This window comes from Mustela putorius, unplaced genomic scaffold (assembly GCF_011764305.1).
Source record: "Mustela putorius furo isolate JIRA1106 unplaced genomic scaffold, ASM1176430v1.1 tig00000275_pilon_pilon_pilon, whole genome shotgun sequence".
Taxonomy (NCBI): domain Eukaryota; kingdom Metazoa; phylum Chordata; class Mammalia; order Carnivora; family Mustelidae; genus Mustela; species Mustela putorius.
Genome location: NW_025421341.1, coordinates 2,862,029 through 2,991,325, shown reverse-complemented (window position 1 = coordinate 2,991,325; position 129,297 = coordinate 2,862,029). Strand labels below are relative to the sequence as shown.

Genomic DNA, 129,297 nt, shown 5'->3' with positions numbered 1-129,297 from the left:
CCCTGTAGTAAACATCTTTGGAGGTGTCTTTTAAAAAGCTGATTCTGGGGATGCCTGGGTGGCTCAGTGGGTTAAAGCCTCTGCCTTCAGCTCAGGTCGTGATCCCAGGGTCCTGGGATTGAGCCCCGCATCGGGCTCTCTGCTCAGCGGGGAGCCTGCTTCCTCCTCTCTCTCTGCCTGCCACTCTGCCTACTTGTGATCGCTCTTGGTCAAAGAAAAAGCTGATACTCATTAGCAGGCATCCTCACTCCAGCCACGGGATCCTGACAGCCACTTTATACAGTAAGATCTTTTTCTACTGGTCTCTGTTGATTCAGCGGAGTGTCTCCTAAACCAAGCTGGACCAATCAAGAGTTTCCTCGGACCTTCCCTGGGAATTTTAGATTGAGATGGAGTTCTTCTGTAGGTTTGGAACAAGGAAAATTACTGCTTTCCCTGTGGGCCAACTAGCAGTTAACCCCTGTTGAGCAAGAAAAATAGAACCGATGCATTACGCAGGACTGAGATGGAGAGGAGACTCCGTGGTTCTAGAGATTTTTCCAGTTTCCACTCCCATCCTTTCTACAGCTGTGTTCTTACCTTTGTATTCTTTGTGTAAGATATGCCCTCTTCTATAATTCCACTTTAAAATTCATACTAGCTGGAGTTTTTCTGTTATTTGCACCAGAAGTACTCCTGATACACTGTCATTCCAAGTATCTTTTACTTGGGGAGAAAGTCCATCTCTAAGTTTTGGCAGTCACTCCCCAAACTCTGCCCCTCTGCCTGCCCTCGGTCACACGGGAGGACAGTGGAGCCGCAGCGTCTGCGGGTCACCGCGCATGGTCTCGCCTCGAGCCGAAACCCGTCCGGCAGAGGTCGGGGTAACGCCGTCACGCGCACAGTCTCCAACGCCACCGGAAGGCCGTGCCCGCCGGGTACCCTGCTTGCAGGCTCACGGCAAGAGGCTGAGGACGGGGACTAGCCGCACCGCCTGCCACTTCAGGAGAGTCCGGTGTCGCGCTCCGCAGAAGGAGTTCAAACACGTGCACAGGAGAGGCCGCCGAGACGCGGGTTCCTCGGCTCGGCGACCGCAGCTGCGTGCAAGGGGCCGGGGAGGCAGTTCCGATGCCGCGGGTTCCAGGAGGCCACACCCGCCGCCTCGAGCAGGCGCTGGCCCCGTTTCCGAGGGGGCTTCCGGCGAGCCTCCGACCCGAGGAGACCCGCTCGGCTGGGCCGTGTTGATGTCCCGCCGGGCCCGTCACTATTGACAACTAGTCTGTGCGTCTTGTGGGTGATTCGCGGGGCAGGACGTAGGTTTGCCCGGAGGCGACGGACGTGTAGGGTCTGCTGTCACCCCCGCGGGGAAATCGAGCTCTGCGCGCGCCTGTCGGCCTGCAGTCGGGGCGCCGTTGGGGCCAGCACGGCCGTGAGTCGCCGCGGTGCTCGCGCCCGTGCTTCACCGGCTGCGCGGGGACACCGTGGCCCTGTGCCGTCCCCAGCGGCGAGGTGGAAGCGGTTGCTGCATTTGCAGACCTGGGAGGCTGCAACCTGCCTCCGCACGTGCTCACAGACCTTGCCGAGCTTTCCCTTCCAATCGCTTTTGTTTCCCGTATTAAAAACACTGGGCCCTGTTTTTCTCACTGAGGTGTAGGCACCCCTCACCTGATCTGGAAGTACGTCTTGGTCACTTGTGTTTTCACCGTTTTTATGGTGTCTCTTTGTAAAACTCGGTTTTCTTTCTTGGCTGATGTGAAACTTCAGAACAAAGTATTTAGGAAAGTGAGAAAGTTCTGGAAAACCCGGTGGTTCTTAGGACGATCACAGGGGAAGGCCGACTGGCCCCATCTCCGTCTGGACTGCCAGAGTCGGGAACAGCAGGACGTGTCCGGTCGTGGGGGGGACGCTCCCGAGTTCTGGGAGCGCAGCAGCGGCCGGGAAGGTGTGGTGGAGCCCTCGGACACCCCGAAGCACGGGTGGAAGCTGCCGGATTTACACGGCTCGCCTTTGAGACCAGGTGCGGGGACAGAGAGGGCACTGGTCGGTGCGCTCCACTCCCTGACGGCTTCGCGCGGACTTCCGGCTTGGCCGTGCGGCACACGTGACCCTAGTTTCCCCGCGAGGCCGGAAGCCGCCGGGTGGGCCAGTCGGGAAGCTCCGTGTTGAGGAAGGCGGGGCGGGGGCGTGGCAGGGGCGGGGCGGGGCAGGGGCGGGGCGGGGGCGGTGAGTAAGGACTGGCAGCTGTGGGCCAGCTTCCGGTCTCTCAAGAGGCCCAAGAAACTCCTATTTTTCATTAAAATAATAATAATCATATTATTGTTATTATTTCAGGGGCCCCTGGCTGGCTCAAATGGTAGAGCATGCAGCCCCATCTTGGCATTGTGAGTTCGAGCCCCCCGTGTGGCGATTACTTAAAAATAAAATCTTTAAAAATTACACGTATTATTTCAAATACCGAGCTTTGATTGTTAGTGGTTCTTGTGGCCTGTTTCTGTAATCTTTGCTTACCTCCAGATCATGCTGGTGTTCTCCTGTGTGTTTTGGTTTTTTATTCAGTTAATTAGAACAACAACAAAAAAACCCCAAAACAGTTAACTAATTTTGCCCACCCTCTGGAAACCACAAATCTATTCTTTTTTTGTTTTTTTTTTTTTTATATTCCACAGGTGGGAGAAATCATATAGTGTTTATCTTTTTTTTGTCTGTCTTACTTCACTTAGCATGACGCCTTCGAAGTCTGTCATCACCAAAGGCAAGCTCTTAATCTTTTTGATGGCTGAATATTTTTGTATGTGTACATATATCATGTTTTCTTTAAACACATATTGATGGACACTGAGGTTGTTTCCATATCTTGGCTATTGTAAATAATGCTTCAATAAATATAGGGGTGTATATGTTTTCAAATATGTGCTCTTGTTTTCTTTAGGTAAATATGCAGAAGTGGAATTCCTGGATCATATGGTATTTCTATTTTTAATTTTTTGAGGAACCTCCATACTATTTTCCATAGTGGCTGCACCACTTTGCATTCCCACCAACAGTGCACAAGGGTTCCCCTTTCCCCACATCCTCACCAACATTTGTTATTTATTTTTTATCCTAGTCATCTGGCAGGTGTGATAGCTCATGGTGGTTTGGATTTGCATTTTCCTGACACTTAGTGGATTGTTAAGCATTTCTTTATTTACCTATTCGCCATCTATCTGTCTTCTTTGGAAAAATGTCTATTCAGAGCTTCTGCCCATTTTTTAATGAGGTTTGTTTTGTTTTGTTTTGTTTTTTACTGTTGAGTTCTCAGTTCTTTTTATATTTTGCATATTAATCCTTTCTGATTTGCAAACATTCTGTAGGTCACCTTTTCATTTTGTTGATGGTTTCCTTGGCTGTACAGAAACTTTTTTTCTTTTTGAGAGAGTGAGTAAGCGGTGGCGGGAAAGAGGGAGAGAGAGAATCTTAAGCAGATTCATGCTGAGGGTGGAACCTGATGCAGGGCTCAATTCCAGAACCCTGAGATCATGACTGGAGCATGGAACATCAAGAGTCTGATGTTTAACCAACTGAGTCACCCAGGCTCTTTAGTTTGACATAATCCCACTTGTTTTATTTTTGCTTTTGTTGCCTTTGCTTCTGGTGTCAGATTGAAAAAAATCATCACCAAGAGACTGATATCAAGGAGCTTACTCCCTGTGTTTTCTTTTTTTTAAGATTTTATTTGTTTATTTGACAGACAGAGATTACAAGTAAATAGAGAGGCAGGCAGAGAGAGAGAGGGAAGCAGGCTTCCTGCTGAGCAGAGAGCCCGATGTGGGCCTCAATCCCAGGACCCTGAGATCATGACCTGAGCCGAAGGCAACGGCCTAACCCACTGAGCCACCCAGGCTCCCTCCCCCTGTGTTTTCTTCCAGAAATTTTATGGTTTCAGGTCTTACATGCAAGTGTTAATTTTTGTGTATGGTGTAAAGTCCAGTTTCATTCTTTTGCATGTGGCTGTTTAATTTTCCCAGCACTAATTATTGAAGAGACTGTGTTTTCTACATTGTACACTCTTGTCAATGTAAAATAACCATATATTCCTGGGTTTATTTCTGGACTCTGCATTCCGTTCCATTGATCTCTAGGTCTGGTTTTATGGCAACACCATACTGTTTAATTAGTATAGCTTTGTAATCTAGTTTGAAATCAGGGACCATGATGCCCCAGCTTTGCTTTTCTTTCTCAAGATTGCTTTGGCTATTAGAGGTCTTTTGTGGTTCCATGCAAATTTTGGTATTATATGTCTTTCTGTGAAGAATGCCATTGGAATTTGAGAGGGATTGCGTTGGGTCTGTAGATTGCTTTGGGTAGTAGGGACAATTTAACAGTATTAATTCTTCTAATCTGTGGACATGAAATATCTTTCCATTTGTTTGTGCTCTCTTAATTTCTTTCATCAGCATCTTACGGTTTTTAGTATACAGGGCTTTCACTTCCTTGGTTAAGTTTATTCCTGGGTATTTTATTATTTTTGATGCACATGTAAAGAAGATCATTTTCTTAATTTCTCTTCCTGATATTTATAAATTAATTTTTTTAATCCAACTTGACGGAATGTGTTTATTAGTTCTAATGATTTCTAGTGGAATCTTTAGGGTCTCAATATATAATAGCATGTCATCTCCAAATAGTGAGCTTTACCCCTTCCTTTCAAATTTGGATACCTTTTATTCTTACCTATTGCTCTGGCTAGGACTTCTAATATTATGTTGATCAAAAGTAGCAAAAATAGGTATCCTTGTCTGTTCCTGATCTTAAATTAAGGAAAAGTTTTCAACTTTTTGCTGTTAAGTATGTTAGTTGTGGACTTATCATAATTGGCCTTTACTATATTGAGATGCATTCCCTCTATACCTTCTTGTTGAGAGTTTTTTAAATCATAAGTGAAAGTTGAATTTTGTCCATTTTTTTCTGCATGTTTTGAGATGATCATAAGATTTTTATCCTTAATTTCTCAATGTGATGTATCACGCTGACTTATTTGCTGATATTGAACCATCCTTGCATCCCTGGAATGGATCCCATTTGATCCTGGCATATGATCCCTTTAATGTATTGTTGAATTCAGTTTGCTAATACTTTGTTGAGGATTTTTGTACCTTTGTTCAGTGGGGATACTGGCCTGTAATTTTCTGGTGGCCTCCTTGTCTGGTTTGGTATCCGAGTAATGCTGGCCCTGCAAAACGAGTTTGGGAGAGTTCCTTCCTCTTCTATTTTTTTTTTTTTTTTTTTGGAAGAGTTTAAGAAGAATTAGTATTAATGTTCTGAATGTTTGGTAGAATTCACCAGTGAAGCCATCTGACCCTGGACTTCTCTTTGTTGAAAGGGACTCAATTACGGATTCAATCTCCTTACTAGTATTGACCTACTCAGATTTTTTTATTTATGATTTAGGTTTGGTAGGTTGTATGTTCCTGGAATTTATTCATTTCTTTTAGATTTTCTAATTTGTTGGCATTTAATTATTCATAGTAGTTGCTTGGGATCTTTTGTATTTGTGGTATCAGCTCTGCTTTCATTTCTGAAATTATTTTTTTAAGTCTTCTCTATCTTTTCAAAGAGCCAGCTCTTAGTTTCATTGATCTTTTTCACTGGTCCTTTAAAAAATCTGTTTCATTTATTTTTGCTCTGATCTTTGTTATATTTTCTTCCTTCTATGAACTTTGGGTTTGGTTTATTCTCCTTTTACTAATTCTTTTTTTTTAATTAATTTATTTAAATATTTTTTATTATGTTCAATGAGTTAACATATAGTACATCATTAGTTTTTGATGTAGTGTTCAACAATTCCTTAGTTGTGTAAAACACCCAGAACTCATTTAATACCCTTCACCTGGTTACCCTATCCCCCTAATCCGCCTCCCTTCTATAACCCTCATTTTGTTTCCCAGAGTCCAGAGTCTCTCATGGTCTGTCTCCCTCTCTGATTTCTTCCTCTGTTTCCCCTCCTTTCCTCTATGGTCCTCTGTGCTGTTCCTTATGTTCCACATATGAGTGAAACCATATGATAATTGTCTTTCTCTGCTTGACTTATTTCTGTTAGCCTAATCCACTCCAGTGCCATCCATGTCAATGCAACTGAGCTAGAAAAAGCTTTTTGAAGTATAATATTGTTTTGAGATTGTTTCATCAGGTAAGCATTTGTTGTAAACTTCCTTTTTAGAACTTTTAGATGCTTTTGCTGCATCCCATAAATTCGGGTGTGTTATATTTTTATTTTCATTTTTCTCAAGGTATTTTATTTCTGTTGATTTCTATGTTGACTCATTGATTGTTCTATAGTATGTTGATTAATCTCTATGTATTTGTGAATTTTCCAGTTTCCTTCTTGTAATGACTTCCAGTATACTGTTTGGTGGAAAACCTGCTTGATATGGTATCAATCCTCTTAAGTAAATTAAGACCTGTTCTGTGGTCTATTCTGGAGAATGTTCCATGTGCACTTTAGAAAAATGTATATTTTGTAGCTTTTACTTGGAATGTTCTATAAATATCAAGTTCATTTGGTTTAATATGTCATTTGAGACCAGTATCTCCTGATTTCCTGATAGTTTCTGATATCTGTTGATTTAAGTGGCATAGTAAAGTCCCCTACTATTACTGTAGTCAATTCCTTTTGGTCTCTTAATTTATTTTTAAAGATTTTATTTATTTGACAGAGAGAGAGAGAGTGCACAAGCAGGGGGAATGGCAGAGGGAGCAGGAGAAGCAGGCTCCTTGATGAACAGGGAGTCTAATGCGGGGCTTAATCCTAGGACCCTGGGGATCATGACCTGAGCTGAAGGCAGCTTCTTAACCAACTGAGACACCTAGGTGTCCTCCTTGGCAGTTTTTAAAAACTAGTTTTGTTTTTTAAAGATTTTTATGTATTTACTTGACAGAGTGAGAGGGCACAAGGATGGGGAACAGTAGAGAGAGAGGGAGAAGCAGGCTCCCTGCTGAGCAGGGGGCCCAGTGTGGGCCTCCATCCCAGGAGGTCATGACCTGAGCCGAAGGCAGATGCTTAACCAAGTGAGCCACCCAGTTGCCCCTGGCTCTTGATATTTGCTTTGTATTTATTGTTAGTGCTCCTAGATGAGGTGCATAAATATTTCCACGTTATATCTTTTTTGTAGGGGGAGCATGACCCTGTATTTTGTAATGCTTTTGTCCATTATTACAGTCTTCGTTTTAAAGTCTATTTTGTCCAATACAAGTATAGCTACCCCAAATTTCTTTTGGCTTCCAGTTACATGGACTGTCTTTCTCCATCCCCTCACTTTATATGTTCTTACAGCTGAAATATCTTGTAGGGAACAAATAGATGGGTCTTGTTTCTTTGTTTGGTTTTAACTCAGCTACTCTTCTTCTTTTCTGTTGGTGAATTTATTTTTTTTTTTTTTTTTTTTTTTTTTTTTTTAAAGATTTTATTTATCAGAGAGAGAGAGAGAGCAAGCAGGCAGACAGAATGGCAGACAGAGGCAGAGGGAGAAGCAGGCTCCCTGCGGAGCAAGGAGCCCGATGTGGGACTCGATCCCAAGACGCTGGGATCATGACCTGAGCCGAAGGCAGCTGCTTAACCAACTGAGCCACCCAGGCGTCCCTCTGTTGGTGAATTTAGTCCATTTATGTTTAATGTAATTATTGATAGGTAGATCCTTATTTTCATCTTTGTTTTCTGGTTGTTTGGTAGTTCTTTTTTTTTTCTTCTTCTTTTTTCTTCTCTTGCTTCCTTCCTTTGTGGTTGGATGACTTTTTTTTGGTGGTATACTTAGATTCCTTTTTCTCATTATCTTTTGTGTATCTACTTAATGTTTTTGTTTCGTGGCTACCATGAGGCTTACCTATTTACTTATGACAGCCTATTTGAAGTTGATAACTAAAGTTTGAACACATTCTGAATCTCTACATTTTTATGCCCTCACTGCATTTTATGGTTTTGTTATCACATTTTATGTTTTTATCCTTTGTTTTTCTCAACTAATTATTGTAAGTTTGGTTATTTTTACAACTTTCTTTTAATTTTCATATTAGCTTTGTAAGTGATTATTCCGGTACTCTTACTATGTGTGCATGTGTTGTGTATATAGGTGGATATAGTAACTTTTTAAAAGTAGACTCCATGCCCCGTGTAGAGCCCAATGTGTGGATTGAACTCATGACCCTGAGACCTGAGCTGAGATCAAGAAGCAGAACTTAGTTAAGTGAGCCACCCAAGCACGCCTACCTTTAACTTTACCAGTGTGAGTTACACTTTCATGTTTTTTGTTGCTAATTAGCACCTTTTTTTTTTTTTCCAATTTAAAGTGGTCTGCCATTTCTTATAAGGCTAATTTAGTGGTGAACTCCTTTAGCTTTTGCTTGTCTGTGAAATGTGATCTTTCCTTCAATTCTGATTAACTTTGCCTGGTAGAGTATTCTTGGTTGGAAATTTTTTTCTTTCTGTGTTTTGTGGCACTCCCTTCTGGCCTGCAAAAATCCCTTCTAAAAAATTTAATAGTTTTATGGGGATTCCCTTGTATATAACCAGTTGTTTGTTTGTTTGCTTGCTTTTAAGTTTCTCTCCTTTAACTTTTGATGTTTTATTTTATTTATTTGGCAGAGAGAAACACAGCGAGAGAGGGAACACAAGCAGTGGGAGAGGGAGAAGCAGGCTTCCTGATGAGCAGGGAGCCCGATTCAGGGCTCCATCCCAGGACCCTGGGATCATGACCTGAGCCAAAGGCAGACGCTTAACCAACTGAAGCACCCAGATGCTCTAACTTTTGACATTTTAATTGTAAAGTGTCTCAGGGTGGGTGTCTTTGGGTTCATTTTATATGGAACTCTCTGGTCTTCTGAATCTGAATGTCTCTTTTCTTGCTCAGTTTAAGAAGTTTTCAGCCATTATTTCTCAAAAAAAGTTTCCTGCAATTCTCTCTCTCTCTTCTTCTTCTAGGACCTGTATAATATGTATAATATGAGTGTTAGTATGTTTGATGTTGTCCCTAAGTCCCTTAAAGCTATCTTTACTTTTTTTCATTTTTTTTCTCTTTGTTGCTCTGATGGGGTAGGTTGTATTGCCCTATCTTAGAGTTCTCTAATCCTTTTTGTCTGCCCATATAGTCTGGAGTTGAACACTTTACTGATTTTTTTAAAATATGGTTAATGTGTTCTTTTGCCATGTGACTTCTCTTTGGTATTATATTTCCTCTTTTTTGAAGTTCTCACTGTTCATTCTTCCACTTTTGCTGAGTGTCTCTATGATCACTACTTTGAATTCTTTAACAGTTAGGTTACTTATCTCTGTATTAACTTTTTATTGCTGCTACCACACACTTGGGCTTTAAAATAATACAAACTTCAATGCAAACTTGGGCTGCCTGGCTGGCTCAGTTGGTGGAACGTGCCACTCTTGATCTTGGGGTTGTGAGTTAAAGATCCATATTGGGTATCGCGCTTACTTTAAAAAATGAAAAATTAGAAAATTAAAATATAAACTTGTTATCTCACAGTTTCTGTGGGTCAGGAATCCAGAGTGGGGCTAAAATCTCAGGGTTTCAGAGGCTGAAATCAAGGGGTTGGCAGGACTGTGCTCCTTTCTGAAGGTCTGGGGTAAAACTCTCCTTTGAAGCGTATTCTGGTTCTTAGCAGAATTCAGTTCCTGGCAGTTGTAGGATCGAGATCTCCATTTCCTCACTGGCTTTTATCCAGGGGTTGCTCTCAGCTTCTAGATGGACCTGAATTCCTTGCTTTGCAGCCTTCTCCATTTTCAAGGCAGCAGGAGCACACAAAATCTCCTTGCACTTCACATCTTGGACTTCCCCTTCTGCACCAGTTGGAGAGATGGCTTTTGAAGGATTTATATGATTAGGCCCATCTATGGGATAATCTCTCCTTCAAGTCCACTGTGACATGTAATCTAATCATGAGCATGGAATCCATCATTTTCACCATCTAAGAGATGCTGTAGGCATGTCTTCCAGAAGGTGGGACATTTTGGGTCCTATCATAGAATTCTGCCGACCACATTGCTCCATTGTTGCCTTGCTTCGTGCACTGGTTTATAAATGTGATGCCAGTTTCTTTTGCTTTTGTAAACTGTTTGATCTTTTGGGACAGTATTTTGCCTTTGAAATCATAGTTTTATTAGAGTATGTTGTGAAGTTGATTTTTTTTCCAGTTTCCTGATGAGTTCTTTCAATATGTAGATTCAGATATACTTTTTCTATTTTTAGAAAGTGTTCTTGGGCTGTAGTTTTATTTTTACTTTTTTTTTTTTTTTTTAGAGGTGGGGGAAGGGCAAAGGGAAAGGGAGAGAATCTTAAGCACGCTCCACAACCAGCACAGACCCTGGCGTGGGGCTGGATTTCACAACACTGAGGTCACAATCTGAGCTGAAATCAAGCGTTGGACACTTACCTGACTGAGCCACTAAGGTGCCCCTGGGGTTTAGTTCTAAATATTATTTCTGACCTACTGTTTTTTCTTCCTCAGTAACCCCAGTAACACAAATACTATTCCTTCTTTGCCCATCTTCCATTCCATTACTTTTTCTCTATTCTTTACTTCTTAAAAAAAAAACATTTTATTTTTTTTAAGTATTCTCTACACCCAGCATGGGACTCAAACTCACAATCGCAAGATCAAGAGTTGTATGCTCCACCAGTTAAGCCAGTGAGGCACCCATGACCTTTCTTACTTTGTAATGCCATTTTCATTGCCTTGTTTTCCTGCCTTTCTTCCGTGACGCTTACTTTGATCTGAATCCATTCTCCCTTGGGCATCTTGTAACTTATTCCTCATTTCTCAGATAATTTATCTTTTCCATTGTCCTAAGTGCCAAGCAGTCTTTTTATTTCTCTGGTTTTTGTCCATTTCTGTCCTTAGTTTTTTAAAACTAGTTTCACAGTGGTTCACCTCTCCTGAAAAGTTCATCTGAAACAAGTTTGTTTGGATGGTTCACTTTAAAGTTCCTTCTCCTTCATAAAGATTTTTACTGGGGGCAATTTTCCTCTGTTGAGATAGAGGAAATCTCCTTCCTGACTTTCTGCAGGACTCTTAAGGACTTAACTTCTCCCTTGTTCATGTGTATGGTATGGGGTTGATCTGCAATATTTCTAACTTACTGAGCTCTCGTGTGGCCATATGGCAAAGTCCAGGTGCTTTTTAGGCTGTTGTGGTTGATGGGGAGGTTTTTGTGTTGTGGGGTTGAGTGTCCTTCGATTCTCTCTCTTTCTTCATTTTTAACTGACCCTAACACTTCATTTCCCTTCACAGCCCTACTTCCAGTGGGGGCTTCTCTCTTTGCCTTTTCCCCCTTCTCCGCAGACACGCATTTCGTGGAGTGCCGCTTTAGATCATGCCTTTAAATCCGATGTACTTGGAAGTTCCCTTCGTGTAGTTCACACTCTGATCTTCCTGGACACTTTTTTCAGGACTGCCAGGTTTAGGGGGCATTTAGCCCTCGTGGAGGCGGTGGCAAATCCACCTCAGCCCCCTTCACTCGTTTCTTTCTCTACCTTGATATGCCTTTGTCTGCTCCAGGCCTTGTAGTGAGGTGGGCAGGAGTGTGAGCGGTGAGCGAGCACACAAATGGGATTTGGGGATTTTTCTCAATTTACTTATTTTTAAAGATTTGACATTGTCTGTCCCAAGTTATACTAAGTGTGCTTTTATGTAGAATTCACTTTTTCTTTCTTGTTTCTTATTGGAGGAGGTAGGTAGCTAAGCAGCTGTTGCAAAGTCTATATGTTATTAAGGAATCAGTTTTAAAAACTCAGAAAGAACTTGACAGCCTGTGTCTGACTCTTATAAATGCTTTGGAGGAAACAGAGTGTCAGTATGAAAGGAATCTAGCACCTCCTCAGAGCTCCGGGTCTGCATTAATGAAGTTCAGTACTGACCATGTGGGTGTATTTTCTCAGTTTACAGTCTTTTGACTGTTGTGCTAGACATCTGTGGTTTTGATCTGACTTACTTCCAGTTCCCCTTCCTCTAGGAACATAGCTGAGATTTCCTTTGGGGAACTATTCTCAGTTTCCGATGGACACATCTCCCCTCTAGACCTCGCTAGTTAGTATCCAGTCTATCTTTGAAGTTACAGTGATTGATTGAGTGTGGGCATGTCATCGGCCCATCCAATGAGATGCAGTCTTGGATTTATTAGAGCTATAAGAAATCTCTGCTGCAGTTGGTGGGCAGGAAATGTTCCAGTCTGTTCTAGTCTTCTCTATATTGTACATTGTTTCTGACTACTTCTAAAACAGGTTGTATTAGCAAATGGCGTAGGGTCCCTACTGCCCAAAGAGGTCCAAGGTGGAGAACATCTGATGATGCAGAGCAGTGTGAACCCAGTCATCGGACTCAATGAGACAAGGCTGATCAGACCCACGAGTCCAGAGTAAATGCTCTTGAGGAGATACCAAATACCATCCAATGGTCAAATTTCTCCGACATTTTGCTCAACTTTCAAATAGTACCCTGAGGTAGACCCAAGAACTGAAGTAAGAGCCTTGTCTCCTTTTTGTTACTGGATCTAATCCGAACTAGGGAATTTAATAAAAAAAAAAAAAAGCCATGAAATTCGAAACTATTGTAGAAAACCAGTAATCTGTAGCTAGATGTTTCTGAGAGTCTTAGAGTAAATAAGCTCTGGCTGTCTGTATAAACCAAAAAGACCCCTGAGATAAAACTGAAGCCCAAAGATCTGTTAAGAATGAGAAGTCTATCAGTAAAGAGACTGGGAGAAATTGCAACCAAAAACTCACTGGGCTAATAAAAAGTGAAAGACAACCATCCGAAATCCAGTGATGCCACTCAGGGGGAGATGACCTCACAATTCCTGGTCTTTCCTCTAAACTCCCAAGTGGAATAGAATCACTCTTGATACTAGTGTTAGCTGCAACTAATCCTATCACTCTGGAATATCACATCCTTCTGGCTGAAATTTTAAAGTCTAACAAGCAGGGTGCCTGGGTGGCTCAGGTGGTTAAGAATCTGACTCTTGATTTCAGCTCAAGTCGTGATCTCAGGGCCCTGTCCTGAGTGTGGAGCCTCCCTTAAGATTTTCTCTCTCCCTCTACCCCTCCCCCCTCCAAAAAAAAGTTGTCAAGAAAGAAAAGCAAAATGACTTACAGTGTGAGAGAGTGGTTTTGTCTTAAAATGGCTTTATAACAAAAGGTGGGATGAATTTGAAAATGTGTAGTAATTATACAAGTTTGAGAGGAAGTGAACATTATTTGCTTTGGCTTATTTAAACCACTCTAGAAAATGAGAACTTAAAGCAATTCTGAGCCTCTTCCCGAGTCTCAACCTTATCTGATACTTTGGTATCACTGGTCAGAATCCAGATTGATTCTTCCTAGATTTTCATGAATCTTTTTAACATGAAAAGGTGGGTAGGTATTAAATCAGCAGACATAATAGTATTGCCTGTCCCTTAATTCAGTAGCCACAGCTTTGTCTCCTTTCTTCAGAACTACAGTTGTCAAAAAATTAAAACATCTTCAGATCTTGTATTAGAATCCCCTTTAGGTCTGATGTTACCACGTGTGGTACGTCTTTATTGCTAAAGCAAACTACCCATCATCTTTCTATTACTTGATATTATGAATTTCAATTTCTTTCTTCTATTATCATCCATTGTTGTAATATTCCTTGAACATATACCTAGAGTTACTGTTTTTATGTCTTTGTCACTCCTAATATCTATGTTAGTTCTGGGTCAGATTTTCCTGCTTTGTATGCCTGCTAATTTTGGATTGAATATCACTAATGGTGATTTTCTTTTTTTATCTCAATGGAGCTATATATTTTTGTATTCCTCTAAATATTCTTTTTAAAAAATTAAAAAAAATTTTTTTTAAAGTTTTTATTTATTTGACAGAGATCACAAGTAGGCAGAGAGGCAGGCAGAGAGAGAGAGAGGAGGAAGTAGGCCCACTGCTGAGCAGAGAGCCTGATCTGGGGCTCGATCCCAGGACCCCGGGATCATGACCCGAGCCGAAGGCAGAGGCTTTAACCCACTGAACCATCCAGGCGCCCCTCCTCTAAATATTCTTAAGCTCTGTTTTGGAATGCAGTTACCTGCAAATGGGTCATTTGGGGTCTAGTTTTTAAGATTTGTTAGGTGGGAGCAGAGCAGTGTTCACTGTAGGGCTGACTAGTCTCTCCATCTGAGACTGATGCTCTGTAGTATTACCACCCCCCACCACACCCCCGTCCTGTAAATCATGAGGTTTGATTCTGGCTGGTGGGAACTGGTACTGTGTGTGGGCGCTGTTAACTTGGATCCTTTTGGATGATTCTTTCTCCCGCTTCGGGTGGCTCCCCCTGTACATGCGCCAACTGTGCTTAGCTGGATACTCAGAGGACCTCTGGGACCTCCGAAGCTCTCCATCCGTGCAGCCCTCTCCTCTCTGGGACTCGGTCCTAGACTCCAGCAGTCACATCTCCTGGGCTCTGGCTCCTTAACTCAGGGAGCCCACCTTGATTTCTCCTCCTCGTGGCGCAGCTGGAATATTCTCAAGGCTGTAAGCTGGGCCCATAGTAGGCTTCACCTCACTTGTTCCTTTTCCCGCAGGGGTCACTGTTCTTTGTTGCATGATGTCTGGTGTCTTAAAAACCACTGTTTGACAGTTTCTGATGAAAGCTGAGGCCCAAAATGGAAGCGAGTGTACTATACAATAGACACCTACAAAGGTGCTATAGAAACGTGTTAGCAAATTCATTCCTCTAAACAGGCAGTTCTAACTATAAGCTTTCCTAGAGATGATCACTGACCTAACTGTAATTCTCTCCTCCCAAGCTAATGTGTAGTACAGCCCACCTAAAAAGTGATAAAAAGGTATGTTATACTGACTTTATCAATAATGATACTCTTTGAGGACAGTACAAAAGTGATCTGTGTTCTGGATGAGGAAGATAAGCATATTGTTGGCCAGTAATTGTCAATGTCATGACAACACTCAGAAATGGTAGATTTATAACCCATTAAAGTTGATCATCTCTCCTGGGCAATAACTGGGATCTTTTTTCCTATGAAGAATTCATGACTAAGGTAAACTGCTCTTTAGGGCTCTTGGTTGGACTGTTTCAAGACTGATGCCCTGGTACCCTCTACTGACTATCTCCTTACGAAGAGTCCACAAGGAGAGATCCTGTGGGGGTGAGACAAGTCGAGGAGGCTTTTACCAGCCTGCTAGAGCCCTCAGCTCTGAATGGACACACTCCAATAAACTTGGCCCTGAATGCCATCTCACCCCCATTACCGACACTTCTACGGCGGATATTGAGCCTCTTAAACCTCTGAAAGACTTGCAATCCTTGAACTCCCTACTTCCCCAAAACCCTGTATAAGACTCTGCCTGAGCAACAAAGCTCTTCCTTACCAGAGTGAGCATTAAACTCAGCTTTATCTTTTTATATCAGATGAGTGGGGGGCTCTTCAACCTCTGAGTGTCTTAATTTTGATGTTCTCTCCAGTTTCACAATTGCTCGCTTGATTTAGGTCCTGATGGCATCAGTAGCTGCCGTGGTTTGAGCACTGATTAACCTAGGTATTATGGTGATCCAGACTTACTGTGTGCAATCCACCATTCTGTGTCTGAAATAAGAAAAATCTCAATTTATTGTTTGCTCTAGTAAGGAAGAGCTACATTGGTCAGGCATATTTCCTGGAGCAGAGCAGACTGCCATCCACAATAGTTTGCTTTGTCAATGTCCAAGGAAGCTGTAAATACAATGTCTGTTGTAAGAATAGACATAGGGGTGCCTGGCTGGCTCAGCTGGTGGTGTGTGTGACTCTTGATGATGAGTCTAAGTCCCACACTGGGCCTAGAACTTACTTAATAAAATACAGACTAGAGATCTCATCTTATTAAAGATATTCTGGTAATTATCTAGCTTAAAAGGGTATACATTTGTATGACTGGATAAGTTTTTACCATTTTCCAAGTGATTCCAGTTCCAGGGATTATCTGCTTGACATTAGGATATTTTGTTTCAAAGAAATGTCCTAGTCTGTCATTTGGTTGCCATATCATCTAGTACCTCACTGAGTGCTTTTTGATAGAATGTACTTAGAAAAATAGCCAAGTATCATGCAACGGCATCTCTTATCATACAACAAATTAATATAAATTTATTGGGTGGAAAATGGGGGGAAAGGACAAATAAGATGGGGTGGTTCTGTACTGATACCAGCAAGTTCATAATACGAGAAACTCAAGTCCAAAATCTTCAGCCCACATCAAAGACTTCATGTTCTGATGACGGCGGGAAAGGCCAGCCCGGGACGCTGGGCGCAGGAAATCATGGTGGTGTAGCTCTAGATGAAGCAGCGCCTCCGTCAAGGACATCACTTTCTCTCAAGTTCAGAATGACACTTCTTGGGCACAAGTTTAAGATTCTGTTTATTCTCCCATCGGTGTAGAGCAGACTGGCCGGATGCGACATCGTGCCTGTTACCGTGGTCCTGTTGGAAGGAAAACAGACCTAACACTGTTCCCAACTACCTGCAGAGCCGAGGACATGTTCTGTCTCCACAAATATAATCTACTCATCAAGGTGAGTGGTTCTAATCTAGACAGTTTGGGAGATGGGCGACTCTTTTTTTTTAAATTTCTTTTCAGCGTAACAGTATTCATTGTTTTTGCACCACACCCAGTGCTCCATGCAATCCGTGCCCTCTCGAATACCCACCACCACCTGGTGCCCCCAACCTCCCACCCCCCGCCCCTTCAAAGCCTTCAGATTGTTTTTCAGAGTCCATAGTCTCTCATGGTTCACCTCCCCTTCCAATTTCCCCAACTCCCTTCTCCTCTCCATCTCCTCTTGTCCTCCATGCTATTTGTTATGCTCCACAAATGGGCAACTTTTAAGGAAGAAATTCTTTTGTTTTTCTTGCAGTTTAGAGAAACCTCAAGATTAGTGGGAAGAGTAGCCGTGTGAAGAGAGAAGTTCTGCGGTGAGAAATCTGAGAAGGGACAAAGCCAGAATTGCTGAGGACAGCCATGTCTAAGCACCCTACCTCTTCCAGCCACCTGTCTTCTCGGGGAAGCCTCTGCAACCGGTTTTTTGTCAGCTCAAGTTGGAGGCCGTCAAACCTACACTTAAACCAGCGATGAGCTTCTTCCAGGTTAGCTGTTATCTGAACAGAAAAGTCTTATCAGTAAAAATCACAATGAAGAAAGCTCTAAATTTTCTGTGTATTAGTTCCAGAGACTTTTTTTTAACCCAGACGTTAAAGGACCCAGATTCCAAGTGCAAGGTCCTTCTGCACCTCCCGACGGGAGTGACTTCTGAAGGCAGAGCTGAACGCGCGCAAGCCTGCTGCTTCCCTGCGTTCATGGATACGTCCTGGATGTGAACGGAAGGAAGAGGACCCAGGAGGCAAATAGAGCGAAAAGATCAAGACGGCTCTGCCGAGGAATATGGTAGTTCAAACCACAGTTTGAATTTTTGAGCTCTGTTCTCTAAGATTAAATCGTTCTCCAAAGTCCCTGCACTAGATCTTCCTTTTGGGCTTTAAGAAAGTAATTGAATTAGTAAAAGAGTGGACTAGCTTAGTGTAACTTGCGTTCTTTTAATTTCCTTTGTCATCAAAATATTTTATGCTTTGGCTCCTAAACACAAACTTCCAAACTACCTTTGTTAGACTTAAACAGTCCTTCTAGTAATCTGCCTTTGCAGATGATCCGAAATCAGTATTCGTTTATTTGACAGATATTTACTGAGTACCTGTATGTGCCTGGCACTTCTGTATGTATCTGAGTTACTTCAGTATTTTAAGGTAAAGCTGACAGGCTTTAAGGTTATATAAAAGTTGCTTCAAAAGAGCTCCAGAACATATCCTCTAGAATAAAAAGTAAAATGATTTTGAAGTCAGAGAGAGAGAGGTGTATTTCTCTCTTGCCCGGGAGAAGGCAAGTCCTTGAAAGCAGGGGCGTCCTTGGGCTCGGTTCATCCTGTGTCCCCTCAACTAGTCCAGTGCCCACCATAGGATAGGTCCACAGTAAATGTGTGGGACTAGGTATTTGTCCCAGATTAGCCAGGTCCTTGTGTGGGTACAAAATAATGAGGTAAGAAAATAGAGCTCCCCTTGGCATTTAAGCTTTAGAAAGCAACAAAGCTCAAGTACTTTGTATATCCTCCTAATGCCAGCGACACTCTCACCGCCCCCTCAAACCCAACCCCACATTTCTCTAGCATTCTTTACCAGGGATGGAGGGAAAGATGCTAGAAATGGCCCCTACATCATGTCACCTTTTGCACCGTGAATGAGAAGGGAGGTACTATTTAGTGAAACTTACTGAGTCATCTACTGCATAACAGATTAGTAAGTCTTACTATCCTGACTTTTCGAGATGTGGTAATTGATGAGTTAAAGTAAATGTCACTTCCTCAAGGGCACAGCAAGGGTCACAGCTGGCGTCAAACTCATGAGTCTGTAGTCCTTTGGCTACACCACTCTGATAGTCCTACTGTCTTGTCGAATGGCTATAAAAAGGACAAATCATGACCAACTGATGATGTCATCACTGTGATACCTCTGTTTTCTTAACTGGACATTAGGACTGGTTGTGTCACACAACGAATTCCATAGGTCCTTTCCACCTCTAAAAAATGTATGATTTTAAATACTTTCAAAAAGGTCAGTTTAAGATTAGAGAAAGCAAATTCGCAAATTCAAAGGGCCCACGAGCGGTACCTGGCTGCATCAGTCGGAAGAGCAAGCCTCTCTCAATCTCAGGGTGGTGAGTCTGAGCCCCATGTTGGGTGGAGAGATTAAATTAAAATAAAACTTAAAAAAAATAGGGCCTACTTTACATTTCTAGTTATTGGCTGAACAAAGAGCTTGCCTTTCTATCAGTGGTGTCAAGCAGTAGTTCGTTAAAATCTACCCACACACTGGTCCTCCTGACATTTAGGGGCAGAGACTTGGACTTGGCTTAGTCAGTATTTCAGTATTCTTTTATCAGGAGGCAGAATCCCAATCTAAAAATTATTCTTCATAGTAGACATTAGACTTAGTTATTGGTTCTTGCCTGTGACATTCCTGGAACTATGTCCGTGAAGGATGTTACCTTGACTGGGTGTGGCTTACCTGTTCGGATTCTACACTGGCTTCTTTCAGTTTATGCTCTGTTGCCTCTTTACATTTCCTTAGGTGTCTGATCGTTTCTTCCAGTTCCTGAAAATGTGATACGAAGATATTTACAAATTCCCAATATACCATATGGAACAAAAAGCTTCCATATTGTAAAAAATGGGCAACCACATTATGAAAGCGTGATGGGGTTAGACTTTGTAACTTCAGGTGCTACCAACAGGTAAGACCCACGCTGTTGTGGTCAGCAGTACACCTAATGCATCTCCGATTTTGATTTTACGTATCCTCCTGAAGAGGAAGCGATTAATTATCTCCTTCCAGAACCGAAGGAATGCTTTTTCACGGCAAGACAGTGTCTGCTGGAAGGCAAGAGCCTGATGGTCTCTTGGAGTCCCTACTCCACGACAGAATGTGGCGCTTCCGGAGGCTGGGTACAGCGGCAAGTCCCATCACAGTAGTGGGCGATCTGAGCTTCCGGGAAGAACCAAGGGGTAGAAAGTTCCTAAAGGACTGTGAAATTCAGTTTGGATGTCTTAGGAACCAGTATTTGGCGCAGCGAGCTTCGGCTGTTAAGAATGAATCTTTTATAAACTGAAAACTGGGAACACGTGGCACACTCAAAGCTACAGGCTTCTTCCTCTCGCAGGTTTATGTTTCTTTAATAGAATCTAGAAAACCGAGGTGCTCCGCTGCTGGGCTGCTCGTCGCTGAAGGACCCCGAAGGGCCTCTCACCTGGCACCGGCTCTCCAGGTCCTGCCTTATTTTCCGCTCCGCCTCGAGGCGCAGCTCCTGCTGCTTGTTCCGCGCCGAGGTCTCGTACTGGCTCTTGGCCAACAGCTGCATCTCCTTCTGCAGGTTGGTCATTTCAGACACGAACTTCTGGATGCTCAGCGACTGGTGGGGCACAGAGAGGGAAGCAGTCGGTGAATGGGTCGGAGTCTGAGATTTTAGGTGCATGGTAAAAACATGGAGTTTGTGAAAGTCTTCTACCTGTTCATAATTTTTTTTCTGATATTGATCCTTAATTAACTCCATTTGCCTCAATTCTGTTTCTATTTGCTGAAAGTAAATGTGGAAATAACATAGAAAGACGATCAGTAGAAAAACTGGCTTGCTCTTTTCGCCTATGGGGTGACAGAGAGAATCCCACATGAGACCCACAGTCCCCGGCTCCCGCCGGGCCCTCCTTCCCGTCCGGCGCACTGACCCTAAAACAGCAACGTCCTGTCACCAGGGAGCGGGCAGACGGGGAGTTAAAGGGACTTGGCAGCTAAACAGAAACCACACACTTACACAGCAGCATCTTGCTGGAAAGAGAGTACCCCCCCCCCCAGGCGTCTGCCCACGACCCAGGTGCAGCTGTCATCCCCAGAGAACACGGGTGCTGTCGGGACTCGGGGACCGCCTTCACCGGGCCCCACCACCTGCCTGGGTCCTCTCGGACACTAAGGAAGTGAGGGGAGAAGGAGCGCGCCTCATACAACCTTCATCCGCTCTACATTCTGAGTATTATTCGCCTTAGTCGACAAGTGGAGCTTAATTTGGGCCTTTTGATTCTTTATTTTCTCCTTGCTACTGTTCACGACCTTCTCGAGCTCCGTCAGCTTCTGCCGCAGCTCTCGGTTGGTGCGGGTTACCTCCACTGATCTGAAGTTGGCTTCATCGAGGGCCTTCTTCAGCTGTGGAACACGAAGGGAAAAGTCCATCATTTTCAAACTTCCATTTAGGAAGAGAAGCTGATGATTAGGCCCATCTTTGTGTTTAGTTCCCTTTGGGCCTTTTAAAGACGAGGGTAAGCGAGGCGATGATGATGATGTCTGCTGAGGAATGGTGGCGCAAAACTCTAAGTTGTTTTCATCTTTTTTTTCCATAATTTTTAACATTAAACACAATCTTTCCTAGAACAGATATAGACAACGTAAATACATGTTCATCATTTGCTTTTAAAGAGCAGGACTTTGGATTCCAATCTAAGTTCACATCTCCGCTGTAGCACTTATTCGCTGCGTAATTTGGGATAGTTGACTTCCTTGACCCTCGGGGTCATCAATGGCAAAGCACACAAATGACTTATCTCTGGGGACTCTGAGTTGAACAAGATAAGGCAGAGAAAGAAGGGGAGCCTGGCACACTTGCTCAGCTTTCAGCTTTTCTCTTCCTCCTGCTTGTGACCTCATGTCTGGAGAACTGAAAATTAGAAGGTAATTTATACAAATACTTGCCCGTTACTACCACTGCATAGATTTTTATAATACTGCTTTCAGTTTTAAAGATTTTAATAAGCTTGTCTAGTGGAAAAGTGGCATAGAGATTACTGTTAAAAACAAGACAATAGCCCTCAAATGGAGTCCCTTACGCTAAGCCACACGTCACCAAACCAAGACTGAGTGAGTTTTGGCTTTCCTAGAAATGAACCCTTAAATGAGTCCTTCAGGACTTGCCTGATGAGCGCTGGCTGGGTGGTCTGCCCGATCCCGGCATCCTCTAAAGCAAAGAAACTTTGCAAAAAGCAGCTTGAGTTACTGGGTAGTACAACTTGTTCCTGCTCCCTTCTGCCTAAAAAGCCTTCATTTCGTACTGTTCCTTGGAGATCTCTGCTAGAGCGGATAATGCCCAACTTGAATCAATTTTTGTTCAAATAAACTCTTAAAAGATAAACTAAAGCTTGGTAAATATTTAACAGATCTGGTGTCAGAAGAAAAAAAGGAAGGAGAGCAACGGGCCCCAGGAGCCAGCAGCAAGCTGCTGTAGGTACCCATGGCGCCCCCTGCTTCCTGGATGCTTCTGGACATCGCACTAATCCCTCCTAGAGCCTCACCCGGCAGCTTCGGTGTTAGCAGCTGTCAGACTTTGAGCCTTTCTTTTTCCGGACTGGATCCAGAAACTGACTAGAGTTGTACTGTTTCTGATCTAAAATCAAACTGAGTCCAGAGTTGGAGCGGGTCCAGTGTGAGGCCTCAGGTGAGTACAACTTTAAAGCTGAACAGAGAATTCTGAATTACAGTGGCTGCCAGGGAGAACTTTCAACCTAAGTAAGTTTATCCATGTGTATGTAAGGTACTCTAGAGGAGCAAGGCCAAGCACTTACAAAAGGCAGAAGGAAAATTACTATTTTTCATCCTCTGTGGTGACTAGAGGGAGACCTACTGGACATGCCCACTTGCCCAGAGCCTACAGCTAGGATCTGGAAAACTAGCAGAAGCTAGCAAAAGGTGACAATTCTCATGAAAGTTGGCTCTCTCAGATGTCCATCGATGGTGCATGGTTGAGAGAGGAAGATAAAATTCCACACCTGTCCCTATCAGATTCGGACTGATAAGGAAAAGATAGGTTTAAGATAATTCTTTGAACTGTAATTGTAACAGTAGGGAGAAATCTTTGATTGTGTCTTGTGAATCTGCTTCCAGATACTCATCAGTTGTTGATCATTCCTCTGCTAGGGACAGCTATTGCCTTCTTGTTGATCTGGTTCTGTGTCCTGAGAACTTGACTAGGCAACCATCAAGTCAGAGGCTCTAAAAATGTGGTTGGCCAGGAACCTACTGACTGGTGCCGGCCGGGACATTTCTCTTGGTTTTCTTTGGGAGTGGTTCTGGAACTTGGGTGAGGATTATCTTTTGTGCCCTCTGAGGGGACCTCTCTTACATCCATGGGGTAGTTCAATACTACTAGGAGTATTTACTGTTTGTCCTGGCTCAAAGCTGGTGAGATATCTGAAAGGATTTAAAGGAGTTCTATTGGGGTGCCTGGGCGGCTCAGTCAGTTGGGTGTCTGCCTACGGCTCAGGTCATGATCCCAGGGTCCTAGGATCAAGCCCCACATCAGGCTCCCTGCTCAGTGGAGAGTCTGCTTCTCCCTCTCCCACTGCTTGCTGCTTTGTCTCCTCGTGTTCTCTCTGTATCTTTCTGTCAAATAAATAAATAAAATCTTAAAAAAAAAAAGTAGCTCTACTGTCAGAAGATGAGCAAATTCAGAGCCTGACAAACTTCACAGTTCCTTTCCTCCCTCTGCCATGATGAAGGTATTTTCGGTCAATAGCAGTTCCCCTGGTCAGTGCCGATACTCTGGGTCTGAGGGAAGCTGGGGGAAAAAGTCTGCCCCTCAGCTAAAATGAAACTACATACCTAGAGAGAGAAAGAGAAACATTCTAAAGTCTCTATGGAAGGATTTACTAAAATAGTCCAAAGACACACAGCTCTCTCTAAATCCAGAACATAGGCATCTTTTAATTTCCAGCTTAGTGGAAGATCTCCCTGATACAAAGAAGCAAATCAAAGATCAAGTAGTTGGCTGGGTGGGTCAGTCTGTTTAGCATTAAAGGTTGTGACCCAATCATTTGAGAAATTAAAAACCATTTGTCTTGTAAATCAAGTGTCCAAGAACAGAAATTCAGCTCTAGAACAATTCACAGCCCACCTGTCTTTTTTACCAATCCCCCAAACACCTAATCCCTCTAAGGCTTGCAGATATTGTAAAAGATCTGGATTTAGGGAACAAAATCCTCCTCGGTACAACATATATTCTTTTTCTGTGACTTTTGAGATGTATGAATTCTATTTGGTGTTCTCCAGGAATGAAGACAATTCTTAGGAGGAAAAGAAAAGAAAGGAAAGAAAGGATATTTTGAAAAGTAGAACCATGAAAAATCTTAAAAGTCTCCCCCCACCAATAGGCATTAAAAGCTTTCGCCTGGGGCACCTGGGTGGCCCAGCAGGTTAAACCTCTGCCTTCGGCTCAGGTCATGATCTCAGGGTCCTGGGATCGAGCCCCGCACTGGGCTCTCTGCTTGCAGGGAACCTGCTTGCCTACCCCCTCTCTGCCTGCCTCTCTGCCAACTTGTGATCTTTCTCTCTGTCAAATAAATAAAATCTAAAAAAAAAAAAAAGCTTTCGCCTGCATAGGTGATCTTAACTTTATTCCATTTGCCAAAGTCACAGTTTGGATCCAACTGTTCTTCCGTAGTGCGACGCATCATGGTACTTGTCTTAGAACCAAAGTTGTAAAATGGAGCTTGTTAGACCTGTTTGTGTCTGTATGTTTATGTCTTTGAACGCATGTTTAGAGACTCTCTTTTTCCTACCTTTGAAAGGTATTGCCAAAATGAATCTGTAGAGAGCTCTATTTAACTGGTTTAAAGACAAACAAGTATTTATACACATCAAGTTCACAAGGTCTAGGATAATCATCCACAAATAAAACAACAAACAAGCTACCTTTTACTTAAAATAACCATGTCTTCAGAATTATCAACACAAGTTGGAATGCTTATTTGCAGGGTTTATTAACAGTCAGATAAGCTCATCGATGTCTGCGATAGAGTTTGTCAGCAAGAAAGATCAGGGCTAGGGGCTTAATGTCTCACGAAATATTCACGAGTAATCTAAACATAATTGTTAGAGATGTAGGATAAAATTTTCAGTTTTGGGTAAAATTACCAAATTTTTTGTTAATGAGAAACCTGGAAATTACCCTAAAATAAATTAAATGATGGACACATTGAATATCTAGATTATTTCCAAATAAAATACCAAAACATTAATTACTAAACATAGGTTTATCCACTTTCAGCTTTCTTTTACAGAGAAACTAAAGATATTTGGGTTAATAAACATGTTTTGTGCTAAATTAGAAAGTTTACTAGGACAAAGAATATACTTCTAGAAATTAAGAGATGTATTCATAAACTTGCCAGCCCACAGAATGTTAGTGTAACATACTCCACAATTGGTTATTTCTTGGTTTTCCCTAGGAATAAGGATTCTAAGGGTTAGGGATTCTAGTCAATATGTGTAATTAAAATTACTTCAAAGTGATAAGGGTGAAAGGAAACTGTATGAAAAGTGTCTGCTCCGGATGGAGAAAAAGGAGAAAACATAGAACAAAGTCTTTTTTTTTTTTTTTTTTTTTTTTTTTTAAGATTTTATTTATTTATTTGACAGAGAGAGATCACAAGCAGACGGAGAGGCAGGCAGAGAGGGAGATAGAGGGAAGCAGGCTCCCTGCTGAGCAGAGAGCCTGATGCGGGACTCGATCCCAGGATCCTGAGATCATGACCTGAGCCGAAGGCAGCGGCTTAATCCACTGAGCCACCCAGGCGCCCCTAGAACAAAGTCTTAATGGGTAAAAGAAAGGGTTGGTCTGTGGAAAAGGAGTCTTGAGAAAGGAATTTTGTGTGTGGTCAAGGTGGCTAAGTTAATTCAAGTTTTTAAAGAATAAATTTGTTACAAAATTAGAATTTGGTTTTCTCTTCATTAAATGGACTGAGCTTTCTTGGACTATTGGTCTGTTCTTGATAAGAGGCTGTGAAAGTTTGTTGGTTTGTTTTTGTTTGTTTGTTTTGTTTTGTTTTAAATTTATTTTTTATTTTCAGCATAACAGTATTCATTATTTTTGCACCACACCCAGTGCTCCATGCAATCCGTGCCCTCTATAATACCCACCACCTGGTACCCCAACCTCCCACCCCCGCCACTTCAAACCCCTCAGATTGTTTTTCAGAGTCCATAGTCTCTCATGGTTCACCTCCCCTTCCAATTTCCCCCAACTCCCTTCTCCTCTCTAATTCCCCATGTCCTCCATGCTATTTGTTATGCTCCACAAATAAGTGAAACCATATGATAACTGACTCTCTCTGCTTGACTTATTTCGCTCAGCATAATCTCTTCCAGTCCCATCCATGTTGCTACAAAAGTTGGGTATTCATCCTTTCTGAGGCAGGCATAATACTCCATAGTGTATATGGACCACATCTTCCTTATCCATTCGTCCATTGAAGGGCATCTTGGTTCTTTCCACAGTTTGGCAACCGTGGCCATTGCTGCTATAAACATTGGGGTACAGATGGCCCTTCTTTTCACTACATCTGTATCTCTGGGGTAAATACCCAGTAGTGCAATGTCAGGGTCATAGGGAAGTTCTATTTTTAATTTCTTGAGGAATCTCCACACTGTTCTCCAAAGAGGCTGCACCAACTTGCATTCCCCCAACAGTGTAAGAAGGGAAATCATCAAGATTAGAGCTGAGATCGATGAGGTAGAAACCAGAGATACAGTAGAACGTATCAATGAAACTAGAAGCTGGTTTTTTGAAAGAATCAATAAGATCGATAAACCATTGGCGACACTAATCCAAAAGAAAAGAGAGAAAGCTCAAATACATAAAATTATGAATGAAAAGGGAGAGATCACAACGAACACCAAGGAAGTAGAAACAATCATCAGAAGTTATTATCAACAGTTATATGCCAATAAGCTAAGCAACCTAGATGAAATGGATGCATTCCTGGAAAACTATATAAACTCCCAAAATTGAATCAGGAAGAAATTGACAACCTGAATAGACCCATATCTAGTAACGAGATTGAAGCAGTGATCAAAAACCTCCCCCCCCCCCAAAAGAAAAACAAGAGCCCAGGACCTGATAGATTCCCTGGGGAATTCTACCAAACTTTCAAAGAAGAAATAACACCTATTCTCCTGAAGCTGTTTCAAAAAATTGAAGCAGAAGGAAAACTCCCAGACTCTTTCTACGAAACCAGCATTACCCTGATCCCCAAACTAGGCAAAGACCCTACCAAAAAGGAGAATTTCAGACCAATATCACTGATGAATATGGATGTTAAGATTCTCAACAAGATCCTAGCAAACAGGATCCAACAGCACATTAAAAAGATTATCCACATGACCAGGTGGGATTCATCCCTGGGCTACAAGGATGGTTCAACATTTTTTTTTTTAACCTTTTAGGTAAACTCCCTGAAAAACAAGGATTTTACATCTTAACAAAATAACTTACTGTGGTTGACATTGTCTTTTACTAGGTTTTTAATTACTTAAAACTGAGAAGATTGGGTTTTCTTAAGAGCTAACTTTTGTTCACAACTATATAACTTTCTGTATTTGCCTTTGAAACTTCCATTGTCATTTTGTTTAAAAAATATTTCATAATAATTTGTGATCTTAGTCAAATGTTTAAATGCTTTGACAATGTCCCCAAATCAAATTCTCAATGGAGCCTTTTTGATCTCAAAGTAACCTTGAGATTTCCCAGAGAATCCCTGAAAAATCTCAAAGGATTTTTGTCTCACCATGTGAAAAAGAGACATGTTAAAACTGATTAGGTGTATTCGGTGTGCTCAGTTATAGGGGGAGCACTGCCAAGTTAGTGATGACAGACCTTGTGTTTGTGCAATGTGTGTCATGAATAGGTGTTCTAGAAACTGTCGGAAATTCCGAAACATCTGCTACGTCCTGTAATCCCAGTTATGAAGTCGCGGTGTATCACAGATAGAACCCAATGTCCTTGTCAATTCTATTATCATTAACTCTCATCAGATCTTTAAACAGCATATTAAAGTCTTCTCATTTATTGACAGCTGTTGTTCTTGGATGCTTGTGCAAAGGGAGATCCCTGGGAAGGACCCTACTATGTACTCTCCAGCACTGACATTCCCGCCAAATTAGAAGATTCAGATTTCACAACTGAAGAAGACTCCATCTGACGTCTGGTCCCGTGTAATTATGTGGTGCGGAGGCCTCAAAATCAAATTAGCTAAGAAGAGAAGTAGCTGACTTTGGGGTAGACTGCTTCTACCTAAGATGTCAGATCAAGAATGTTTCTTTCCATTCTTTCTTCTCTGACCATCCTTTTCCTAATTCTTACACCATGATGGTCTTTAGGATTCATTTGCCCACATTTTGCCTTGCTCTGGCCTGCAAAAATGATGCCATTGCAAAGGGTGTAATCTAGCCGAACACCTGGTAGATTCGCCATGCCGCTGGTCATCCCGTAGTTCTGGCCGTCACACACTTCTGATTTCCGATGCTTCAGTTCCTCTGGGCCCAACTCTGCGCCCCTCTCCATTGTTTCATATTCCCTACACCCCATGGTCAATTTCTCTGCTTCAGGTTAAAAACTCCAAGCCCAGGGAATCTTGCATCCAGGTTCTGGACAAAGAAAGTGACAAAGGCAAGGGGAACTAGAAGAAAATCAGTGTGGTCCACAGACTTAGATTTTACTGATCTCCATTGCTGTCACCTTTCCACAGTTTTGAGCCACAGACTGAAAACTGGACTTAACCAGGAGGCAATCGTGATTCAAAATTAGCTTCCTGGGGCACCTGGGTGGCTCAGTGGATTAAGCCGCTGCCTTCAGCTCAGGTCATGATCTCAGGGTCCTGGGATCGAGCCCCACATCGGGCGCTCGGCTCAGTGGGGAGCCTGCTTCCCCCTGCCCCCTGCCTGCCTCTCTGCCTACTTGTGATCTCTCTCTGTGTCAAATAAATAAAATCTTAAAAAAAAAAAATTAGCTTCCTTTGGTAGATCCCTAGTGCCTCGGCTGCCATCAGAAACCTCTCCATAGGGGCACTTGCCTGGCTCAGTGGGTTGGGCTTCTGCTTTCGACTCAGGTCATGATCCCAGTGTCCAGGGATCAAGCCCCGCATCAGCTCTCTGCTCAGTGGGTAGCCTGCTTCCCCCTCTCTTTCTCTGCCTACTTGTGATCTCTGTCAAATAAATAAATAAAATATTTAAAAAGAAAAGAAAAGAAACTTCTCCATAATTCTCCAGAATCTGCTAAAAGCTGCCCAACAAAACCCTTGACTCTGCCTGAACTTGTTCTGGGTAATCGGATATTCTCAGTTGTCTTTCAGCTGCGTGAGGAGGTATTTGTGCTGGGGCCAGTACCCCCTGCGGCACTTAGACTGACACTTCTGGGGAAGCTGAGGCTCTGCTACCTGAGATCGCTGAATGAGCTAGCTGGCCGGCCGGAGAGAGTGACTCCTTCAGCAGAGTCCTTCCCTTGCTTGGCTCTGATCTGGGTCTTGGGGACCAAGGCACATTGGGAATTACCTGCTTATAACGATCACAGCAGACTCCCCCAAGTGTGCTGTGTGCTCTTAAAACCTTGAAATGCACGTTCATCATTGCTAACCACAAAGCAAATGATCTAAGACAGTTGGGTAATGTCTGATAAGACCCCTGCCATCCCCCAGAGGAGAGTAACTTGTTCTAATCAACCTGCTTTTTAGCCTAATACATCTTACTCCCACTCTTGGCTGTCTCTGAAAGCCTTTCCTCTCATACGGCTCCTGGAGCTCTGCTAGATTGGGTACTACTGTGACTGGAACTGAGTTTTGCTCAGTTAAACTCTTAAAATGTTTAATATGCCTCAGTTTATCTTTTAACGTGACTTAAATCATTTTATAGAACTCCTTTCCTCTTCCAGTGCCCTTAAAGCAGTGCCGCTGGGTTTTCCGGAAAGGTGGCAGCAGAGAAGGGAGAAGGTGGCGCTCAGGACAGCAGCTGGCGGTGTCTGACCCGCTAAGGTTATCTGTAGCTTTTCTTTCTCACGACCTCTTTCCTTCAGAGCCTGTCTCGGTGCCCCAGTGCCAGCCTTTTTATTTACATTCTACTATTACCTCAGTCACAACTTCGCCAAAACTGGGTAAGCCCTACCAATGATCACTTACTTCGTCCTTACTATGTCTGGGCACTGTGATAATTACATATGTTTTCCAACGAAAACAAAAACAAAAACAAAACCCTGGAAAGCAGTTCATGACTGAGGAAAGAGAGACTCTGAAACTATCCGCAGTTAATTAACACCCTGTTAATAAGAGGCAGAGCCGGGACTCCTGAGTGGTGCACACCAAGCCCGCCCCGCTGCGAACGCCCCCGACGTCACCCACTCACTCTCCCCTGGGTTTCCCACCAGTGCAGTCTGCAGTGGTCCCTGTTAAAAGGGTTTAAATCCTGTAAGTATTCTGACAACTATGTCTGATTAAAAGTGCCTTTAATTTCAGTGTACCTTTTTGTTTCCCTTTATAATGTTTTAAAGTTTATTGCTTGTAATATACAAATTTTCTAAAAGATCTCTGTAAATTGCAGTTGCTAAAAACACCAAATTTGGCAAAATATAAACCTGTAGACCAGCCACTCTAAGCAAGTCTTGGAGTTATTTTAATTCCTCCCTCCCTTTTGTTCATGATAGAACATTTAGTGTCTGATGATGATTCTTCTTTACTTTCTTTTTTTTAAGATTTTATTTATTTATTTACTTATTTATTTATTCGTCAGAGAGAGAGAGAGAGCACACGCGTGCACAAGCAGGCAAAATGGCAGGCAGAGGTGGAGAGAGAAGCAGGCTCCCTGCCGAGCAAGGAGCCCGATGTGGGACCTGATCCCAGGACCCTGGGATCATGATCTGAGCCGAAGGCAGCGGCTTATCCCACGGAGCCACACAGGTATCCCTGTTTGATGATTTTTTTATTAAAATACCTTTTTTCTTTCTTTTTTTTTTTTAAAGATTTTATTTATTTATTTGACAGAGAGAAATCACAAGTAGATGGAGAGGCAGGCAGAGAGAGAGAGGGAAGCAGGCTCTCCGCTGAGCAGAGAGCCCAACGCGGGACTCGATCCCAGGACTCTGAGATCATGACCCGAGCCGAAGGCAGCGGCTTAACCCACTGAGCCACCCAGGCGCCCCTAATTAATACCTTTTTGATTTAATTGTTCTCTATTTTCAACGGAACCATGTTGCTTGGTGCTAATCTTCGAAAGCCCGAAGTAACTGTTGTAGTTTTCTGGGGTCTACCTGCCTCCGGTTTCAACTCTTCATTCTTGCCTACTCTCCACTACCACCAGACTCCCCTTCCTAAAATCGTTCTTACATCATACTTGCCCATTTCTTAGAAAGCCACCGAACTCCATTTTGACCTGAAAGGTAACCTCTAATATTCTGACAGTCAAAATCAGCTAGCAGAGGGTACCATCTCAGCTACCCACGCTTTCTCAGACATTTCCCAAAGTCTTGGCTCTGATCAGGAGAAAAAAAACCTTACTCATTTTCCCACATGTCCTATTCATTTTTGTAAATAAGCTTGGGTCACCCCCTTACACTGGGCGTCCTGGCCCTGTCAGCTCTGCCCGTCATGTACTTGTTTCCCTCCTCTGTCACCCAGCCCTGACTCTGAGTTCCTTCGGAGTTGTACACGGCCGCTACTTACTCAAGAAATGTCCCCTGCTGTTTGCCCTGTTTATCTCCTGTAAAGAGTGGAGATCACAATTCAGTACGGGTCACATAGCGCACGGCAGAGCATGGACCATACGTGGCTCTAAGAAAAGGTGAATGAGTGACGGTGCTAGCCAAGGAGTTGAGGGGACAGATGATTTGATGTCTGCCCAACGGCCAGCCACTCCCTTCCTCTGTCCCTCAGTTACAAAACTCTCACTGAGACACTCCTTCGCTGGGCAGAGAACCATCTATCAGAAGCCTCTTGTGTTTTGATTTATGAAGAGCACAGAGACGGCTTTATCTTGGAGGGACCAGAAGGACAAGAGCAACTGCAACCCTGCTTAGAACTCCTGTAACTGGTTCTGCTCTCGGAAGGCACTCATCTAGAGCGACACTTGTCACCTGACTACATACCTCAGTCATTTCCCGTTGTGCTGCTTTCTTGGCCGCTTCTCTCTCAGTTTGAAACTGCTTTCTTAAAGCTTCTATGCGTTCAGCGTGCATTTCTGCTTCCATTTTGGATTCCTCAGTCATTCGTTCTCTGTTTTGGGGGAAAAAAAGTCACCCTGAGAAATCATCTTTAGGAGGCAAGGAAGGCCTGGAGGGGAACGTTCAACTATCCAAAAGGTGTGATTTACAAACAAGACGCAGATCAGGCACCAGGTGAACCACACTGGTCTGGAGCCCATTAAGAGCAGGGGAAGAACACGTTTTCCTATAGCATGAAAGGCCAAAGAGTCATTCAGTGTAAAGACACCCAGCTCAAAGAGTGAGAAACATACTCTTGTCTTAACCAATAAACCAGCCAGCAACATTCTCTGGCTTATTTCTTGAGCCAAAAACATTTCCCTAGATTCTAGAATTTGCATGATCATAAATTAGAAAACATACTTTCTCAGCTTTAATTGATGCCTTCTGTCTATCGGTATGTTCACTACCTGAACTGCATAAAGACCTATGTGAAGACTGCACTTCCCCAGGCTGAAGATTTTCATGGAATGTCACTTCTATCCCAGCCCTATTCACCTAGGTGCACTTTACAAAAACAAAACAAAACAAAACAAATCGAGGGCCTTCCCTGAACTTGGTGGATCTCACCTAATTTCAGGCCCAAAGGAAAACAATGGTTCAGGGTTTGTCTGGGTAACTCATCCCACTCCTAGAAGGGGTTATTCCCATCCAGGCTGTTGCTATTCCTTCCCCAGATCATGCTTCGGAAGGACACATCAGCTTTTGATAGGAAAGGGTTGGCAGGAACGTGAAGTTTTGGTTCAGCCTTCACATGGCGAAGCAGCTGGACATGAGGTGAGGGGAGAGCGGACAAGGAGATCCGGACAAGCGTTCCCCAGCCGGCGCGGCCTGCTCGGGCCGCCTCGTTCCCTGTCACAGCTCTGCTGGGAGCTCCAGTTCCAAGCGGAAGACGGGCGCGAACTGGTTTATGTAACTGGGCCCGACTTACTCTCCCAGAGGCTCTTCCCTAATTTCACTGTGACTATCCTGCCCTTACTTGAAGGTTTCCAGATTTTGTCGCTCAAGTTCATTGTTTTCCAATTTCTCTTGGATATGATCGAGCTTTGTTTGTAGATGATTATTTGTCTGAAGAGATTGTTCCAGGCTCAAAGCCAGTTTCCTGTTGTCTTCTCTAGCTACATCTAGAGCTTTCTGTAGAGGCTCCATCTGAAAGAGGGAAGGCTCTTTTCAATTCCACTATCACAGATGCAAGAAGTCTGTAACATTGTATATGCATTCCTTACACTTTATCATCAGGGGCCACTGACACGATAATTATGGAACCAGAACCAAAGATTCCAGCTGCCTGCAATATACACGTGAGAACTGACTGCAGACCACGCTTAGGAGACTCTCAGAAGGTGATGGGGAGAGTCTGCTTCCTGATTACCAGTGAGCTCTGAAAAATTGAGCCAACTTAATTTTTAATTTTAAACTGGTTAAATTCCCCTTTCTGATCTGTGGTGTCATTGCCTAGAGTGAGAAGAACAAGTCCCTGTATGTCCTTCCAGAAAAAGCTTATTTATATGAAAGACCCCTTTTTAATACATGCACATATATGTAGAGATACATTCACGAGTGCATACACCTGTGAACACACACATGTAAATGTGTCTCCTTTTTCACAGCGGGATCACTTCAATGACTTCTGACTGAAGTTTCAAGTTATTCTCTGACACTTTAACTTCTGCAGTCATTTATGCATTAATAAATAAAAAGGAAACCATATAAGTAAGAGAATTAGGCATCCCTGTGGTCCTGGTTTGCCCATAAATGAACCAATGAAAGGCTGCAGGCCCAATTCTCATTTGTGACCCAAACTCAGACTTGGATGAAAAAAGAAATTTCCCTGATTATTTTACTCCATTTTCCTAAAAAGAGCAGTAGCCCAATAAAACAAAACTATCACCATTATCATCTATTAAAAAAGTGGCCTTTACCTCACTGTTGTGCTGGGCGTCGACAACCAGCATCCTGGCTTGCCACTGGTCCACTTCCGCCTCCAGCTTCTGCACCCTCTGCTGATTTAGAGCCCTACGGATGGACAGCACAGGGAGAGTGACTGCAGAAGAGAACCGTCTAGGAATGGAATGTTCTAGATGCCACTGGGAGTTACTCTCTCACTGAGAGGGCACTCTTCCAAGAAGCTCAAATAGCATATATGGTAAAGTGGAGATGCTCAGGGTATCTGAGACTTGGCAGCTTCAGCTTCAAGTTAAGAAATTAAGGTCCTATGGGCGCCTGGGTGGCTCAGTGGGTTAGCCCGCTGCCTTCGGCTCAGGTCATGATCTCAGGGTCCTGGGATCGAGGCCCGCATCGGGCTCTCTGCTCAGCAGGGAGCCTGCTTCCCACTCTCTCTCTCTGCCTGCCTCTCCATCTACTTGTGATTTCTCTCTGTCAAATAAATAAATAAAATCTTTAAAAAAAAAAAAAAAGAAATTAAGGTCCTAGAGATGGAAAATTGGTCCCAGCTATGAGTCAATTTAACTTGATACATTAAACTGTCAATACTTATTAATGACTAACTTATGAGCTGGTAATTTTAACATACATACATACCACTAGTACTAGATATACCCCCTCTAGATAGATGGGCCTGCTGTTGACATTCTGCTTCTAAATACAACTCCTGGGACACCTGGGTGGCTCAATGGGTTAAAGCCTCTGCCTTTGGCTCAGGTCATGATCCCAGGGTCCTGGGATCGAGCCCTGCATCGGGCTCCCTGCTCAGCAGGGAGTCTGCTTCCCTCTCTCTCTGCCTACTTGTGATCTCTGTCTGTCAAATACATACATACATACAACTACCTAGAATTTTATTGTGAATGGTAGGCAACTTTTACTGTCATCCCGGTAACTTTTAAGTTCAGAGGTAACATACATTTATAGTATGTAAAAAATAAAGATAAGTACAATGGAGAATATAAAACTGGCACCTGTTCCCCCAACACTGAGGCTATATGCACAACTAATATACACATTACAATATATTTAAGAGAACTTACTAAACTCAAATCATTTGTTTATTAACATCAAGGGGAAATTTTTATGCAACTTGAAACATTCAAAGAAGGAGTTTACTTATCAAACATGACTCAAAGTAGTTCTTGGAATGATTCCTCTAAAATTATTAATCTTTAAATAGGACACCAATATAGAAGTAATTCAAACTCAACTAGGCACTTAGCTTTAATTATTTTGACTAGACAATTATTTTTTTTAATTTTTAATATTTTATAAACATATATATTTTTATCCTCAGGGGTACAGGAGGACTACACAATTATTATTCCATAGACCCCAGAGCAGGTTTAAATGGTATAGAAATAGAAAGGGTAAGGCAGCAATATAGCACACAAACTTCTAGAATACATACTCCTTTACACCATTACAAAATATGGGAATTTTGGAATCTTTGAAGATCATGTTTATTTCTAATGCCAGATTCTCCCTAGTTTTCTAGATCTTTATTTTTTTTTATAATACTGTGTTTTATTGAAAGCATGTCTACATTTCACTATTTCTGAAATGTAAAGCTAAAATAGAAGACTTTTCGAGTGTAGCACAGAAAAGGGGATGAACTGTCATCCACATTAAGTGAGTATAGAATAGGGAGAGGGAAATATGTCAAACTTTGGGTTGAAATTGGAGGAAAAACCTGTTCAGGACTGAAGGGAGGTCCTTGGTTCCAAACAAAAATCTCCTTGACTAAAGACTACAAATAATTAAGCACATCAGCTTACAAAACTCCACTGGGCCGGGGAGTGGTGAGGATTCAAGGGTGTGGGCTGAGGGGCAGCCCGTGGGCCACACGCATGGCCGGGCTGGAGGCCGGGCTGGAGGCCGGGCACCCCCAGGCCTCTGTGGCTCTGGGCCAGGACCTGGGTAAGAGCAGGTTGGGAAGTCTAGAGGCAGAGGTTAGTGCGGTCACCGAAAACCTTGCTCCCCAGTCAAGTTTCTAGGATCCTCAAATGGGTTTGTTCTTGAAAGTGGCTTTGTCCCTTACTAAGCCACAGCAGACAGCCACGCGCACAAGGACAGAGTCATCACCTTTCTTTCTTGAGGCCCGCGATCTCCGAGTCCCTCCGGCCCAGCTCTATTTGGACTTTTTCCAGAGCGCCCTGCATCTTGCTGTGGGAGGCCAGCACGTTCTCCAACATGATCGTGACCTTGCAGTTGTCCTCCTTAGCCTCCGCCAGTTGTCGCTGGAAGTTGCCCACCTAAAAGGAAAGGGAGCCAGAAAGAGAGGTTTGATGCTTTCGGGTTACTCAGCGGTGGCTGAGGCCCGTCACTTCTGAGCACGAGGACGGACACTAAGCGTGGCACCGTGCTAAGAGGAATGACTGCAGCCTGTTTTATCTTGTCAACGTCTGAAGTTCTTGCGAGAGCGGCGGCCCCTCCACTGCCCTGCCGCGGCGCGCGGACGAGCGGGGACCCGGCGTCGGCAGCTCCCGGCCTCCGGGTGTGGGTGGCCCGGGCGGTCTGCGGGGTGAGCTCACGGCGGGGCCCGAACACACGTGTGAAGGCCGCCGGAATGAGCAACATGTTAATAACACGTATGTGGACAGGTCATTGCTACCAAGGTCAGCTGTGTGTCAACAGAGAATGAGGACTTTTTAAGACTGGAATTAAAAAGACACTGGGAGTTAAAGGATGTGTTTTTAAGGCAAACACTTAACAGCTCTTCTAAAACTGTCTTTAGAAAACACAATCCTCCTCTGATCAATCCTCATTCTTGCTCAAGGTAACAAGAAACGAAGGAACAGGACTCGTGGCAGATTTCTCACGCGCCTCGCGCCCGCAACAAGCGCTCACAGAGGGCGGGCGCCTTGCCTTCTTGCTCTCTCTGTCCTCCAGGGCCTCGAGGTCCCCTTTCAACCGCTGACTCTCCTTCAGGGCTGCGTCCCGGCTCCTCATGGCTTGTGAGAGCTCCTCCTCGTTCTTTTCGAGAATGGATTTCACCTTAGGAGAGGACAAGGAAGGACAAATAACTTTTCCAAAGCACTGTAAGTCAGCAATTAGAGTAAGACCAGCAATTTGGAAACCAAGCTCAAAATGTTGAATTAACTATACTTAACCACTATAATAAAAACCAGCTTTATGAGCTATTCTTTCCTTTAACGAAAACTACAAAACAATAGCAAAAAATCTGTGTGAATAAACATGAGGAAAGCACAGGCTAAGTGATGAGGGAGACAAGATTATGAAGGTCAGAGGCAAACTGGGGAAGAAACGGAGTATCATGGAACTGGAAAATAGAACAAATGCAAATCTAACGAAAGCAAAGACAAATAAATACTAAGCAGAGTCAAAAAAAATAGTGCTATAGAAGAAGGCATCTAAATTGGAAGTATTAGTATTTTATATCGCTGAAATACTTTGAGTATATCTACACAATCATTTCAAGTGATCAAATATTTTAAATATTACTTTTTAAAAATGTATTGAAATAACAACATCCATAGGATGCTGTAAAAGTAGTACAAAGAGTCCCGTGCAGTCTTCACCCTGCTTCTAATGGTGCCGCCTTACACTACAGTAGTTCAACATCAAAATTGGGACGCTGCCTTTGTACATTACTGCTAACAGATTAACCGGGCTACAGAACTTCCTCTGCTTTCACCAGGTTTTTGAAACCCTGCATTCATCTGTGTGTGTGCATGCACCGAGCTCTGTGTCCTCTGACCCCACGCACATTACTCCTGTGAACACCGTCACAATCGAGATACAGAACTGCCCCATCGTGCCGCAAAAGAATGCACGTGTGCTGCTTCTCTGTGTACACACGCTCTCCCAACCCCGTCCCCAGGCCCGGGGCAACCAATGATTTATTCCGGACCTCTGTAGTTTTGTCATTTCAAGAATGCCGAACATTTCAACGTAATTAACTTTTGTGTACGTAACACATTCACATTCTCCTTTTTTTGAACAGCATGTCTGAGGTGTGAATGACCCACAATAAGCTGTGTATATCTCGAGCACACAGTTCTGACATCTATTTAAATTCCTGAAACCATAGTCAAGATAATAAGCGTTTCTATCATCTTAAAAGTTCTCGCATGCCTCTGTAGTTCCCCTCCTCTCTCCTTGTTCCCGTATCTCCACGCAAGGCAACTAATCTGTTTTCTGTCACAGTAAATTATTTTCTCTTCTAGAATTTTACATAAGTGGAATCATATCGTGTGTTCTCCTTTTTGAATGGCTTCCTTCACTCAGCGTAGTTGATTCCATCTTTTTCATTATCAGTAGTTCAATCCTTCTATTGCTAAACCGTACTCTGTTGGAGGATCTACCACAACTTACTGACCCATTCACCTTCTGGACCCTTAAGTTGCTTCCAGCTTTAAGCTATTACAAATAAAGCTGCTGTGAACAGCTGTGTACAAGGCTTTGCGTGGTTTTATGCTTTCATTTATCTTTGGTAGATACATAGGAGAGAGAGAGGAATGGTTGGGTTATACACTGTTTCATTTTTAAAGAAACTACCAAACTATTTTTCAGGGGGGTCGGACCATCTGACATCCCCCTCAGCAGTGTGGGACGGTCCCAGTGCTCTGCGTCCTCACTAACATTTGGGATGATCAGTTTTGGGGTTTTACACATTCTAACAGGTGTGTGGTATATCTCACTGTGGTTTTCATTTGCATTTCCCTAACACCTGATGTTTAACATCTTTTCAACTACTTAGTTATCATCCATATATATTTTTTTAGATTTTATTTATTTGACAGAAACAGACAGGGAGAGAGGGAACACAGGCAGGGGGAGTGGGAGAGGGAAAAGCAGACTCCCCCCCCCAGAGCAGGGAGCCCGATGTGGGCCTCGATCCCAGGACCCTGGGATTGTGCCTGGAGCTGAAGGCAGATGCCCAACACCTGAGCCACTCAGCACCCCTTCACTGTTTTCTTCTTAATAATTTTGACAGTTTAATACATTCGGGAGACAAGGCCTTTATAAGAAAAGTGATTTGCAACTAATTTCTCCCAGTCAAGAGCTTATATCTTATTTTTTTAATAGCTCTGAAGAGGATAAGTATTGTATCCTTTTTTTTTTCCTTTATGGATCATGCTTTTGGTGTCAAATCTATCTCTGAGAAGATCACAAAGATTTCCTTCTATGTTTTCTTCTAGAAGTTTTACAGTTTTAGGTTTTACATTTAAGACTGATCCATTTTGAGTTAATTTGTTTTTTTAAAGATTTTATTTATTTATTCATTTATTTGAGAGAGAGAGAGAGAGAGAATGCAAGGAGGAGCAGAGGGAAAGGGGCAAGCAGGGCTCAGTCTCATGACACTGAGGTCGTGACCGGAGCCAAAATCAAGAGACAGACACTTAACTGAATGAGCCATCCAGGTGCCCAAGTTAATTTTTACATATGGTGTGAGGTATGGATCATAGACTTTTTGGTTTTGCATGTGGATAGCCAACTGCTCCAAAACCATTTGCTGAAAAGAGCATTCTTTTTGTACCTTCACTTTTGTTGAAAATGAAGCCTTCATAAAATTACTTTGAATAGGTGGCACATTCACATTATTTAGATACAACAGGGTGGGGTGCCTGGGTGGCTCAGTGGGTTAAGCCTCTGCCTTCAGCTCAGGTTATGATCTCCGGGTCCTGGGATCGAGCCCCGCATGGGGCTCTCTGTTCAGCAGGGAGCCTGTTCCCCCCCCCCCCTCTCTCTGCCTGCCTCTCTGCCTACTTGGGATCTCTCTCTCTGTCAAGCAAATAAATATTAAAAAAATATATACAAAAGGGTAAAATGAAAAATTTCCAGCCATCCAATTTTCTTCCTCAAAAATAATGCTGCCAATCTGTGATTCATTGTAGAGCAATTCTATGCATTATAAGTGAATATATATATATATATATATATATACACTCACATATGTATATATATTTTATCCTCCTACCCCTTTTACTACACAAATATTAAAATACTGCATATACTCTTCTGAACCTTGACTATTTTCACCTAATAATACATATATTCAAACAGTATTTCAAATCATGAATACACCATGATTTATTTAGCTAGTCTCTTATTGATGAAATTCTGTTTGCTTCCAGTCTTTTGCTGTTAACAATACTTCAGTAAGTAATCTTATAAATATGCCATATATAATCTGGTATATCTACAGGATAAAGTCCTAGAAATATAATGGTGAGGTGAAATGATAGATACTAAATTATCCACCCCCCCCACAAGAAGTCATAACATTTTACACTTCCAACAGCAACAAAACCCAGTATCTTTTATCCACATCTTCTTCAGTATTATTATACTTCCTTAAAACTTTTCACCTGTAACATCTGAAATACTTCCTCTTTAAGGACCCAAGAATATTACAAAAGATGCCAACTAAGACTCTAAAAATGTCCTGGATTTTGTTCTAGAAATGGACTCAGGAAAGAATATAGTTTTTATAATTTTACCAGTGTTTTTAAGATACATATGAAAAGGCCCTAGCAGAAATGTTTACAGAAAAGATCTAAATAGTAATCAACTCGGGGCACCTGGGTGGCTCAGTGGTTTGGGCTGCTGCCTTCGGCTCGGGTCATGATCTCAGGGTCCTGGGATCGAGCCCCGCATCGGGCTCTCTGCTCCGCAGGATGCCTGCTTCCCTCTTTCTCTCTCTCTCTCTCTGCCTGCCTCTCTGCCTACTTGTGATCTCTGTCTGTCAAATAAATAAATAAAACCTTAAAAAAAAAAAATCAATAGTAATCAACTCTAGAAGACAAGTTATATAGTAATTTCTATTTTTAAATATCAAAGAAAGATGGATGCTCTAAAAAGTTTTCTTTGGAAAATATTTCCAATGTTCAAGTTCATGGGGATTTCATTAATGTATTTCTATTTTAAAAGCAGGCTTTATCTAAATATTTTACCATGAATATTAACATTATATAGATATCATGAATTTAAAAAAATCAAAATCAGATTAAAAAGGTGTCAATGTTAATCCAAGTCTTTTTGTCTAAAAATTTTACATAAGTGGAATGATGGTTTCAATATACAAAATGATGGTTTCAATATACACTGTCAGTTTTTCTTATTTATGAAGAACCTAACTTCCCTGTTGTTTCTCATTGCTCCAAACATTATCTTTCTGGATTGTTACTACTTTTCTTCATTGTTGTATAAATCTGAAATTTCCTTATGACTTAATTTGTGGTCTTCACTTACCGAATCCTGTTTAAGAAAATTTGGTGACTCGTTTATTAATGGTCTTGAAGCAAGAATGTCTATTTTACCTTCCAGCCTTCCTTCCATGGTTTTAATAGCATTCAAAAGAGTCTTTAGAGAGATTCTAGAGTCTGCAATATCCTGAGAAGCTCTCACAGAAGTCAGAGTAGGTGCAAAGGTCACACGGCGTGTAGAGTTGGGAATGACACTGGGCAAACCAACGGACGAAGTTCTTTCTTTTACGCTGTTTACATGCGGCCTGTAGCTTTCAAACAACTTTGAAGACGCAGGCCTCTCCGGAGATTTCCTTCTTCTTGGAGGCATCACCAATTACAAACAGTAAAATGGCTAAACCTAGACTTATTTTTCAGTGAATGCTCCTTTTATTAGGAGGAGCGACACAATATTCTGAATGAAGCTCTGATGGAAAATATACTTGAAAATGGGTTCCTTTGCTTTCAGAATGAAGAAATCACACTGTGAAGTTGTCCTAATGAAGAAACTGACCTTCCTTAAATCAAATTCCCTGTAGGAGAGTATATCTAATGAGACCCCCTTTTCCAGTATGGTCAGATGGTTAGAACCCTAACAGTATTCTATTTGAAGACACATTCTAGCTCCTTGGTTACCAGTGCTATACAAACAAAAATATTATCGATATAGAAGTTAGACATACACTGATTTTTTTTTTAATATCATACATAGTAAATCTGTAAATCATTGAAACGAATCACTTTTTCTTGGTAACACATTCCTGGATTATTTTTCTTCATGAAATGTTTTATTCTCTTCTTTGTCGAACTTTCCCCATTCATTTGTTAAAATGTTATGTGATCTACAAAAGGTTTACAGCCTTAGTAGCCACCATGGTAACAAGTAAGCACTTTACCAATGCCTCTTTCATGTGAGCTGTCTGTTGTGAGTGTATCTTGCTGGCACTGAGTTCTGAACTTGCCAATATTTATCAAAACACTTCCTCTATGAAAGTCTTTCTTGATGCTTTCATTACAATGATGCTCTCTATGAACACTCATAACTCTATCTTGCTTCTAAAAGACATAAATTTTAATTCTATAATAAAGTTTATGAGTATATTCCTAAGCCTCCAATTAGAGCATAAATAAATTGAATGTCCCAATCCTGCTTCAGGCATCTTTCCTTCTTACAGTGCAGCAAAACCCTGGACATTGGTGGTTTTTAAAAAATGTTTGCCAATTGAGTCATGTGAGGGAATATTCATCTTTCTGGGACTGTATGGTAAGGTGGGGATAGAGGCATCAATTTTTTAAAACCTAACTAAAACAGCATAACAGCAATCTGGTTTGTAGTTATTAATCACACCTGAGCATATTTGCTCTCTAGAGCCTTGTTCAACTTGCGTAGATGGTCATTCTGTGAACTAGTTTCAGTAAAAGAATGTAGTTGTTCTTCTAGCTGTTTAACTTTTATCTAGGGTAAAACAGAAGAATAATAAAATAAGGCTTATTAATTTTAGGTGTATCTATATTATTCATACACACTCTAAAAGAATATATATATTACATACACACACATATATACAAGTATATTCAGATATACATACACATACATATACACACTCTAAAAGGATATATATATTATACATACACACGTACTCTAAAAGGAAAAAGATGTCATGAGTTTGGAAAAATCACAGAGAATTCTTAAAAGTTATAAAAGCAATCCTGAGTTTTTCTTTTTCTTTTCTTTTTTTTTAAAGGTATTAATTAATTAATTAATTAATTAATTAAAGGTTTTATTTATTTGACAGAGATCACAAGTAGGCAGAGAGGCAGGCAGAGAGAGAGAGGAGGAAGCAGGTTCCCCACCAAGCAGAGAGCCCAATGCAGGGCTTGATCATGACCTGAGCCGAAGGCAGAGGCTTAACCCACTGAGCCACCCAGGTGCCCCAATCCTGAGTTTTTCTAATCATGCAAAGAATGCTACCTCAATTAACACAGCTATTTCAATAGCTTAAAGTAGGCTACAGCCGTTTACATGTAATGAGATGACTCATTTGGTTTCTATTGCTTATGGAAACTCCAAATTAACATGACTCATGAATATAACAGTGAGACTTTGTGAGTAATAATTTCAATTAAAAAAATTGTGGTATCTAACATTCAAAAAACATTTTGAATATAGATAATTAGAATTGTCATTATGCAAGATGACAGAGTCTTATTTTATCAACAAAATTATAAAAGCTGAATAAAGGAAGTTCTCAAATGATGAATTATATTTTAACACTGAGAAAGATGACATATCTTTCTTTAAAGAAAATGATCATTTAAGGGAATGAAACCATTAATATTTACTCACTAATCTCCAAATTGTGTTTTTCCAAATTTTCTTCCTATCATACCTAACCCTTTCATACGAATCAACAATTAACATTACTGAGCCTATCCCTGAATCAGAAAAAATTTATCCAAGATTTTAAAAATTTAAATCAACTTTTCCCTCTCCCTGTGTCTTGTTTCCTACCCATAGAGGGTAAACACTTCTTGGCTATAGTTACTGGATCCTTTCAGAAACTATTAAAAATATGATTGCTAATATTGGTTTTTTCCCAAAGACGGCATAAAAGCACATTTTGTCTCAGGAAATCTCTCTAGTATCCTTCTTTTATCCTTGCTTATTTCTGTTGCTCTTTTCCACAAAGAACATTATAAAATATGTGTTGTGGTTCCCTAAAGCCATCATGGTTTTCACTTAAAGTTTCAGAATTAAAATGCCACCTCTAAAGGGAGATATTGATACAATAATTATTCTTATCTTAAATATAAGCAGACTGCTGTGAGCCTGTAGAATCTAATGGAAAATGGCTGATTAATTCTGAAAACCTTTAGATTTGCTTCTCTTCAAGCAAAACACAGAATATATCCTTATTTCACAATATTTCTCAGATAATTAGCCTAACTCAACCTCTAGGCACACAGTAAAATGCCCTGAAACTTTTCAGATGGCATTTTCTCATTTATAAGCACTTTAATTTCTGTATTATCATATTTGGCATGATTTTGAATTCGGGACATTCATATGGGAAAGAACACAGAAGCAAATATGTTGTGCTGCCCTAGAGAGACCTGGGTTTTCTGTGTCATTAAAATTCAAGCAGTTTCCATTACTAGCTTATCAGCCAGTCTCAGAAAAAGTGGTAATTTAGATTAAGGTCTTTAGTTTATCATTCTTAATCTTTTTTAATAATTATACTATAGGGACGCCTGGGTGGCTCAGTTGGTTAAGCAGCTGCCTTCGGCTCAGGTCATGACCCCAGCGTCCTGGGATCGAGTCCCACATCGGGCTCCTTGCCCCGCAGGGAGCCTGCTTCTCCCTCTGACTCTGCCTTCCACTCTGTCTGCCTGTGCTCGCTCTCGCTCGCTCTCGCTCGCTCTCTCTCTCTGACAAATAAATAAATAAATAAATAAATAAAAATAATTATACTATAAATGTGTCCCTAAATCATGTATAGTATTATTTTATGAGACTGGTCGATTTTCACACGTATGTCTACACTCTTGCAGAGACTGCTTTCAAAACTGGTATAACTTCTTTCAGGAGTAATTTCATAAACTCTAGTAAATTCAAAATCTGTAATCCTACAATCCAGGAATTTTCCCCCTGAGATTTATACTTAGCCTAGAGAATTTTTCTACATTTGAGTACAAGGAGACATGAACAATAATTCATCACATCGGTGTTGTTTGTAAGCAACTGGAAACTGCCTGAATGTCCATCAATAAAAGAAAGAATAAATCTATTTTTGCCATATTTATAAATTATTACATTGAATTATATTGAAAATAAAATTCAGATCATGTCTGAATATGGGGAAGCAGTTTCTCACTCAGTCTACATTAGCACCTAAAACCCAGTCTTTATACCAATCATTAAGTCAATTCTAAAAAGTAACCTTTTATCAAATGATTCACAGGTAATATTTTAATCGATTGTTCAATTTAGAGAGAACACAGAAGGTTATTTTGATCATGTTTAGTATGCAGCTCTTCCTTTAAATTAACTTGTAAGAGTATTATGGTATAAGAGCAACTTCCCTTGGGTTGATGGTCAGTCCCTTTGGAATGTGCCAACCCAAAGTATAACATAAAAACACCAGTGAGTCAGTAGTTTCAAGTATTTCAGCTTTCAAAGACTATCAAAAACCTTAAGCCCTTGTTGTAGGAATCTGAGCAGAAAAAGGGTTATATTTTCCTTAAGATTCTGAGGATAACCACTAAAGTATGTAATTGAGATATAAAAGGTTAAATAGCAATCTACACACCCAGACTGTAATGTTGACTAATTTTCCTAGTGAAAAGGAGATAAGAGATATGCTTCTCCCTCATTTTATAGGTGAAAATGATGAAATTCAAACAAAACAATCAGAAAATCATTAACGAAATGCCAATAAGTACCTATCAAGAATTACTTTACAAATAGCATAGAGGACAAGGGAAGATGGAGAGGAGAAGGGAGTTGAGGGAAATTGGAAGGGGAGGTGAACCATGAGAGACTATGGACTCTGAAAAACAATCTGAGGGTTTTGAAGGGGGGCGGTGGGAGATTGGGGGAACCAGGTGGTGGGTATTAGAGAGGGCATGAATTGTATGGAGCACTGTGGTGCAAAAACAATGAATACTGTTATGCTGAAAAGAAATAAAAATCTTTAAAAAAGAAAGAAAATAAACATAGAAAGACAGGAAAAGAAAAGAATTACTTTAAATGTAAATGGACTAAGTGCTCTAATCAAACAACAAAGGACACAACAAAAGCACTTTTAAGAGGGAAGTGTCTAGCAAGGCAAAAGAAAAATCTCATATAAACAACCTAACCCTACACCTAGAAGAACTAGAAAAAGAAAAAGTCTAAAGCTAGCAGAAGGAAGGAAATAGTAAAGATTAGAGCAGAAATAAACAAAATAAAGACTGAAAAAGTAATAGAAGAGATGAGTAAAACCAAGAGCTGGTTCTTTGAAAAGATAAAACTGATAAACCTTTAACCAAACTCATCAAGAAAAAAAGGACTCAAATAAATACAATCAGAAATGAAGGAGGAGAAATAAACACATTACAGAAATACTAAGGATTATAAGAAAATATTATGAAAAATCATATGTCAACAAACTGGACAACCTAGAAAACATGGATAAATTTCCTAGAAACATACAATCTCCCCCAAATGAATCAAGGATAGAAAATATGAACAGACTGATTACTAGCTGAATCGGTACTAAAAAACTTCCAAAAAACAAAAGTCAAGGATCAGATGACATCACAGGTAACTTCCACCAAACCTTTAAAGTAACAGGTTCTAGGGTACCTGGGTGGCTCAGTGAGTTAAATGCCTGGCTTTGGCTCAGGTCATGATCCTGGAGTCCTGGGACTGAGCCCTGCATTGGGCTCCCTGCTGAGTAGGAGCCTGCTTCTTCCTCTGCCCCTGCTCCTGCTCTCTATCTCAAATAAATAAATAAAATTAAAAAAAAATAAAGTAACAAGTTCTTCTGATACTACAGTGGTTTATTGCCTACATTTAAAAATATTTTAACTACAGTTGACACAGGATATTATATAATTTTCCCTGTCACTTATTTATTCCATAATTGGAAGTTTGTACCTATTAATCGCCTTCACCTATTTCACCACCCCCAACCCTGACGACCATCAGTTCTCTGTGTTTATGAATCTGTTACTGGTTTTTGTTTTTGTTTTTAATTTGTTCTGTCTTTTGGAAGTTTCTCTTCCTCTTATATTTTGGAATATTTGGGAAGAATAGCCATAAAAAAGAATGAAATCTTGACATCTGCAATGACACGGATGGACTTAGATAGTGTGATGATAAGTGAAAGAAGTCAGAGAAAAACAAATACCCTACAATTTCACGTCTACGTGGAACCTAAAAGACAAAAACAAATGAACAGAAAAAAACCAGAAACAGATTCAAAAATACATGGTTTTTAGAGGTGGGGAGGATGAGGTGGATGAATTAGGTGAAGGGGATTAGGAGATACAAACTTCCAGTTATGAAATAAGTAAGTGACAGGGATGAAAAGTACAGTCTTGGGAATATTGTCAATAATGTTATAATAACTTTGTATGGTGACACATGGTATCTACACCCATGGTAAGCACTTCATAATGTACATAATTACTGATCCACTATGTTGTGTGTCAAAAGTTCTATAATATGTCAATGGTGCTTCCATTAAAAATTTAAAAATGTAGGCAGTAAACCACAGCAGTATTAGCAGAAGCTCTTACTTTTTCTCCAACAGACATCACAGATATTTTCATATCACGTAACAGTTCTTGAACAGCTGTTTGTGCTTATCACTGGTTTGAAATTATAGAGTTTACTAGAACACCATTAGCTGTTGTTATGGAATGCATTAAAAAAGAAACAAATATTTAAGTATCACAATTATTTCTGAACATTTTGATAAAGTTTTTAAAAGAACTAAATTTTTTTTTATAGAGTGCACAAAGCGGGTTAAGGGGGGGGAGAGGCAGAGGGAAAGGGAAGAAAGAATTTTTTTGTTTGTTTTTAAAGATTTTATTTAGTTCAGAGAGAGAGAAGATACACAGGGGAAGTGGTAGAGCGAGAAGGAGAAGCTGGCTCCCCGCTGTGCAGGGAGCCTGACCTGGGGCTTGATCCCAGGATCATGACCTGAGCCCACGTGTAACTAACTGGGCCACCCAGGCGCCCCTTGAAGGAGAGAGTCTTTCCATCTCATGACAACGACACTGAGGATCATGACCTAAGCTGAGATCAAGAGTCCAAAGCTTAACCAACTGGGCTACCTCAGTACCCCAGGAACTGAGTTTAAAAAAAAAAATGAAATTTTAAGAAAATTAAGACATACCCAAGGTTATACAAATATAAATGATTATATTTAAATGTATCATGGACTCCAGAATAATTAATTAAGAGCATACAAACAGTGCTCAAATAGTCTTATTTTTTAGTGGACAATATATTGTTCCACAGCCATGGTTTACCAACTGCCTTTCACATATCTGCGCCGGTCTTGTGCGCTTCTCTCCTAACAGGCTCTCAGAGCAGATGAGATGAGCTTAGCACTGACGTGCTTTACAGTCTGTAGGGAGATGACTTAATCAGATCAGCTCATGGTCTCCGAGCCTAACGGGACTGCACTTCATACCATCGAATCCGGGGTCCTCAAGTACACAGCTGCACACTGGAGTCCCTGGGGACTCAAAAAGCACTGAAGCCGAGGACCTGGTCCCTGAGATTCTGATCCGGTTGCTCTGGGGGGCAAGCCTTGTCATGGGATTTAGGTAGACAGAAAAATTGAGAGAGTTTCACTGTGAATGAGAACACGGTCACCCAAATCCTACCATTTTTTTATACTTGCTCATCACATATCAAATCATCTATCAGTTTCCTCTACTGAGCCACCAAACGATTTTTTCTTTTTTTTCTCGTTCATTCCAGAGTAAATGGCAGACATCATACACTTCCCAGAATGAGGTGTTTAAAAATTCCTCAAACGGTCATGTGTAGCTAAGCTGTGAACTACTTATTCAGATTTCAGCATTTCCACATGGAGCCGGTTATCAGCAGCAAACTTCCTGCCCACAGGCAGCAAGACAGTATCATCCCATTCACTTAAGTCTATTGCCTGTGAGTCCCAATTCCAGGGCTCTTTCCTTCCTTCTTTCTTTCTCTCTCTCTTTTTTTTTTTTTTTTAAGATTTTATTTATTTATTTGACACAGAGAGAGAGATCACAAGAAGGCAGAGAGGCAGGCAGAGAGAGAGGTTGGGGGGAAGCAGGCTCCCCGCAGAGCAGAGAACCTGATGTGGGGCTCGATCCCAGGATACTGAAACCCTGACCTGAGCTGAAGGCAGAGGCTTTAACCCACTGAGCTACCCAGCTGTCCCCCAGGGTTATTTCTTTTTAAGAACATTATAAAATATCAGCAAAAAAGAGAGCGTGGGCTGTCTACATTCTCCATGAATGACCATGCAAGCATGAAACAATTATAATACAGCTTCAAATAGTCACAGAATGGGTTTTGGTTTCAAAATTTGGTTTCATAATTTCATACATATTCAGTATTACATTACAGATATGTGAATAGAAGTCACCTGGATTTTATTTAATAAGGCAACAAACTAAGGGGGGGGCGTTCAAACACTTTGGTCCAAAGTTATAGAATTTCTCAAAACCTAGCAATATTTAGTATGAAAACTGTTATTAAAAAAATTACATAACACAAATCAGAAAATAAAATCTCATACCTGGAGTTTTCCCTTTTCATAGGCCAGTTTATTTTTACTCTCAGTAATTTTTCCCAAGGCCTTTTCCACTTGCTGCTGGGCAAGCTGACAAAGCAAACACAGGTGTCAGCACTGAGGCATAAAACGGAATAACCACTTCTGAACAAGTATTTATACCTTAGCATTTCTACAGTGCCCAAATCAGGATACATATTTATTTGCCTCTGTTGCCTCTTAGCTCTTCCCTAGAGTGACCAGTACTTCTATACAACCTACCCCCAAATTATGCACATTCAATATAAAAATTTATATCCAATATTAAGCAACAGTAGGTTAACTATTACGGCCCTCTGAGTATTTGTCCTATCAGACCAGTATTTATGTCATACATAATTACACATATTTGTACATTGTCTCTCAAAGTTTCTTTCCTTCTTTTTTTTTTTTTTTTAAATACAGAGAGCGCTTGAGAATGTGCAAGGGAGGAGCGAGAGCGTGCAAGCGGGGAGAGGGAGAGGGAGAGAATCGTAAGTAGGCTCGTGCGGAGCCCAGTATGGGGCTTGATCTCAAGATCTGAGATCATGACCTGAGCCTAAATCAAAAGTTGGATGTTTAGCAGCCATCCAGGTGCCCTGTTAAAGTTTCATTTTTAATCACTATGTGTGCTTCCTACTAATGCAAAGGAAAATATGTTTAAAAAGCATTCAGACCCAATAAAGTATTGGTTTCAAAGTAACCTAAGAGAGCTATAGATTGTTATCAATAAAAAGGAGACTAATAGCGATATATTATCATAAAATTAATCAATTTTCTGTCAGTGGAAATTCCCCTTTCCTACAATACTTCTATTTTGGAAACTGAAGTAAAAATATTCCATTAACACAACATTTGGGATTATGTTTTGACCAAGTCTTCAGCAAAAATAAATGATAAGGGTGACCACTGATGTTACAAAAACAAAGATATACCATAATCATAAAAACTCAGTTATTTAAAATTCAATTCTAAATTCTACAAATTGAGGTACCCAATGTATAGTAAAGAGCAGATTTGGTGTATAAAACACCAAGAACTAGACTTAACCTAAAATATGCTAGCTGTAACAAACAGAGGAAACTGCTTGCCTTTTTGGAATATGAAAAAGGTTTTTTTTGTAGTAACTTTAGATGATCTGCGTCTCTTATATCCAGGAATTTTTAAAATAATGGTACTTTGACCTCAATAAAATTCCCTCTTTTAAGCAAAGGCATAAGAAATTCTATTAATCTTTTAAATATGCTTTAAAAATAATTTTTCTTTCTTTGGTCACCTAGCAAAATCAAAATGTGATTCATATTTGACACAAGGTCCTTTATTTAAATTCACAACAAACAAAAAAGAAATTATTCTAGTTGCCAAAGGAAAGCAGATATTAAGGCAATAATTTAAATTATTTTTTCCAGACTATTTAAATAGGCCTTATATTTAAGATAATCAGTGGGAGACCAGAAATTAGAGAGCACTTGAATGAGTGATTATCTTGGATTCTGAGTTGTGAAAGGCGAAAAAGAGATTAACCTTTGCTTAAATAATCTTGTCAATATACTATATAAATTATTAATATGCGAAGCAAAATAAAAATTGAAGAATCACTTAAGAACCATACAAAGAAAAATGCTAATGGTTAGAATATGCATTTTAACTGATTCAAAGATTTCACTCTTTGGAAAAAGCAGGAAGCAAACAGAATTATCTTAAGATATAAAAGACAGGTTGACAAGGATTCAATTGTAAATCTCCCCCATTTTCATCATTCCTCACTATGGTTCCCTGTGTTAAGAGACTTAAATTGTACCATCCTTAAAGGCTGAAATAATAGAAATAAACCCAAAATCAGTGTGAAGGAGGAAAAAAAAATACTGTTTAAACATGGATAAAGTATGCTAAGCTCTTGTGATGAGCACTTTACATACAGTATGACATTTACTCCTCATGTCCTGGCAAGACATATGACCCTCCTTATATTCTACTGAATTAATCTTTCTTAAATACCTATTATGTATTAGGTACTATGTTAGGTAAGGGAGTATAAAGATAAGTAACTATAGTTCTTGCATTAGAAGAGAGTGAAGGCAGATACATAATTCTAATCAATGAAATTATTATTTTGATATGTACGAGAACAGTGTGCTGTAGGAAACCCATGGTTAGGAGGGATCCTCTTAGTGCCAAAGGCCCTAAAGTTTAAGGCTTGCACAAGTCACACAGTCAATGGAACCAAGCGTTGAAACCAGGTTTGTCTGAGTTCAAATCACAGGTGTGGCATATACAGCACATACTCATAAGCATTCTCTCCAAAATCCAGGAAGAAGTTATACTAGAAGACAGCTTTTATTGAGAATTTCAAGTGTTAATTCCCAAAGAACAAAAATACACTGCCAACATTGAATGGTGATAGGTTTAATGATACTGTTGAGATTAAAAAAAACAAACAAACAAAATCCCAAATCCTGACACCTCAACTTCATTTCTCAAGACTCATACCACCAAATGGTAGGGCTTCTGGGCAGGCATGGTCAGAGAAAATTCTATGAAGAGGCACAAAACTGCAAGGCGGAATTGAGGTGTGGTTTATTACTGGGAGACCTTAAGAGGTGCTATGAGCAGGAAAGAATCAACACTGACTGATCGAATCATTGTCAGGATCTGTCAAAATCACTACTAGGATGAGGCCACAGGCCTACTCACTGGCAGTGGGGCATGAAAGAATCAGGCAGACTGAGATGTGGTCGTCAGAGGGACCAGAAGCAGGTGGGTTGATAAGCCCAGCTGATGCATGGCCAATGAGCAAGTAGTGGACATGGATAAATCTTTAAACTTGGGGGTGGGAATATTGGTCTGAGATAGTATGAGGAATTAGAACTAATGCAACTTGTTGCTGTAATAGCAACTTAAAGGCTTTTTTTCTGGGATGGCTCAGATACTAAAAGTTCAGTAAATGGTAGTTATCTGCTACATGCTTTACAAGATTAACATACTTAATCCTTAACTTCCTAATAAAGGTATTAATTTCCCTACTTTGACAGATTAAGAAACTGAGGATCTGAGAGGTCACAGCCAAAATTGAAACACAGGCAGTCTGACTCTAAAGCTATGAAAATGTACTGGATTTAGAATTACTCTCTAGGTTTTCATAATTGAAGTAATGAGAAGCTTATGATAGAAGTTGAAAGAATTTAACTCAGATTAAGAGAGACTCACATGGGGGCCATCTCTGCAATTTTCAAAGGTGATCAGCATGCTATAGAAACAATTATTTTTTCAAGTACTCAAAAGCACACAGGAAAACTTATTAGTTGTTTAACAAAATGATCATCTCTTTAAATACCCTTCACTGAGAGAGGTTTTGTGAACTCTACCATTTATTTGTTATGCACTGACCTTGTCAAACAGCTTTTAGAAATTGTACTTATTACTGATTGCCTAATGGAACTCTTAGACAAAGAAAAGAAAAATTTAAGTTTCTTCCTCATAATTTATGATAGAGAAAATATTTTTTTTAAAGATTTTATTTATTTATTTGAGAGACGAAGATCACAAGAAGGCAGAGAAGCAGGCAGAAAGAGAGGAGGAAGCAGGCTCCCTGCTGAGCAGACAGCCTGATGCAGGGCTTGATCCCAGGACCCTGGGATCATGACCTGAGCTGAAGGCAGAGGCTTTAACTCACTGAGCCACCCAGGGGCCCCAGTAGAGGAAATATTTTTAAGCATTATAAATATTTGTGCTTTTCAGTATTATATAGATCATCTGTGGAGGCAGATATTTAATAGTTGCCTTAAATTCTTGTTTTCTTAAATCTCTTATTGTTTAAGTACTCATAAGGCTCTCTGTTATATTTAGCCTGAGTTACTCAGGACTTAATAATAATTATTAAAACACCAATAAATGAAGAAAACCCATCTTCTGACTTTGATTTTTAAATTCTTAATTCTTAATTTAGACTGACCTTTTTATACCCACCCCATTGTAATCAGAAGTGACTTGCCGAAGTTCTAGGGAAGCCATTTGTTCTGCCAGGTGTTTATTCTTTTCCTCTAGAATGTGCAGGTTTTGGGTTAATGCATTTATATCTATCTTTGAAACACAAAAGGGGAAAAGAAATCTATTTATGCTAGATTCAAAAATATTACCTTATTTTAAAAATGACATTTTAAACTGTAATTTAGAGCTTATTGCATGAACAAGTCCTCCTGTCTCTAAATGCAGGGATTTGTAGTCTGATAGCTCTATAATTTTGTAAACTTTTTTCTTTTCTTTTAAAAATTTTCAGCTTTTTTAGTTGTCTTCAGCAGGATGGCTATGACAAATTACATCACTCACATTTACTAGAAGTAGAAAATCTCTGGAACTTGGTATTTACTTATATATTAATTTCAGCTTATGAATATAGATGCAGAAAGTCTTCACCAAACACTAGTAAAATGAATTCAGCAATATATAAAAAGGATAACAAGTCAGGACTATTTATCCCAGTAATACAAAGCTTGTCAAACATTCAAAATTAATTAGTATAATTCACTATATTAATAGATTAGAGAAGAAAAGATGTTAATAACTCTATTACCCATAGCTCAAAAATTTATAGTAAAATAAAGAATAAGGGGATTTAAAAAGTACACTAGAAATATCTTCTTAACAAAGGCGGCAGCAGTAATGGAGAGAGGAATAAGAAACATATGACATGAAAAATAAGTATAGTGGCAGATGTAAATCCTATCATTAATTATGATAAATATAAATGGATTAAACACCCCACCAAAAAAAGGAGACAGGCAAAATGAATTTTTTAAAAGATCCAACTATATGCTGTTTATAAAAGACACATTTTTAGATTCAAAAACACAAATGGGTTGAAAGAAAAAGAATGGAAAAAAAATATCATGTGAACAGTAACCTGAAAAGAGCTGGAGTGGTTAGACAAAATAAACAAAAATGTGTGAGATAAAGAAGGCCTTTTATCATAATGGTTTATAAGAAATAAGTGTGGTCACTCAGATGACCAAAATGTATGTCGCAGATATATGTGACCTTCATTTACAGTTCCTGAGAACTGTGGAACAGAGCCATAATGGTGAAATGTGTTCCTGTTATTAATGAAGGTGACTTCTGGTCCCCACCCAAGCATAGGGGTTGATTGCCAGGAGGACCAACCATGTGATTAGTGGGTTGGAACTTTCAGTCCTAGTCCCTAACCTCCAGGGAGGGAAGAGGGACTGAAGACTGAATCAGCTAATGGTCAATGACTTAGTCAGTCATGACTATGCAGTGAAGCCTCCATAAACCCCCCAAAGGACCGAGTTCTATGAGCTTCTGGGTTGTGAACACATGGAAATTAGGGATAGTGGTGCCCCTGGAGAGGTATGGAACTCACTGCTATTTCCCCATACTTCGTCCTATGTTATCTCTTCATCTGGCTGTTGATTTGTATCATTTATCATATCCTTTCATAAACTGGTAAATGTATCTCCGTAAGTGCTGTGAGCCACTTTAACAAATTAAAAGAATCTAAGGAGGAGATTGTTGGAACCTCCAATCTATAGCCAATAGGTCAGAAGCACAACAGCCTGGTGTTAACAACCTGGAGCGTGCAACTTGTATCTGAAGTAGGAGTTCAAGAGTGGGAACAGTCCTGTAGGACTGAACTTGTCCTACAGGTCGTGTAGGACTAAATGCTATTTCTGGGTAGCAGTGTAAGAATTGAGTACAATTCTTGGACACTTTGCTGGTATCCAAAATCTGTTTGGTGTTATGTGTGTGGGAACCCCCCCCACACACACATGTTGTAATTGGGTCCAGAAACTTAAAAAAGACATTACATATTGAAAAAAGGGTCAATACATCAAGAAGATATAACATTTATAAATATATGTGCCTCTAACAACAGAGTCCCAGTGTAAATGAAGCAAAAACTAACAGAATTAAAGGTAGAGAAAAATGATTCAACATAGCTGGGCACTTTAATATCCCACTTCCAGTAATGAATAGAAAAATTAGAAGATCAGTGAGGAGACATAACTTGAAAAACACTATGAAGAACTGGACATCTATAGAAAACTCCTTCCAACAATAGCAGAATACCATTTTTCTCAAGAGCACATACAACATTCTCCAGAATGTTCCATATGTTAAGCCATAGAACAACTCTCAATATATTTGAAGGACTGGAATTATACAAAATATGTTCTCCAACCACAATGAAATAAAATTGGAAATTAATGAAAGAAGGAAATTTGGGAGGGTCACATATATGAGAAAATTAAACAACAAACTTATAAATATCAAATGAGTCAAAAAGAAAATCACAAGGGAAGTTAAGGATACTTTGAGTTGAATGAAAATGAAAACATGACAAAATGTATAGTATGCAGCTAAAGCAGTGCTTAGAGGGAAATTTATAGCTGTAGACACCAATGTTAAAAAAGAAGAAATAAACCAACAACCTAAGCTACTCTCTTAAGAAACTAGAAAAGGAACAAATTAAACCTAAGCAAGCAGAAGGAAGAAAATAATGAGGATTAGGGCAGAAACAAAAGGCAGAATAGAGAAACAACAGACATGATTGCTAAAACCAAAAGCTGGTTCTTTGACAAGATGAACAAAATGGACAAACCTTTAGCTATATTACCAATAATAAAAAGACACAAATTACTGAAACTGGGAATGAAAGAAGGAACATTACACTGAATATAAAGAAATGAAGAAAAGGAGCTACTCTGAACAATTGTATACCAATAAATTAGAAAGCCTCGGTGATACGGGAAAATTCCTAGAAAGACCAAACTACTGAAACTGACTAAAGAAAGAAGTAGAAAATGTGAATAGGCCTTTAATAAATAAAGAGACTCAATTAATAATAAAAATTAAAAAGAAATAAAATTTAAAACTCCCCACAAAAAAAAACCTAGAACTATGGTGAATTCTACAAACATTTAAAGATGAATTATCAGGAGCACCTGGGTGGCTCAGTGGATTAAAGTCTCTGCCTTCAGCTCAGGTCATGATCTCAGGGTCCTGGGTTTGAGCCCCACATCAGGCTCTCTGCTCAGCGGGGAGCCTGCTTCCCTTCCTCTCTCTCTGCCTGCTTCTCTGCCTACTTGTGATCTCTGTCTGTCAAATAAATAAATAAAATATTTTTTAAAAAGATGAAATATCATTAATCCCTCAAAAACTCTTCCCAAAAATAGAATGGGTGGGAACATTTACCAAATCATTTTAAGAGGGCACTATTACCTTGATACCCAAACCAAAGACATCATAAGAAAACTATAAAATAATATCCCATATTTATAACAATTCAAAAATCCTCAAAAAGGTGTTAGCAAGCCAAATGAAACAATATAAAAAGGATTACACTCATGAGCAAGTAAAAGTTATCCCCCAAATGAAAGCTTGGTTCAACATTTGAAATCAAACAATGTAATTACAATAATCTACCAGATTATCTCGATAGCATAGAAAACGCAATTGACAAAATTCAACATACTTTCATGATAAAAACTATCCAAATTAGGAATAGAAGAGAATCTTCTCATCCTGCTAAAGGGCATTTAGAAAAAGCCAAGAGCTAATACTGTACTTAACAGTGACAGATTGAAATCTTTCCCCCTAAAATCAGGAACAAGACAAGGATGTCTGTCTGCTCCAACATTTCTACTCAGCATTATAGTGGAGATTCTACTGAAGGCAATTACACAAGAAAAAGAAAGAAAAGGCAGTGGAATGTGAAAGGAAGAAATAAAACTCTCTCTATTTTCAGATGATACATTCTTATAGAGAAAAAAATATAAGGTATTATGATTATTGCAAAAGTCCCCTAATCTACAGATTCAAGGCAAACTCTATCAAGATTATAGCTGCCTTTTTTGCAAAAATGGAAAAGCTGACTCTAAAATTCATATAGAAACATAAGTATTCAGAATTGTCAGAACAATCTTGGTGGGGGGGGGAGACAAAGTTGGAGGACTCATGCATCTTGATTTCAAAACTTGCTACAAAGCTACAGTAATCAAAACTGTGTGGTTCTGACATATGAAAGACATACAGACCAGTGGAACAGAATTGAGAGTCTAGAATAAACCCATACATCTATGGTTAATTGCGTTTTGACAAGGGAGTCAAGACTATTCAAAAGAAAGAAGAGCTTTTCAACAATGGTGCTGGGACAACTGGATAACCACAGGCAAAATAATTAAGTTGAACCTCTACCTCAACCCATATATGAACAAAGACCTATATATGTAAAACTATAAAAAATCTTAGAATAAAAAACTGTTAATTTTTGTGACCCTGGATTAGGCAAGTTTCTCAAATGTGACATTTAAAGCATAAGCAACAATAACAAAAAAAGTAAATTGAACATAATAAAAATCTAAAAATTTAAAAACAGAACCCAGAGAATGGGAGAAAAATATCTGCAAACCACATATCTGATAGGGTCTACGATCTAGAATATATAAACTCTTTTAAACTAAACAATTAAAAGACAAACCAGTTTACAATGAGCTACTGATCTGAATAGACATTTCTCCAAAGAAGATATACAAATGGCCAATGAGCACATAAAAAGATACTCAACATCAGCAGTCATTAGGGAGATGCAAATCTAAACCACACGGTACCTCTTTTCACATCTACTAGGATGGTTATTATTAAAAAACAAAAAAACAGGAACCTCTGCAAAGATGGCAGAGGAGTAAGGGACCCTATTTTTAACTAGTCCCTGAATTGAGCTGGGTATCTACCAGAATATTCTGTACACCCATGAAATCAGCCTCTGATGTAAGAAGATACACCTAGATTTCTACAAACAGAATACCCCAGGTGGTTGGTCTTTGAGGTATGAACCAGGGAACCATCACACACACACAAAGAGTGAATTATTACTCATCCATAAAATGAATGAAAGGGATGAAATATTGCTATGTACAACATGGATGAACCCCAAAAGTGTTATGCTAAGAAGGCAGATACAAAAGATCACATATTGTATGAATATATGAAATATCTAAAATAGGTAAATCTATACAGATGGAACGCAGATTAGTGGCTGTTAAAGTTAGGGGAAGAGGGGAATAGGGAGTAATTAGTTAATGGGTACAGAGTTTCCTTTTGGGGTGATGAAAATGTTTTGGAACTAGAAGAGTTAGTGGTTATACAACATTGTAAGTATACAAAATGCCACTGAATTGTTCACTTTAAAGTGTATGATTTTCTTTTATGTGAATTTCACCTTAATTGAAAAAAACACAATGAGATATTTCCTAGCGACTTGGATGGGTATATTAATTTTTTAAGAAGTAGACAATAACAGATGTAGGTGAAGATATGAAGATATTTGAATCCTCATACACTGCTGGTGGGATTGTAAAATGGTGTAGCTATTTATAAAAACACTCTGGTAGATTTTCAAAATGACAGCATTATCCTAAGACCCAGTTTTACTCCCACAGAATCAAAAACATATGCTCACATAAAAAAAAAATGTACACAAATGTTCATAGCATTATTCTTCACAGCCAAAATAATGGGAACCACCTGAATGTCTATCAGCTGATGAATGGCTAAATGAAGAGTGGTATAGTCACACAATATAATACTACCCAGCCATAAAAAGGAATGAGATACTGACATATATTACAGTATGGATAAACCTTGAAAACATTAACCTAGTAAAGAGGCCAAACATAAAAGGACACACACCGGTTTACTCCATTCATATGAAATGTGGGAATAGACATACCCATGTAGACAGAAAGTAGAACAGTGGTTGCCAGAGGCTGGAGGCAGACCAGAATGGGGAGGGACTGCTAATGGGTACCAGGTTTCTTCTTGGTGATAAATAGTTTCTGGAATTAGATAGTGGTAATCTATAAAGAACTGCTCAAACTCAACACACACAAAACAGATAATCATGTCAAAAAATGGGCAGAAGACATGAACAAACACTTCTCCAGTGAAGACATACAAACAGCTAACAGACACACACAAAAAATGTTCATCATCACTAGCCATCAAGGAGATTCAAATCAAAACCACATTGAGATACCACCTTACACCAGTCAGAATGGCCAAAATCAACAAGACAGTAAACAACACGTGTTGGAGAGGATGTGGAGAAAGGGGAACCCTCTTAAACTGTTGGTGGGAATGCAAGTTGGTGCAGCCACTTTGGAAAACAGTGTGGAGATCCCTTAAGAAATTAAAAATAGAGCTTCCCTATGACCCTGCAAGTGCACTACTGAGTATTTATCCCAAAGATACAGATGTAGTGAAAAGAAGGGCCATCTGTACTCCAATGTTCCTAGCAACAATGGACACAGTCACCAAACTATAGAAAGAACCAAAATGCCCTTCAATGGACGAATGGACAAGGAAGATGTGGTCCATATATACAATGGAGGATTATGCCTCCATCAGAAAGGATGAATACCCAACTTTTGTAGCAACACGGACGAGACTGGAAGAGGTTATGCTGAGTGAAATAAGTCAAGCAGAGAGAGTCAATTATCATATGGTTTCGCTTATTTGTGGAGCATAAGGAATAAAATGGGGGGCATGGGGAGATGGAGAGGAGAAGGGAGTTGGGGGAAATTGGAGGGGGAAACGAACCATGAGAGACTATGGACTCTGAAAAACAATCTGAGGGTTTTGGAGGTTGGGTGAGCCTGGTGGTGGGTATTATGGAGGACACGTACTGCATGGAGCACTAGGTGTGGTGCATAAACAATGAATTCTGGAACACTGAAAAGAAATTAAAAAAAAATTTTTTTAAGTGGTAATGTTTGCACAGACTTTTGAATAAACTAAGAAACCACTGAACTGTATATTATAAGGAGGTGAATTTATAGTGTATTAATTACATCTCAATAATAAAATGTACTAGATCAGACAATCCATCTGAAAATAAAATGAACCTTGCATGATATATGAAAATTAACTAAAAACAGACCATTGACCTAATATAAGATCTAGAACCATATAACTTCTAGAGAACAAAAAGGAAAATCTTTGTGATTTTAGGTTAGTCAAAAATTTCTTCGATAGGACACAAAGGGTATGATCCAAAAATAAAAAATTTGACAAGTTGGATTTTATCAAAATGTGAACTTCTGCTCTTTGAAAGAGCATGAAAAAACAAGGCAAAAAATGGGAGAAAAATATGTAAAGCACTTGGAAGATCTGCACATAAACAAAAAGTATGAACTTTTTTTTATGTAAGAATCAACATGAGAATATTTTTAAAATCCCTGAAAAATCAATTAATAAGAAAACAAATGGAATTTAAATGGTTAAAATATTCAGAGACACTTAAACTTGTGAATAACCAATAAGCAGATGAAAAGATGCTCAATATTATTAATCACTAGAGAAATGCAAATTATGCCACAATGATATGCCAGTCTACATCAGCAGTTAGAATGGCCAAGACTCAAAGAACCAACGCTACCATGTGCTGGCGAGAATGCAGTGAGAGTAGAACTCTTCTACAGTATTGACGGAAGGCAAGATAGTACATATTCTTTGGAAAATAGCTGCTGAATTGTTTGTCAAATATGTATTTCCCATAGGATCTAGAATTCCAACTCCAGATAATTAGCCAAGAGAAATAAAAATACGTGTTCAGATGTGAACATTTTATAGGCTTTATTCATAATTGCCAAATGTCCTTCAAGTGGCAAATGGACAAAGAAATTGTGATATACCCGTATCATGGAACACAAACAGCTGAAACACACGACAAGAACATGGGAGAACTTCGAATGTCTTTCACTAAACAAAAGAAGCCAGACTCAAAGTGTTACACTTTATATGATTCCATTTATAGGATATTCTGGGAAAGACATAACTATAGGAACAGATGCACAGGCCAGTGGTTGCCAAAGGATGGTGGTACAAGACGTTAAAGATAAAAGAGGTATGAGGGACCTTCCCAAGGTGATAAAAGTGTTCTGTATTTTGATGTGTTGGCCAAAATTCACAGAACTGTACACTAAAAAAAGGGTGAATTTCACTATGTATAACTTAATAAGCCTGACTTCAGAAAAACATAGCTTTACAATAAACACACATTTGAAAAATATCAAATCAGACTCCCCCAAAACATAGGACTCAGTATAAGCATTACCATTTGGTCTAAGAGAACCTCTCTTTCAGCCCCATGAACTCACACCTTGCCTACGTTCAGACAAATAAAATTAGACAAGCGAAATGATTCTATGTTTTAATCAAAGACACAGAACATTTGCCTTCGCCATGTAACATTCCCTACATTCAAGCGAAAAGCATTCATGAATTTAATAGTATCCACCAATTTTCCAAATTTTAAAAAGCATATTTGAGGGCAAACTGACACCAGCAAGTCCTCACCATGGGAAGTAAGCTTTTTAAAAAGATTCTTAGGTTGGACGATTTTTCAAATCACTAGAGCTTAGTCACTAAACCACTGATTACATGACAGAGAGGTGAACTATATATATCAGAGCTTGGGCTCAGAAACTTCTTAAATTACAGGTTCACACATATATGGTTCTGGTAACATGAATACTATTTAATAGGGCCAGAAGCCAAGAAGCAATCAAGGATCAATGGTTATACAGACACGTGTCGCAGAATTTACCATCTGGGGTAGGCTAATTCTCCCTGACGCTCCAGATGATTCCGGATGACAGTGATACATAACCTTTATGTTTTTCAAATTTTGGAAACACAAACAGCAATGCTTTAAAGACCGGCTTTTGTTTTATTTTAATAAGAGTATTTGTGTCTCTGGCCATTCTATCTTTTTAGAACCCAGGAGAGAGTATCTTACAGATGAGTGACAAGTGCTAACAGGTACTTAGGAAGCCTAAGTTGGCTTTTTAAAAAACAAAACAAAACAAAACAGCACTGTCAACAATGATCTCTTTGCCTCCCAAAGGGCCATTGAGGGACTTCCTGGCTAAAATACTGAGTGAACACTAGGGCCAGAGGCTGTCGTGACTCAGTGGCCAACACCAGATGCTTGAACGCGGCCCAGCAGCAGCCCTGTGCTGGCGCGGCTGGAGCCGTGACCCGAGCAATCTGCGGTGCACCCACCTCAGTAGCTTCTTCCCCCCTCCACATTCTGGTAATCAACTGAATAACCCATCTCCTCAGTAAAATAAGCTCATACAGGAGGCAGAGATACAGAAGGAAACACAGTGAAATATCAACAAATAAAATGCGGAATACCTTGTTTTTGGCTAATTCCTTTTCCAAATTGCATTTTTCTTGCGCTATTTCTTTCTCTGTCTTATCAACCTGCCCAAGGAGGGGAAACAAAGAAAGGCTCAGTGTCAGCACGGCCGGCAGGCTCTACTACAGCAGACACACCCTGCTCACGGATACCTACACTGCCGAGATAGCACATCCTCTCAGAAAAGGGGCCACTCAGGGAGTCTCTGAGGCAGAGCAGACTTCACAAATAGCCCTGAAATTAGAAAGACACGTCTGCACGTCAGACTCTGCGGGTTCCTTCCTCAGCAGGAAGACAGAGCTGCTCCCCCTTAACCTCCACTGTCCCATGCCTTCAGGGGAAATCAGCTTTTTAAATCTAACGCCTTTGCTACCATGAGGATATGTGAGCCACTAGTTAATGCTGTGCAAGGGCGGGCTGTTTGGCACAGTCTACATCACATGCTACCGGACAGAGATTAGCCACCTCAAGATTTCTTTAATGGGCAACTCAGACTAACTGCATCTGGGCTGTATTTCTTATCTTTGGCACTTAAAATAGTTTTAAAACAAGATCACCACCACAACCAGGAGGTAACATAAATCTGCTGCTACCCACCTCTCCCTGAAATCTTTCTTTCTCCTCCAGCAGAGACTTCTTCTCCTGGATTGATGCTTCCAGTTCACCGCGCAGTCTTGCAATAGTTGTTTCTAGCAGCTCCTTCTGCAAGGCTGTCCTCCTCTCCGCGTCCTGTGCTTTCTGGGTACACTGATTATGCTCAAGGATTAAATGGTCCCTGTAAGAAGAGAACGAGGAGACATGAGCGTTGACTGAGAGTTCTTTATTTAATAGACCCCCGTTCTCCCAGAACACGCTGGCTGAGAGCAGTTGCCAAAACGTTCTAACAAAACTAGTTCCTTGAGGGCAAAGTCTTTATTTTATCTTTGTGTCTGGCCCAAGAAATGCAGAATTAAACGTTTCCATTAAAGACAAGAAATACAAATGCGAGAACAAAAGATACAGAAGAAGTTGCCTAGTTTACTTACAGATGTGTTTGGAGTTGGATTTTCTCATTCTGAACAGTCTCTAGCTCCTTAGTGATACTGGCATGGGCTGCATCCAGGAGTAGGTTTTGTTCTTGAAAAGTCTGCGTCATCATTTTCTTCTCTACCTGAGTTTTGGAAGTAATATTAAAAGCTGAGATGCCAGGAAGTCATTTAATAGGGTGCCACTGAAAATGACTGATCAAAGATAGTGACTTTGCTTTGAGAGATACATTTTTATATACATAAAACCTCTTTTTAAAGAATTTAATGTTCAGGTTTCTCTTTGTCCCCACTCTAACCTGACCACAATTCTGTCATTTTATAGCTCTACCAGCCAACAGTGAAGATGCATTATTTACCCAGGCTGCTGCAAAATTTATAAAACTCTTAACATGAATGTATTTTTAGATATAAAATTCTACTAGGAATATTTTGGTACTTCAAAATTGTAATATAATACATATTTTTAAAAACAACATCAATATGTATAAAGTGAAAAGATCTCTTCACTTACACTCCCCCTCCTTTAAAATAATCCCACTTCTCCAGGGGCAATCATGTTAATAATTTGCTGTGAACTCATTTGAAAATATTTGAAATTGCACTCAGCTACTATTACAGACGCACTATATGGGAATACCTAGGAGATATTGTGGGTTCACTTCCAGACCACCACAATAAACCTAGGCAAATAATTTTCTGCTTCCCACTGCATATACAAGTGATAGTCTATTAAATGTGTAGTAGCATTATGTCTTAAAAAAAAGCAATGTACATAACTTAAAAACACTTTATTGCTAAAAAATGCTAACCATCATCTGAACTCTCAGTGAGTCATAAACTTTTTGCTGGTGGAGGGTCTTGCCTTGGTGTTGATGGCTACTGACTTATAAGGGTGGTGTTTGCTAAAGGTTAGGGTAGTTGTGGCAGTTTCTTAAAATAAGACAATAAGGCAAAATAAGACAAACAATAAAGTTTGCCACATTGACTCTCCCTTTCAGGAGCTATTTCTCTGTACCATGTGATGCTGTTTGGACAGCATTTTACCTACAGTAGAACTTCCTTCAAAATAGGAGTCAGTCCTCTCAAACCCCGCTGTTGCTTTATCAACTAAGCTTATATGATATTCTAAATGCTCCGTTGTCATTTCAGCAATCACAGCATCTTCACCAGGAGTGTTAAGAATCCATTTTCTTTGCTCATCCATAAAAAGCAACTCCTCATTCATTCAGGTTTTGTCATGAGTTTATACCAATTCAGTCACATCTTCAAGCTCCTTTAATTCTAGCTCTCCTACTATTTCTATTATATCTGCAGGTACTTCTTCCACTTAAGTCCTGAACTCCTTGAGGAGTTCAGAACTCCTTGAACTCAATGAGGGTTGAAATCCAGTTCTTCAAAATTCCTGGAAGTGTTAATGTTCTGGCCTCTTACCGTGAATCACGAATGTACTTAAAGGTATCTAGAATGGTGAATCCTTTCCAAAGGTTTTCGATTTCCTTTCGATTTCCCAGATCCATCTGAGTAATCACTATCTATGGCACCTATAGCTTTGTGAAACAGATTTCTTAAATAATAAGACTTGAAATTACTCCTTGGTTCATGGATTGAAGAACAGATGTTGTATTAGCAGGCATGAAAACATTAATCTTGCCCATCTCTTTCAGAGCTCTTGGGTGACCAATTTTGAAAGGAATCTTTTTTTCTGAGCAGGAGGGCTCAACAGTGGGCTTAAAATTTTCAGTAAATCATGTTGTACCAGATGTGCTGTCATCCAGGCTTTGTTGTTCCATTTATAAAGCACAGGTAGAGGAGATTTAGCATAATTCTTAAGGGTCTTAAGATATTTGGAATGGTCAAGGAACACTGGCTTCCACTTAAAGTCGCCAGCTGTATTGGGCCCAAACAAAGTCAGCGTGGCGCTTTTTCTTCAGTGAGTGGGCCAAGCAACAGATGCACAGATGCAGATTTTTGTGAAGAACCTGAACCTTACTCTGACCCTGTAGATTGTGCCCAGTGACACCACTTAGAATGTCAAAGCCAAGGGGTGCCTTGGTGACTCAGTTGGTTAAGTGTCTGATTCTTGATTTCAACACAAGTCATGATCTCAGGGTCATGAGAATGAGCCCAGTATCAGGGCTCTGCACTGAGCATGAAGCCTGCTTAAGATTCTCTCTCTCTGGGATGCCTGGGTGGCTCAGTTGGTTAAGTGTCTGCTGTAAGGGCCTACTTAGCCAGAGGGAGCCATTTTGAGTTTATGCAGTGAACTTAGATTGACCCTGCTCCTCCCAGAGGAACTTACTTGCAAAGCCCAGATACGAGGGCGGGTCAGGCCAGGTGGAGACATCCAATCAGTGGGGCACCGCATATATCTACTAGGGTAAATTGAAATTCAATTGGCCACCTGTGTGTGATCTAGTATAACTGTGCAGTTTTCTCTGTGTATTGCAATCTCATTGGCCACCTGTGTATAGCCAGGCTCAACCATCTCTATAAAAGTTAGTCTGTGAGGCTGGGAGGGGTCACTTCTTTGTAAGAGACGCCCCGGCTGGTTGGTTTGATTCTTGATGCTTGGCGTGAAATAAAGCTTTGCTTGATCTTGCTTTGTATCAGTCTTGTTCCTTTGATCACGGACCCCAACATCTGCCTTTAGCTCAGGTCATGATCCTGGAGTCCCAGGACGGAGCCTCAGGTCAGGCTCCCTGCTTAGTGGGGATTCTGCTTCTCCCTCTTCCTCTGCTCCTTCCCTCATTCCTGCTCTCTTCTCTCTCTCTAATAAAATCTTGAAAAAAAGGGGGGGGCACCTGGGTGGCTCAGTGGGTTAAAGCCTCTGTCTTCGGCTCGGGTCATGATCCCAGGGTCCTGGGATTGAGCCCCGCATCAGGTTCTCTGCTCAGCGGGGAGCCTGCTTCCTCCTCTCTCTACCTGCTTGTGATTTCTGTCAAATAAATAAATAAAATCTTAAAAAAAAAAAAAAGATTCGATTTCTCTCTCCCTCTGCTCCTTCCCTGCTCTTAAAAAAAAAAAAAAAAAGGTCAAAGCCAAAATCCAAGACAAGGAGGGCATTCCGCGACCAGCAGTATCTGATTTTTGCAGGCAAACAGCAGACCATGGCCACATGTTCTGAGACTACAACATCCAGAAAGAGATCACCCTGTGCTGGGTGCTTTATCTGCGGGGCTGCATCATCGCATCATCAAGGCCTACCCACCTCTAGCTCACCCAGAAATACAACTGTGACGAGATTGCCTACTCCAAGTGTTGTGCTTGCCTGAAGCCCATATGGTCAACTGCTGCAGGAAGCACAGCCACACCAACAACCTGTGCCCCGAGAGGATGGTGAACAAAGGCCCTGCTGTCAGCTTTTTCTTCACCCACAGGTCAGCCTCCTGCCTGAGCCACATGGCCCTGAAGCTTTAATAGTTTCCCTGACACTGAGTGGGAGAAAAACAAAAGACCTATTTTGAAGCCAGGCATTGACTTCTTCTTTCTAGTTATGAAAATCCTAAATAACCTCTTCCAATGGCATCTGTTGTTTAATGTAGCCACCTTCATTGATGATCTTCTAGATCTTCTGGAGAACTTGCTTCACCGTGCACTTACATATTACAGAAACAGCTTCTGTCCTTAAACCTCAGGAACTACCCCGCTGGCTTCCTACTCTTCTTCTGCAGCTTCCTCACCTCTCTCAGCCTTCATGGAGTTAGGGTCTTGCTCTGGCTTTGGTCTAAGGGAATGCTGAGGATGGATGGATCTTCTATCTAGACCACTAAAACTTTTTCCGTATCTGCAATAAGGCTGTTTCACTTTCTTATCATTCATGTGTTCACTGGAGTAGCATTTTTAATTTCCTTTAACAGCTTTTCCTTTGCCTTCACAACTTGGCTCAATGTTTGGTGCAAGAAGCCTATCTTGGCTTTTGACACGCCTTCTTCACTAAGCTTAGTCATTTCTAGCTTTTGATTTATAGTAAGAGACATGAAACACTTCCTTTCGCACGAGCACTTAGAGACCATCATAGGAGTTATCTACTGGCCTAATCTCAATATTGTTGGGTCTTAGGAAATAGGAGGTCTGAGAAGAGGGAGAGGTATGGGGAAGAGCCGGTCAAAGCAGCCAGAACACAGAAAATATTTATTAAGTTTTCCATCGTAAATGGGCATGGTTTGTGGCATCTGAAAACAATTACAATAATATATCAAAGATCACTGATCACAGATCACCAGAACAAAAATAATGAAAAAATTTGAAATGCTGTGAGAAGTACCAAAATATGACAAAGAGACACAAAATGAGCTAATGCTGTCGATAAATGGCACCAGTAGACTTGCTGGATGCAGGATCGCTACAAACCTTCAAGTTGTAAAAAATGCAATCATCTACAAAGCACGATAAAACAACATATGCTTATAATTGTTTTGCATAATTTATTTTCTCTGGCTCACCGTTTTGGACTTCTCAAAACAACATTTTTAGACACATCACTTCTACCTACAATTTATAAAACTTTTTCAAGTATAGTACATATTAACAATTACTTCTGTACATGTATTTTAAAACACTTTTATCTTAACAATACTTGACTGCAAAGCAAACCTTCACACCTTTGGAAAAGAAAATCCCATCTGTGTAACATTCCAAAGTTAAAAAAGTGTTTGTGACAGGATTACTTCCACGCATCACATTATTCTACTATTACATTATTCTACTATTGTTAGTCCCTGAAAGTAGAGATTTTATTTTGTTCAGGACTATAATCTCCTCTAGACCTAGTACTGTAACAACACAGGGTAAACACTGGTTTTACTTAGTGTTACACTATGTGCAGCAGTAAGCACGATGGGAAATAGCAAAGATGTGTAAGAAGGAAGCTCACAGTGTTATCCAGGAAATGAGCCATGCAAATACACTGCTACACAGTGCAAACTAGAGAGGTAGTATAATGCAAAAATTAAAAGCATGGACTCTGGAGTCAGACCTTGGTTTCAATTCAGCTCTACCCCTTACTAGCTATGCGGCTTCAGACAAGCTGATCTACTTCCCTAAACCTCATTTTCCTTATTTATGAGGATAATAAATATTCCTCTACCTACTGGATGCTAGAATTAAAGGAGGTAATATATGTATAATCATTAGTATAAGGCTTGCTATACAGTAAGCACACTCTCCAAAAAGTGAGAACTATTATTATGAAAGTCTGTTTAATGTCCTAGGAGTAGGAGTTAACAGAGAAAACTCATCTTTCTGGTTTGAGTGATCAAGCTTCCTTATGAATTTGAGGCTTAATAAATAGAATTTGAAATAGCTGAAGATGAAATAAAGACCTTTCTCAGTCAAGGAAACAGCATAAGCAAAATGGGAAAACCACAGGTGTCTGAGGAAATACTGAGTATTTGGGCCAGGTAATCACTTTTCTTAAAATAATGGTATTTGAGAAGAAACTGTCAAGAAAGGACTGAGCATAAGGCTAAATGATCCCTCTGATGAAAATTGAAAACCACTAATAAAAAATAAAGTAATTCAGAAAATTTCTTGAAACTATTAAAATATTTTATATATCCAATTGGTCATACACATTTCCTAATTTCTTAGTCAAGGAGTTTTCTTGTGATTCTATCAGAAATGGACAAGTTTTAAGCGAATACCTGCAGAATGGCTTGATGGTCAGCAATAATTCTGGCATTTTCCATACTAACAGTCTCAAGCATGCTGTTCAGCTCTGAACACTTTCTAGTCAGCTGGTCATTCGAAACCTAAGATGGTATATACAGCGAGTTACAGATCTCTCCAGTAAATAATTACTTTTACTTACCGCATTTTTTTTTAAAGATTTTATTTATTTATTTGACAGAGAGAGATTACAAGTAGGCAGAGAGGCAGGCAGAGAGAGAGAGGAGGAAGCAGGTTCCCTGCTGAGCAGAGAGCCCGATGCGGGACTCGATCCCAGGACCCTGAGACCATGACCTGAGCCGAAGGCAGTGGCTTAACCCACTGAGCCACCCAGTCGCCCCTACTTACCACATTTTTAATGTTATAGTATTTCACTCTGTATGTGAACTTAATTTACTTATCTCCAACTGGTATTTCATTAGATAATACTTTCTAATATTTGGAGTCAATACCCCACATAATGCTCAATCAAAGGAGAAATTTATTTATTTGGTGGAGCGACCGAAGCATTCAATAATTAGCTGTTCACAATTTTGAACACTGTTGAGACAGAGTAAGACATCTACAGAATGGACTTCACATTGTAGATGCCTGGCCAGTACTACAGAAATTCAGTCCCACAATTAGATGAGTGTTCAGAATTGTTTAGCGAATAATACAAATTGTCTAAGTTCTTTCACCATCAATTACAGTATCCACAAAAGCAAAATATAGATAATTGTACCTTTTCACAAGACGGATCATCCAAATTAAAACTAAGATCTTTTGTACAAGGAATCTATCATATAATTCTGTTGTCTTTTTGACATTTGAAATTTTTATTCCTGTGGAAAACATTTATCTTATTAGTTATTTTTGCAAAGTGTATTTGCCAAGGATCCTTTTTTTTTTCTTTTTTTAAAGTAGGCTCCTCATCCAGTGTGGAGCCCAATATAGGGCATGAACTCATGACCCTGAGGATCAAGACCTGAGCTAAGATCAAGAGTTGGGTATCCATCAGACTGAGGCATTCAGGCACCCCAGGGATCTTACCTTTAATGAAAAAATTCTTCAAGAACGGGAACAAATAACTATAGGATCAATTAAAAAACACTCAAAAAATGTTAAGAAAGTAAAGAAACGAAAAACTATCTGGAAAGCCCAAGTGGTAGTATAGTAAAGAAGGAAGGCCCATGTTCAGGGGCATTTGAAAATTATAACCAAATGTAGAAACTATTCACTAAGGAATACCTAGGGGTAAGACAAAGATAAACTCTTGATCCTTGAAAAGAAATAGTTAATTTTCTTTGAAGCCAAAATGTCTGAGCTCAAATTCTAACTCTGTGACTTATTAGCTATGTTATTGAACCTCTCTGTATATATCAACTTCCTTATCATTAAAATGAGAATAATAAGTTTCTGTAATAGTGCTATTATAAGCATTGCAATTTGTTAGTAACATAAGGTGCTTATAATTATGCCTGGAACACAGAATGAGTTTGGTAAATGTTAATTACTACTACCATAGCAAAAGTAGTAATTTTCATTATTATTTTATAAAATAACACATTTATTTTCTATTTCCTTTATCATAAAGAGAGCACAGCAACATTATGATCCCAGTATTGAAGCAATCAAATCATACTAACAAAAAGTTCTTTTAAGTGATTAATACGATTTCATTGACCCTATGAGAAATAACTTGTTTGCCTACACACACACACACACACCACATTAGCTAAATTTGGAAACCACCATCCTACAGAAAATAATACACAGTACTCTAAAATCCAGTAAGTACTTACTATGTTCCTACTTCGCTGTTTGTTATAAAACATACAAAGAAAGTATAAGCATAGCCTGTAGCACTGGACTGCTTAGAAGTTCATAGGCATAGATGAAAGCTATATATTTAATGAGCAAAATATAAAGCAGACAAAGGTAAAATGTAGATTAGTGCATGATTTAGTAGTATATCTCATATACTTACGTGTCACAGGAGATTTGGTGAAATGGGAAATGTAGTTAATGTGATAATGGCTCATAGATGAAACAGATTTTAAGAAAATTTTAAAAATGGATCATGGCAATGGTATGAATGCATACAATTAGAATCAATTTTGGTTCTTGGTTTTTTTTAACTGAACAAAATTATGTTAACATGTAAACACAAAAATTGGAAGATTTATCTGTGCTTTTTTTTTTTTTTTTTTGATGAGGAAAGGGTAGTTTCTTCAATTAATGGTGTTGGGAAGACTAGACAGGCATATGCAAAAGAATGAAACTAGACCACTATCTTGTACAATACATAAAAACTAATTCAAAATGGATCAAAGACTTGAACATAAGACCTGAAACCGTAAAACTTTTAGAAGAAAACATAGGTAATTTTCTTTGTCTCACACTAAAAGCAAAAATAAACAAATAGGACTATATCAAACTAAAAAGCTTCTGTACAGCAAAGGAAACCATCAACAAAATGAGAAGGCAACTTGCTGAATGGGAGATAATATTGGTAATCATGTATTAATATCATATATCTATAAGGGGTTAATACCCAAAATATATAAAGAACAAAACACAGTAGCTTAAAAAAATCTGATTAAAAAATGGGCCAAATGGGGTGCCTCGGTGGCTGAGTGGGTTAAAGCCTCTGCCTTTGGTTCAGGTCATGATCCCAGAGTCCTAGGATCAAGCCCCGCATCGGGCTCTCTGCTCGGCAGGGTGCCTGCTTCCTCCTCTCTCACTGCCTGCCTCTCTGCCTACTTGTGATCTCTGTCAAATAAATAAATAAAATCTTTAAAAAAAAATGCGCCATAGATCTGAACAGACATTTTTCAAAAAAGACATACAAATGGCCAAGAGGTACATGAAAAGATGTTCAGCGTCGCTAATCAGGGAAATGCAAATCAAAACCACGACGAGATATCACTGCACACCTATTAGAATGGCTATTACCAAAAAGACAAGAAATAATAAGTATTAGAGAGGATGTGGAGAAAAAGGAATCCTTGGGCACTGTTGAAGGGAACGTAAATTGATACTGCCACTGAGGAAAACAATACTGGGGTTTCTCAGAAAGTTGAAACTAGAGCTACCGTATGATCCCGCAACTGCTCGTCGGGGGCATTCACATGAAGAAATCAAAAACACTAATGCAAAAAGATATTCGCAAGCCTACATCCATTGCAGCATCATTTACAATAGACGAGATATGGAAATAACGCTAAGTGTCCATCAATAGATGAATGGATAAAGAAAATGTGGTATGTGTGTACATGTAGTTATAGATAGATAATATTCAGCCACAAAAAAGAATTTACTCTTGCCATTTGCAACAACATGGGGGGACCCTGAATGCATACTAAATGGAATATGTCAAGCAGAGGAAGAAAATACCATATAATCTCACTTACGTGTGGAATGTTAAAACAAAAAACAAAAAAATGATACCAAGTCCCCAGATACACAGAACAGGAAGGTGGGAGCCAGAGGCAGGAGGTATAAGGGATGGGAGAAAATGGTGACAGGGGTCAAAAGGTATAAACCTCTAGTTATAAAATAAATGAATCAGGAGGATGTACTGTACAGCATGATGACTATAGTTAATGATATTGTATTGCATATTTGAAAGTTAAGAGAGTGAGTCTTAAATGTTCTCATCACAAGAAAAAAATTTGGGGCGGGGGCAAATGGGTGGCTCAGTGGGTTAAGCCTCTGCCTTAGGCTCAGATAGTGATCCCAGGGTCCTGGGATCAAGCCCCACATCAGGTTCTCTCCTCCATGGGGAGCCTGCTTCCCCCTCTCCTCTCTCTTTGCCTCCCTCTCTGCCTACTTGTGACCTCTGTCTGTCAAATAAATAAATAAAATCTTTAAAAAAAATTTTTTTAACTAAATATGGTGACAGATGTTAACTAGAATTACTGTGACCATTTTGCAATGTATACGAATATTGAATCATTATGTTGTACACCTGAAATATAATGCTATATACCAATTATACCTATCATGATAGTATGAATTAATATAATCAGGATTAATCTTTGTTTTTGATTCCTTAATTAAACAAAATTAACATCTAAAAACTACAGAAATAAGATCTACCTGTGCTTTTTCTGATGTTTCATGAAGAGCTACTAATTCAGACCTCAAGTATGCATTTTCTTCATGTTCCTTGTTCAAAGACATCTGCACATTCTGTAAGAGCAAAAATAGTAAGTTCTATCTCTCTCTCTCTCTCTATTTTTTTAACATGTAAGAGCTATTATGAATATCTCTATCAAAATACCTGTTCTGTATTTTGGCTACTATGAGTTCAAGTTTGTTGTTTTTGTTGTTGTTGTTGTTATGTTCAATTAGCCAGCATATAGTATGTCATTAGTTTTTGATGTAGTGTTCAAAGATTCATTAGTTGGTGTAACATCCAGTGCTCTAGTACTAATGATATTTATAGATAGGCATCTTGTAAAGAATTTTTAAAAATCCTGATATCTTCAACTCTCAAACTTTTCTTTTTATTTTTTTTTAATTTCTTTTCAGCGTAACAGAATTCATTGGCTTTGCACCACACCCAGTGCTCCATGCAATGCGTGCCCTCCATAATACCCACCACCTGGATCCTCCATAAATTATAAAAACTGTTAATTAAAATGTTCTCATACGGTGTTTCAAACTGGAAAGAATTTGCCTAAAACCAAAATGTAAATATTTAACCAGCATTCTCGTCAAGAAAGTTCTGCTAAGATGAATATTTGTTATACTACATACATATTTTTTCCCCTAAGCAGTTATCTTTTGTGATTTCAAACACATCCAAGGATCTTTTAAAGTTTTCTGTAGGTGAAAATGTTTTCATCAAGGATTACCTGGGTGTGGAACAAAAGAAAACACCTTTGCTCTAAAAACAAACAACCAAATAGGTGACAGGGATATGAACTACTTTTCCCCTCTAACAGGTAGTTATTGAAATGGGAAGGGCAAAGTGCAAGTCCTCTCCCTATAGAGAGAGGACCACGCTTCTATTTTTCCAGGAGAAGCATCTCAAGACTTAAACATCACCTACTACAGGATGAGACAGAACCCAGAAAAATTATTCCAAACAGGATCTTCACATTAAGGTTGATTTAGAAATGTATTAAGATATAAAAGTGGTAATAGTTCTTTTTTTTCATTTTTTATTTTCATAAAATATAAATAACATAAAATTTCACATTTTAGGGGCACCTGGGTAGCTCAGTGGGTTAAAGCTTCTGCCTTCGGCTCAGGTCATGATCCCAGGGTCCTGGGATGGAACCCCACATTGGGCTCTCTGCTTGGCAGGGAGCCTGCTTCCCCTCCGGCCCCTGCCTGCCTCTCTGCCTACTTGTGATCTCTGTCTGTCAAATAAATCAAAATCTTCAAAAAAAAAATTTCACATTTTAATCATTTTAAAATGTACAGTTCACTTAAAAATATTCAAGTGTTAAGTTCAGTGGCATTAAGTATATTCACATTATTGTTAATATTTCTTATAGTAACCAAAAGTAGTTAATATTTTTCATATTTCATAAATTTTATAGCAATTATTTTACAATAAGGATAAGATGCAAATTCATCTCATAATTTTTGCTAACTCATCTTTTTTTTCAAACCATAATAATGTGCTGAAATGACTTCTTAACACCCAGCTGACAACAGGTCTGAACATACGACTCATTTACACTGCAACTTTTTTCTAGTAAGGATTTCAGGAGAATCAGAACAACTGCAAACCAACATGACTGAGGAAACATTACTTAGTGAAAGAGGAAAGAACATCTCTGAACTCTACAACCTCAAAACTTACCTTATTTTCTTCAACCAACTTGGAAATGACCTCATCTCTAGAAACTAAAAACAAAGAGTCCACATAACTATGGTAATAATAACTTACTACAACGACATTGAAATCACATAGTATCTTCTCCCGGAACAGCTTGCTTTCTTTTTTTTTCCCCCAGTCTGTATGTTGTGAAAATAAGGAGAATGCAAGTATTTCTACCATATTTTTATAGACTGGAAACTAAGTCATGAAATTATCAAGAAAAGAGTGCACAGTCACATGCGATAGTAAACGAGGTCAGACTTTACTGCAGGCAGGGAGGCTGGTGCGTCTGAGGGATTGCAAACCGGAGACACACCTGATGGAGGGTTTTTGTCAGCGAGAACTCTCTGGCAGAGGCTCAGTAAGGAAGAGGAAATCAGTTTAGTAACTGAGCAGTTACCACAGTATAAAACACTGAAAGGCGGCTTTCAGGGAAGGGCTATGCAGCTGCGGAGGGAAAACACACTCCCGCAGTCCAGCAAGCAGGGAGGTCGGTCGGGACTTGGCAGCTGGCTGCTGGGTAGAGGCAACAGCTGAGTCAAGGAGAAGATCTCGTGTCCAGATGTAAGATCTCGTGTCCAGATGTAAGATCTCGTGTCCAGATGTAAGCAATGGGGCGGGTGGCAGACTCTGCAAGTAGGGACTGCAGGACGAGGAGCAGGTTCGCGGGACAGAACGAGTACGAATGATTGCTGTGTTTAAGTATTTACCGTGTGTTTGCAGGTCTCTGTAAGACATCCCTATATTGATGTCTAGTTGGCACTAAGATACCGTCTGGAGCTCAGGAAGAGGATCGTATGTGGAAAAAAAAATATCTGAAACTACCCAGAGAGTATATACAGTGAAAATAAAAACCAAAGATAGAAACAGGGGAATAGTTTGGCACTGTGCACTAGTAGCCCAAAGTAAACTTTTCTGAGAGTAATGTTTTGGCTTCGTGAAAAATTCATAAAGATCTATTAGTTTTGTTTCACTTAAATAGTCTAAAGCCAGAAAATTACAAAATGCATAAAAACATTTTACATAGGATATAATCAGAAAAACTATAATTTTTGAGTATGTAAGTCCAAGACTCATTTTAAATAAGGTAAATGTTTATTTAAAATATGTTAAAGATAAAAAGGATCATTATATGATCCATTTTAAAAGTTCCAGTAATCAAAGTCAGAATGAAAGGGGAACGTTTATCTTACTTGGGAGAACAATTTCATCATGTTTCTGTGTGTATATAAAAGTTTATTGTTAATAATTACATTTTTAAATTCATTAAAGCAAGTATCTAGAGACATTCCTTTTATTAATCTAGTTAGCATAACTATACCTTAATCAAATTGCATGCATGTAAAGAGTGTTATTCAATATAAACATATTGTTGGTATTCAGGCTTCCTTTTCCTTGTGTTAGGTTTAATTAATGTTTAATTTTCATTTTTTAAATGGTCTTCCATATATTCTTTACAAAATTCAAAACTAAAGCATTTAGCCAATGAAAAAGTAACATTAAAAAAATTGCTCCTATAATGGAAAAATCTGTGTTTTAGTCCTAGCTGTCCTCTTTGCCATGGGTCCTTAGATACAGACCTTTTTATGCTTCCACAAAATGGGGTGTATTTTCTTAACTATCTTGCAAGGTTGTAAGGTCAAATGAGATAATGTGGCAGCACCATCAAATATAACATGTATTTTTGGTAGCCACACAATCACAGGCAGATGGACAATTATCTTGGGATATTAACAGTGAGAACTCCACAGGTAATTCATTAATCTACAACTATAAGAAAAACAGTACTTTCTGTTAAAAGCAGGAAAACAAAACACTGAATAGATTACTCTTTGTTCCATGCTTTTTAAAATTTTCATTTCCCTTTTGGTATTCCCTGCCCTCACTACAGCCAGAGCGCATAGCAGGCACACTGGCAGGAGGCCAGGATCTAGAAGATGCAGGCTCAGGCCTTGCTTTAACTTTGGGAAGTATGGATAGTTTAGCATGTTACAGAGATTGTTTTCCTGAAAGCTCTATGTAAACCATGAAGTGTTACTCATGTGAAGCATTGAAGTGTGATCCCTATATTTGATGCTGGCTGAAACTGCTTTACAACTATATATTAACAATAGCAAAGGGGAGCCTGGGTGGCTCAGTGGGTTAAAGCCTCTGCCTTCAGCTCAGGTCATGATCCCAGGGTCCTGGGATTAAGCCCCACATTGGGCTCTCTGTTCAGCAGGGAGCCTGTTTGCTCCTCTCTCTCTCTGCCTGCTTCTCTGCCTACTTCTGATCTCCGTCTGTCAAATAAATAAAATCTTAAACAAACAAAAAATAGTAAATATGCCAAGGACTGCTGGGTTGGAAGAACCATGACTGAACAACATGGGATCATGACTAGACTCATCCATTTCCTAGCTCAATCACTTGTAAGGACTCTGTGTACCCATCTGTAAAATGAGGACATTAAGCTCTAAGGTAAGTTACAACCATCCACTGATACAAATACAGATCAATAGACTGGCAACCTGAATGGGAGCCTGACACGATAAATGGTTAGAGTCAGGTTAGCAAGTATTAAAGGCCTTATTTCCTTATTAATATTCTATTCTCCAATATTCAATCTAGATTTCTAGAAACCCAGTATTCCCAAGTCCATGAACACTTAAATAAATCTGAGAAAGAATTTATGTATAGAACAGTCTACAGTTGAGAAGATCAAATTCTATTTTATTACCAACACATTTTTTTTTCCCCAGTGCCACAGAAAAAAGGCAATCAACAATTTTTTACTTGTGGTCCTGTGGAAAATCTCTAACAATGGTCTCTTCCAGAACTTTGGATATTAAGAGCTTTTGCATGAAATCTCAAAAGCACCTAACAGAAATGTAATTTCTAGCATCTATTTTCATACTTAGGTCAGACTTGAGCTGAGAGATAGAAGTCTCCAACTCTCCTTTTTTCTGTTGCTCCTGTGCCAGCAGATCTTGGGTGGTCTGTATAGAACTGCGCAGGGCAACGCAGTTTTGCTGCAAAATCTGCACCTGAAATGTGGAAGAAAAAGTCCTTTCTTCAAGGTCAAGATTTCTACCAAACCACCTCAGAGCACATGTGTAAGGCAGATTTTCCTATCTACACATCACTGGAGGGAGAAGGGGAGTTTCTCCATTACATTTAAGATTTCAGCAGGGTGCAGTGTTTTACAGCAGGGCCATCTGACAGAACTTTCTGTGCTCTCTCCAGCACAACACGTACCAGGCACAAGTAACTGCTGAGCACTTGAAGTGTGGCCAGAGTGACTGAGGAACTGAATTTTAATTTTAACTAATTTAAATTTAAATATCCATATGTGGCTAGTAGCTACTATATTGGTGGCACAAGTTAGAGCAATAAAGGATCATTTACAAATTCCTAAAGTAGGAGGGCCTGGGTGGCTCAGTAGGTTAAGCATTTGCCTTTTGCTCAGGTTATGATCTTGGGATCCTGGGATCCAACCCCACATGATCCCAGCTTGGTGGGAAGCTGGCTGATCCCCCTGCTTATGGTCTCTCACACTCTCTCTGTCAAACAAAAAACTCTTAAAAAAATGAAACAAAAACAAATTTAAGTAGAACCTTTATTTAGTATTTAAGTAGAACCTTTTTAAATAATTTTATTATGAAGGACAGCCATTGGTTAAAGTAAAGATTATGTAATCCAAATACAGGTTATTAGAATTTGGAACTACTAACTGCCTTCAGTACTTAGAACTGAATAGTCTAAATTACCTGCAGGTATTTCAAGTAATACTACAGGCAAAAATTTGATCTAGAGAAAATTAGCAAAACTAAACACTTATAGGTAAAATATCAGCTTTCTCTTTGGGTTCACTTCCTTGACAGAAGGGGAGGAAAGTCTACCTGCTTCCGTTCCACCTCCACTGTTGATTCCATTTCTTGTATTTTGAAAAGCATGGCAGACGCGGATTTCTCCAGAGATTCCCTTAGGTACTTCTCCTGAGACAGTTGTCTCCGCAGCTACAGAAGAAACTGCAGTTAGGCAAGACCAAAGGAACATCGCAGCAGTTTGCCCAAGATCGGCCTCACCACGAAAAGTCCACGAGACACGCCATTTCCCTCCTGGACACTCCTCATTCAATAACGACGGCCCGAAACAAGCTGGAGTGTCTCCCCAAGGGATAAACTACTAAGAAAGGAAGCATCAAATTCGTTGCCTCGGTCTTCCCACTGTGTCTCCCCCCCCCCCCCAAATTGTGGGTCAAGACACATTAGTAAGTTGCAAGCAGCACTTTAAAAGGGGGGAAATATCAGAGCATACAGCATGTAATAAAGAAGGGTAAGTAATGCTTCATTAGATGTTTGTGTATATTATTTATGTATGGTGTGACAGTATGTGTCACAACAGACCTGTCAAAAAAGGATGAAAAACATTAATATCACACCTTAGTATATACGTACTTCTGTATTTTCTGACTTTTAACTCCTATTTTTCTATATTTTATTAGTTTATCTCCCTATTATTTTTTAAATATTTTTTATCCCGTAGAATTATAAACATAACTTTGAAAGGTGTCCCAATTCTGTTTTGGAATTAAAAGGTCTAAGGAAATAATGAAGCAAAGTAACTTAAAAGTAGTGGATTAAAAACACCACTCAAGAACTGGGTACACGGAAGATGGCGCCGAGAGCTAAGAAGGAAGCCCCTGCCCCTCCCAAAGCCGAAGCCAAAGCAAAGGCTTTGTAAGCCAAGAAAGCGGTGCTGAAAGGCGTCCACAGTCACAAAAAAAAGATCCGCACATCACCCACATTCCGACGACCCAAGACTCTGCGTCTCCGAAGGCAACCCAAATACCCTCGAAAGAGCGCCCCCAGGAGAAACAAGCTTGACCACTATGCCATCATCAAGTTCCCCCTGACTACTGAGTCAGCCGTGAAGAAAACAGAAAACAACAACACACTCGTGTTCATTGTGGATGTCAAGGCCGACAAGCACCAGATCAAACAGGCTGTGAAGAAGCTCGATGACATTGATGTAGCCAAGGTCAACACCTTAATCAGGCCAGATGGAGAGAAGGCATACGTTCAGCTGGCCCCTGACTATGATGCTTTGGATGTTGTCAACAAAATTGGAATCATCTAAACTGAGTCCAGCTGGCTAAATCTAAATAGTTTTTTCATGATTAAAAAAAAAAAAAAAAAAAGAACTGGGTACACTAACCTTGTCTCTTCTCTCCATAAATGACAATGAGTTAGATAAAGATATAAAAAAGAATCTCTTTTCTCATGAGGTAAAGAGATCCTTTCAGGGCGCCTGGGTGGCTCAGTGGGTTAAGCCACTGCCTTTGGCTCAGGTCATGATCTCAGGGTCCTGGGATCGAGTCCCACATCGGGCTCTCTGCTCAGCAGGGAGCCTGCTTCCCTTCCTCTCTCTCTCTGCTGGCCTCTCTGCCTACTTGTAATCTCTCTCTCAAATAAATAAATAAAATCTTAGATCCTTTCAAACTTAAATGGAAATTGCCGAATGCTATTCCTTTTATGAAGTGGTGTTAAGTCAAGAGAAATTGTTTTTAAGCCCCAGTGAAGATAATGTAAGAGTACATTTTATAGGTCTTTTCCTAAATTGTACATATTTATTTTACATGTGTTTTCTCTACGGATGATATATTTTGTGTTTAAAAACTTTTTGAAAAGTTGAAAGACATGAAAAGTGTGTTGGCATCAAACTTACATCACAGCCCATTTTGCAAAAGTTCTATAATAGTCTTTTTTAAAAAAAATTATTTATTTATCTGACAGACAGAAATCACAAGTAGGCAGAGAGGCAGGCAGAGAGAGAGAAGAGGAAACAGGCTCCCCATGGAGCAGAGAGCCCGATGTGGGGCTCCGTCCCAGGACCCTAGGATCATGACCTCAGCCAAAGGCAGAGGCTTTAACCCACTGAGCCACCCAGGTGCCCCAAAGTTCTATAAAGTTCTTAATCATATCCCCATATCAAAGGTTTTTCCAGCTCTTCATTATTCTAAATATTGTTCTGCTGAACGTGCCTGTGAATAAATCTTTCTTTGCGTTTCTGATTCCTACTAGAGGAAACCCTAGGTTAAAGGCTTAATAGTGTTTAGACTTTTGATAGATTTGGTATATAATTTTCCTTCCAATTTTAGCTTATCAATAGTAGTATAAATTTCCTTCTAATTTTAGCTTATCAATAGTAGTATAAAATTTCCTCCCAATTTTAGCCTGTTGGTAATAGTAGAATAAATCCCACCAGTATTATGTATTGTTGTTTTCTTAAATCTTTGCTAACCTAATAAATTAAAAATAACATCTTGACAGCTTTTCATTCTTTGGTTACTAGTGAGATTAAACATTTTCTAATATGGTTATTAGCTCTGTATATTTTCTGAGGCATTATATATTTTTTAAAATGTTAGTTGACCACTATTTTTTGTTTTTTGTTAATTTTAAGTTCTTTACAAGGAAAGACTGTTAACTATATTTAGTTGTGCTAGATTTTCCTAGTTTTGTTTTTTGCCCCCCTTTTTTTACATGTAGAATTTTAAATTCTTATGTGTTCAAATCTTTTGAACTTTTTATAATTCTGTTCCTTCATTTCAAGTTTAGAAGTTCCTTATCCTTCATCATCATTATCATCTTTATCATCATTACCTCTGACTTCAGCTCAGACTTCAGCTCATCATTCTAATCTTACTTAAGGATTAACCAGTTTTTGTTTTCGTGCATATTAATAATCTAATACTAACTATAGTATTGAATTATAATTACTTTGTAATACAGAGTAACTTACTATAGTTTTCTAAGCTCTGGATCAAATTACATAATAAAATGTACTTGAGATATAATTTAAGTCCTTTACAGAGGAAACTTTATTTTATAATTATACTATTGAGGTATTAATTCTGAAGCATTATTAAAAGCAACCAGCTTTATGTTTATCAGAAAGATTGTATATATATATATCTTACCTTTTAGGAAGATATATACCACAAGAACTCACTCATTTTTGGTGTGAATGCAAAATGGTACAGCCATTTTTTGAGACCGGTTGGCAGGTTCTTATGAAGGTAACAAAGCTTACCATATGGTCCAGCAATTGTGCTCTAGGTATTTATCTAAATGAGTAGATAACAAGTTTACACAAAAACCTGCACGTGAATGTTTATAGCAGCTTTATTCACAAATGCCAAAACTCAGAGGTAACCAAGATGTTCTTCGATAGATGAACAGATAAAACAAACTGTGGTACGTCCATACAATGGAATATTGTTTGGCAATGAGTTATCCCACCATGACAAGGCTTGGAGGTATGTTACGTGCATATGCTAAAGAAGCCAGTCCAAAACAACCACACACTGAACCGTTCCAACCATAAAGAACTACAGAGGGTGAAAAGATCAGTGGTTTCCAGGGGCTCAGGAAGAGAGGGGGCAAGGGATGGGTATACGGAGCAGAGAGCATTTTTAGGGGAGTGATACTATGCTGTAAGATAATGTAATGAAGAAAGGGTGAATCTTAATATCTTAACTACGGGCTTCAGCTAATAATGACTTATCAATTTATGAATACTAGCTCATCAAATTTAACAAATGCACCACGCTAATATAATAGGGGAAATTGGAGGGATGGGGAGAGCAGGTTTATGAGAACTATTTTCTGTGCAATTTTTCTATAAATGTGAAGTTTCTGTAAAAAAAAAAAGTCTACTAAAATATCTGAAAACTAAAATAAAATTACATGAAATGTAATACATGCTATGAAAATTCATGATTTTATCAGCAGTTACTGGCAAAGTACATAAGAGAATTTTTCAGATAGTTATACTTAACACCTTAAGCACCAAAAACCATACCTTAAGAAGTAATTTCACGTGAGAATTTTCTTTAAAAGGCATATCTACTTCTTAGTATTTTAAATATAATTGGATCCTTTTGATTTGGATGGACATCAATGATTATTCTGTCAGGAAATATTGAGGTTTTTAGGCCAGGGAGTGTTGGATTACTAATTCTCCTGACGCTTCCACTGTTTTCAGCTGCCATTTTTCAGCCCAGCAACATTTAGCAGCCACCTACTTCACAACTCCCAATCTGTTATCTACTAAAACTTGGGCTGAAAGGGAGGTTTTCAAGGTAAAATTAGACGAGCGGTCTTATTAAAAGCTTTTTGTTTTAAACACAACTTTAGTTTAAAAGGTCTTTGTATGAAGATGTTCACTTAGCTCTAGCACATGAATTTTGTGGTAACTAATTTCCTTCCTGGCTCACAAAGCACTGACTTTATTTCTGGTTGTAGGGCCATTCTGAGGCAAAAGGAACTCAATGTCAAATAAGTGTAGCCACTTTCACTTGAATTACATGTGGCATATTTTTAAAATCTCCCTACTCCACAGTAACATATTTTCTTCTTCAAAGTTTTTCATGCTTTCCACTTTCCTGACTTCTCCTCAGCAATTCCAACGCCCCCTCCACCCTCCAGAACCTTTCTGTATCTTACCTCCTGAGTTTTCAGGTTCATTTTACGTTTTGTGGTCTTCAATTCTTCTTCAATAATGGCTGCATTCTTCTAAAAGTACAAGGGGAAAAGGTTCTAAATAATCTGAAATGAAGAAAGAAACTGTCTATAGGCACATCAGTTCAAATCTAGACTTTTTTTCTAGCGACCTATAAATGCTATTCTGAATATGGTTATAAATACTTCTTTTATGAGTCTAAAATAATTATTATAATGAGATCTTTAAAAAGAAAGTTATTACCTTGATTCATTACTTCTATTATTTTCCCTTTAATTTTTTAAAAAAGATTTATTTATTTTAATGAACTACTGGGATTTTATCAAGATAAAAAGCTTTTGCACAGCAAAGAGAAAAGTCAACAAACCTAAAAGACAACCGATAGAATGGGAGAAGATATTTGCAAATGTCTTATCAAATAAAGGGCTAGTATCCATAATCTATAAAGATCTTATCAAACTCAACACACAAAAATAAAATAATCCAGTCAAGAAATGGGTAGAAGACACGAACGGACATTTCTCCAAAGATAAACAAATGGCCAACAGACACCCAAAAAGATGCTCCACGTCACTCGGCATCAGGGAAATACAAATCAGAACCTCAATGAGATACCACCTCACACCTGTCAGAATGGCTAAAATTAACGACTCAGGAAAGGACAGATGTTGGTGAGAATACAGAGAAAGGGGAACCCTGTTACACTGTTGGTGGGAATGCAAGCTGGCGCAGACACTGAGGAAAACAGTATGGATGTTCCTCAAAAAAGTTAAAAATGGAGCTACCTAGAGCTCCTGGGTGGCTCAGTGGGTTAAAGCCTCTGCCTTCGGCCCAGGTCATGATCTCAGGGTCCTGGGATAGAGCCACACATTGAGCTCTCTGCTCAGTGGGGAGCCTACTTTCCCCTGTCTCTCTCTCTCTCTGCCTACTTGTGATCTCTGCCTGTCAAATAAATAAATAAAATCTTAAAAAAAAAAAAATGGAGCTACCCTATGGTCCATCAACTGAACTACTAGGTATTTACCCAAAGTATACAAACATAGGGATGGAAGGGGCACCTGCACCCCAGTGTGTATAGCAGCAATGGCCACAACAGCCAAACTACGGAAACAGCCCAGATGTCCATTGACAGATGAATGATAAAGACAATAAAGGTATATATACACCATGGAATATTACTCAGCCATCAGAAAAATGAAATCTTGCCATTTGAAACAAAGTAGATGGAATCAGAGTGTATTATGCTAAGTGAAATAAGTCAATCAGAAAAAGACAATTATCATATAATCTCACTCATATGGAATTTAAGAAACAAACAGATGAACATAGGGGAAGGGAGGGTAAAATAAGGTAAGATGAAATCAGAGAGGGAGACAAACCATAAGAGACTGTTCGCTATAAGAAACAAACTAAGGGCTGCTAAAGGGGAGGTTGTGGGGGGATAAGGTAACTGGTGCTGGGCATTAAGGAGGCACATGATGTGAGCACCAGGCGTTATACACAACTGATCAATGACTGAACTCTACCTCTGAAATTAATAATACACCATGTTAATTAATTGAATTTATATTTTCTTTTTAATTTTTTTAGATTTTATTTATTTTTTTGAGAGAGAGAGAGAGAGAGAGAGAGAAGCAGGCTTCCCCCTGAGCAGAGAGCCCAATGTGGGGCTTGATCCCAGGACCCTGAGATCATAACCTGAGCTGAACGCAGAGGCTTAACACACTGAATCACCCAGGTGCCCCTGAATTTATAAAAAAAAAAAAAAAAAAAGATTAGAGGTCATGAGATCATGACCTGAACTGAAACCAAGAGTCGGATGCTTAACTGACTGAGCCACCCTGGCACCCCAAACACATTCACTTTATATGTAAAATTCAATAATGAAAGAATCCGGTAATTGATAGAACTTTTTCTTATAGTGTATATTCCTTTTTTTTTTTTTTAAAGTATTCAATCTCTTCTTGCCTCAAATGTTATCCGTGCTTAGGAGCAAATGATCAAAAATACATCTTTCACTATTTATTCTCTTTTATGTCACTATTAATGGCACCACAATCCAAGATGTAAAACCTCAGTTATCTTTGCCTTCTGTCCTATACTCAGCTCCTGTCCAGTACCATATTCTAGCGTATCTTTCTTCATAAAACATCCCTTTCTTTTCAAAACGCCCCCCTAAGTCATATCCAATAAGGCTTGTGCCTCAAATCATGCAATGGACTCCTAATTGGTTTCCCGAAACTCTAGCCTTCTGCCAGATTAGTTTTCCTGTTTTTGTTATGCACTTCATTATCAAAAATGATAATCACCCCCTTGATATCAAGCCCTAATTAGTCTTGATTTTGAAATCCTTATGACGTGATCCCTAGCTACCTTCCAATTTATTTGCCACCCCAAATCCTCACTCCTCTCAGGCTAGTTTATGCATTTCCTCTAACTGTACCAGTGCAGAGGTCTAAGTTCAAACCTGGGTAACAGGAAAAAGACAGGGAATTGGGATCTGAGAGACATGAGTTCTCTCGGGGCTCACTGCTCTTTTTACTAAAATGGGGACAATATCATCCTGTCATAAGGTTTTTCAAAAATTAAACAAATAGCATACTGACCATCTAGTATGCTGTGTGCCCCTGAAGGGAGAACAGAATTGTCAGCTTATCATCCTACTCTGTATCCTTCCCTGCCTCTGTGCCTACTCCTTCACATGTCCTCACCTCTCTACTTGGCCTTCTTAAAGTTCAGCTCATATCGCTTTTTTTTTTTTCTCATATCTCTTTCTTGAAGCCTACCCTAATCTACTCTATATAGGGCGTACCCACCCTCTCAAACCCTCCTGAACACAAAACACTTGTCAATAGTCACTTACTGTTCTCCGCTGTCTTTTAACAATTCCTATGCCCTTATTTTTTCTCTATTTAGTTTTTCATGATATTCCTTGTTCTCCAACAAGCATATGGCCTTGGGTGAGCAGAAACTCTACCTCATAACTTTTGGACTCCCGCTCTCATGCGTACAGGGTAAGGGCTCTAGGAATACCACATTACCGAGAGGGCATAATAGTTTATCAATGTAGGTAACTTTGAAATGTCAAGAATCCTCACATCTTATCACCTATTTTTAAAAGTCAATTATGCGTCTGTTGCCTCCTCCAGCTAACAGAGAACAGTGAATCTGTATTTCAGAAATCTGGGTTCAAACCTTTGTCTCTGAGGCAATCTCCAAGGTGGCCGTCAACCTTTGCACTTCTTCCTGTGCCTTGTCTTCTTCCTCTTTGACATCTCTCAGCTGCTGGCGCAAATTCATCACTTCGAGATGCAACAGCTTTAGGTCCTTGGAATGCTCCTCCTGTATCGCATTCAGTCGGTCCTTCAGGAAAGCTACCCGACAGCACAGGAGGGTCATGGAGCAGTTGAAAGGTCAGGAAAGGAAAAAGAATCATAAGCCCCTTAAGCACCCATACAGGACCAAATTTCTGATGATTCCCTTCTCTCTGTACCTGTTTTCTGTGGATTCAAATCCTTTTCAGTTTGCAGACGAAAGATGTTCATCTTTAAGGATTGGATGAGGCTTTCCAGACGGCACATTCGATTTACCAAAAACTCACAGTTCTTCCATAGGATATCTGGTTTTCCTGAACAAATCACTTCATTCTGGATGGGACTAATGATATTCTGGCTCACAGGCTCTTCTAAACATTTTGGACTCTCCAGTTGGCCTCTGGATAAAGATCCCAATTTAATAATATTATGCAATGCAATGTGTACTTGGTAATCCCCACCATCAGGTCAATGTAACATTTCTACCAAGAATAAAAATTAGATTCCTTAGTTAAGCACCTGTTACCTTCTCCAGATTTATATATAGAAAGCACCATTAGGTAAAGAGGATGAGACTAATGTCAGATGGATAGAGACCACTGACTTTATAACGGTTGTTTCTTTTAATGTGAATTTTTTGTAAACTTTTACGTGGTACATAAAACATGTTAAATGCGAAATCTATAATTATAAACTAAGAATTAAAGTTAGCATGGAGTCGATATATTCACATATTTTTAGAAAAATTTAAAATAAGATCATAATAAACATTCCTACTTCTAACATACTCAGAATCTATGCAAATTTAATCTTTAACTACTGAAGAATTATTCTTTCTATGGGTGCTATAATACCAACTATAATAATCTTGGGTTTTCATAAGAGACACTAAGGAAATATATTATAATCTTAAAGAAAATCACACCAGCAAATTTGAGATTGGTTGCTTAAGCACCCAGATTCCTCAGGCCATTAATACTCCAGCTTTTAATGGCAATACATTCTTTAGCCAAGGGGAAAAAAAGGTGGTTGTTTTTTTTTTGTTGTTGTTTTGTTTTTTGTTTTTTTGAGTACCTCATTCTAAATTCTGATTTTTTTTTTTAAGGACTTAAAAGCTTTCTTTTAATTTACAGTAAGTCTGGGGAAAGAAAATGAAGACTGTATCAATGGCATGAATTAAGTTCAGATGTTCACCTTAACTAATACCAAAATCTATTTTTGATTTAAAAAGATAAGAACTAAATTTTTTCTAATTATACAAAAATTCCATATTGGTTTTCAACCAAGTTTTGAAGGTCAGCAGGTTATCAAAGTTTGTGTACCTAATTAGCACACTTTAAAAATTTTATTTGAATTCGATTAATTAACATACAGTATATTATTAGTTTCAGAGGTAGAGGTCAGGAATTCATCAGTTGCCTGTAATACTCAGTGCTCATTATATCACGTGCCCTCTTTAATGGCCCTCACCTAGTTACCGGATTCCCCCACCCACCTCTTCACATAAATAAATATCTGTTCAGGGGAGAAGTGGTAGTAGCTCTATTACAAGTTGGCAACTCTGTCTTGCAAATTAATGTTCAAATGGAAACTGTTCATTAATGTTCTAATTAATGTTCAAATGGAAACTGTTTTTTCTCAATTCTCTTATAAATACCTAATTTCATCTGCCAAACCATTTGCACTAAGACTCCTAAGAATCCTTCAGCCTACAAAGATCTAGTTCATTTTCCATTTGTTACCTTTTTTCACCAAAGTCCAACATTATTAGGTCATCCCTCAGAGAACTGGTCTGTTCCTCAACTATTCTCATCCTTTCCTGAAGTACCGTGAAAGTTTCAGAAGCTGTAGCATTGATGTGGGTTGGAGAGAGGACTGGTCTGGACACTGTAGTTTCCATATGCACCTGAGATTAAAGTCACAATATTAGTACAGTAGGTTTTATTATGGTTCAAAATAGTCATTGTCCCTTCTTGTGGGGGAATTACACATCCCTGTCCCATTGAAATCAGGAAAGGCCATGTGTCCTGTTTTGGTCAATGTAATGTGGGTGGAAACTTTAAGAGCCAACTTGTCATTCATCATCTCCTTCTTTTCCCCCCTCCACGAGATGAGCAACAACCCAGATAGGGCCAGCTTCGTGTGCCAAGATCCTACAGTGAAGACACGAAGAAGCGCTATGGCCCGTCCATGACACCCAGTGTGAGAGGGCAATAAGTGTGTGTTGTTATAAGCCACTGAGATTGTTGAGTAGTTCGTTATTGCATCATAATCTATTCTAGCCTGTCTGCTACTATTAGACACATACTAGGACCTATGACTTGGCTAAGGGAATTATCACTTCTTTCATTAGCAGCCATCATCATTTTAACATATTCCAACCAATCTTTCAAAAAAACATCCTAGACTTCTTAGACTTCTGAGCATTTGCTTCAACTACACTGAAGCAGTGATTTAAAAAAATAATTTGCAAATTTAATCATAGCCTAGCAAAGACTCTTCTATAGCTATTGACATAAAATATCCTGTCTTCTCTCCCAAAACTGTGTAAGAGTACTTTTTGAAATATTAGTGACAGAATTAGGCAGAATTAGCATAGAAGAAGCAGTCCCAACAAATAGATGAATCATGGGCCCAAAGTTCAAAGACAAGGTCACTGGGGAAAGAAATTTAAAGGACATTTTCCTGCAACTCCGACCTGTATAGATGTTTCTATACTAATCCAACTATAAACCTTAACCATTATTAGCAACAGTGCTCCTATGGGTACATGTTCACAAAGATCCCACTTTGGATATTAGGAACACATTTTTTTCTCTCCCATTTGCTGTGTAATCAGATATCTCTCCTTCCCCTCACCTCCCAGGCAGTGGAAGTGGTGACTATCTCAGGACCAAGTAACTGAAAGCAGTCTCCATCACTCAAGGAAAGAATTAAATAAGGGGGAAGACTGGTAGCAGGGTTTAAAAGGGGTGAGAAGCATGATGAGGGGCAGTGAAGAGACTGAGCTTCTTGACAATATCAAGAACATTTCTTTTTTAAAAAATTAATATATAATGTATTATTAGCCCCAGGGGTACAGGTTAGTGAATCGCCAGGTTTACATACTTCAAAGCACTCACCATAGTTCATCCCCTCCCCAATGTCCATAACCCCACCACCTTCTCCCTGCACCCCCTCCCCTCAGCCACCCTCAGTTTGTTTTATGAGACTGAGAGTCTCTTATGGTTTGTCTCCCTCCTGATCCCATCTTGTTTCATTTATTCTTTTCCTACCCTTCAACCCCCACCCCACGTTGAATCTCCACTTCCTCATATCAGGGAGATCACATGACAGTTGTCTTTCTCTGATTGACTTATTTCGCTAAGCATAATACCCTCTACTTCCATCCTCGTCGCAAATGGCAAGATTTCATTTCTTTTGATGGCTGCATAATATTCCATTGTATATATATATATACCACATCAAGAACATTTCTTGAAATAGCTCTCCAATCACCTTTTATCTCCCCACAAAGGTCCCAGAGAATAGCCTAGTTTCTTTTTTTTTTTAAACTTTAGTGAGGAATAATTGAATTGTGTATATTTAAAGTGTACAATGTGATGATCTGATATACATGTACACTGTAAAATGGTTACCAGGATCAAAATAATTAACACATTCATCACCTCCCACAGGTAATAACATAGTTAACTTTGTGTGTGTTGTGCTAAAGATCCACTCTCACAACTTTCAACTATACAACATACTACTATGTTACCATGCTGTACATTAGATCCTCAGAACTTACTTGAAGAGATAACCTACAGAATGGTAGTAAATAATAGCATACCACAGATTTGATAAGCGATTAAGGTCTAAAATACATAAAAACTCATATAACTCAATAGCAAAAAAGCAAAGAAATTTTTAAAAATGGGCAGAGAGTCTGAACAGACATTTTCTCCAAAGACAACATACAGATGGCCAATAGGTCAATTAAAAGGCATTCAACATCACTAATCACTAGGAAAATGCAAATCAAAACCACAATGAGATATCACCTCATACCTGTTATACCTGTTAGGATAGCTATTATCAAAAAGACAAATAGCAAAATGTGGTCCATATACACTATGGAGTATTATGCCTCCAACAGAAAGGATGCATACCCAACTTTTGTATCAACATGGACATGACTGGAGGAGATTATGAAGTCAAGCAGAGAGAGTCAATTATCATATGGTTTCACTTATTTGTGGAGCGTAAGGAATAACATGGAGGGCATGGGGAGATGGAGAGGAGAAGGGAGTTGGAGGAAATTGGAGAGGGAGACGAATCATGAAAGACTATGGACTCTGAAAAACAATCTGAGGGTTTTGAAGGGGTGGGTGTGGGAAGTTGGGTGAGCCTGGTGGTGGGTATTATGGAGGGCACATATTGCATGGAGAAGTGGGTGTGGTACATAAACAATGAATTCTGGAACACTTAAAAGAAATTTTAAAGATTTAAAAAATTTTAAAAAAAGATAGAGTAGTATAAAAAAAATAAAGCTATAGTTTTATGTAAAAAAGAAAAATTTTTCTACCAGACTCCTTGGTAACAGGTAATACATTTTAACATCTACTGTGCACCATATGTCAAATGCTTAAGAAACATTTGCTATGTGAAGAGATAACTGATTAAATGAATAAATTTAAAAACAAAACAAAAAGACAAATAACAAATGTTGGTAAAGATGTGGAGAAAAGCGAACCCTCATATACTGTTGGTGGGAATATAAAATGGTACAGCCATTATGGAAAACAGTATGGAAGTTCCTCAAAGAATTAAAAATAGAACTATTATATGATCCAGCAATCCCACTCCTTCATATATACCCAAAGGAATCAAAGGCAGGATTTTGAAGAGGTTATGTGCTCACTCATGTTCAGTGCAGCATTATTCATAATGCCCAAGACAGAGAAACCACCCAAATGTCCTTCAACAGATGAATGGACAAAGAAAAAGTGATATAAATTATTATATTTCTTAGCCATAAAAAGAAAACCCTGCCACTGAGAACAATATAGATGAATTGAGAGGGCATTAAGCTATGTGAGATAAACCAGACAGAGCAAGAAAAATATTGTCTGATATCATTTATATGCAGAATAGAAAAAAGTTGATTTCATAGAAACATAGTAGAATGAGCTGGAGGGAGGGGGAAATGGAATGATGTAGGTCAAAGGGTACAAATTTTCTTTTTACTTTCATTTTAGTGCTTCTGACTAGGATTTCTCTCTTTGGTTCTCTTCTATGAAACAGAAAGCATTTCTGACACATATAATCTGAATTTGTTAAAAGATTTTCTAATGATCAGCTTAAGGACATGGGGGAAAAAAGCTATTATTAATTTCCTATCATGCTTTCAAAATTTCCTGAAGAGAAAGACAAAGGTATATATAGACTGTAACTGTCTTTGGACATACAAAGACTTGAAGTAAGTTTCATCTAGGTTTCTGAAAAAAGGCAGATTTGGAGATTCCTGCTCAGGCTACCACATGTAGCAGGCTAGTGTTCCTCAGGTAATGGAAGAGCCTCCATGACACCAGGGTTATAAATAGAAGGGTAACAGTGGAGAAACACCACATGGGTTTACCTTCCTTCTACTTTCTATCACTTGCTGTCTTGTTACTGCCCACCTAGAAATATACCAGGCTTGAAGTAGGGAGAAAACTTAAAGTGTTTAGTAAGATTTGGGGTAGACAGAACTGGCTCCCTTGTTCTCTCTATAAAAGAAGCTGAAAATTTCATGTCCCAGCATCCCTTGCAGCTGGCACAGCCATGTGACACATTCTGGAATGAGGCTTTAGGCAAAACGTTTGCAAGGAGCTTCTGGGAAGGCTTTTGTTTTCCTGATAGGAAAAAACCCTGAAATGATGGCACCGGTCCTTTACTTCCACATCTGAGGCCCAGAGCTCTCAGAGCTCTTTTTCAGTCAGCCATGCAGTGCCTCACTTTTAGATATAAATAACAGAGCCTCGGATCACCAGAATCTGAGAAATACAAGGAAAGGCCAGAGAAGTTCAGATTAACCTGACCTTTTTTCGTTTTTCTTTTCTTTTCTTTTTTTTTTGGAGAACTATTAACAACCAACCTCTGCTTATTTGAGAAAAATAAACTTTTGCCTTTTGTGTTAGTCATGTTTTTCTGTTGCTTGCAACAAAAATGTTTCTGAAACACAGCAGCCCCAGGCAACAGTTGGTGGAAACAAGTAGAAGGAAGTGGTAGAAGAAAGGACGATGTTAGAGAGGACAATTTCCCTGGCAACTCTGGTAGGCTGAGGCAGCTGGTTAGAATGTTAAGGGTGGCCTCGGTTAATTTACATCAAATGCCAAGCGTAAAATACTAATACAAACATTAGTCCATTTTAGGGGAAAAAATACAAGAAATGGAATACAAGTTTCCCATATCTTTTGAATGCGATACAGATTCCCATCTCTCTGTCCTCCCTCATCTGGCAAGCCCCACACACAGTCCACTGGCCACGTGGCAGATCCTCAAAAGCCATAGCTCAAAAGCTCGTAGTCTAATAAGTACATACAGTCTTACAGGAAAAGAACCTAGCTCTAACTGCTAATTGCCAATTGCTAATTGTGGCAAAGACGCTATAGCTTGACTTCCATGTGCTTTGCTGTCTTTGAAAAGGTGCAAATATCATTGAGTGTAGTCTTGAACCCAAGGCCTGATGCCTGATGGTAGCAATAGTAAAAATACTAAGATATAAACTTTTAGTTTTAAAAAGTGCATTCATAGCTACTTTCATCAATGTATCATTATTTAATACAATTCTGTTTTCGTATTTAGGAGAGTATTTCTATTCAGCTCCTAAGTAGGTTACTTCATTGAAAGGATGGCGTGAACAAGACCAAGGTCTTAGGTAATATACTGGTAAGAGCCAGGTGACTGAAAAGATGATCCCAGAGTCCTGGGATCGAGTCCCGCAACAGGCTCTCTGCTCAGCAGGGAGCCTGCTTCCCCCTCTCTCTCTGTCTGCCTCTCTGCCTACTTGTGATCTCTGTCAAATAAATAAATAAAATCTTAAAAAAAAAGTCCAGAAAGAGTACACAGTGAGTACAAAGATCCTTACAAACGGTAAGGAGCTCAGTCTGACTGGAGAGGAGTAAGTGAAGGAGAGAACTCTAGAAGGGGAGGTCAGAGGGTAATAAAGGGACCAGATCACATGAGGTCTTAAAGGCTATTGTAAAGTTTTGGCTTTTACCATGAGTGACTCTCCGAGCCATTGGACTGTGCAGAGCAGAGGAGTGCTGGGATGTAATTACCTTTTGACGGGATCACTCTGGGTACCCTCCCACGAGGGCGCGCTGACAACCACAGAGGTAGAAAGCCCCGCTGGGAAGCTGCCACAATAATCCAGGCGGCAAGTGCCACTGGCCAGGACCGGGGTGATAGCCACGGAAGAGTAAGACCTGGCCAGAGCCCAGACATGTTTTAAAGATTGGTTTTGCCAATCGATTTGATAGGAAACTTGAGAGCAAGGCAACAACGGGAAGGGTGGTGTGGCCATTCATGGAGACAACGGAAGCCTGTCAGAAGAGTTAATTTTAATGAAAGACTGAGTTGTTTTGGAATTGTTGAATTGAAAACAGGAAAGATGACCCATACAAGACTGATCGTGTGAATTCGGAGTTCAGAGAGGTGCGCGCTGGGGATAGAAATTTTGCAGTTCTCAGCATACATGCCACTGGTAAAGCCCCAAGACCCGCTCACAGAGAACAGAAAGGACTGGGGGAACGGGGTGTCCCTGGGAGCTCACAATGAACAAGTAGGGGGACTTGTTGCGTCTGTGGGCGTTCAAGCTAGTCCGAGTTCTCCGAGGCAGTCCGATGGCTTCCTCCCCATCTTCAGAGCTTCGCACAGCGCACGGGGCACCGCGGCCGGCAAAGAACCGGAAAACTCAGCAAAAATTTAAGGAACATCCATCCTGTGCCAGCACCGGTGCCAGGTACCGGGAAAACGTCAGTGAACGAATGCCGGCTCACCTACATTCTAACCAGCAGATCCGGGGATGTAACTGGTGACAAAAACTAAACAAACAAACAACCCCCCCGCCCCCCCCCCAAACCCGTCGAAATGGCTTTCCTAAGAACCCATAACCTCCAACCTAACAAAGAAAGAAAAGTGGTATTCGGGCTGATCGACCCCGGGCGTCGGTCCTCCGTCCCTCAGAGCCAGTCCCATGCAGACTTAGCTCCTAAACGGGTTTCACTGCATCCAGCGCAGAAGCGCCATAAATCCGGGTCCCGAGGTCCGGAGGGCGATACTGAACTCGGACAAGAGGGTGAGAGGGCGGCAGGAGGAGGTGATGGGGGTCTTGGTTGAGCCGCCAACTCCCCCAGCAGGGCCGGCACCCCGTCCACGGCCGGGAGCCTTACCTCACACTCCATCCGCCCGCCAGGCGCTCGGTCCCTCCGCCGTCAGGCCGGTTTCCATGGAACTAACACCGCGCTTTAAACCAACCCGCTCCGGCGCGGTCGCTCCTGTACGCAGGCGCCTCCGTGGCAGCGCATGCCGGGAATTGCAGTTTTCCCGGCCCAGGAGGGCCCTCCGCCCGGGGCGGCACCCAGGCCGGAATCCGGCGGCGCGCACGGAACGCGCAGCCCGGTGACCCGGATGACGACAGGGTCCATTGTGCTCCTGAGCGAGGCATGGCGGGATATGTAGTTTCCTCCCACTCACCTCCCAGATCGTCCTGTCGGCTTTGCAGACTTCCTGGTCTCACCTGGGCGAACGTGCGGCGTTTGGGCAATGTGGCAAACAGGCCCGCAACGGGAGAGACTCCCTGACTGGAAGGTGTTTTTAGTTTTAGGAGGACTAACGTATCAGGTAACTTCTAGATGCTAGGAAGTTAACAGATTTCATTAGGGAGCCTAAGAAATGGTAAAAATACAAAGTTCAAACATTCTTTTCTTTGAAGGAAAAGCCAAGAGCCTCCTCATCCTCGTCCATGATGGCCAGAGAGTCAAACACATGTTTTCTGTTCTCCTGTTTTTTGTCTCAGCAGCATAATATATTTCTCGCCTTCTCGACAGGGTAGTGAATGGGTATTTTTAAATATGACTGTAAAGAGCTGAGAAACAAGAAAGCATTGGAAATAATACTGCAGCCGTTTCAGCGTTGTTTTGCTCCGAGAGTGGGAAGCCACACTTAAGGGCGAGAAGCCTTCTACGTGAGAAGACAAAAGGGCTTTGCGTTTAGGGGACTGGAGAGAACACCTGTTACCACCATCAGGGCAATTAACGCATTTCTCTCCTTCCCTTGGGGGCGCTGCTGAGAATAGCTTTAGCCTCAGACGAAGGCAGTCAGACTCCGGATGTGTCGTCATTTGCCAAGCAAGTGAGGACTGAAATGCTCCTGCTGTTCCGGTTCTTCTGATAACCAAACCTCCAGACGAAATAGAGTGACCATCAGGCCACAGCTGTAGGATGTATTCATTAAGCTGTGAATCTATCTGCATACATTATTCAGGTGAAGGTTCCAAATAAAGCTTTTAATAGGAAAAGTGGGAAAGTACTCTAGAGCGTTAACACAAAAAGCTAATTATTCTTTATGTACATTTTCTCTTTCAGTGGTCTCTGATTTCTCTGGGAGGTGAGGGGTATGTGTATGCACTCGACAGATAGCCACACACTTCAATGTAATGAGGCCCTCACTTTCCTGAATCTCCATAGTAAGCAGCAGTCGGGGAGCCAAATTGATTAAATTTACTGTTTTCCATTTCCTTTCCTCTTTCCACCATCTGGCAAAACATATAAGAACTTAAATCAAGCAATTACAAAGTTAGAAAAAAGAATCTGAATTCTTCAATAAACTAATTCATCTGGTAGAGAATCAGTCCTGGATACCTGAGAATTCATTACATAAAAGGTCTGTTTTTATTTAAGTGCCTAAACATACTAATTTTTTTTCTGATTTCACTCTTAATTTTCTATTGATAAAGGCTTTTTATACTTCCTGACCCATTGATAAAACAAGGTCTTTTCAGTCACAGAAATCTTGAGATTTCATGAATACCATCTCCTTTCTCACTACAATACCACGGTAAACTTCTAATTGGTTTTCTGATCACCCTTCCCAATGCAACCTTCGTACAGCTTTGAAAATGATCTTAAAAAGTACAGATGGTCCTTCAACAACACAGTGGCTAAAGGTGTTGACACCCCATGCATTCAAAAATTCATATAACTTTTGACACCCCAGAAACTTTAATAGTCTACTATTGAAGACTTACTGATCATGTAGAGTTACTTAACATATACTTTTTGTTTTTATGATAAAGTATGCTAGAGAAAAAATGTTAAGAAAATCATGAGAAAGAGAAAATACATTTACAGTATTGTATTTTTTAAAAACTCCATGGGGCGCCTGGGTGGCTCAGTGGGTTGAGCCTCTGCCTTCAGCTCATGTCATGATCTCGGGGTCCTGGGATCAAGCCCCACGTCAGGCTCTCTGCTCAGCGGAGAGACTACTTCCCGTCCCCCTTCCCACCTGCTGCTCTGCCTACTTGTGATATCTCTTTCTGTGTGTCAAATAAATAAATAAATAAAAATCTTTTTAAAAAATCCACATATAAGTGGAGCCATGCAGTTCAAACCCATGTTGTTCAAAAGCCAACTGTAAATCTCAATAATTTTAGTCCCTTGCTTAAAAACATTTAATAGTTCTACTTTTGAATTAGTAGTTTTCCAGTGAGCAGGATGAAACCAAACTTCTTATAACTTCAGCTTAATTCACCAGCCACATCTGCAAGTCGTAGCCTGAAGGAAACTTGAATTCAAGGTTAGCAGCATGTCTCTGTGCCTGCAGGCTGTGCGTCCTCTGCCAGCACGCCCTTTTTCTTGTCTGTATGCTGAACCCAACAGAAATTGAACTGCTTTAGTGATGCCATTCTATTCCCTCCAAAAGTACTCAACCGCTTTGCTTTATAATTGTCAGTGTGTCTTATCTCTCCTTAAGTAACTTGAAGCCAAGAGTTTTATTCTTATTTTGATCTTATTATTTTCAACACCAAGCACAGTGCCTGGCATACAATAGAGTCTTGGTAAGTCCTCCTTGTTGAGTGAGTGAATTAAGGAATCAAGTTTGAATGGTTCTCCTGACAGAGGCTATTTCTCACTCTCTTGACTATTTATATACATATTCTGTTTGTAGGCAAAAAAGAAAGAAAGAAAGAAAGAAAGAAAGAAAGAAAGAAAGAAAGAAAGAAAGAAAGACATCTGCTTTCTTCCAGAGCTGGCAATGATTTGCCATTGCAATTACAAAAGTGCTACCAAAGTTACCTGCAACCACTTCCCCTTGGGACTGGAAATGTGTTCTGTGGATAGAGAAATGCTAACAAAAAAGCTCAAGGGTTTCTTATCTTGTTGGTACAATGGAGAAATAATGGCATGTTCACTAACTGGTCCAACACATTTTGTGGGCAGTCCAGACCTTTTGGTAAAGTATTGGTTCTCAGTATAGAGATCAAAATTTGGAGGAGTCTCAGACTTTTTAATGAATTGGTGCTTTGGCCCAGGGCTGGGAAGATGAATCTGTCATTTGAATCAGCCAAGAGTAACAACACTTCTTATAAGGGCTCTTGTCGCTTATTTTTACCAACTAAATTTGTGGCCAAGTAGAGTTTCACATTGTTCTATCTACTGAATTTCAGAACAATCAAGGTTATGGTGATACTGCTGCAGCACTATTTTATGTTTCCTAAGATTACTCTTTTTGTCTTGGTAGGTTGATACATAATCAGCAAGAGGAAGAAACATGAGTGTTTTTGAAATTGGCTTACACAGATCAACTGCCTGATATTTCTGAACTTTTCTGATTAAATAATAGCAGTAACAATGTGCATCACCTGTTGAATTGGTGCATTATATATACATGATCATCTCACATGATCATGGCTGTCACCTTAAGATGTCATTGTATTTTCCTATGAGGCAGCCAAGATTTGGGAAGTTAAGTAACTTGCCTAGGGCCATGCAGCCAGTAAGTCACAGAATGGTTATTTAGATTAGGGTCTATATGGTTCCAAAGTTCTGCTCTTCAATTTGATTCTATCTCCTACCATTTCTCTACTCCATTTTGACAAGTGTGGGTCAAGACAGAAATTTCAGCATCTATGAGATGAGAAATACATGTGAGCTGGTGTGCCTGGGGGCTCACTTGGTTAAATGGTCTGATGGTCTTGATCTCAGGGACTTGATCTCAAGGTTGTGATTTTGGCCCCCCATTGGGCTCCCTGCGGGGCATGGAACCCACTTAAAAAAAATACATGTACATTAAAAAAAAATACATGTACATTAACTCCACACAAGGGAATACCATACATTTATAAAAGAAAATGAGGAAATATAGGTGGTAGCATGTGAGTGTTTATGCCAAGCCATCCCAATTTTCTGTATGTCTCAAAATTTTTTCATAATAAAAAATATGAAAAGAAAATGAAGCAAGTCTGTGTATTTATATGGGGACTTTCTAGAATATATTTTAAATGAAAAAAGCACGGTGTGTGGAAATAGTAGAGATAAGTATTTTGTATTTGTATAAATAATCACTGAGAGGATGCCCAAGAAATCAATAAAATAATATCTTTTATTATTTCTGCAGGTAGGGTAACCATATAATTTTCCATCTTATATATAACTTTTTTAAACTTTGTATTATGAAATAATTTTAATTTCCAGAGGAGCTGCAAAAACAGCACAGAGAATGCCTGTATACCCTTTATTCAGCTTCCTCTAATGTTAACATCTTGCATAATCATGATATAATGATCAAAATGAAGAAATTAATACTGGTATGATACAATTAACTAATGACAAATTTCATTTGGTTTTCATCAGTTTGCCCAGTCACATCATTTTTCTGTTCCAGGATGTAATTCAGGATTTTACCTTGCTTTTACTTGTCCTGACTCCTTCCTCAGTCTTTGTCTTTCATGACCTTGGGATTTTTGAAGACCATGGGGCAGTTATTTTGTAAAATGTCTCTCAGTGTGAGTTTATAATCATTTCTCATGGTTAGACAAGATTATGCATTTTGAGATTAGTACTTCTTTGAGATACTTTGAGATGCACTTCTTGGTGCCTGATGCCTGGGGGTACAAAATGTATGTTTTATTATTGTTGAAATTAAGGTCCATCACTAGCTTAGGGGATATCTACTGGATTTCTCCAGTAAAATCTTACTGTGTTCCTCTTTGTAATATTTGGGAGGGATGCTTTGAGGCTATGCAAATATCTTGTTTCTCCTTAAACTTTTGCTCACTAATTTTAGCCAGTTTGTCTTGCCAAGAGCAGTCATTACTATGGTGTGCTAACAGTGACTTTCCATGTTTCTTATTTATTAATTGGAATTGCTTTGTAGAGAGGATTCGTATGTTTTCTCCCATTGATTTGTTCAGATTTATTCAGTCATTTCTTTATATCAGTGTGGGTTTATGGATATTTGCTTTATTCTTTGGTTTAAAATTCAATACTACCATTATTTATTGCTCCAGCAATAAAATTGTTCTAGCTTTGGCCATTCAGAGATCATGAAGAAACTGCTGTGTCCCTTCTTCCTTTTTGTTAAAAAAATTTTGAGCGCTTCCTTACTTTCTTTCACTGCAAGATTTCCACACTCATCTTATATTTTCCCTGCCCAACCCTAGATTCAACCAATTCTGCAAGGAGCCCTGTTCCTTTTTATGGGAGAATGGTATTTAAAAACACTGCTGAAAAAATAAATAAATAAATAAATAAATAAATAAAATCACTGCTGGTAGTTCCTCTCAAAAGATAGAGATAGGAAATGCACATTTATAAACCAACCCATGTGTATACATAAGTATCTATAGTTCTGTATCTATCTCTCTATGTATTTACATATATATGCATAAACAAACATGAGTTCCTACCAATCATGCCACTCAAATCCAGCACCACAACTTATTCTAACCTTTGCCCTTTCATGAGTTTTAACTTCTGTCTATGACTGTAGGAACCCTGACTCTTATTATCCACAGTGCATCTATTGTTTGTTCAATCCTAGTACACATATAAAGTAGTTTTTAAAATTGCTAAGCCATAACCCAGAGAGAAACAAATTTAAAACTAGAGTATATTGGGGGTACCTGGGTGATTCAGTTGGTTGAGTTGCTGACTCTTCGTTTTGGCTCAGGTCATGATCTCTGGGTCCTGAGGCCCAGGGGTGAGGGAATCTCCTTGAGGGTTCTCTCTTTCCCTTTTCTTCTGCCGCTCCCCTCGCTCACTCTCTCTCTCTCAAATAAATAAATATTTGAAAACAAAAATCTAGAGCATATTGCTTTAGCATTATTCTTTTTGCTTTACTCTTACAGTATCCAGTCAAAACACTGTTCTCCAAAGGGACGAAGATCAGCTCCTTTGTTCTCCACCTGCTTCAGCATGGCTGTTTGATTTCTTTGTGATACCGTTAGATTCACGTGGGTCAGTCTGCATGCATTTTGCGTTCTGCTTATATCCCGGTTGATTTTATTTAATTTATATACTGTAAAATTGACTTTTTGTGGTATATAGTTCTATGGCTTTTGATAAATTATTACAGACTTATTGTCTCACCATACTTGTTTACAGAACAGTTTCTTCACTCTCAAAATTCCACACTTCCCCTCTATAGTCCACCCCACCCCTCACCTCTTGGCCACTGGAAACCACTGATCTATTTTCCATGCCTATAATTTTGCTATTCCAAAATGTCATACTAATGGAGTCAAAGCGCTTTTGTGTCTAACCTCTTTCAGTCACCAATGTATTTAAGATTCATCCATGTTGTTACATGAATCAATAATTCATTTTTTAACAGAAAATTCTTTTCAGTTCTGAGATGGTAGACTTTATAGAAAAAGCTATAAAGATAAACTAGGGTCTTGGGGATTACCTAAAGTATTCTACTACTTTAAATTAATAAGCTTACTGAAGGATTGATAATGATGTCACAAGAAGACCCCAAGGAAGAGAAAATTGAATAAAAAATGACTAATACATAGAATTGCTTATTCCTATAGAGACACAGCATACTCCAATTCCACTAACTTCTCAGGAATTTTACTCCACCACTTACCCACTTTCATCCTCCACTTGGTTCCTTCTCATAGGCCTAAAAGTAGACTCGAAGTCTCCACAATCCCCAAAACGCATTGACTTGACACTGCTTCCCTAAAAGGCTACCAATATCTCATTTTTTCACTGACAAACCTTAAGAAAACATGATGTAGCAGAGGAATGTTCTATGGACTGGATGTTGCCCCCAATATTTCATCTATTGGTGCCCTAATCCCCAACATAATGGTGTTTGGAGGTGGGACTGTTGAGAGGGGATAAGGGTTAGGCTAAATCCTGAGGATGGGCCCTTTAGAGTGGGATTCTTGCTCTTAGAAAAAGAGAAAGAGACATAAGATTCTCTCTCTCTGTCTCCCTTCCATATGAGGATACAGCAGGGCAGCCAACAGAAAACTAGGCAGAGGGTCCTCACCAGATATGGAAACTGTTAGCATCTTGATCTTGGATCTCCCAGCCCCCAGAACTATGAGAAATAAGTGGATTTTTGTATTTTTTTTAAAAATAATAATCACTTTTGTAGCTGACTAACATGCCACTGTATGGATACATCACAGTTTCCTTATTCGTTCACTGGTTGAAAGAATATATATATATTTGGGTTGCTTCTAGTTTTTGGTGATTATTAATAAAGCTGCTACCAACATTTACATAGACGTTTTTGTGTGAAAATAAAATTTTCATTTCTCCTGGATAAACACCTGTGAGCGGAATTGCTGCATTATATATTAGGTAAATTTTTAAGAAACTGCCAAATTGCCTTCCCCAAATGGCTCTATCATTTTGCATATTCATCAACAATGTGTGACATTATTAGTTGCTCCTCATCCTTGTCTACACTTGATACAGTTAGTATTTTTTAAGACATTTTAGTCAGTGAGCAGTGGTATTTTGTTACAGTTTAATTTCCATATCCTTGATGACTAATGATGTTGAACATATATTCACACATATATATCTTTTACCCACTTTCAAAATCGAGTGGTTTGTTTTCTTAAATAAATGGTTTATTTCTCGGATATTTTCAGACACAAGTCCTTTATCAAAATATTTTTTTGACCACATTTTATCCCCCATCTGTGTCTTGTTTTGCCATTCTCTGAGCACTGTTTTTTGCAGAGCAGAAGTTTTAATTTTGATGGAGTATAACTTAACAGTTTTTTCTTTTATGAACGGTGCTTAGGAGGTCATACCTAAAAACTCCTACCCTAATCTTAGGCCATGTAGATTTTTTTCCCTACATTTTCTTCTGAAACTTGTATCATTTTCTGTTTTATCTTTAGGCCTATGATCCATTTAAGGTGGATTTTAAAAAATAAGGTATATGAGGCATAGGTTGGAGGGATTTTGTTTTTATTTTTTCTTGTGGACATTTAATTATTCTCACACTATTATTAGAAAAAAATTATCCATTGTTCCTCCACTGAATTGCCTTTGCATCTTTTCAAAAATCAATCTATTTAAAAATCATGAGTCTATTTCTGGGCTCTCAACTCTGTTTCGTTGATCTTCATGTCTTTCTCTCCATCAGTGCTACACTTTCTTCAGTTAGTGTAATTTATAATGATTCTTGAAATCAGCAGGTGTGATTTCCCAACTTTGTTCTTCTTTTCCAAAAAGAGTTTTTCTTATTCTAGTTCCTGTCCTTTCCCTTTGAGATATTTAAATCAGCTTGTTGATACACAAAATTCTCCTAGGATTTTGATTGGGAATATGCCAAATCTATATATCAAAGTGGGCAAGAATTTAGCATTAATATTATTGAGTCTATCAATCCATGAACACAATACATCTTTCCATTTATTTAGTCAAGTTAGCTTATTTTAATTATTTTATCAATTGATAATTGAAATTGATAAACCTCTAGCCACACTTATTAAAAAGAAAAGAGAGAGGACCCAAATAAATAAAATCTCAAGTGAGAGAGGAGAAATAAAATCCAACACCATAGAAATACAAACAATTATATGAAAATATTACAAAAAACTGTATGCCAACAAATTGAACAGCCTGAAAAAATGGAAAAAAATCCTGCAAATATATAAACTACCAAAACTGAAATAGGAAGAAGTAGAAAACTTGAACAGATAGATAACCAGCAAAGAAAATCAGTAGTCAAAAAACATTCCAACACATAAAAATCGAGTACCAGATGGCTTCCCAGGCAAATTCTACCAGACATTCAAAAGAGGGTAAATACCTATTCTTCTCAAACCATTCCAAAAATGGAAAAGGAAGGGAAACTTCCAAATTCATCCTGAGACCAGCATTGCCCTGATACCAAAAACAAAAAAAATACCAAAGGACTCCACTAAAAAAGAGAACTACGAGACAATATCCCCAATGAACACGGATGCAAAAATTCTCAACAAAATACTAACAAACTGAATCCAAGAGTACATTAAAAAAAATCACTCACCACGATCAAATGGGATTTATTCTTGGATTGCAAGGGTGATTCGATATTTGTAAATCAATCAATATGATACACCCATTAATAAAAGAAAAGATAAGAATGATATTATTATTTCAGTAGATGCAGCAAAAGCATTTGACAAAGTACAACATCTACTCACGATAAAAAAATCTTTAACAAAGTAGGTTTAGAGGGTACATATCCCAACATAATAAAGGCTAATGAAAACTCACAGCTAATATCATCCTTGGGGTGCCTAGGTGGCTCAACTGGTTAAGCAACTGCCTTTGGCTTGGGTCATGATCCTGGAGTCCCAGGATCAAGTCCTCATCAGGCTCCCAGCTCCACGGGGAGTCTGCTTCTCCCTCTGACCTACTCCCCTTCATGCTCTCTCTCACTCTCTCTCTCTCTCAAATAAAATAAAATCTTAAAAAAAATCATCCTCAATCAGGAAAAACTGAGACCATTTCCTCTATAGTCAGGAACAAGATGGGGATGTCCACTCTCACCACTGTTATTTAGTGTAGTACTGGAAGTCCTGACCTCAGCAAACAGACAACAACAACAGCAGAAAAGGCATCCAAATCAGCAAAGAAAAAGTCAAATTTTCACTATTTGGAAATTACATGCTACTCTATGTAGAAAATCCAAAAGACTACACCAAAAATCGCTAACATGCTTGCACCATGCAAGAATGAAACCGGACCACTTTCTCACATCATACACAAGAACAAACTCAAAATGGATTAAAGATCTAAATGTGAGACTTGAAACCATCAAAATCCTAGAGGAGAACACAGGGCATAGCAACTTCTTACTAGATATGTCTCCTGAGGCAAGGGAAATAAAAACAAAAATAAACTACTGGGACTTCATAGAAATAAAAAGCTTCTGCACAGCAAAGGAAACAATCAACAAAACTAAAAGACAATCTACAGAATGGGAGAAGATATTTGCAAATGATTTTTCTGATAAAGGCTTAGTATCCACAATATACAAAGAACTTATAAAGCTCAACACCCAAAAAATGAATAATCCAATAAAGAAATAAGCAGAAGACATAACTACACATTTTTCCAAAGAAGAATACAGATGGCCAACAGACATATGAAAGGATGCTTAACATCACTGATTGTCAGGGAAATACGAATCAAAACTATGAGATACCATCTCACACCGTCAAAATGGCTAAAATCAACAACACGAGAAAAAACAGATGTTGGCAAGGATGTGGAGAAAGGGGAACCCTCTTGCACTGTAGGTGGGAAAGCAAACAATGTAGCTACTATGTAAAATAGTTTGGAGGGGCCTCAAAAAGTTAAAAATAGAACTACCTTATGATCCAGCAATGGCACTACTAGGTATTTGTCCAAAGAATTAAAAAAAAAAAAAAAAAAAAAAAAACTAATTCAAAGGGATACATGTACCCTGATGTTTGTAGCAGCATTATCTACCATAGCCAAATTATGGAAACAGCCCATGCATCCATCAACTGATGAATGGATAAAGAAGATGTTGTATGTATACATATATATAATGAGATATTACTCAGTCATAAAAAAGAATGGAATCTTGCCATTTGTAAAGATATGGATGGAGCTAGAAAGGATTATGCTGAGCAAAAGAAGTTAGAAAGACAAATGTCATATGATTTCACTCACATGTGGAATTTAAGAAACAAAACAAATAAACAAAGGGGGAAAAAAGAGAGGAGGGAAACTAAGAAACAGATTTTTAAAAAAAGATTTTATTTATTTATTTGACAGACAGAGATCACAAGTAGGCAGAGAGGCAGGCAGAGAGAGAGGGGGATGCAGGCTCCCCACTGAGCAGAGAGCTGGATGCGGGGCTCTACCCCAGAGCTTGATCCCAGGACCTTGGGATCATGACCTGAGCTGAAGGCAGAGGTCTTCACCCACTGAGCCATCCAGGTGCCCCAAGAAACAGGCTCTTAAATATAGAGAACAAACTGATGGTTACCAGAGGGGAAGTAGGTGGTGGACTGGGTTAAATAGATGATGGGGATTAAGGTGTGCATTGTTGTGATGAGCACTGAGTGATTATGAAATCGTTACATCACTATATCATACACCTGAAACTAATATTACACTATGTTAACTAATGAATTTAAATTTAAAAAGAAAACTTAAAAATTATTTCATAATCCATGTTTTAACAACAAAGAAAATTATTCAAAGTAAAATCAATTAATCAGCTTGTTAATAATACCTATACAAAATTCTGCTAGAGTTTTGATTGGAAATATGCTGAATCTATATATCAAATTTGGGAGAATTTAACAATATTATTGAGTCTATCAATCCATGAATATGATACATCCATTTATTTATTTAGGTCTTCCTTGACTTTTTTAATTAGTATTTTGGTATTTTCAGTGTATAGGTCCTGGACATAGTTATTTAGATTTTATTTTGATATTTTTAGATTATTTATTTATTTGAGAGAGAGAGAGAGAGAGCATGCACAAGCAGAGGGCAAGGGGAGGGGCAGAGGGAAAGGGAGAGAGAGAACTTTTTTTTTTCAAGATTTCATCTATTTATTTGTCAGAGAGAAAGAGAAGTAGGGAGAGCAGCAGGCAGAGGGAGAAGCAGGCTCTGTGGGACTCCATACCAAGACCCTGGGATCATGACCTGAGCTGAAGGCAGATGCTTAACCAACTGAGCCACTCAGGCATCTGAGAGAAAGAATCTTCAGCAGACTCCCCCGTGAGCACCAAGCTGGACACAAGGCTCAATCTTGATCTCACAACCCCGAGATCATGACCCGAGTACAAACCAAGAGTCAGACGCTTAAACTGACTTGAGTCCCCAGGGGGTCCTGGGATATTATTTAAACTAGAATTTTTTAAAAATTTCAAATCTGAGTGTTTTTTGTTATAATAGAGAAATATATAGAATATGGAAATACTGTATAGAAATATAATTGACTTTTGTAATTTGATATTTTATCCTATGACCTTGCTAAACTCACTTAATAGTTCTAGGAGCTTTTTTTGTATACTTGGGATTTTCTACATAAACAATGCTGTCATCTACAAATAGAATATTTCTCCCCCTTATAATCTGAATAACTTTATTTTTCTCACTTTTTTGCATTGGCTAGGATTTTTACTCTAATGACTAGGAGTGGTAAAAGAAAGATATTCTTGCTTTGTTCCCACTAAATTTGATTAGTTGAAGGGTTAGTTGTTCTTTATCAGGTTAATTTAATTTCTGTCCATTCCTAGTTTGATGAGTTTTTATTGTGAAGAGATACTGAATTTTGTCAAATTGAGATAATCATTTTTTTTTTCTTCTTTAGTCTGGTAATCTGATGAATTACATTGGTTTTTCAAAACTTTAACCAGTTGCGTTCTCAGGATTTGCCACACTTGGTCAATCTACATTACCCTGTCTTATATATTCCTAGAGTTGATTTGCTAATAGTTTGTTGAGAAATTTTGTGTCTTGTTTGTGGAGGGATATTAGTTTTTATTTTTCTTTTATAATAATGTGTTTGGTTGTGATAGTAGGATAATTCTAGCCTTATAAAACGTATGGGTGCTTCCTCTTATATTCTCTAAAAGAGATTGTGCAGAATTGACATTATTTTTTTCTTAAGTATTTTTTTTAGGATTTGCCAGTGAAGCATCTAGGCCTGAAACATTCTTTGTTGAAAGAATGTTTAACTGCAAATTCAATTTCTTCAATAGTTCTAAGACTTGTATTTTTGTTTGGGTTTTTGTTGTTTTGTTTGAGTGAGTTCAGATAGTTTGCATCTTTTTTTGTTCCTTTTTGAGACAGAGAGTGAGAGAGAAAGAGAGAGAGAGATAGCATGTTTGCACATGAGTGGGGGGAAGGGCAGAGGGAGAGAGGGTCCCTCTCGTGCAGGGTCCACGCCCAGAGTCCACACCTTGTGGACCAAGGTCCGTGGACCCTGGTCCACGCCCAGGGTCCATGTCCCTCCCTCCACATGAGTGGGGGGAGGGGCAGAGGGAGAGAGGGTCCCTCTTTTGCAGGGTCCATGCCCAGTGTGGAAGCTAATGCAGGGTTCACTCTCATCACCCTGAGATCATGACCTCACCTGAAATTGAGTCAAATGCTTAACTGACTGAGCCACACGGGTGTCCCTTGTAGGTTGCGTCTTTTAACGATTTGTCCATTTTATCTAAGTTGTTGACTTCCAGGCTGAGAGTTGTTGGTGGTCTTGTCTTATCCTTTCACTCTCGGTGTGGATCTGTCATGATAGTTTCTCTTTCATTCCTAATATTGGTAATTTTTGTCTTTCTTTTTTTTGGTCAATCTGGATAAAGGTTATCAATTTTATTGATTTTTTTTTCCAAAGGACTTGCTTTTAGGTTCATTGATTTTCTTTACTGTTTTTCTGTTTTCAAATTTATTGATTATTTTCTCTGGTGTTTATTATTTAAACCAGAACACTTTTGAAAATAAAAGGGGACACTTTTAATAATTAAACCAATACAAAAGGCAAAAACTGGAAATGTTCCAGGAAAACCTAGAGGTATGTCACCCTGCTTGTAAGATATGTAGAATGAAGACAAAGGTAGATGGGAACTTCTATGTGAATAAACTTTTCAGTGCATGTATCTTACTATTATTTTGATTCTAAATCATTTGGATGTATGACTTATTCACAAAATAAAATAAATATACTTTAATGTACTACTATATTTCAGAATCTGGTAAAATTCCTGGCATATAGTAAAATCTCAAAGTATGCAGTTGAATAAATGAATGAATCAATCCATGAGGACGGGGATTATCTGAGTTTTATTGGAGAAAATGGGATAATTATTATATAATTAACTCTAAATGTTGGCAACATATATATCAGAATTGAATGATTGGTTTGTTCTGTATTCCTAACCTGCAGGTTTGGGAACATAACTATTATCCTCACATATTTAGTTATTTTAGTTTTTTTTATTTATATCTCTTTCTTTTTTTTGCCCATTTTCCAAATTATTTGTGGCATTTTACATACAAAGAAGGAGTAAACTCTAACTTGCTTTAGAAAATCAGAGGGAAGGTAAAGGCTCTCATTGACAGTCCCTCTGAGGGTCTCCCAGCTCTGCTGCTTTTCCTCACAACCTATGCCTCATCTCCATGGTGACTGTGGGGATCTCCATTTTCATACATGGTTCTGTATGTATATCTCCAACACAGAATTCTCTTCGGCTTAATTTTTGGCCTGGAGAACCTATGCAATAATGGTAAAACTGGTGAGAAATAAGATCTAGAAAGTGGTTGTTTAGCATTCAATGTCTGGTGAAATGTTATCATAACTGTAGTCAGGACCTTGGTCCAGTTGTTTCTGAGATTTGTTACAGTCTTAGAGATTGAGTATGTCCTTGGATTCCATGAGTCATTAAGTCAGATGAAGAACCTAAAATTGTTTTATTTATGGAATGAAAAGGATAACATTATTTATTTTTCTGTGGTTTGGGAAAAGTCACATCACTCTCTTAAGAACACATTAAAAATATACACATTCATATATTAACTGATTTGATGATTTAAATGCAAGTAATGCATTTCGATAAGTATTTCTGAAAAGAATACGAATGCTCCTCGTTATAGTCATCAAAGATTAGTCCAGTCCTTCAAAATACAAGGCTCTGAGGGAAGCTATGGATCAACACTACAAGAGAAATATTTCTCATCCAAAATATAGAAAACATCAGATGGGTGAAAAGGTGAAAATTAACATAACATTTCACCCAGACATTGGATTCTAAACAACCAATTCATAAATCTTATAAAAAAGTTCAGTTGAGCTTAAAGTATTACTTATATATCTTGGTATGAAAATTATTAAGTGATAAAAGCCTTAATCTTTATAAAAACATTATTTAATAAGACTATATTACAATGTAGAATTGTTTCTCCTCTGGTTCTCAACAAATAGCAAAATCCATATTTACATTTCTTTCTTCATTGTTTCTCTATAAAAATCAGTGCAGAGGACCCGCCAAGGTAGTAAATTTAATCAAACATATTGATGATAAAATCAAGCTTCTACATTAGCTCTGAAATGCCTATTGTCTCTTGTAGCCTTTGACAGCTTGGCTGGTTTCATTTTCTACCCCCAAACACTCCCTTCCTGGAAAGCATTCTGACTTCTTAAAAGAATTATTTATGGAAAATGTTCTCTCTAGCTATAGTGCAATCAAGATACAATTTCTTTTCTTATACAAACTGAACAGCTTAATAAAGACAAAAGGACTACTTTTTACATGATAATGAAAAAATTGGGTTCATACATTCTTTATTCCACAATTATAATATTAAAGATTTTTCTTAAAAATCTATCTTTGTCTTAGAAATATTGACCAATATACCTGACTCTCCTACCCTTTAGCTATATGCTTTTGGGAAAATTACTAAATTCTCTGTGCTTTAGTTCCATATTTGTATAGTAGAGAAGATTAAGTTAATAAAACCACTAGGAGACAATTGTCCATACTCGCTCATATTTCTTTATGACTTGCGAGGACAGGCACTGACTTCCCTTTGTTCGGGCCTATCTTTTCGAGAATATTTATAGAGGGAATAACTTTGGAAAATAGAGATAGGGTCTGCCTCTGGAGTAAAAGGCAGGTTTGCTTACCATCTATTATGAGAGATTTCAGTTCCCAAACTCAAGGATCCCCTCCTGTAACACAATCCATGTGCAGGTACCCGTCTGGGCCAATCGGTGACCTTTCTGGTGCTTGGGAGGCAAGGGGAACAAAGAAAAACATGCTGACACTTATGCCGCTGCTCATAAGTAACAACGTCCTGTGATTCAGGAGTCTCATGTCTCTGTCACCCTCTATAAAACTGTGGCAGGAGAACTTGTTAGTTTGCAAATAGAAAACATTTCAGACCCTTTACAGTTCTGGACACGTGTGAAAGACTTTAGAGTGGAGTGTAGAAAATGTTCAAGAAATGTTAATATTTATCACCACCAACGTTATCTAGATGGTTTCAAAAATACTAAGATTTGGGATGCCTGGGTGGCTCAGTTGTTTAAGCAGCTGCCTTCAGCTCAGGTCATGATTCCAGCGTCTTGGGATCGAGTCCCACATCGGGCTCCTTGCTCGGCAGGGAGCCTGCTTCTCCCTCTGCCTCTGCCTGCCATTCTTCTGCCTGTGCTCCCTCTCTCTCCCTCTCTCTGACAAATAAATAAAATCTTTAAAAAAAAATACTAAGATTTGGGGGTTGTAGGTGGCTCAGTGGGTTTAAAGCCTCAGCCTTCAGCTCAGGTCATGATCTCAGGGTCCTGGGTTTGAGACCCACACTGGGTTCTCTGTTCCGAGGGAAGCCTGCTTCCTCCTCTCTCTCTCTGCCTGCCTCTCTGCCTACTTGTGATCTCTGTCAATAAATAGATAAAATCTTTTTTTAAAAAATGAAGCTCTCTTTAAAAAAATAAGATTTGACTAAGCTGTTATGCTTCTAGGAATTTATCTGGCTTAAAGTTGCAAGATATGTCTAAAGGGATGGATACTTGTTGTATATGTTTTATAATATTACAAAATCCACTATTGCCATCATTCCACCACCTAACAAAAACACTCTGGAAGTCAGTGCCATCTAGAAGCAAGCATTTATTCTCATACTCACAATGTCTATAGGTTGGCTGGGAAAGCTCTGCTTGGTTTCCTTCTCGGGGAGGTAGGCAAAAGGGGTCAGTGGCTCCTTGGGGCATGCTCTTCTTGGGAATAATAGAAGAACCAGAGGGCAAGTACAAGTGCAGAAGCATATTTCAAGCTGCTGCTTCTGTCACATCTAATAACATTCCAATGGCCAAAGTAAGCAATTTGGCCAAGCCGAAGTCAAGATACCAGAAATTATACCAAGCCCTCTAGGAAGCCATGGTAAGGGTGTTAGATGTACTACAGGAGAATGGATAATTGGAATCCATAAATTAATTTACCATAATCTTCAATAGGGAAGTCGTTAGGTAATAACAAAATATTCACACTAAATAGCCATCAAAAACACTGAATATTCTTTTTTCTTAATAAAGATTTTATTTGTTTATTTGATAGACAGAGATCACAAATAGGCAGAGAGGCAGGCAGAGAGAGAGGGGGAAGCGGGCTCCCTGATGAGAAGACAGCCTGATGTGGGGGCTCGATCCCAGGACCCTGAGATCATGACCTGAGCTGAAGGCAGAAGCTTAGCCTACTGAGCTACCCGGATGCCCCCAAATTGAATATTCTAAATGGAAAATGTACATATCACATCAGTGGATGAAAAGAATGAATTGTAAGATAGGTATGTGACCCTATTTTTATTTAGAAGAAAAACTTTTGAGTACATTTATTTTATGTGAATAGTTGAGTAGATACACAAAGTTTCGGTATTTCTCTTTCAGGACTGGAGTTGAGAGATGAGAAATAACTTCCTTCCACTTCATGTTTCATGTATTAACATAAATACTTGCGTATCACTGGAAAATTTTTTATAGATATGTATACTCTTTATTTTTTTAAAAGATTTTATTTATTTATTTGGCAGAGATCACAAGTAGGCAGAGAGGCAGGCAGAGAGAGAGGAAGGGAAGCAGACTCCTTGCTGAGCAGAGAGCCCGACATGGGGCTTGATCCCAGGACCCCAGAACCACAACCCGAGCTGAAGACAGAGGCTTTAACCCACTGAGCCACCCAGGCACCCCTAGGTATGTATACTCTTAAAGCCCTATAAAGCTAGAACAACAAAAACAACAACAAAAAAATACTAAAAATGACAAAAATGTTTTTATCTTCCAGGTATCGTTTAGTTGAGAACACGTTTCCTATTCCCTTTCTCCAGTTGTTATTCCAGAGTTTTCGTCCGAGAGACCACCAAGGAGCCAGGCACCGATGCAATCACACGAGGGTTTATTTGACAAGCTTAAGCTTGGGCCCAGGTATACCCGGCACAGCGGAGTAGGGACTTGGACCCCGAACCAGATTACAGTCAGAGTTTTTAAAGGCAGAGTCAGGGTGGACTCAGCTGTGGGTGAGGACAGAGGGGATTATGGATGATTGTAAGTCTCCAAGGACTTTCTCGGACCTTGAGGGGCTAGCTATTGTTGGGAGAAAGGTTATTTATTACCAATAATAAAAATCTTCTCATGAGACCCTTTAGATGTATATCAGTGGGCCATATGCTTGGGAATGATTCTCAACACTATCTTGGAGGTTTAGAGATAAAGGAATTGTTAAAGTAGACTTACAGAATCCTGGTTGGACTTGTTGGGGTAGGGGGTCAGTGAAGCTAGGATTGTCCTTAGCAAAATCTCAAGGTGAGGGCAGTTAAATCCCCAGGGGAGAGCCACTCTGTCTGTTTCAAGGGCTTGTCAGTAGGTAAGGAATTTTAATGATTTTCTTCTGCCTCTATTTCCCACATCAGCTAAATTTGAGGTGCGATGGTCTTAATTTTCTTGGCCTCCACATTTCCCCCTGAACAATTTTGACCCTTAAATCTTTAAGGTAGTTGAAGGGGGAAAGTCTCATCTTCTCTAACTTCTTCCTGCTGAATAAGGGCTTAGAGTTGACCCTACCTACTCGGGTCAACATTGTTTTGTTGGGGAATGTGTAGGGGAGATATGAAAGACAGAGGCAGCTGAATCCAGGGGTTAACATCTATCATTAAAGGAGAGAGGGACTGTTTAAAGTGCTAACCTGAGTAGGTTAGAACCCAAGAAATATTTTGATAATCTGGAACATCAAGATGGCTACACTTATGTCAGGGCTAGACTCGAGGTGGGCACAGCCTTGTTTTTCTTGGCCTCCACACAGTGCGTATAAGAATAAAATAACATCTAATATCTATAAGCTTAGGTCTGAGGTCCTGAACTATAAAAGCTCATTCTTCAGAAATTATGTTTCATTCTTCATAATTTCATTCTTCATAATTATTTAATCCTATTGGGTATCTTGGTGGAGCAGAGAATTATTAAGAGTATTTGAGGATTTTCTGAGTTTCTTGACATTCATTTCAGATAAAGTATTTGTTTCCATAGATGCAATTTTGTTGGAATACTTTCATACTCATTCATTTCACTATTGTCTGTAACTGCTTTGGTACTACATGAGAGTGTTGAGTTGAAACCATATGGCCCACATAACCATAGAAACCACATGGCCCACGTAACCGAAAATATTCTTTCTATCTGGCTGTTTGCAGAAAAAGTTTGCCCTGATCTGTGTTATCTCAGGCTTTGCATCTGTTGATTGTGTTTTTCCTTAAAAATTGATCATATTTTCCTGGTTCTTTACATGTTGAGTGACTTTGGATTATATTCTGGATGTTTAGAATGTTGTATGGTGAGGCTCTGACATCTATTTCATGCATGTACAGATTGGGAATGAACCTAGGGCTTATGTTGGCTTATACGCAGAATTAGAATTTATTCTCCAGCTTTCTGCACTCTGATATTTCTGTTATTCTTTCCAACTTCTGAGAGCCCCTTTTTCCCAGTCCTCTGGCTAGAAAGATAGGTTTCTTTCAGTTATAATAATTGTCCATTCTAATGCATAGTTACATACAATTGCAGTTTTCTTTAGTTCAACACTAAAACAATGGATAAAATAGAAGAAAAAAAGAAGAACAAATTCACCGCTGTACAGGCCATTCAGGTTTTCAGACTTCTCCATAATCTATTTGCTGCTTTTTACTTAGAGTTCTCAGGTAGTTGCTTTTCATATATTGTGTAGAGCTTTTATTTGTATAAGGTTTTAGGTCCTGCAAAGAACTAAGAGGTTGAGCTTTCCAGGGGATAAGCACATCCTGAACAATGTCTTAATAATCCACATGTTACTATTTGGTGGTAATTTTACTCTAATATCTTAAACTTCTTGGGGTTAAGAATACGGAAAATGCAGTACCATTGCTTAATTTACCCCGGACCATCAGTAGTCATGAGTCCTAAGAATCCTTACTGGAGTAGAGCAGGTGGATGAATTTCCGTGTTAAAGCCACGTTGACCTGCCTGCAGGAAGAAGCTTATGGCAATGACACCGCGAAGTGAACTCAAGTATTTATTCTGTCAACTTTCGTGTGGGAAGTTGCATGATCAGTTAGGACTCTGGTTTGCAAGTGACAAGAGGAAGAGAAGAGGAAAAGAATTGTTTTTCGCAAGTTCAGGGATGGTTTAGTGTGGTAGAAAGATTAACAATAGAGGGACCCAAAGGCTTTTTGGCAGAAAGGTTTTGTGGTGGAAAGCCCCAATGATGTATACAGCTTAACCCCCAAAAGTTTTGAATATGTTAATTTGGGGCCTTGCCAATAAAGATAACAATCTTGACCTGGAGAGATTCTTCTGGATTATCTGGGTTATATAATGTAATCACAAGGAATGAGGGAGATGGGAATGTCAGAATGATAGAAGGAGATGATGAGATAACAGAAGTGAAGTTTAGAAAGAAAAATGGAGACAGACAGAGACAGAGAGATTTGAAAAATTCTACACTCCTGGCTTTGAAGATGGAGAAAGGGTCACAACCAAAGAATGCAAGTAGCCATTAGCATGTGATAAAAACAGATTCTCCTTTAGAATCTCTAGAAGGAACAAACGCTTGCCAAAACTTTTACTTTAGCTCACTGAGACTGGTTTTGGATTTCTGACCTCCAGAATTGTAAGGTAATAGATGATAATATTTTAAGCCATTAACGTTGTTGGCCATTTGTTATAGTAGCAATAGGAAATTAATGCAGTTGGCTCAGGCATAAGGGATCTAAGGAGTTAAATTATGTCCATCAAGTCTGAAGCCCAATTTCTCTTTCTCTCAACCACTTCTATCCACTCAATCTCACTTCTTATCTCTTCTTGACATTATTTCTATCACAGACGCAAGGAATAAGGCTTCAACCAGCACCAGCTTTACCTTTCCTATCATGTATCTCCTGAGTCAAATGATGCTTTACCCTGTAGAGCTATTTAAGACAATCTCAGAGGACTTTGATTAGTTTGGGTCAAGTGCTTAACATTGAACCAATTATCCCAATAAATGGAAGGGGGCACAATCGTAAGGCAGAACTGCCTGAGTGACTTCCAGACCTCCTTAAATAGGAGGACAACAATGTAATGTCAATCCCACTAGAATCATATGGAAAACATAACAAATTTTCCAGGAAAAAAGGGGTGCTGATGAGACAAAGAGAACAAATGTCCACCATGGTTGGTCATTTTACTAGCTAGACCCAGCAAGGCCACAATAAGGATAATATTGATACATAACCCTGAATTTCCACTGAGATTACCAACTAAGAGGACAATCCATTTCCTTCCTATAAGCATGTCTACCCCCACTCGCCCCCTTTACCTGCGGCATCAGTTAATATTATTAGATCTTGCTTTGAGTGAAAGTACACTCAAAATAACAATGGCTTAAATAAGATGGTGGTGGGGGGTGTTATTTCTCTCTCATGAAAATACTGGAGGTAGACAGTTGAGGCCTGGTGGATGCTCCCCAGTGCCAGGATCCTAGATGATTTCTCTCTTGTCTATCATTCTTAACAAGTAAGTGCCCCCAAATCATCCAAGACAGTGCCTCGGGCCCTCGCCATCACATCTGTGTTCTGGAAGTCAGAAAAGAAGGAAAAAAGAAGAGCACATCTCCTTCCTAAAGAGATTTCCCAGAAGTTGCTCAGAGCCATTGGTCTGAATATAGCCACATAGCTTGGTTCTCAAGCCACCAGCTCATTTCCTAAAGGTAGTGGGGAAAATAGTTGAACTTAAAGAAAGAAAGTATGAATTTGCCTCTTCCTAGTTCGGTGGGAAGTTGTAATCTGAAACTCAGTTCCTTTATCTGCAATTTGACAGTATGAAAGTTAAAATAATTTTTAACTAGAAACTATTATTTCTTTAGTTTGTAATGGAAAGAGTGTTCTAAATTGGTTGCTTCCATTTCTTTTATCTATCCATCTTTAGGCACTGTAATTAGGTGATTAGTCTCATTCTTTCCCTCTAAGGGTCATCCGGAGTGGCACTGTTGATTTCTACCTTGCAGAGTCCCACTGGCCTTATTTTTTGCCTTCATTCTTCCTGACCTCTCTGTAGTATATGACACCATCGATTACCATTACCCCTTTGAGCACACTCTCCTCATTTCAGTTTTAGAATAGAGCACTCCAAATCAAGCACAAACAGACTTAAATTTTCAAACTGAGCTGAAGCTTGGTTCTATGTTGTAACGAGACTTGACTATATTCTCAGGGGAGAGGGAAGGGAAGTACATGCAGACTACTGGCTACCAGATATGGCTGTTCTGTAACCCTGGTTCATCCTACAGATGCTGTTCTGCCTGGTTTCCACATGACCTTCGTGGTAGAAGCCATTTTCCTTTACCGCTTATGAGGAGCTTCATGTACATTCTTGGAACTCAGGCCAAGAGCGAGAGAAAGGGAAAAGAGAAAGAGAAATGTCTTCTTACCCTACTGAGGGTCTTTCTCTTCCCAAGATGATTGATTGTGAAAATAACCATGTCCTTCATAATCACTTGTGTACCTTCCCCAGTGTGACATCTTGGTGCCCAGTATCAATACAAGAGATGCACTCTTGACAGTAGCAAGATCACAACCTTGATGCCTCACTTTCAAATAGCAAAGATTGAATTTTTTTTAATATTTCCCAAACCTGTGTTGTTATATTTATTTATTTTTTAAAAAAATTTTAATAAACATATAATGTATTATTAGCACGAGGGGTACAGGTCTATGAATCGTCAGGTTTACACACTTCACAACACTCACCATAGCACCTACCCTCCCCAGTGTCCATAATCCCACCACCTTCTCCCTACCCACCTTGTGTTGTTATATTTAAATAACACTAGATGCTGGACAGCGGCAGTGCAGTTCAAGATGAACTTTGTCAAACCCAGTTCAGTTCCTTCTGGGACCTCTTCTCCAATGTGAGATGAAAATGTTTGCACAAGCTTCCTGCAGTTCTTAGGGTCTAATCTGCAATAACTGCCCAAAGGAGAACATAAGCATCTCAACAAATGCAGCAACATTCTGCAGGCATGGGACCTTTTTTCCAAAGAGTACACAACCTGTGGAGATTCAGCTCTGTCTAGGGCAAAGGGACAAATTCATGATCAGAAATGCAATTTAACATCTTAGAACCCAGAGCAGACCCTTGGGTCCCCCTTGCCCATGTTAGTCCAGCACAGCTGGGGGACAATTCCAAGCACAATGCCAGTGTTCATTGCATTCTCTGTCAACTTCCATATATCTTAGTATCTCAGCCATTTGTTGCTGGGGTCAGAAACTATGTAAACTGTCGGGTGGCTCAGTCTGTTAAGCATCTGACTCTTGATTTTGGAACAGGTCATGATCTTGGGGTCATGGGATCGAGTCCTACTTTGGGATCTGCGATCAGTGGGGATTCTGCTTGAGATTCTCTCTCTCCCTATCCCTCTCTCTATCCCGCCTCAGCTCACTCTCTTTCTCTTTCTAATAAATAAATATATCTTTAAAAAAGAAATTAATAAGACAAAATTCCAGAAGACGAGGAGCTCACTATCTTATGAGAGATTGAAATGCAAACAAATACCCTACCTTCTGTGATCAAGAAAAGCCCAGGTGACTCGGAATGCAGACAGGGTCCAGGTAGTGAGGTCTGAGAAAGGGTTCTGGAGGAGAAGATGCCAGAGATAAGTAAAAAGTGCTGAATAAGAGTTTTCTAGTTGACTAAGGACAGAAAGTTAGCCCCAGGGAGAAGGAACAATCTGTGCTCGTGTGTTTGCAGTAATAAGGCAAGGTGCACTTGGGGGGCAGCACGTGCGGTGCGAGTAGAGCAGTAGTGAGAAAGGAGACAAGACATAGGGGTGGTTAGATCAAAGTTATGCCAAGACCTCTGAATTTTGTCCTGAAGCTGATTTTTCTGTGTTTCTGAAGTCAATTTGTTCTGAAGTAAATTCATTCGATTCATGCTTTAGAAAGATACATTTGATAGTCCTATGAGAATGGGTTGGAAACAGGAAAGGTTAGAGGCAGGGAGACTGATTAAAAGGCTGTAGCGATGTTGGGCACATGATTCTGAAGATCTGGATTTATATGTGACATACTTACGCGGGTTAGGAAGCTATGCAGGAGGCAGAAGTGGTGGTCTGAAGACACTGGTTGAATGTGGGGGTGAAGAAGAGGGAGTTTGGGATAGCTTGGTCGATAGAGTAGAAGATACACTCATTTAAAGACAGAGAGAAAAGAGGAAGAAGATGAAGTTTGGGAGGGTATGAGTTCTGCCTTGCTGTGTAACAAATTTCCACGAACTTAGCAACTTTAAATAACATACTTATTATGTCACAGTTTCTGTGGGTCAGGAAGCTGACATTGACTTAGTTGGATGTTCTGCTTAAGGTCTCACAAGGGTACAGTCAAGGCGCAGGCCAACTTGCATTCTCATGTGCAGGCTGAACTGGGGGGAATATGCTTCTAAGCCCACTCAGGTTGTTGGCAAAATTCATGTCCTGTGGTTGTAGGATTGAGGGCTCCACATTATTGGTGATGATCAGCAGAAGGTTGCCTTCAGCTCCCTGAGGCCAGTTGCAGTTTCTAGAAGCTGGCCACAGATCCCTGGCATGTGGACTCTCCTAAATGACTGCTAACTTTGCTACTCCAGCAAGGAGAGTCTGTAGAGTGAGGCAGCTGGCAAGAGCGAATCTTCTGTAACATCACTTCCCGGGAGGGCCGTCCCATCATCTTTGCCATTTTCTACTGGTTAGAAGCAATTCACAGGTCCCACCCACTAGCAAAGGGAAAGGATGGCACAAAGGTGTGGGCATTGTGGCAGGAATCAAGGTCCACCTCAAAGTCTGTCTGCCACAATGGGGGGAAGATGAGTTCAGTTTTGACATGTTGAGTTTCATGAAACATCCAAGTAAAGATGTCCAGGGGAATATGGGAGTCCAGTGGGATATGCAAAAGAGGCGTTTGGGGCTGGAGCTATAAATCCACAGTTTACAAGTGGAATATAAATAGTAGCTGAAACGGAGAAAGCAGAGGATATTTCCCGGAAAGAGTGTATATGTAGGCTTCTGGGGAGACGGTAGTGTATATGTAGGCTTCTGGGGAGATGAATTAACATCCTCTCCGTAAGCTTGAGGACAGCCAAGGTGTTCCTTAGTCTTCTTTTCACATTGAAACAATGCAAGTGCCACTTCTGTTTTCTCTATACCTACTCCTTCTTGTAATCTTTTAAAAAATCTCCTTAGGATGTTCATTGGTCTCTGTTCATTACACTCAAATGAAGGAACTCAAATTAGAGGCTGAACATTAATAAATTCCTAGCCCATGGCATGATATGATAATAAAGGTTATCATAAATCGTTAACAAAGCAGAACTACTTCCAGGGTATCTCGTCATCTTTTTTGTTTGCCCTCATTAATATAATTCTAAATTTTTACATAATATATTGTATCCTAAATGTTATGTCACTCACTTAAGACAATGAAAGAAGCCAAAAATGATTGAAATCTCACAAAGCATGTCCCAATCTCCTCAGAGCATGTCTAATAGTAACTTACAAGAGTAAGAAGGGAATATATGGTTATTGACATGTTTGACAAATTAATCTGAGCATCTGTGTTGACAAGTAATACATAAGGGAAGAATGATAATGTTACCAGTACATTCAATAGGTCACTATAGTACATCAGGTTTAGTTCCTTAGATTTGGGAGTCAGAATTTACAAGAAAGCTGTAAATTGTGTAAGTTAGGTAATTACATATTACCGAATGAGTTGAAAAGGAAAGAATATTGGAGTAATGGCTAAGGTGTGTGGAATTTGTTACTGGGAAAATAAAAAAGGTCTAAAATTGGTTGTGGTGATGGATGCAAAACTGTGAATACACTAAAAACAATTGAGCTGCTTTTAATTTCAATAAAGCTGGTTTTAAAAAAATATTTATTTATTTATTTATTTATTTATTTATTTATTTAAAGGTGGGGCAGCAGTGTTTCTTTGCTAGGAGCTTCTGTTTCAGCTGCCGTATCTCTATTTTCCACTAGGGCTAGCTGAAGTGAGAATCTGCCAGTGATGCTGAGTTGACAGGAAGCTGGAATGTTCTGTGCTTTTGCTGCTTCTCCAAGCCAACAGCAAAAGAGAGAAAAGTCCACTCCTTTTTTCAAGGGATTGTGAAATCTATCTTTCCACCCTCTCCCATCTCTTCCTTTTTTTTCCTTTTTCCTTCCTTCCTTCCTTCCTTCCTTCCTTCCTTCCTCTTTGATTCATTGCCAAATGCGTGTGGATAAACAAAGAGTGTTCAGAGAAAAACCTTTGAGTTTAGTAACTTGGATTTTTAATTTATGGTTTTCTGGAAGGAAACAGTTCACACCTAACTTTATGCACTTTATGATAATATGTTAATTCTTAAAATACAAAATGATTGAGTTATTATCTGTCTACCTCTCCAGACCCATTTGCTTCCCTTCTTTTTCCTGTTTTCTTCCACAAGAAGTTGGCCTGGACAGACAGCTTCAGACAGGCTCTCCTGCCTTCTAGCTGGTTGTGGCCAATGGGAGGCACAGACCCGTGTTCAAAAGAGGGAGGAAAGGGGGCCTGATATTGATCTTCTGGTAGATCTTGGTTTGGACAACAATGGAGATCTTCTAATTCTTCTACTGAAGGTCAAAGCTGCTGGCAAACCCCTGTCTTGTGCTGCAACTCACAGCAGCTTCTGGAAACATTGCTCCTTCTCCCTGCCCTTTCATGTTCAGGGGTGGGGAGGGCTTTCTGCTGTTACTACTCCCTGGCTGTTTTACCATGTCTTGTTCTTTAAAACTGTGAGAATCTCTGCATTACTCTCTTATGACTCTCTTTCTAATGAACTCTTTGTGCCACCATCAACTTCTTGTTGGGATCCTCGCCATGTTAGAATCGAGCCATAGTATATATTGTGACTGGATATACACGCATGGAAAGAAATGTGAGCAAATACCAAGAAAAAGAAAAATGACGGGAATGATATATTCCACCTTCAGGGTAGTGGTTATTTCTGAGGAAGAAAGGCAAGAAGGAAAGTAGGAATTAGGGGTTTTTAGCTGCATCTAAACTATCAGCTCTGAAATTAGTATTTAACACAAAAAAAAAAACCCTAAAATACATATAGCAAAGAGCTAATGGTTGTTTAATTTCGATCATGGATACCTGGGTGTCTTTTCCCTGCATTTTGTAAAAATTAAGAAAGGAGACAAAATTTACCTTATTTTAGACTGAATGTGTTTGTAGAAGAACATACTTTCTCTGACAGGTTGAGTGCACATGTGGAATTGGATTCCACATGGAATAAGATACACGGACGAAGGGCAGGGAAAACAAATGAATACTGAAGGTGCTAGACTGGCCGAATTGCACACAAAAATGAGCCGAGTCTATGCACATAAAAACAAAGATAAGCTCCTATTGTTCCCAGATATGATGTGATGACATTACCCATCTTTCTTAGAGCTCACATGGAAATAGTACCTCAGGACTGTGTAACTTTTTGCAAAATGTAAATGCAGGTAAACTTGGAGTAGATTTGGAGTCTACTGAGAGGAGAACTCTCTACCAATCCTGGCTGCTTCTGGTTTGGGGAGGAAAAGTATTTGGGGAATGATAGTGTAAACAGAATGGATTGCCATGGGCTAGGAATTAAAGGGGTTTGCATTAGATCTTCACTTCCTGAGCTAGAAACATTTTTGCTAATTATTCTACAGCTCAAATTCTCTGAATTTCTAGAGAAGTCTCTTATGAAACTGGTAGACTGACACATTAAGTTTTCTAGGCCTCCCCAGCGTTCTTGGTGTCTCTGTAACACACTTCGCACTTTACCACACTCCCCCTCGTTCTCAGCTCTGTCATTTGTGTGGGAGGGACCCCACTCACATCTGTAGGGCAGGTCCTGATTGGTGTAGGTATGAAACAAAGGATCTGATCTATCCAGCCCCAGACCCCACAGTGATTGGTGCAGAAATATATACATAATCTAAGCGATTCAATGACACCTATGGTGACCTCGCAGGGCTTCAGGAAAAGAGGCTTTCACTCTTCCTCTGGGCTTAGGGAAATAAACATATGAAAAAGATGAGTTTGCTGAAGCCATTTTGCGACCGTGAGAGGAACCAGCCTGATAATGAAGTCCCAAGAAGGCAAAGTCAACCCCGGTCCTCATGTTCTAGTTCGGCCAAAAGTCAGGCTGTGCCTGGTGCCAAGGCTAACAGAAGGTTTCAGTTATGGGGGTTTTATGGGGGTTGGCCCATTCCTTTCTTTTCCTTTTCTTTTTCCTTCCCCCACTTTCCTTCCCTCCTTTCCATTTCCTCCCTCCCTTCATTCTTCCCTTTTCTTAAGTTTACTGTGAAAGTCCAACTAATTACAGACGTAGCAGTGCAGTAAGACTCTCAACAAACACTCCCTGATCAACTGACAAGAGAGATTTGCTAAATTAGACAATATCAATTAGGCAAGAATTGGGTTTCGATGGTGGTAACATAAGCACAAACAGGGACTTATGTACACAAGAGATTATTCTCTCATGTAAAATAAGCCCAGAGTTTGGCATTTCAGGTTGGCACAGTGACCCTCAAAGGCCCAGGCTTATTTTGCCTTTTCTGCTTCCTTATCTAAGTCATGAATTCTATTTCCAGTGTTAACCTCAGGGTCCAATGTAGCTGCTGAACTCCAGTCATCACGTCTATGTTTTGGGCAGAAGGGAGGAAGAAAAGAAGAACGAAAAGGTGCATTTTGCAGTTAAATCAACTTCCTTTAAATTTTCTTCCTAGAAGTTCTGCCTATGACATCTCACTTGCCAAAATTTAATCTTATAATTACATGTGGAAGAGAAGCTTATATACGTAATGTTTTAGCTGGAGATACAGCTATGTATGATAGACTGATAATGGGCAGCTTAGTTATGTGACTATGTTACCCCCCTACATGGCAAAAGGAACTTTGCTGATACTATTGCATTAAGAATCTTGAGATAGATTATCTTGAATTATAGGTGGGTCCAATGTATTCACAAGGGTCCATAGGGAGGCAAGAATGTTAAAGGTAGAAGAAAGCGATCAAACAGAGGAAGTAGAGGTTGGAGTGATGAGCTTGGAAGATGAAAGAAGGTGTCACAAGCCGGGGAATAGAGGTGACTTCTAGAAGCCAGAGAGGACAGGGTCCCTCAAAGTCAGGCCTAATGACACCTTTACTTTTTAGTCCAGTGAAACTGATTTCAGGCTCCTGAACTCCAGGGCAGCAAGGTAATACATTTGTGATTTATAAGCTGTTGACATTGTGGTAATTTGTTACAGAAGCAATAGGAAACTAATACACTGTTGTGTTACCAGGGAAATAGGTTCTGTCTGTTTCTCCTGGAGCAGGAGGTAATGAATATGGGAAGTGTTTTGCTGCTTTAGTACAGTCCATTAATCAGTCCTGATAAATCCATCATAAGTTGAAAATAGTGTTAAGTTGAACATGTGTTTAATAAAGCTGACTTACTGAACACTACGTCTTAGGCTAGTCTATCTTACACTCAGCACTTGCATTAATCTACAGTAGGGCAAAATCATCTAAAACAAAGTCTATTTGATAATAAAATTTTGAATTTCTCAAGTAATTTATTGAATATGATACTGAAAGTGAGAAACAGAAGGATTGTATCGTACTGATAGTTTTAAGTGTATTGGTTGTTGACACTTGTGATTGTGTGGCTGACTGGGAGCTGTAGCTTGTTGCTGCTGTCCAACATCATGGAAAAGTACCATACTACACATCACCAGCTGGGGAAAAATAATTAAAATTCAAAATTCAGGGGCGCCTGGGCGGCTCAATGGGTTGAGCCTCTGCGTTCGGCTCAGGTCATGATCCCAGGGTCCTGGAATCGAGCCCCGCGTCTGGCTCTCTGCTCCACGGGGAATCTGCTTCCCACCCTCCCGCCTGCCTCTCTGCCTAGTTGTGATCTCTGTCTGTCAAATAAATAAATAAAATCTTTAAAAAAAAAAAGAAAATTCAAGGTACAGTTTCCATTGAATGCATAACACTTTTGCACTGTTATAAAGTTGCAAAACCACAAGTCAAACCTTGACCAGTTGGCTGTCATTTGTAATCATAAAAGTATGATTCATCTTAAAAAAGGATGACCAGGGTGCCTGGGTGGCTCAGTGGGTTAAGCTTCAACCTTCAGCTCAGGTCATGATCTCGGGGGCCTGGGATGGAGCCCCGTATCGGGCTCTGCTCAGCAGGAAGCCTGCTTCCCTCTCTCTCTGCCTGCCTCTCTACGTACTTGTAATCCCTTGTCTGTCAAACAAATAAATACATAAAATCTTAAAAAAAATAAAAATAAAAAGAGGATGACCTTAATCAATGCACTTAAATTTGGAACCATAGTTAGTTAAATGTCCCCACAGTTTAATTTTATTAGTTATTTTGCTTGTAAAAGTTCTTTTTAGTTTGTTTGTTTTTGCTTTTTGTTTTTGTTTTTTTTGGCAGTGGTAATGGGTTAGAGTAGTAATAGTACTTACATTTGCTACAGCTTTAGTTAACAATAGAAAAAACAATGTATTTGGAACTGGATTTCAGAAAGCAGATTGGTGAGTTCATAATTATATTAGGAGACCTACCACTGAAAGCCCGATTGTCATGAATACAATGGTTACAAAAGAGAGATTTGGACAATTTTAATCACAGTGCAATTTGCTAACATTGTTGATACATACTAAACATTCTGAAAAACTTCTTATGTTGAATATTTTCATTGAAGTAGTGAACCAGAATTCTTCCCGAAAAAGGAGAAATCATATGAAGGCCATGAGAATTTTCTTGTTTCCTTTGATAGCTAGGTGGGCGAAACAAACCTTATTGTGAACAAACTAAACCAAAATAATCAAATGCCTAAAATAATAAACTACCATTATTATTAGAAACAATTATATGATAATTCCCGCAGAAAAATAATATTTTCTTTAGATGAGTCAAGATAAAATAGAATGACATTTTTAAAAAAGATTTTATTTTTAATTATTTGAGAGACAGAGAGCATGCACAAGTGGAGGGAAGAGTCAGAGGCAGAGGGAGAAGCAGACTCCCCACTGAGCAGGGAGCCTGACATGGAGCTCCATCCCAGGACCCTGGGATCATGACTTGGACTGAAGGCAGACGCTTAACCGACTGAGCCACCCAGGCATCCCTGGAATGAAATTCTTTGTTATAGGGTTTCATTCATGTTCATTAGTAAGGGTTCAGAATGTTGTTTATGCAAAGTCCCTCTGGCATGGCAACTGTTGATAGGTAGTACTTAGCTTTGATGAGATGAAGCTGCCTTTTTTTTTTTTTTTTTAAGATTTAATTATTTATTTGAGGGGGGAGGAGGGGCCAAGGGAGAGGGAGAGAAAATCTCAGTATGGAGCCAGACATGGGGCTGGATCTCACCACCCCAAGATGATGACCTACGCCAAAATCAAGAGTAGATGCTTAACTGACTGAGACATCCAGCTGCTTGAGATAAGGCTGCTTTTAGTCAGTAGGCCAGAGGAATCATATGTAGCCAACTACATAATGCTTGTTCTACCAAGTCAACATCCAGACAAAATGAACAAGAACCAAAATGGCCAGTGTACAAATCTCTTGTCTATATGCAAGTCTACCAGGAACTCTGGCCTTCAAGTAGAGGGTTGCTGGTGCTATGAGAGTTTCCTAGATGGAGCTTGGGTTTCATTTTATGATCTTCCTCCAACAGTGTGAACTCTTAGCTTATTTTCTTATAAAATAAGCCAAATAAGATTCAAGAAAAGTAGTTTTTTGGGTAGTAAATTATACCTACCATAAGGGGCACTTGGGTGGCTCAGTCAGTTAAGCATCTGCCTTTGGCTGAGGTCATGGTCCTGGGGTCCTGGGGTGGAGCCCCATAATCCGGCTCCCTGCTCAGTGGAGAGTCTGCTTCTCCCTCTGCCTCTGTCCTTTCCCTGCTCATACACATGCTCTCTCTTTCAAATAAATAAATATATACACGTACCATAAAATTTGCTATATTAACCATTTTTAAGCTTATATTTAGTGGCAATAAATGAACTCACAATGCTGTGCAGCCCTCACATCGTTCATCTTCAGAACGCTTTCATCTTCCCAAACTGAAATCTGCATCCACGGAACATTAACTCCCTATTCCCTTTCTACCAAGTTCCTGGCAACCACAATTCTACAGTCTGTTTCTATGAATTTAACCACTCTAGGGACCTCATATAAGTGGAATTAAATAAGATTTGTCCTTCTGTGTCTGACTTAGCATAAAATCATTAAGGTTCACCCATATTGTAGCATGTATCAGAATTTCATTCCTTTTAAAGCTGAATAATATTCCACGGCATGTTTATATCAGATTTTGTTTACCCATTCATTTAGGGACATTTGGGTTGTTTCTACCTTTTTTTCTTTTCTTTTTTTTTTTTTTAAAGATTTTATTTATTTATTTGACAGACAGAGATCACAAGTAGGCAGAGAGGCAGGCAGAGAGAGAGGAAGGGAAGCAGGTTCCCCGCTGAGCAAAGAGCCCGATGTGGAGCTTGAACCCAGGACCCTGAGACCATGACCTGAGCCGAAGGCAGAAGCTTAACCCACTGAGCCACCCAGGCGCCCCTGTTTCTACCTTTTGACTATTGTGAATAATGCTGCTATGAACATTGGAGTTCCTATTCGTGCTGGAAGAGGAGAGTGGTTTTTAAGTAGAGAAGTACGTCTGCTTCACTCAGGACACATTCTGAAAATATATTTGATATGAAAGTGGGAAACTCTACTCACAGAGGCTTTGACTCACTAGTGTGGAGGTGAGATTCCAAGGCACACATCTCATTACAAATCACTGCTTTGATCTATCTAGAGGCACATAGATAATGTTTCTAATGGAACTCTTTCCGGAAATAGCCCGGTCTAAGAAATTATTGCTAAGAATTTTGTGAAATGGGACCAGAGTGTTATCATTGTTTCATCATTCATTCATTTCATAAGTTAATACAAAATCATTGTGATGTTGAACATCAGTATTTGAGATAGTATCATGATAGAATCTTCAGAACTGACAATGGATATGCACTGGAGATACAAAGTTGGTGGTAGCTGGTAAGTGGATCTACAGTATTGCCCCAAACAGAGAAGCTTTAGTTCTAGAAGCAGTACTAGTAAATTAAAAAAACAAACAACTTTTTAGTGAAGTGTGGTACAAATACAAAATATGCAAAAATATGCACTCCTATTATAAATGTATAGTTTGATGAATTTTCACAGACTGATCTATTTGCACAAAGATTGTGTAACTAGCACCCAGATTAAGAAAAAGCTTAATCAGCTTTCTGGAATCCTCCCTCATGGTTCTCTTCCAGTCATAACCCTCATCCTCACCCCTGCACCAAGGTAAGCACCCTTGTGACTTCTCCATGACCTTGACTAGCTTTCCTTGTTTTGTGCTTACATAAATTGAGTCACACAATAGATGCCTGTCTGTATCTGTCTTTCACTGAGCATTATTACACTTGTGGGATTCCCCCATGTTTCTGATTAGTTGTAACTTGTTCATTCTCATTATGTTAGTACTCTTTGGTTCTGTTGTTGTTTTCATGCAGGCGTATACTTGAAATTTATAAAAGCAATTTATTATGTCAGTTAAATTCACAGGAAAAGCCCCTAAAAATATACAATGATTCTATTCTAACTCTGTGTTCACCATGATGCAAACATCTGATTTGAGGCTCTAAATGATATTGTCCACCCACATGGAGACCCCCTCAGCTGATGGTTTAACAGTTCTGGTGTCAGATTCTCTTCTTCAAGTTAATCATAGGAATCCTGGAAATACAACTCAGTGTCTCGTGAATTTGGCAAGAACAGATTCCTATGGTTTTGTCATCTTTGGGTGAATTGATAAAATTGAAATTTTTGAACCTCCAAAAAACTCTCAATGAATCTAGGTCTGAAATTACTTGATGATAATTGATTGAAGCTCTACTGACTTGAACTTTATTGATCTGAATTACAAACACCATCTACTTTAAATGTACTTCTGTGTCTAAATCCATCATTTTGTAAATGATAAATATCCCGGAAAAAAATGCCGATCAGGAGCTCAGCAGAAAATAGAAGGCACGCTCCCCTGGACTGTTGTACCAGTGTC

At 39.4% G+C, this 129,297-nt stretch overlaps 1 protein-coding gene, 1 non-coding gene and 1 pseudogene across 13 annotated transcripts; 2 read left to right on the top strand and 1 right to left on the bottom strand.

Moving 5' to 3' along the window:
* Positions 1 to 16,091: 16,091 nt before the first annotated feature.
* Positions 16,092 to 95,278, bottom strand: CCDC150 (coiled-coil domain containing 150). 12 transcript variants are annotated; one of them, XM_004772151.3, is made up of 27 exons: positions 95,055 to 95,278; positions 88,380 to 88,543; positions 86,817 to 87,037; positions 86,519 to 86,697; positions 83,308 to 83,376; positions 78,697 to 78,813; positions 77,712 to 77,841; positions 74,801 to 74,844; positions 73,081 to 73,173; positions 68,973 to 69,080; positions 63,328 to 63,452; positions 62,900 to 63,077; positions 62,299 to 62,367; positions 53,050 to 53,163; positions 49,072 to 49,155; positions 42,132 to 42,239; positions 36,441 to 36,569; positions 35,658 to 35,827; positions 33,551 to 33,644; positions 32,608 to 32,777; positions 31,515 to 31,641; positions 20,573 to 20,767; positions 20,079 to 20,147; positions 19,821 to 19,982; positions 19,082 to 19,168; positions 17,006 to 17,125; positions 16,092 to 16,470 (listed from the first exon to the last, which is right to left on the bottom strand). In XM_004772151.3, exons 1-27 carry the CDS (start codon positions 95,064 to 95,066, stop codon positions 16,288 to 16,290), a joined length of 3,321 nt encoding a protein of 1,106 aa, XP_004772208.1. In that variant the 5' UTR covers positions 95,067 to 95,278; the 3' UTR covers positions 16,092 to 16,287. The 12 variants fall into 12 exon arrangements, 11 of the variants coding, with proteins under 11 accessions (XP_004772208.1, XP_012901170.1, XP_044934436.1 ...); XM_013045716.2 differs by having other exon boundaries at positions 16,092 to 16,450; XM_045078501.1 differs by lacking the exon at positions 42,132 to 42,239.
* Positions 23,096 to 23,166, top strand: LOC123391721. The gene has a single exon (XR_006606415.1). It is a non-coding gene; the product is annotated as a small nucleolar RNA SNORD56 (small nucleolar RNA).
* LOC101679839 lies at positions 79,472 to 79,936 on the top strand (annotated as a pseudogene).
* Positions 95,279 to 129,297: the final 34,019 nt, after the last annotated feature.

Bases quoted from the DNA above. Each gene is read 5' to 3' on its own strand.
- CCDC150 (XM_004772151.3), bottom strand. The intron at 73,174-74,800 runs GTAAGTTTTGAG...TTGCTCTTACAG, and splicing joins AGTTGGTTGAAGAAAATAAG to AATGTGCAGATGTCTTTGAA. The intron at 20,768-31,514 runs GTATGTAGTCAG...CGTGTTCCACAG, and splicing joins CACAACGGGAAATGACTGAG to CTGAAGAAGGCCCTCGATGA.